The sequence below is a fragment of the Cannabis sativa genome, chromosome 1 (genome assembly GCF_029168945.1).
Source record: "Cannabis sativa cultivar Pink pepper isolate KNU-18-1 chromosome 1, ASM2916894v1, whole genome shotgun sequence".
NCBI classification, from domain to species: Eukaryota; Viridiplantae; Streptophyta; class Magnoliopsida; order Rosales; family Cannabaceae; genus Cannabis; species Cannabis sativa.
This window is the reverse complement of record NC_083601.1, coordinates 68063980-68178758: the sequence shown is the minus strand read 5'-3', so window position 1 is coordinate 68178758 and position 114779 is coordinate 68063980. Positions and strand designations below refer to the sequence as shown.

The following is a 114779-nucleotide window of genomic DNA, read 5'->3' as shown; positions in this document are numbered from 1 at the left end:
GGTCGGCCAGGTTTCCCGGGTGGGTGGGTTTTCAGGTATAAATGTTCCACCCTAGTGTGAAGTCTAGTTGAAGTAAAAGTTGTTGGAAATTATTTTACCAGGATCTTAGATCTACTCACAAGTATGTTGTTTAACACCCTAAATATGAACTTTCTAAGACGATAAAATAAACACATATAAAGTTAAGAAAACCTTACATTGATGCAGCGGAATTAATGTCTCCTTCCACTCAGATCTCTAACCCTTGTATCATTTCTGTCGCAGAGTATTATCAAGATCTGAGCCTGAATGTCCTTCTCTTTGTGTGTAATCCTTCACAGTCTTCCAATCTATGATTGAGGTACCATTTGCTGTGTGTGGGCACTTACTCTATCACTAGGGTTCGAAATTTTAGAAAAAGAAAAGAGAAAAGGGATTTCGGCTATATAGAGAAAAGGGAAGGAATTTTCTGAAGAGAGAATTTTCTGTCAGAAGATGTTGTGAAAGCATGTGAAAAACTTATTATTTGACTGAGCCATCAGTTTCTATTTATAGGCAACTACTAGGTTTAGGTTAGGAATTATTTGGCATTAAAATAATGAAAATATCAATTTGAAAAACCACTATAAGTGGCCAGCCATAATGTGTAATGGGCCCCACTTGATTTTTGCAGTTTTCACAAATTTTATTTCTATTTTCTCAAAAACGCCAATTTTTCAATTCTAACCTTTTAAATGCCAAAACTAATTATTTAATAACTAAAATAGATTATTAAATAATATTGTCATTTAATTTAATTATTAACTAGACATATAAAGTCTATTAATAAATAAATAAACCTAGAATCTCTTTTCTTTACAATTTCGCCCCTGCTTAGTGAAAATTCATAAATTAGACATAGTCTAACTTTAGAATTATAATTGATTAATCACAAATCAATTATTGAGTCTTACAAGCAGTATAGTCTCAACTAGAATGGGGACCATGGATCTATATGCTGAGCTTCCAATAAGTGAACCGAATTTACTAGGTAAATTCCTACTTATTAATTCTTCGTTGAATCCACTCTTAGAACTTAGAATTGCACTCTCAGACTTATATAGAGCATATTATATGTTCCACGATATAGATATGCTATCTCATTTAACCATTGTTATAATTTTATTGTGATTAAAGATCCTCTATATAGATGATTTACATCGAGATGGGATAATTTTACCGTTCTCACCCCTCAATGTATTTTGCCCCTTAAAACACTTAGCTACCTGTAAATGATGTTTAGTGATCTAAGAATTAGTCACTTAAACAAGAGCTCATCCATTTACTTCTATTTAGCTAAGCTCGAAGGGAATCATCACTTAACTTCTATACACCAGTAGAAGCTATAGATTCCATATTTATGTTCAGCACTCCCACTCAATCATACTATCATGTTCCCAAAATATACGTATCACCCTGACCCAAAAGTAGGCTTAACTAATACATCAAAGAACATGAATAGCACTCCTGAGTTGAGCCTAAGCATGTCAAGATTTAGATTCTTTTAATCTTAATATCAACTACTGATATTGACTTGGAAAGATATAACGGTAAGTTTATAATATCTTAACTAAATTGCAATATCGGTCCAGTCCAGTGTATACTCCATACATTCGAAACTAGTATACTTTACTAATGTCCTGGAAAGAACATAACACTTACTCCAAGTGTAAGTACACATCATCGTTGATTATCACATTAGTGTAAACCCAAAACACTGATGAAACAGGGACTTAGTCTTTTGATTCATATGATCACAATCACATTCCACTGTGTTGACGATACTGTAATTGTGAATAAACATATGATCTGGATTTAACTGATTTTGTGTATAAATGTAATAAACATATTAAACCACTAGCATGTAAAATTCATGCAAACATAAATCACTTCAAATTTCTTATATTGATAACTAATCAAATTGTAAAGGGTTTTATTTAGGGCACAAAACTCAACAAAAGTGTGAACTTTTTTAGTCAACTGAAACCTTTGGTGAGGAGGCCCAATTCAACTAGAGTTTTGTTGCTAACTCCTCTCTCTAACTAAATAAATACATATGATCTTAACACAATTGTATGTAGAGGTGTGCATAAATCAATCTAGTCCAATTATAGCTGATTAATCCAATGACAACCAATCGTAAAATATTAGATATGCAATTATGATCATATCGATGTTATTTTTTAATATTTAATTGGATCGGATCAAATGTTAGATGAACTGTCTGAAAATCAAATACAATTCAATATTCAATTGAACTAATAATTAGTAATTTCATTTGGTTTGGATAAATAATTATATTTTATATTATTATACTTAAAATATATATGTATATATGAAAATTATGATTAAAATTTTACTTATTTTTATTATTTATTGGATTAGATGGATCCAATCGAATCTAATAAATATTACATTGATCCGATTAAAAAAAATATTGAGTCTAAAACATTAGATGAATTGAAATTATATAATCCAATAGATTTATATGAATTACATCTAATAATAGATAGAATCGATTCTATCCAACATCTAATGAATGTTGGATCGCTTTGGATGCCTGAGATTAATTGGATCGGATCAGTTGACAAAATTTAAAGTCCAATCTTTAATTTAATTAGATTTAGATAAGCTTAAAAATATTGGATATGATCCATTAAATACCACCTTTAGTGGTATATTTTTGTTAATCTATTGATCTGCATCTATTTTAGAGATGTTATATAGGGTGGAAAATTTGGGAGGTTAGTATTGCACTAATAATTTGTATTATTTCTCAATTATTTTTACGAGACATTAAGTATGTTTTCTATATCACTAAATTAATCATAATGCTGTAAATTATATTCAATATCCTAATATTTTATTAAAATCTAACAAAAAAAAAAATCACACTTGGGTAGATTTCCTAGTTTATGCAGCTATTCTGACCCAAAATACATGATATATTGGTTATTGACATTAGACGTTATTAAATAAAAACTCTATCAAAGTGGAATACACCAACCAAAGTTATGATCACTATTATCTAAGTTGTGTGTTTTTTTAGTGATTGATATGATGAATATACATATGGTGGAAATTTAATTGAACCAATCAATATGGCTCCAAACCAACCCACCCAAGAAATGACTAAGTTCAACAATTTATTACCATCCAATGTTGATAAAGATTCTATAATGGAATTGAGAGTGAAGGGAGTCTCTTGGAAAGACTATAGTCTAAGACTGACTATAGTTCAACAGTTACACTGCCCATATTGGGCAAATCCTGATCATGATTTAGCACCCAAATTTTCCATACTTTAAAACCATAATTACATATAGAGTAAAATCTCTATAAAATAAGACCAAATAAATTATATTATAGGGGCATAGGTATCAAAAAAGAAATCTAACACAAAAATATTAAACGACAATATCATTCCGAATAATTATTCAAAAATTATTTATTTAAAATTGAGAAGTTTATTTACTCTTTTATCACTATTGAGATTTTTTATGCCATTTTTATCTTATAAATGTCAATTTCAAATGAATTATATTTGGATTATATTTGGGAAATTTGATTTTCTATACTTATTAAATTTAAAAATTTGTTTTTTAAACCAATACATTTTACACTATAAACTAATTTTTTGAAAATCCCAAAAATACCCCCGTCATAACTCAAACTCTTTCTCTCTCCCTGAAACCGAATGAAAACAAAAAAAAAAAAAAAAAGCCCGGGTCGATGGTCGGACCATGGGGTCCGACCAATCGTACCCCATGGTCCGACCATCGGGCCACTATCTCTCTTCCTCTCTCTGAAAAATATTCAAAAAAAAAAAGGGGGTCTGGTCCGATGGTCGGACCAGGCCCTTTTTTTTTCAATCGTTTTCAGAGAAGAAGAGAGAGAAAGGGGCTGGGGCGTGGGTGAGGGTCGTCGGGGTTGGGGTTTTCGTGGGTGAGGGTGGTGGCTACCGTGGGTGGTGGGTTGGTGAGTTGAGAGAGTCGGATGAGAGTGAGGGAGGAGAGAGAAAGGATTTGAGTTATGAGGGGGGTATTTTTGGGGTTTTCAAAAAATTGGCATATTTTTTATAGTGTAAAATGTATTGGTTTAAAAAAAAAAAATTTAAGGTTAATAAGTATAGAAAATCAAATTTCCCTTATATTTTGATCATATGTTGGTTAGATATGTATTGGACCCGCTTGTAGTTCAAATGAAGGACCGACCCAAGAATTAATCTGAACTATAGATTGTAATAGTATTTGATTTAAGAGAAATTATTATTATAAATAACGGTGACTGTTTAACTGTGTCAACCTACCGAACTTTTTTTAATTTTTTTAAAAATATGTATATACATACTTACCCAACCTTAGTAATTAGTATTACTTTTTCTCTCTTATTTTTTTTCTCTCTCAAAAGTTTAAAAAGATTTTCTAGTCACACTGATAATTATTTGAGCTTAAAAATTATATTATTACAATCTACTCTTTGAGGTGATCATTTTAACATGTGGGAAGCAAATATTCTTTCGCCGTCAACGAAAAAATATTAAAAATTAAAAGTAACTTTTAAGTTTCTTCTAAATTTAGTTAACAAAAATAATAAAAATTTTAAATTTAACAAAATTTAATATATCAACTAATTTATTTAGGTTAGCAAATAATATTTTGTTATTTCATATTTAAAAGTACCAATTGTGTTCTACATAAATTTATTTTGTTGAACAAGTTTGTTAAGTTTCTAAAATAATTTATAAGAAAATCCTTTATTGATTACTCTTAAAAGTTTATAATTTTTTTTAAAGTTACGAAATCATATACTTAGAACAAAGTTTCTATAATAGAGATATTTTGATATTTAAAAAAAAAAAAATCACATAAAATAATTGAATAGTATCTTAAACATCACAAAATTAGTTGAAAATTATAATGTATGCCATATTTTTTTTTAAATGATTATATATACTAATTTTAATAATAAGTTATAGGATAAGTGCTTATACTTTATTATATATGATTAAAAGTAGAAATTTTTACATGAAAAATCCATTTTGCACAATTTATTACAAAAATACTCCTACACGCCTATATCAACTTTTTTACTTACAATGTTTGTTTTATTACACAAATACCACTTAGTCATCATTTCATGCACATACACGTGTGCTTTCCCCATCCCTCATCAATCAAATCCCACTCTCTTCCCTCTCTTTTTTCATTTTCTTTTCATTTCATTTTCGATTTTTCATTTCTGTTTCTAACTTCATTTGAATACAAGTAACCTCCCTTCATAAGATTAACCACCCATTATTGATCACGTTTTTCCCTCTTCTTTTTTGTTCATCCACAAAATTTTAACTCCCTCTAAGCCCACGATTTATCAACTGTTATTCCCTCTCTGTTTCAGTTTTTTTCAATTTTATTTATAAGATGGCAATCACTCGTTCATCATCATCCCCTTCTCCAGTTCTCAAACAAAAATCGAAAATGGGCAAGAAAACTTTGGCCAACAAATCCAAGGGTAAACGCCCGATCATTGAAGATTATGATTTTGATTTTGATGCTCCAATGCCCAAGCGTGGGAGACCCCATTCTTCGAAGAAAACGAAGCTCAACTTGGAGGAGCACACGGTTCCAGAAATTTCAGGGAAAAAAACTCTTGCATCTGCTGAATATCGAACTCAGGTTGGTTTTTAGTTTCATTATCGTTTCCCCCTTTTCCTTCATTTACACTTTACCCAGATTTTGGCTTTTTATGTGTTAGAAATTATTTTACCAGGATCTTAGATCTACTCACAAGTATGTTTATTAACACCCTAAATATGAACTTTCTAAAACGATGAAATAAACACATATAAAGTTTAGGAAACCTTACATTGGGTACAGCGGAATATAAGGACTCCTTCCGTTCAGATATCTAGCCCTTGATTCCTTTCTGTAGCAGAGCATTATCAATATCTGAACCTGGATCTCTTTCTCTGAATCTTTGATGCTGAAACCTCCTTCTTGCTGAAAGTCTTTCTTCACGATCTTCCTCACTATGATTGAGGTATCACTTGCTGTGTGTGGGCACTACTCATATACTAAAGATTTCAAAATTCAAGAGGAAGAGAGAGAGAGTGGGTTCGGCCAAAGATAGGGAGAGAGAAGGCTCAGGTTTTTCTGATTCAGAAAGTGTCAGGAAAAAAAGTGTAGAAATTTTAGTGTAATTTTCCTGAAGCATTCACTATCTATTTATAGCATTCCACAAGGGTTAGGTTTGAATTATTTGGCATTAAAATAATGAAAATATCAGTTTAAATTTCCTACAAAAGTGGCAGTCCCTATACTAGTGGATTTGGGCCTCACTTTTTGCAATTTTGCAGTTTTACCTTTTCTGCATCTGATTTTCTCAAAAACGCCAATTTTCTAATTCAACCATTTAAATGCCAATTCTAACTATTTAATAACTATAAATAATTATTAAATAATACTGTCATTTATCATATTTATTAATTGAACCATACAAAGTATCATAATTAACAAATATGCCCCTAAAACTCTTTCTTTACAATTTCGCCCTTACTTAGTGAAAAATTCACAAATAGACATAGTCTAATTTGAGAATTATAATTGATTAATCAAAACCAATTACATGAGTCTTACAAGAAATATTATCTCAACTAGTGCGGGGACCATGGGTCTATATAACCGAGCTTCCAATAAGTAGATCAAGAATTTAGCACTAAAATTCACTAACTTATTAATTCTTCGTTGAATCCACGCATAGAACTTAGAATTGCACTCTCAGTATATAGAATGCTCTATATGTTCCACCATATAGACACATCATTAGTTATCCATTGTTATAATCCTAATGTGATCAATGATCCTCTATATGAATGATCTACCTTTGTAAAGGGATTAAATTACCGTTACACCCTACAATGTATTTATTCCTTAAAACACTTGACCCCGTATAAATGATATTTCAGCTTATGTGAAATGAGTACTCCACCATTTATGTTCGTTTGGTCAAGCTCGAAGGAGATCATCCTTTGCTTACTATTTGCCAGATAGAAGCTATAGATTCCATGTTTATGCTAGCGCTCCCACTCAATTGGACTACCGTGTTCCCAAAATGTACGTATCACCCTGACCTAAAAGTAGGCTTAACTAACAAATCAAAGAACACGAATAGCCTTTCAAGATTGAGCCTAATCATAACAGGATTAAGATCATTTGATCTAGGATCAACTAGGCGATATTGACTTGAATAGATTTTACGGTAAGTTTAATTAAATCTAAGTCAAAGTTCAATATCGGTCCCTTCCGATGCATACTCCATGCATCCAACCTGAGCTTTACTTTAACCAATGCTCTGGAAAGAACATAGCACTTCTCCAAATGCAAGTAAACTCTGTTGTAGATTATCATATCAGTAAAACCCTATGTCTGATAAATCTAGGAAACTTTATTCAAATAGTCATGTTTACTTTCCAATGTGTTGACAGCACAATAAACAGGATCAAGTATGTGAAAAGGGTTTCAGATGAATTTATACATTATGTACATATAATCATGAAATAAATCATGTGAACCATGCAACATTAAATGTTATTTCTGATCTATATTAATAAGTAAATCTGATTATATTGAAATGAGTTTTATTTAGGGCATAAAACCCAACAAACTCCCACTTGCACTAATATAAAACAAAAAGTGCGTTTCAAATAATCTCAACACCTTCATATACAAATCAAGTGTAGTAGTAGTAAACTCCTCGTAATAGGATCTGAAAGGTTGAATTAACCACAACCTTTTCTCCACCATTACTCTTCCATAATCACAAAATCATTGATAATGTGAAATTCCTCTCTATATGTCTTACTCTCTTGGGATACTGGATTCTATACCTTTGGCAACTACTTTTGGTTAATCAGGAAATTAACACTAGTAGTTTAAGGCAATTTAGAATGGTGCCAAAGATGCATAGAACTTTCCTTAGACTGAATAAGTACCTTTCCTGCAACTTTAACATTCAGTCCCTCTTTGGTAGACCTAGAGACTTCAGATAGGTTTTTACACTTCTCCGAAATCACTATTCCACCCCCAGAGTAACCACCATCTTATCAGAAAGATTTACTAGCACAAAGGCAAATTTTGAAATCTGATATGGTGTAGTCTAAGAGTTTTAAACACACCCTTATAGACTAACATATAGTTTCTCTTCTTAATCTTAGGATTTACTTGATTGTCTTCCAATGTTCTTCTCCTGGATTAATCTGATACCTACTCATTACTCCCACTCAACAGCAGGTGTCTGGTCTAAGGCATACAAAAGCATATCTAAGACCTCTCACTGTTGATATAAGAAATTCTTTCATGGCTTTATCTTTTCTGGAATAGTTAAGACTTTTCCTTAGATAAAGAAAATCTATGCCTAAGAAGTTGTGAAGCTTCTATAGATTTCCATTAGAAAGAAAATGCTTCAGCATCTTACTAAAGTAAGTTGCTTGCATTAGAGTAAGTAATTACCAGGTATACCACAAGCCATAGGTTTAGATAAACTCAAACCTATAATACTAGGAACAGGAAGTTTGTTAAGTCTATAGAATAGACTTATTAACTAAAATTTCCTTTTATGTCCTTGTAATAGAAAACTTTAGGTTATTCCATGTGAATGGATTAAACCATAGTTCTATTAGCTTTCTTCTTAGTTTCTTATCTTGACAATCCATTACTTGTTTAAACTCACAATGGATTTAAATCACTAGTGTCTCCCAAGTCATAAGAAGGTGAGTTCCTAGAAACTCTCCCACTACGACAAGGCACCGTGAATTATGTCTAAGAAAACTAAATGGTATTGATCTCTTCGGTTGTGACAAGACAACAGAGGCAGTGGGATCATCATATGTTATATAAGATGATAGAACACTTTTGGAATCAAGAATTAAATATCTCCTTTATTTGCTACTTGTTTTCAGACTTAGTCATTATCTTAGAAAAGTAGTATTTGTTTGAACAAACACTTTCTTATCTATTGACAATGGGACGGTCCACCCCTAATCACTTAGAACAACTAACAAACCATGGTTAACAGTTCTAGCTTTTCTTAAGATTTTGATTAGGTCATCCATGAATCTAGTAATGATTTACATTAAGTATACAACCATTACATCATTCTGAAATTGTATTACCATAGAAGGAATTAGGCAACGACTAGTAACTAATCATCAACATGCAACTCGAAATTTACGGGAGGTAAGTTTGGATATAATTCAAAAATCAATTTAATGATCTTTGAACTGCATATCTACTAACTATTTCTCCACCCCTATCAGTTCGCAAGATCTTTAACCACTTACCTTAATGGTTTTAACCATTGCTAGAAATTAATGAAATTTTTCAAACATTTCAAATTTCTTGCTAAAAGGTATAATCTAGAGTGATCGTTTTAAGAATACAACGAAAATCTCATGTCCACCCCTGAATGTACATCCATCTGCGAATGAGATGAACTACTTTCAGTGGATATAGGCATATTAACTCTTTGCAGAGATTGATCTTGTCAAATCCACTATGAACAAGATACAAATGCCATAGATTAAAAAAATGTGGTAGTGTCTTTTGATGACATATGTTTATAAAAGAATTCTTAGAATAGTGCAAGTGGATCCTGGTCACAGAATACCTAACTCATATTCCATACAGTTTGAATCCATTAATAAAAGATGGACATTAAACACTTGAGAAAGTGTAACTGTATTGTATCTGGAATTAGAAATATAAGAAAATTTCTGTTTGGATTCTAAAATTAAAGTCAAAGACTTAAATTCAACCAAATATAATGAGTAATTCTTTCTTGGACCACCACTACTAATACAAACTCTAAGTCAGATTTGCCCATACAAGTAGGAGATTTCTAAGATTGAGGATTTATATCAATTGGGAATAGAATTTCGGGATTATAATCATATGCGTCATATAAAATGACATGAAATGATTTATAGACCATTCATCCAATGATATGTTTTGAAGCTAATTCGAAATGAATAAGCTAAGAGGAATTAGGATAATTTCGTTTATAAATAAGAATCCAACGATGCTTCGATTAGCGAAAGACAAAGTAATCTTATTTATGTAATCTTCTTGTTTCATATTGTAAAAATACTAGTCTAAGGTGTCATCAATTGATGAACAGTTAGATGTCGCATATACAATACTTATCTTTCGAGATCTTACACTATTATGTATGTCTAATGGTGAAAATCCATTAGGGATTTATCTCATTAGAAAAACAAACATGTTAGACCAACAATGAAGATTCGAAATTAAACTACAACTTAATAACAGAAAATAACATGGTTCAATATAAATTCATACACAATTCAGAAATTATAAACATATAGCAAGTAGGAATGACTAGTGAAAATACTAAAACATACAATCCTAAATAATTTCCAAGGTTTTCAACAAACTGATGCAGTGTCCCGGTAGGCGAGAGTCAAAGCATCATTTATTGAATAGAGTTGTCAGCTAATCTAAAATAGAAACCATTCTAGCAACCTTTTATTCGATCAAAATAAGAATCCAACGTTGTCCCGGTAGGCGAGAGTCAAGGTTATTCTCATTTTATGAGCTTCCACCATTGTTTCATGTTTCATAAGTTTATCTCTAAGTAGTCACCGTAGGGGAGAGTCTAATAGAGACGAAAACTTACAAAACACTTATCAAATGAAATCTTACGGTGTTAAATGCGTTCAACGAATAACCATCCATAGGGGGACGAAGTCTAGCGTCTCGAGGTTATATTAAAAACATTTAACTTTTGTAAGACTAACAATGGAGATCGAATATCTTAATAATAATCAAGCTCATTATTTAAAGTGAGTTGTATTTTCTTTGATTCTCTTTATTTAATTTATTTATTTTAAATATATATTTATTTAAAATTTCCAATTTAGAATGAAAAATTCTAATTCTAAATTTTAATTTAATATTTATAAATTTTACTTAGATGGATATGAAAATAACATGTATTTCTTCCATCTTAGTAATAATTTCCAATAAATATTTAGAAAAATATTCAATTTAAGTTGTTACAAAATTAATTTACAACTCAAATTTAATTTTCTATAAATATATATTGCATTTCGAAAAATTAAAGTATTTAAGAATACAATTTTCGAAAATGCATGTTAAAATAAAAAATAAATCCTGGAAAAATTATTCTAATTTAATGTTGGCCCAAAATTAATTAATAAAATTAATTTACAACAAAAAATATAATTTTCCTATTTAATTAAATATATAAGAAAAATTACAAATATTTAAGTATGATGATGAAAATCAACTTAAATATTAATTTTCTATTTAATTAAATACACTAGAAAAATACTTCAAGGAAAAATATCACCTATCTAGATTTTCCTTTGACTAATTAATTCAATTTCTAATAATATACTTTAATTCAATTTATTTTAAATTAATCAATAAATGAAAAAAAATCATTGATTTAAGTTGATCTAAGAATTAATTAAAATAAATAATTAATTTACAACTTAATCTATTTTTCAAGATAAAATTCGAAATTCTAGCATTTAAGAAATGCAATTTCGAAAATTGATTAATAAAATAAAAAAATATATTTTGAAAATTATTTAAATTTAGTTGAAAAAATAAATTTCAACTAAAAATAATTTTCTATTTAATTAAATGTCATGAAAAAGAAATATTTAAGTATGATGATAAAAATCAACTTAGATATTTAATTTTCAAATTAATTAAATGTATTAAATTCAAGAAATAAATAATTAAGTGTAGAGAAGGCTTAATTATTAATTTCTAGTTTAATACTAGGAAAAATATACTTAAAATAAATTGTACCAAAATTAATTATTTAAATAATTAATTTCACAATTTATAATATTTTCCTATTTAATATTAGAAATAATAAGTAGTCTAGAAATAACTATCTAGAAAATATCTTATTTGACTAAGTATCTTTTCCACAAAATTTGAAAAAATATCTAATTTAAGTTGTATTAGAAAAAATCTAGAACTTAAATATTTTAAAAATTAAATTTAATTAAATATCAAAAATTAAGTTGTAACCACTTAATTTAAAAAATATTCCATTTTAAGTTAATATTCGAAAAGATATTAACCTAAAAAATATCTAAAATATTTCATTTTAAGTTAATATTCGAAAAGATATTAACTTAAAAAATATCTAAAGAATCTTAATAACCAATACCTAAAATTCCTCAACTTAATTTTGAAATTTGAAATTCAAAAGATATTCAGATTTAAGTTAGTTAGTTGTAGATAACTAAATATCAACTTAAATAAGAATATTTAATGAAAAATTTAAATTAAGTTCCAGAAAGAATCTAGATGGTTATAATTCTATATTTAATTAAATACAAGAAAATACATATAGTTTAGCTTAGAATAAAAAATTCTTTAAACTATAATTTTCTTAAATTAGTTTCAAAATAAATGAAATTAATTATGTTGCTAATCAATTTTTATTAGGTTAAACTAGTGTAATTAACCTAGTACAGTTGTTCAAATCAGGCAAATGGGCCTTCACAATTGGGGTGGTTCATGTGAGGGGGTGCTGGGTTCAGTATGTCGTACCCACTTCTATGGCTCCCAACTCTCACACAAGGCCCAAAAGAGAGGAATTTAACCTTAATAAGAACAACTGTTATTAATTGAATAAGCCCAATAACTAAATGGGCCTAAATAAATTCTATCAAGAACTATGATAATTTATTTTAGCAACAACAACCTATATGTATCTATAATCAAATTAAACACATAGGCTCACACAGGCACACTTTGGATGGGTCCTATCATGTTGCTAGGTAATACACAGATGAAAGAAGATTGTAAATATACCTGTTACAAATTATTAACTTGACCAAGGGAGCCATCAGATCATTAGATCTGGCAAAAAGTAACCATGGCTATTTGCAATCAAGTAATAATAGGTTTTTAAAACTTACAAACAAGCTAAAACACATACTCCTGCAACAAGGTTAGCTGGATAGTTGGATGTAGGATTTATTTAATTTTAAATTAAATTATTAATTTCGAAATAATTAATTAATTAAAAAATAATTTTTCGAAAATTTTAAAAAAAATTTGAAAATTCGAAATTTAAAAAAAAAATTAAATTTAAAATTAAAACCTACAATTTTGAAAAACTAGGTTTCAACCAACCTAAATATCATTTCAAAATTTGCTAACTACTTTTAAATTCTAAATGTTATTTTATAAATAAATATTAAATAAAAAATTAGAAAAGATAAATAAATATCTTTTTCAAATTTTAAATGTAATTTAAATAAATAAAATAACAAAATTTAAAAAATTAGCAAAATATCTTATATCATTTAAAAATTACATGATTATAAATATCTTATTTTAAGTTTAAAATAAGATAAGATATAATCAAATTTTAAAATAAGATAGATATTTTAAGCAAGAAGATAGATACTAATTCTATTTAAATTCAAATTACACTAATATCTTGAATTAAATTTAAAAAATATTAAATTAATTCAAAAAGATAATTAGAATTGAATTAGGAATAGTAATAGTATAAATACAAAACTATACCAAAAATCGGAAGTTAATTCCATGAAAAAGCATGAAAAATCGAAGAAAAACAAAAAAAAATTGTGAACTGTACTGACAGATTTGCGATCGCAGGAAAATATCAGCACAGACCCGATTTTTTCAAATCTTCAAAAAATAATAACTAATTCAAATAAAATCCAAATTAAGTTCTGTAAAAGGCTAACTTGCTTAATTTTTTCCATACTATCCAATAAAAATAATTCCAGAGATAAAATCGCAATTATTTTTCATGAAAATTTTACAAACATCAATCAATCATCAAATAACACTCAATACAACATGATACCATCCAAAGAACATACAAACAATCGTTTTAAAGTCCAAATTTCTTGCAAGTAAATCAATTACCATGGCTCTGAGGCCAGTTGTTGGAAATTATTTTACCAGGATCTTAGATCTACTCACAAGTATGTTTATTAACACCCTAAATATGAACTTTCTAAAACGATGAAATAAACACATATAAAGTTTAGGAAACCTTACATTGGGTGCAGCGGAATATAAGGACTCCTTCCGTTCAGATATCTAGCCCTTGATTCCTTTCTGTAGCAGAGCATTATCAATATCTGAACCTGGATCTCTTTCTCTGAATCTTTGATGCTGAAACCTCCTTCTTGCTGAAAGTCTTTCTTCACGATCTTCCTCACTATGATTGAGGTATCACTTGCTGTGTGTGGGCACTACTCATATACTAAAGATTTCAAAATTCAAGAGGAAGAGAGAGAGAGAGTGGGTTCGGCCAAAGATAGGGAGAGAGAAGGCTCAGGTTTTTCTGATTCAGAAAGTGTCAGGAAAAAAAGTGTAGAAATTTTAGTGTAATTTTCCTGAAGCATTCACTATCTATTTATACCATTCCACAAGGGTTAGGTTTGAATTATTTGGCATTAAAATAATGAAAATATCAGTTTAAATTTCCTACAAAAGTGGCAGGCCCTATACTAGTGGATTTGGGCCTCACTTTTTGTAATTTTGCAGTTTTACCTTTTCTGCATCTGATTTTCTCAAAAACGCCAATTTTCTAATTCAACCATTTAAATGCCAATTCTAACTATTTAATAACTATAAATAATTATTAAATAATATTGTCATTTATCATATTTATTAATTGAACCATACAAAGTATCATAATTAACAAATATGCCCCTAAAACTCTTTCTTTACAATTTCGCCCTTACTTAGTGAAAAATTCACAAATAGACATAGTCTAATTTGAGAATTATAATTGATTAATCAAAACCAATTACATGAGTCTTACAAGAAATATTATCTCAACTAGTGCGGGGACCATGGGTCTATATAACCGAGCTTCCAATAAGTAGATCAAGAATTTAGCACTAAAATTCACTAACTTATTAATTCTTCGTTGAATCCACGCATAGAACTTAGAATTGCACTCTCAGTATATAGAATGCTCTATATGTTCCACCATATAGACACATCATTAGTTATCCATTGTTATAATCCTAATGTGATCAATGATCCTCTATATGAATGATCTACACTGTAAAGGGATTAAATTACCGTTACACCCTACAATGTATTTATTCCTTAAAACACTTGACCCCGTATAAATGATATTTCAGCTTATGTGAAATGAGTACTCCACCATTTATGTTCGTTTGGTCAAGCTCGAAGGAGATCATCCTTTGCTTACTATTTGCCAGATAGAAGCTATAGATTCCATGTTTATGCTAGCGCTCCCACTCAATTGCACTATCGTGTTCCCAAAATGTACGTATCACCCTGACCTAAAAGTAGGCTTAACTAACAAATCAAAGAACACGAATAGCCTTTCAAGATTGAGCCTAATCATAACAGGATTAAGATCATTTGATCTAGGATCAACTAGGCGATATTGACTTGAATAGATTTTACGGTAAGTTTAATTAAATCTAAGTCAAAGTTCAATATTAGTCCCTTCCGATGCATACTCCATGCATCCAACCTGAGCCTTACTTTAACCAATGCTCTGGAAAGAACATAGCACTTCTCCAAATGCAAGTAAACTCTGTTGTAGATTATCATATCAGTAAAACCCTATGTCTGATAAATCTAGAAAACTTTATTCACATAGTCATGTTTACTTTCCAATGTGTTGACAGCACAATAAACAGGATCAAGTATGTGAAAAGGGTTTCAGATGAATTTATACATTATGTACATATAATCATGAAATAAATCATGTGAACCATGCAACATTAAATGTTATTTCTGATCTATATTAATAAGTAAATCTGATTATATTGAAATGAGTTTTATTTAGGGCATAAAACCCAACATTTTGTTCATTCTGCTTTGTGTAATTTTAGGGTTTCATTTGCACATTTCGTTTTATGTTTTTAAATTTTTTAGTTATTTATTGTTGGTTTTTAACATTTCATTTGGTTCTTCTCTGGGTGTTGTTCTTTAATTTGGTTTTGTTTTCTTTATTTTCAGTGTTTTTTTGTGCTTATAGGTTCTGTGTTTTGTTTTCGTGTTTAGTGTTTTCAATCAGTCGTTTGTAGTTTCTTATAAGTTTTTTAATAGTTTAATAATGGTATGTTTGATGTGTTTTCAATTTTCTTTAGGTTTAGTTGTTTGCTGTTATATTTTAGGTTTCAAAACGATTTTCAAATCTTTGCTCTTTATTTTTCGATAGTTGTATCTGTTTTGTAGTTTGTTTGTTGTTTGTATATAGTTTTATTGTTCTTTTCATACTGTATTTTTCACTATTAAAAATTTATTGTGTTGTTATGTTTGATGTGTTTCGATCTCCTTTAGGGTTAGTTGTTTACTGTTTTTTTTACGTTTCAAAACGATTTCAGGTCTTTACTGTTTTTTTTTTCTGTGTAGTTGTATGTTATTGGTAGTTTGTTTGTAGTTTGTTTATAGTTGTATTACAGTTTTCATACTGTTTTATTCACGATTTATAATTTATTGTGGCCATTTTCGTTATGTTGCAGGTTTGGGACTACAAATTTAGTCCTTCTGATTTTTATAGATCTAAGTGTGTATGCACCAGTGTTTTTTCCGTGGTAGATAATATTAAGAACACTTTATCTGTTAATTTTCTTTCTTTGTTTCGTCAAACTCAGTTTGGGCATTTTCTGGATATGCCTGAGTTTGTTTTTCATCCGCAAGTCGTACATAGTTTATTTTTAAGGGAAGTTTTCCAGCCCAATCCTAAAGAGTTTTGGGCTAAGGTTGCTGGCTGTTGCATACGGTTTAGTGCGGAAGAATTTTACTTGATTTTTGGATTAGATTGTTTCGGTGATTGCAACAAGTTATTGTTTTCACAGGAAACAAATCAATTGGTAGAAACATGTTTCCGTGGTGTAAAAACTATTGACCACAAAGCCATCGAGGATGCTTTTTAGGGTAGTCGGTGGGGTTTGGATGAGTCTCTTAGTTTGAAAATGGCTGTTTTGTATTTCATTCAGTGTTTTCTTCTTAGCAATACTCCTGACAAAGAAGTGTCTAGGTTTGATCTAGATGTAGTGGATAGCGGTCGGTGGGACGAGTATTGTTGGGGTAGGGAATCATTTGAATTAACAATTGACTCATTCAAAGGTAGGATCCAGCATGGGATTATTATGAAAAATAGGAAGGCAGAGAAGGGAGGCCAATATGATGGCTGGTATAGGGCATTGGGATGTCCTTGGGTTTTCACGGTTTGGTTTTATGAATGTTGTCCTGCAATGGTGAACTCTTTCTGTAAGAGAGTTTCATCTTCTACTCCAAGGATTCTGAACTGGAGCAACACCATCGTCACCAAAAATCCAACTCTTCGAGACTTGAAGGGCAAGATTTTTGATTTACCTTTGGACAAGGTAATTTACAGTTTCTTTACTGTTTCTTTTCAGTTTTATTTATGTTGTTAATTTTTAGTTTTTCCAATTGTTTTAATTTTTTTCATACTTTGTTTGATTATGCTGTTCAGTTGAAGATAAAAAACATGCGTCCTACTGATGAAGAGAGGCAGCAGCTTCAACTTGACGGTTTATTTCTCGATGAATCTATTGATGACCGTGGTGTAGCGAAGCAATCCTTTGAGGGTGGGTCATCTTTAAAGAAGTCTGATTCAGCAGATATTGATTGGATGAAATCTAAGTTGGAGATGGTCATTTCGAATCAATCATCATTGGCCGAGGACTTCATTTCATTGAGGTGTTTTGTTGATCTTAATTTCAAATCCGTAATGACTGTAATTTAGGATATCCAGGAGAAGGTTAATGCCATTCATCGTCGTCCTTCTGATGAGGTATCTATTCATATTTATTGTTTAGGTTTTTTCATATTTTTTTTAAAGTTTCTTTACTGTTTTATTTAAGTTTCATTTATGTTGGTTGATACAGGGAAAGTCATCGGATGAATTAGTAACTCAAGATTCAGATGATGATGCTGATGATGATGACGATGATGATGCCGAGGATGATGAGAAGCAATTGCCTGATCCAGAAAATATTGATTCGGACTCCGACGATGGTGGTGAGTTGGTTAAAGTTGGTGGGGATGCTGATGATGCTGACAAGGTTGTTACTGCTGTTCCCGCTACTGATGTGAATCCATCTGAGGCTGTTGGAGGGAGTGATAAAAATGTTAAGGATGTTGAGAAGCCAAAGGGCGATGAGTCTCGATTGAAGGGGGACGATTTCTTTGATGGGTTAAGCCAGCTTGAAATAGATGATGATCAAGTTGTGTTGGCTGGCTTGGAGGCTGTTGGTAAAATCCATGTAAGTTTATTTTTAATTGTTTTCAAGAAAATTAGGTTTCTTTTTGGTTGCTCAATAGTTTCTAGTCTGTTTTGCAACTGTTTTAATGCATTCTTTCTTTTTTAGGTCCCCGCACCCAATCCAGATGTTGTTGGTCAAAAGTCAGATGCCCTTCATACTGATGAAGAAACTGAGGACACTGTCTCTGATACACCTCTGTTGGATAAGAGGAAGCGTGCTCCAGCCTTGAAATCTCCTTTTGTTGATTTCGGGTCTGCTGATGTCGGGAGCACTCCAATGGAGCTTATGTCCTCAGGTTCTCAATCAGCTGGGGATAATAGGGATTTCAAAATGGTGACTTATGTGAAGGGCTTTTATGCTCTTAATGATGCGTTTGCTGATCTCGTATCTACCGAGATTGAGGCAAAATTTGACGCTTGGATTGGTGAAGGATTGCTTAAACATCCTAGGTGACTGTTTTTATTAAATCTGTTTTCGTATTATGTTTTATTTTTCAGTTTTATTCTTGTTTTAATGCTATTTTTTTGCTGTTTTTTTGTTGTTGAAGGCATTATAATTGTTATGAAGATGGCACAAAGAAATTTACCCCGGGTTTTAGGCTAGGTGTTGATTATGTTGAGGATAAAACTTGGTTTTATCATTTGGCTACATGCGACATGTTTATGAACGACTCGGTAAAGTTTCCAATTTATATTGTAGTTATGATAGTTTGTTTTCAGTTGCTTTATAAATGTTTTTAAGTTTTGATACTGTATTACAGTTTTTTTACAATTGTTCAACCTTTTCATTTGTGTTTCTGTGTTGTTTTTTTTCTCAGCATATGAACACCATATTCTATTACCTTTGGAAAAAAGGTAAATATTCTTCCGCTGTGACGTTGAATTTTGCAACTACTGATTGTCTCTTTGATGATTCCATCCAAGCTTTGTACCACAAATATAACAAGGCCAAGTCAATGAAGACTAAGATGTCACACATTCACGCTGCCCACCCAATAGCGCATTACATCCGAGGTATGCGCATTCCCTGTTCCAAGCCTTGGTATGAAGCCGATCATGTGTTATTCATCATCAATTTAAGAAGGGAAAGTCATTGGGTGTTTGGGCGTCTTGACTTGAATGAAGGGATTTTGTTTCTGTATAATTCTTTGAGGACCGCGAAGATGAATGCTGCAGCTAGGAATGCCATGAAGGCTTATTCTGTGTTGCTGCCTTTGTTTTTCGATTTACTTGGTTTCTGGAAGAATAGGTCACAAGCTCCTGCCTCAGGTTCTGACCCTACAGCTCCCTTAAGAATCGTGGAGATTAGTGGTCTTCCGTCTCAGCAGAAAAAGTGAGTGTTTCTTTTAAGTTTCTTTTATGTTGTTTTTTAGTTTCTAAACTGTTTACTTTTTCTTCTGTTTTTATAGTGATTGCGGAGCATATGTTGCTACATTTGCTGAATTCTTTATCCACGGAAAGGATGTCCCTGCGGACTTTGACATCGAAGTTTATCGTACCCGACTTGCTGCACTTTTCTTCTCATACGGCCAAAGGAAAATTGATGAAAGCATTGATAGCGAGGATGAGAAGCAAAGCAAGTCTTCTAAGGCATCTAAATTGAAAAAATAGGATCTTTTAATTTGGTGACTCTTTTCTGTTATTTGTTGAATCTATTACCAGACAATATTTAGTGTTATTGGTTGAATGTAGGTATTATATTTGATTTTATACTATGTACCTGGTTTAAAACTTTTAGGATATTTGACATTTACTCCTTATAATATGTTTATTGTATAGGTTTGTATTTCCCAAAGTTGTTTGTTTTTTTAATTGTTCAAGTTCTTATATACGGTCGCACAACTATGGAGAAACTATTAACCAACTGAATACAAACATTGTTTTTATTTTTTCTAAATTGTGCTATGAATGTATTTTTATTCTTCGTATTCCATTAATCCTTTTTCCTTTATTTTAGTTATGTTTTATCAATTCTTGACTGACTGCCTTTAAAACTGTAAAGAAGAAGTCATTCCGGTACTTAATATTTACAAAGGGTCACAACTGTAACAAAACGATTTTGCAACTATTAAAAAACTGTTTCAAATTTCATAAAAATGAAATCCCATGTATTTAGAACATCACAGATCAACCTGTTTGAATTTGCACACAAAATTAAACAATTCAAATATTTCATATGTATCTATTTTATTGCTTGATTGTTGCATGTCTTTCGATTGTGTCCGTGTTGACCACATTTGCTGCACCTGTTATGTTTTTTTGTATCCCATTCAGATAAAAACCTTCGTTTCCTTGGTCTTCCAGATCTTATTTTTTGGTTTGGTGGCAGAACAATGATATCTTTTATGTTTTGTGGCACATCCCAAGTTGTGTGATTGTGTACCGGATATGTTGAGCCGCTGTATGTTTCAAGCCATGTTCGCGTGGTGTAATAACCTGAACAGTAGTTGTAAACATTCAAGTTCATCTCTTTTATAACAGCAAGCGCATGAGCACACGGTAACTCATCAAGTTGGAATCTGTTGCAACTGCATGTTTTCTCCTTGAGGTTGATGACCCATGATCTGGTTAGTTCAACGACTTCGAACATGGTCTCGTTTATTGGTTTTACCTGCGGATTAAGTGTAAAACTGTTAATATGTATAACAACGGCAAACAAACTATTAAGAAACTATAATGCAACTAAAATATTAAACATTTCATTACATTTTCTGTCAATGAGTCCACAAAGTTGTCGACTAATTTCTTCTCTGCTGTAGGTGTTAAAAATGTTGTTGTTTTCTGTGCTTTTTTTCCTGTTTGTGTATGTCCATTGTTGTATCAATGCTCTCAATGACTCCATCAGTGTTGTCATTAGTAGCTCTCTAGCTGCCAAGTTTGCTGCATTTAGAGATTCAACAATGTTTGAAGTCATAGTTGAATACCTGTTGTTTTTGCAGTGGTATCTTGACCATTTGTGGTATCCAACTTGTTGTAAATATGGTCTTACACGGATGTCCAAGCTGTCCAACTCGCTCATATGGTATTCAAATTTCCTCTCTGTGTATGCTCTGGCTGCAGCGAAGAATGGTTTATCCAGCTTGCTTGCATTCTTCTTGAAGGTTGCTTTTAGGTTGCTTAACAGGTGGTATACACAATAGCAATGTGTGATTTCTGGAAATACTTGACAAAATTTTGCCTTACTTATGCTCTCATGTCTATCCGAGATCAAGCCCGTTCCTCTCTAATCCCATATGTTTCTCTCACTTTTGTGAAAAACCATTGCCATGAGTTGTTGTTTTCTGAATCCACAACAGAAAAAGCTAGTGGAAAAATGTGCCCATTTGCATCCTGTGTACAAGCAGAGAGCAATGTACCTCCATATGTTGATTTAAGGAAAGTTCTGTCAACAACTATTATAGGTTTGCATTTCTTCCATCCTTTTATTGATGCATCCAGTGCGAAAAACAAGTACTTGAAGCTGTTGTCATCCTCTGTTTGCATGTGCACTATTGTTCCGGGATTAGTTTTTTGCAACATGTGCAAAAAACCGGGCAGCAACCTGTATGATTCGTTGGCTTTTCCTCGTAATTCTTCTTGCACGTACTCTTTGCTTCTCCATGCTTTCATGTAGTTCATTCTCACCCCATACTTGTGTTTCATTTCTCCTCTGATGTCTTGTGGCGTTTGAGTTGTTTTTATGTTGGTGAACTGTGGCTTGATGTAGTTTCCAATCAATTTCGTTGTAGCTTGTCTCTTGTCGGCAAATCTGATGTTTAGATCACAAGTGTGTATCACCTTTCTGTCGTACTTTCGAATGATGAATGACTTTGTTGGCCCGTTTCTGGATGCTGTTAGTGCCCACTTGCATTTTGGATCCAAACGACAAATCTTGTATGTTCTTGCACATGATTTTTTAACTTTGAATTGGAAGTTGTTCCTAATTGCATAGAAACCAAGCACACTCTGCAGTGTTTCTTTGTCTTTGTATATTTGTGCTTCTTCTATTTCAGGATGTTGCGGATCTGTGATTAGTAGTTCGTCATAATCTGTGATTTCTGGTTCCTTTTTTCTGTTGTTTTTCCAGTTGCTCAACCATCTCCTCTGCCACAAGTTTTGCATAGTCCATGAAGTCAAAACTTTCTCCCCCAAATTCTGGTACTGTAGCTTCAATTATATGTTGTTGATTTGTTGAGTCTTCTGTTGTTGCTGCATTGTATTCGATTGGTTGGAAGGCGCTTGTATGTGTAATTAATGAATTGTCATTTCCCAAGAATGATGCATCGATGGTTGTTGTTGGGTTGTTGATGACATTCACACACATTGGGTATGTTGTGAAGTCGGGGTCTTTCAGTTTGAATTGTATGTAGAAATGCAGGCTTTGATCATCCTTTATCCTCAATGGTTGGTATCCTTCCTTCACTTGATATTTCAGTTGCAAAACAATGTTTTCTTGGTTGCACTCCAGGACATCTTTGAGTTTCTGTTGCAAATCTTCATAGTTACAATTGGCTGAAATGTAATGTCCACTGGCTTCATAATTTTCATAATCCATTCGATCATCGAATTGTCCATTGTAGAAGACTAGGAATGGAATGTCTTTCCTTTCCTGTGTTTTTGCAATGGTTATTAGTCCGAGGCAACGAATTTTAAAACTGGTTTGATTCTGTTATGAAATAGAGTACAAACTTACTTCTATCTCTGTCCCTTTGTTCAAGCATTGTATTTCCTGTCCTGATTCCTGATTTTGCCATTTTTTTGTTGTTAATAAACTACAAAGAAACGAGAATAAAACTATTAAGAAACTTCATTTAAATTTTGGGAAACTAACCATTTCTCAAACTGTTTTGTCCTCTATCTTTTCCAAAATAAATTCCTGCAAAAAACGTAATGAAACTATTATTAAATGATTATGCAACTGTAAACCAACTTAAAAACCACAATTCTATCCCCAAAATTACATAGTTCTTACTCATTGTCATTTTTCATCATGTTTATTCGAATCAGATCGATTTCCAACTATTATAAAACTAATTTGCTACTATTAACATAAATCTTACCTTGTATATATGCTAGCTCTTGGTACTTGTCATTTGACACTTCTTCATGATTTTTAAACCATTTTAAAACAATAATGCAACTGTAAGCCAACGCAAAAAAATAAAAATACCTTATTAGTATCACGTGGTTCCTTAATTAGAATCAGTTCTTGTTTATTGTTTTTACCATCTGAATTTCCTGTTGTACACCAGTGAATCAACCAGAATGCAACTGTAAATGACGTGTATCATTGTTGAAAAAAAATTTCAGTTCATACCTTTTTTTTTGGATTTGAGGGGGAGCTCCAGATCTGTTCAATACAGATTTACATTGCTTCAATCTGAATTTTCGACGCTCGTTTGAGTGATATTGCACTATAAAAACCGAAATCAAATGTTGAATTTCAGTTTCTCCACGGTTTTCCTGGTCTTTTTTTTAAAAAAAATTTCTGTTTAGATCCTTGGATTTGTTTGTTTCCTATTGAAATTCGACGGAATTTATGGTTGTTTTACGTTCGATCTGGTTTCATTCTGGTTGCGTAGCCGACTGCATCGATGGAGGTTCATTCATCCTCTCCGTTTGTGACGTGCGGCTGAAGGTAAGGTCAAGTGGTATTTTTGTAATATTTTCAATTTGGGTTGTACAAATGTTGATTGGGCCGGCCCACAGTATTGTTGTAATATTTTACCCTTTTTGGAATATTCCTGTTTTTTTCCCTTAAAAGTAATATTAATGTTACTAAAAAAATTAATGTAAAGTATTTTAAACAACAATATAACATAATGGTAGTTAAAAGAAAGTTTTGTAATGAAACTAATGTTTAAGATACTATTTAGCTTTCTTACAATTTTTGTAAAAAATCTATTAAAATTATTCCACAAAATAGACTTATTTAGATACTATCAAGTAGCTTTTAAGTATCAAATAATATATTCAAAATCCTTTATTGATTACTCTTAAAAGTTTATAATTTTTTTTTTAAATTACGAAATGATATACTTAGAACAAAGTCTATATAATAGAGATATTTTAATATTTTTCAAACAAAAAAAAAAAATCACATAAAATAATTGAATAGTATCTTAAACATCACAAAATTAGTTGAAAATTATAATATATGCTATATTTTTTTTTAAAAATGATTATATATACTAATTTTACTAATAAGTTATAGGATAAGTGTTTATACTTTATTTTATCTGATTAAAAGTAATAAAAATGTTACTAAAAAAAAATTAATGTAAAGTATTTTAAACAACAATATAACATAATGGTAGCTAAATGAAATTAATGTTTAAGATACTATTTAGTTTTCTTACAAATTTTGCAAAAAATCTATCAAACTTATTTGACAAAATAGACTTATTAATTTAGATACTATCAAGTAGCCTTTAAGTGTCAAATAATAAAGTTACTAATTAGTTAGTATACATACTTAATTTAAATATTTAGTTACTTTTATTTCATAATAAATTATAAAAGAAACTAGAATGTTGTTTTTTATTTTGAATATAATATTTGATGATGGTAAAAAAATTATGGGTTTTACATAATAAAATGACTATTTTGAAAAATAAATTGAGAAATAATGCCAATTTTGAACTTAAAGAATTAACAGTGTGTACTTAGTATTCTTTAATTTTAAAATTGTAATGAAAAGAGATAAAAATAAATATAAAAAAATTCTTTGAGTTTAAAAATTAGTTATTATTCTTAAAAAAAAAAATTAAATATGAGCAGAAAAATATACTTTTTTTAGATATTAACATGAGTATTTTTTTTTTTCAAAAAAAAGTTATTATAGTATTACTTTTTATACCAAAGCTAAGATAAATAACTATGTTGGTATAACTCTTCTTTCAAAAAAAAAAACGTAGAGAATAAAAAGCACTAAAAGAAGAAAAAAAATAAAGAAGTGGCTAATTTTCACGTAATGGAAAAAGAAAAAGAAAAAACTAAAAAAGGCTAACAGTTTCAGGCTAACGAAAAAAATTGGAATGTGGATATATATTATTTTATATTAAGTATAAAAGTATAGGTAATATTTATATTAAAATTTATAACGGTATCGGTGTATATAATTTTTTTTTTTTTTTGATATTATCAGTGTATATAATTTTAGTATTGAATATATAATTAAAAGTTCCATTTGATTTAACGGTTGAATACAATTTAATTAAATATTAATTAATAGATAAAATAATATTTTAATAAAAAAAATGAAAAATAAGGGGCATTTAAGATTTAACTCCAAATGTAATAAGTTGGACATTTATTATTACACTTAATACTATTAGGTGACGTTTAGTTAGAAGTAATAAAATGAAATGGAATGCAAAGAAAATAATTTTTATTTCATTTTTTTGTATGGTTGCATATTAAAGTATTACAATGTCATTCTTCTACCATTTTGGAGGAATGATTATTCCATTTTGAAATGGAAGGAAAGATTATTCTAATGCATGATATAAATTTATTTTTATGCATTTTAAATTTTATTGCATTCTATTTCTATTCTTATTGTTATTTTCATTTTTATTCCTATATTTTTATTTCTCTCAACCAAACGCGACTTTAGTTTTTTATTAGAGTATGTGCGCTAAAGTGACAGACTTGAAGTAGAGAGGAGGGGGACAAAATTTCTTAAAAAAAAAAAAGATGAAGCTCTCCAAACAAAAAAAGAAAAAAAAGAAAAGGAAGCTTTCTCTGTTTGTCGATCAATCCTTATCGCTAAAGCTTAATCAGACGTAGTTAGCTAACTCCAATCGTTGTGAAAATTGAAGGTATGATTTTTATTAAACTTATTTGTGTTTTGTTTATATCAGGGATTTTATAATTTTGTTTGCTTTCCTTTTTTCCCCTTTTTCATGTTTCTATCAAGCAATAGTGGTTGAAATTTTTGATCCGGAGAAAATTTGTAATTGTTTGTAAATTTTGAGAGTATTAATTTTTAGAATTATTGATCTGTTCAGTTTTTATATTATTAGTTTCATTCTCTTGTTGATTATTGTTGGAGTTAGAGAAATTAAATTATAGGGCAATTTTTAATTATATACAAGTAAATTATTTATATTACAAAAAATATGCAGAAAAATATAATTACACAATTTTACATAATTTTATAAATATTTATGAATAATTTTATTTTCACATTATATAATAAAAATAAACATAAATATTTACCATTTTAATATGTTGATTATTTTTAATTAATTTTTTGAAAAAAAGAAGGAATGCATAAAATTAAATATAAAAATACCTAAGTCAATATTTATATTTTGATGTATTACTAAAATAATATATTTATTAAAATTTAATACAAAATTATATATATACAAACATATTTTAAAAATTTATTTATGCCTTATAAACAACGTATATGCATGTTTATTAAATATTTGATTATTATTAATATTTATAATGCTATTATTGATCTAATGATAATGTTTCAATAGAATCAATATAATTTATGTATTAAAAGTTTATAAATAAGTTTAAAAATAAAAAAATTTACGTTTATTTTGTTTTAAGAAACATACTATAACCAAATGTAAAATTATGTATAAATATTATGTTTATATTTTATATTGATAATGTTTATAAATTATTAATCTAATATATTTAATGTATAGTTTTATAAATAAAATATGTATATTTATTTTATTTTTATTTTTTTGTTGTAAGAAAAAATATGTATGTTTATTGTTTATTTATATAAAATTTAGGTTAAATTAATTACCTTATATAGATTGTATAGAAAATTAAAATTATATTTATATATTTAATATAGAATGTATAATTAAATATAAATAAATTATTTTATATTATATAATGTAAAAAAATTATATAATGTATACAAAACTATAAATTTTCCTAAATTATATATGTAAATAATGTTAAAACTATTAATAAGGACTAAATCGGTGGATATGTACCTCATATAGAAGATAGATTCATGTTTATTGTTTAATTTTGTTAAATTTGTAGTGATACTGTTGCTAAATTATGGGTTTTAAATTAAAAAACTGTTATAAAATAATCTAAAATAATATAAAGTAAATGAAAAGAAAGAAGAAGAAGATGAAGAGAGAAGGAGAAAGAGAAAGTGAATGAGAATTTCTGAGTTGTTTATTCCAATGGGGTGAACCCCTATTTATACAAATACAAGAGTGAGATATTAAGAAACTAAGAAAAAGGGAAACTAAGGAAAAGAGGAATGTTGATTACAACTCATGGTAATAAATAAAAGATTTGGACATCCACATAATTATTAATATTTATAACACTCCCCCTTGGATGTCCATAATAACTGCCTTATTAAAAATCTTGCTGAAAACTTGATCAAAGGAAAAAGAGTATAGTGTAAACTAACTCCCCCTCATTTAGGCATTTGTGGAGATCTTCTAATCGACGAATTTCGATCTTATCTGTCGTCTTCTCAAATGTTGATGTTGGTAATAACTTTGTGAATAAGTTTGCAAGATTGACACTTGATTGAATATGTTGAACACCAATATGAATTTTCTTGAAGCGTATAAAGAAGAATTTGGTGAAATGTGTTCTGACTCTATCTCCTTCAATGTACCATCCTTTTAGTTGAGCGATGCAAGCAGTATTATCCATAGAGAATTGCTTGGGTTGATACTTCTTTATTGAGTGCAATCCATATGTTTCCCGAATATGCTATGTCAATGATCTCACTCACACACATTCTCTACTTGCTTCATAAAATGCAAGTATGTTAACATGATTTATAGTTGCCTCGTTAAAAACCTTGCCAGAAAAACCCAGTGGGACAAAATCTGAGCTAGGGAAAAAGAGTACAATATATATTTCATATTCATAATTATTTGCAAGTTGCCTCGTTAAAAACCTTGCCAGGAAAATCCAGTGGGACAAAACCTGAACTAAGGGAAAAAGAGTGCAACATAAATATGTCTCCCCCTCATGCACATATGATCCATAATTTTTTTGGTGATAATAAATCTCATAAGATTATTGTTATCACTTTTAAAATATCACCATATATAATCTTTGATCATATATTTTCTATAACTCTTTCAGAGTATGTATGGATTTCTAAATTATAGATGAGGGGTTCGTGGAACATTAGTCTTTATCCAACTAATTGTATCATTCATATGTGTACACAACTTTGTTCATACGAAAATTTAAAATTTCAAGTAGATATGAACATAACACATTAATGGTACTATAAATTTTAATTTGTGACAATGATGGTACTCCAAGACCATATATTTGTTCCATCTTGTTGTATGATCTTAATTTTCATATCAAATGATCATATATCTATAATTCTTAATACATATGAAGTACTTCAGGACTTCAATACTAATGAACAAACTTTATACATTTAATATTTCTCGATATACAAAAGAAATAAAAGTTTGTTTTGCAATTAATTAAAAAACTCTTCAAGAGTCTATCACAACGTATAATTTACGTATTTATATTGCATAGACAACCATAGGTATTTTTCAAATAATAATTTACTTACATGTCTTTATTTCATACAAAGATCTTTGTCATATTGTAATATCCAATTTAAAATAGTATTTAATTTATTTTGTTTGGATATTAATTGTGCGAGGATAATTATCTCATTTATTTGTGTTGTTAGTGAGTTGATATTATTGCTTAGAGTAGTTGTACCAATTTTATAAAGAAAGTTAAAGTTGTATTAACTACGAAAGTAAAATATTATGATATTTTCACGAGTAAGTAATGTTTAATTCAAGCCCGATATGAAAGTCCATTACGTTTTTATAATATATTTATTAGATTTAATTAATTGTACATATAAGTGGTATTAAATAATATTATTATTTGATTAATGTTAGAAAAATCGTAAGTTTAGAGAAATTCGCAGGTTTAGAAACTGTTTTACTAAAATGACCATATCTGGAGTTTTATAACTCCGATTGAGGTGATTCCAGTGGCGTTGGAAAGATAATTTAAAGATCTATAAATTTTGTAGAAATAGCTATATCAGAATTCGTAATTTTTCTAGTTCAAAACTAAGGCCTAAAGTTACGAGATTGAGAGCTTACAATTTAAATTTAAAAGTTAGATATTTGTTTATTTAATAATTTATCATATTATTATTGTTATTATATTAATATTATTATTATTGATAAAACTAAACGAGTCAGATAGTATAGGTTTCAACCCTAAAATTATATCGTTCTATTCTTCCCACCTGAGCAAGACTAACCCTAAAATTTTCAAGTCATCTTTCCATTACATCCTTAGCCAAATCTGTACCACTCTTCACTCTCATCTTTGATCACCATCATCTTATGTCTATCGATCCAAGCAGCTTGATGTATTTGAGGTAAGAAACTCTACATTTACTTATTTATTGATCACAATAGGAGAATATTCGTAGGTCTCCTTTTCTTATTTTTCAGAATAAAACATGTCTCAGTAAAACTGCCATATCTCTTTAAATACTCATCCAATTCTCACAATCTTGGTGTCTATAGAAAGCTTATTGAATTTCCCATAATTCTTATGAAGAAAGGTTTTACTGAATCGAAATTTATCTATGTCAAAAATAACTATTTCTATGTTATTTGTTGTAAATCGTTTTTCATATTTTCTATATAAGTTGTCTCAGTAAAATTCAAATATCTCCCTGAATAATGATCCGATTCTAGCAATCTTAGTACCGTTGAAAAGATAATTCAATTTTCTAAATGTTTTATGAAGAAACCATTCACTAATTATTGATTATTCTAAGTCAAAATTATTGTTTTATTGCTGTAGTTCGAAATCCATTTGTTTCAGGATTTCTAGAAAACTGTTTCGGTATAATACCTATATCTCTTACGTTATGACTCCGATTTTAAAGATTTTAGTGTCATTAAAAAGGGAATTCGATTTTCTAAAACTTTTATGAAGATAGTATTCTCTGATTTGGAATATTTCAGTATCAAAACTTTGGATTTCCGATGTCTACTGTGATTCGTTACTCCATATTCCTTCTCAGAAATAGTTTCAGTAAAACTATCATAACTCCCTCAGTTTTAATCCATACTTCGTGATCTTTATATCATTGGAAAGATAATTGAATTTTCTATAATTTTTATGAAGGAAACTTTTACTGAATTCGTGTAGTTATTGGTCAAAAATAGTATTCTTTCTGCTGTACTGTAAGAGTGTGAATTTTAATGTTAGGGCCTTGACCCATGTGTTATTATAGGTATTAGTGACGAGATAACAAGTTTAAGCAGCGGGATTTGAGGTAAGGAAATTAGATAGTTTTATATGTGTTTATCTGCATTTAAATTCTTTATGTATTGAAATATGACTTATGATTTGTTTTTATGAATATGTATATGGTACTGAGAATGTGTGGTATGGACACAATATGAGTTTGTGAATTGATACATAGATTATGGTTGTATGACTTGTATATGTTGTATGTTGTATTTGTATGTTTCAGGTTGTGTGTTGTATGATGTAATTGTATGTTGCATGTTATATGTTGTATGTTGTATGCTAACGTCTCAGGTAAAGTGGGGGACCATGGTGGGGTGTGATACGGGATAAGGCCGTTGAATGTAGAGATACCCTACCCTACATTTTACTGAGTCGTGTATGAGATTGTTATGGTGGGTATGATACAGTGATGTTACTGTTGAATATAGAGATACCCTATCCTATAACAATGGTAGGGCTGCATAGGCCCATGTTATTATATGGGCAGATTAGGCCCAGGATATTGAAGGGTCAGGCTAGGCCCGGGTTATGTAAGTAATGGCTATGATATGCCAATGTTGTGATAATGTTATTATTATCTATAGTATTGATATGATTATGTTATGAGTATGATATTGGAGTTATGATCTCTGTATATGTGTACGGTGTGAACAAATAGTATAGACTTGTATGATAAAGGTTTCCATATGTACAGTTATTTGGTTATAGTTATAAAAGAGCATGTATGATATTGCTAAAACTTAATAAATGCATTAATGGTATGTGTGATATTATATGGTATTGTTTGATAAGCATTTCCTTACTGAGCTTTTAGCTCACCCCCCTTACTTTCCCCCTACAGGTATTAGACAGGGAAGTATGTATAGTGAGCAGGGTCGGTTAAGGTACGTATATCTTGTGAGCGGCTACGGGCGGACAAACGATCTAGAACGCCGGTGGTGCCTTAGTTTTATTTTAAGCAGTTGATAAATCTAACACAGTGGAAATGCATTATTTAAAATTATTTACTTACTGTATCTTGTTTTACAAATGAAGGATCCTTCTCTGTTGCATTTTGATTTTTTTTTTAAAATCCACTGTTGTATTTAAATTATTTTTTTTATCTTTTCAAATTATGCATGAAAATAGTATTTTTGTAAAATAAGGCAAAATATCGGGGCGTTACAGTTGGTATCAGAGCCGATCGTCCGTTAGCCCGAAGGATACTCACGGTATACATACAGAAGACTGAAAAAGATCCCTCTCACTATTATGTAAGTGTTAGTTTTAATTTTCTTGTTATTGCCATTAATAGTCTTATATGTGATACATATAATTAGAGCCTCATTTGAGGTGGTGCTTAGAGACACCAATAGTACCCTCTATCTCTTATGATTGATTACACTTTTTAGGAAGAAGATGAATATGTTTATATTTCTTCATTGTCTTGAATTGAACTAGGAAGGACCGTGTTCCTTTCTTGAAAATTTAGAATAAATTATATTAGGAGTTCATAAGACTTTATTTGATAAATAGAATATTACTAGTTAAGCTTGACAACATTAAGTTTAGATATGTACATAGAATCTTCTCTTCCAATAATTGAACTCTTTTGTTTCTATTAAATCAACCTTTCTTGTAAGAGCTCACACATGAAACTAGAAGAGCAGTTAGAATCAATGTGAAAGGAACGACCAGTAGAGGTGGGGGCTAAGGATGTGTGTTCCGCTGACCCACAAATGGTTGATGTTCCAGATCGAATCCAATAGTAGTTAAGGCTAACAATCTAATAGAGGCATTGGAAGGAACGTGAGCATGACTAAGACGATTTGTTGAAGAGTTTTCACAGGCTCAGCGCAATAGATCACCAACACTAGTAGTGGAACTTGAAGCACATAATGAAATGTACCAATAGCCAACTAAGTATCGATGCATAGAATTGCACCTGTCTACAAATGGTTAAAGATGAAGTCTCTACACCTAGTTATGAAAGGAAGCCCAACCTATAGGGAGTAGGGAATGATTTAAGATAGTGGATGCTATACTAGACTAGATATGGTATTTTATGAAACTCACTTATTAAGAAAGATGAAAGAATAGACCTATAAGGAGCAAGTACTATCTTGATGGATATTCTATGGATACACACCCCTAAGTTAGATGGTAAGAAGTATGAATATTGTATATGAAGACTTTAGAGAAAAGTCTATTATACAAATTAGTCCAAAGAGGACTATGCCATCACGTAGAAAGGAGTGTAGCACCTTTGAACAGAATCTAGAATAAGAAGTTAGAAAGAGACCTGATATAATTTTTTTTAAAGTAATGACTTATGAAGGTATCTTGAACACCAAGAGATAAGTAGAGCATCAACAAATATTAGATTACCGAAGGAAAATTGTAAGATTCAAACTCAAGGTCAGCTACTTTGTGAGGAGACAATAAAGTAAAATGCGCATGGTTTCGATAAAGACAATTTCAAAGGAGGAAGAAAAAGAAGATTTAGACACGACTAACAATTTGGGTACAACATGAATGAGAGTCAACACAGAGGACAACTATACAGAACAATTCAAACTGGACAACTTAGAGATCATAGATACATCTTTGTAAAGGATGAAAAAATAAACCACTATAGAAAGTAGATCATAAATTCAAGACTTGAGGAAGAGGGGAAATTAATATTCAAGGGTGACATCCCTAGATTCTAAATACCCATCGATACAACAACGGTGTAGATCATAACTCAAGGAGAAGAAGTTAGGAAAGCCTCATTCAAAGGCAAGAGACAAGTGAGACACAACTAGGACTAATGTGATACATCTACAAGAATTTCATGGAACGACAAGGACCATACGAGTTTTTGTGAAGTGTTGGGATTATGAAATGATCAAGCAACATAAAAGGCACAGAGTATGCAAATGATACTACAATCCACTCATGATTTGCTTTGTGGACAATAGTATGAGTATGTTTAAGTGAATAGAAGCAAATAAAAAAAAAAAAACTTACAAAAGTGTTAATGTTGGTCAAGAGAGGTGGCATTTCTATGCTATATAGTGTTAAAGGAAAGAATGACATCAGATCTGCCAAAAGTTAAAGTTGTCAAGAGCTAAGAATTCAGACATATATTTGAAACTTTCTCGACCCAGAGGGCTAGTAATGGAGCAATATCCTAGAGGAACATACTAAGATGGAATAAGACAATAGCCATCGTTTGGAAAATAAATAAAGTTTATCTAATTGGAAGTGAGGAACTTATAAGGAAAGAGAAATGGATGTATATGATTGCATTCATATATGGAATGAAGATGCTTAAGTGAAGTATGGACTTATTTTTTAGGGTAGTTTAGGAAGTACGAGTCAAAGAGCCCTGGCTAAATAATTATAAGAAGTGAGTCTCTAGTAGCAAATCAGATACAAGTGGGGTGTAGGTGGTATAGTAACGATGAACAGAGTAAGGTCTGTTCGGCATGATTTGCCAATTATGTATATAGTATCCTTACCCCGACAACTTGGTTGATTGATATATTATGAGATTACATGATTAACCTATGGTTAAATAGTAAATGATAAATAAATAATTGGGCTACCTAACCTATGTTAGGGTTGAACTCGTTTTAAAGGGTTATTAATGCACTTACGATATTTTAGCATATATGATCTTACTTAACTAAAAGTAGATGGTCTGTACTCGAATGTAAGTTGGTTTTAGATTTTGGAGGTCTTAACAGTGCAATTAAGAAGTTGGGATTTATTTTGTGAGCTATAGAGGTCTACAATATGTAAGACATAAATATGGTTAGAAAAATATATGGTATCATAAATATGAAAGTGATGTTATACCCAGAAGGTTAGTATAATAGAAGAAACGATCATTGAACACAATTACACAAATCTATCAGCATTGCAGATTTAGACTTCATCACTATAGCAATGTAACACCACCTGATGAAATGTGGAGGAAAGTAGGATAAATGGTTGATACTAGTGGAAGGATTCCTCTTTGGATAATAGGTACTGTAACTAGTGTTCTGGTGATCGATTTACTCAGTATTTTCTTTTATGGTTCATATTCTGGATTAGGTTCATCCCTTAGTTAATATTTAGTTAATAAATGATAAAATGAAATATAGATGCTTATGGGCGATATCTAATGAAACTGTCGCTGGAATTGAGATCTCATTCAAAGAGAAGGATACCAAATATCTGGAGTTTCCTTTTGTATATTATATGGATGATCCGATCCGCGAGGACCATGATTGGGAATTGTTTGATCGTCTTTCTCCGAGGAAGAGGCGAAACATAATCAACTTGAGTTCGACATAGCTATTTGAAATCTTAATAAGACTGAATTTGTTATCTCATGTTTGCCTAGCAGAAAAAAAAAGTTAATGGGAAAAACAAGATAATCTCATAATCAAGTCAACTTGATTGAAAGGAGTAATGGAGGACCAAGCAGCATAGGAGAGGTTAGCGAAGAAAATACAATAGAGTGATACAAGAAAGAGACTACAAAAGAAACCAACATCAGTTACCTAGGAAAATGAGAAGGCGTGACGAGTGCAATGAATACATGGATAAATGATATCAAGAAGTGAATGTGAGACAAAAAAAAAAAAAGAAGGTCGAAATGGATCATTAAAATATTTATATATAGAAGACTTTTTTTTAGAGCTTACATGTTTATTTCCAAGTGTCATGGAACAAGTGTCTATCGATGAGTGAGTAACATCTATGAAATTGAAAGAATGACACTGTGTAATGTATTGTATAATGTGTTCTCAAGTGACATGTAAGGATGTTCATTTAGAGAATAAATAGTTTTACTCTTAATGGCATGTAAAGATGCTCATGGAAGAATAAATAGTTTCACTCTTAATGTCATGTAAGGATGGTCATAAGAGAAGAATTTTTTTTTATAATATTACGAGCATGCTATTGCAAAACTTATGTATTTAAAGCATGTATATGTAATTTATTATGATAGAGTATGTTTTGATATTTAAGTAATGTATAGAGAAATAATAATGCTTAATTAATAAGTTATTTGTATTATATGTTTTATGGATTGATCGACAAGATATAGGTTAAATGCATATTTGTTGGCTCCATATAGTAGATAAGGAGGTTATGCGGTAAGTGGTGAAAGACATGAAGACTCAACACCCCGAGTGTTGGTAAGTTAAATTTCGGGGACGAAATTTCTTTTAAGGAGGGTAGAATGTAATATCCAATTTAAAATAGTATTTAATTTTTTTTGTTTGGATATTAATTGTGCGAGGATAATTATCTCATTTATTTGTGTTGTTAGTGAGTTGATATTATTGCTTAGAGTAGTTGTACCAATTTTATAAAGAAAGTTAAAGTTGTATTAACTACGAAAGTAAAATATTATGATATTTTCACGAGTAAGTAATGTTTAATTCAAGCCCGATATGAAAGTCCATTACGTTTTTATAATATATTTATTAGATTTAATTAATTGTACATATAAGTGGTATTAAATAATATTATTATTTGATTAATGTTAGAAAAATCGTAAGTTTAGAGAAATTCGCAAGTTTAGAAACTGTTTTACTAAAATGACCATATCTGGAGTTTTATAACTCCGATTGAGGTGATTCCAGTGGCGTTGGAAAGATAATTTAAAGATCTATAAATTTTGTAGAAATAGCTATATCAGAATTCGTAATTTTTCTAGTTCAAAACTAAGGCCTAAAGTTACGAGATTGAGAGCTTACAATTTAAATTTAAAAGTTAGATATTTGTTTATTTAATAATTTATCATATTATTATTGTTATTATATTAATATTATTATTATTGATAAAACTAAACGAGTCAGATAGTATAGGTTTCAACCCTAAAATTATATCGTTCTATTCTTCCCACCTGAGCAAGACTAACCCTAAAATTTTCAAGTCATCTTTCCATTACATCCTTAGCCAAATCTCGTACCACTCTTCACTCTCATCTTTGATCACCATCATCTTATGTCTATCGATCCAAGCAGCTTGATGTATTTGAGGTAAGAAACTCTACATTTACTTATTTATTGATCACAATAGGAGAATATTCGTAGGTCTCCTTTTCTTATTTTTCAGAATAAAACATGTCTCAGTAAAACTGCCATATCTCTTTAAATACTCATCCGATTCTCACAATCTTGGTGTCTATAGAAAGCTTATTGAATTTCCCATAATTCTTATGAAGAAAGGTTTTACTGAATCGAAATTTATCTATGTCAAAAATAACTATTTCTATGTTATTTGTTGTAAATCGTTTTTCATATTTTCTATATAAGTTGTCTCAGTAAAATTCAAATATCTCCCTGAATAATGATCCGATTCTAGCAATCTTAGTACCGTTGAAAAGATAATTCAATTTTCTAAATGTTTTATGAAGAAACCATTCACTAATTATTGATTATTCTAAGTCAAAATTATTGTTTTATTGCTGTAGTTCGAAATCCATTTGTTTCAGGATTTCTAGAAAACTGTTTCGGTATAATACCTATATCTCTTACGTTATGACTCCGATTTTAAAGATTTTAGTGTCATTAAAAAGGGAATTCGATTTTCTAAAACTTTTATGAAGATAGTATTCTCTGATTTGGAATATTTCAGTATCAAAACTTTGGATTTCCGATGTCTACTGTGATTCGTTACTCCATATTCCTTCTCAGAAATAGTTTCAGTAAAACTATCATAACTCCCTCAGTTTTAATCCATACTTCGTGATCTTTATATCATTGGAAAGATAATTGAATTTTCTATAATTTTTATGAAGGAAACTTTTACTGAATTCGTGTAGTTATTGGTCAAAAATAGTATTCTTTCTGCTGTACTGTAAGAGTGTGAATTTTAATGTTAGGGCCTTGACCCATGTGTTATTATAGGTATTAGTGACGAGATAACAAGTTTAAGCAGCGGGATTTGAGGTAAGGAAATTAGATAGTTTTATATGTGTTTATCTGCATTTAAATTCTTTATGTATTGAAATATGACTTATGATTTGTTTTTATGAATATGTATATGGTACTGAGAATGTGTGGTATGGACACAATATGAGTTTGTGAATTGATACATAGATTATGGTTGTATGACTTGTATATGTTGTATGTTGTATTTGTATGTTTCAGGTTGTGTGTTGTATGATGTAATTGTATGTTGCATGTTATATGTTGTATGTTGTATGCTAACGTCTCAGGTAAAGTGGGGGACCATGGTGGGGTGTGATACGGGATAAGGCCGTTGAATGTAGAGATACCCTACCCTACATTTTACTGAGTCGTGTATGAGATTGTTATGGTGGGTATGATACAGTGATGTTACTGTTGAATATAGAGATACCCTATCCTATAACAATGGTAGGGCTGCATAGGCCCATGTTATTATATGGGCAGATTAGGCCCAGGATATTGAAGGGTCAGGCTAGGCCCGGGTTATGTAAGTAATGGCTATGATATGCCAATGTTGTGATAATGTTATTATTATCTATAGTATTGATATGATTATGTTATGAGTATGATATTGGAGTTATGATCTCTGTATATGTGTACGGTGTGAACAAATAGTATAGACTTGTATGATAAAGGTTTCCATATGTACAGTTATTTGGTTATAGTTATAAAAGAGCATGTATGATATTGCTAAAACTTAATAAATGCATTAATGGTATGTGTGATATTATATGGTATTGTTTGATAAGCATTTCCTTACTGAGCTTTTAGCTCACCCCCCTTACTTTCCCCCTACAGGTATTAGACAGGGAAGTATGTATAGTGAGCAGGGTCAGTTCTGGTACGTATACTGTGAGCGGCTACGGGCGGACAAACGATCTAGAACGCCAGTGGTGCCTTAGTTTTATTTTAAGCAGTTGATAAATCTAACACAGTGGAAATGCATTATTTAAAATTATTTACTTACTGTATCTTGTTTTACAAATGAAGGATCCTTCTCTGTTGCATTTTGATTTTTTTTTTAAAATCCACTGTTGTATTTAAATTATTTTTTTTATCTTTTCAAATTATGCATGAAAATAGTATTTTTGTAAAATAAGGCAAAATATCGGGGCGTTACACATATGTATTAAATTCTTCTAGAATTTTTAAGTAAGGCTTATTTCAAATTCTCACTAATCCTCATAAAATATATTCCAGGCTATAATCAAATCATGATTATATTTTCTCAATATTTAAGCCTTACTTCAATCAATCCCATGTCTATGCAAACTTTGTACAACAATTCATTATGTACAAATACATATATGCAAATTTCTCATTAGAAATATTTATTTGCACACCCTACAAGTCTTACTTCACTTTATGTGAGTAAATTTGCCTGGATTGCGTCATAATATTTTGGCCAAAAATCAAAATATATGTCGATGATTCTCGACAAATCTAATACCATGATCCTTGCTATCTCATGTTAGTTTATTGCATATGCAAACATTCAATATTTATTGTCGACAAAAATTTCAATAAATGATAATTTCCTCCCATATTGACATAACTTATAGAGATCTCTTTAAATTACATATTTTTCAAATATGTTTATCATTTATAGGTACCTATATAGAATCACTTCAGGGATTCAATTATGATCAAATGTGTTATGTCTAACTTCTCTTGGGAGTCTTTTCGAGTACCGTTTTCATCACGGTTATCATTTTAATACTTTATAACATTAAGGTATCTCCATGAGTACCTCTAGATTTAACAACTTCAGGGCAAATCAAATGAACATTTATTAATAATTTCTACATTGTTCATTTACGCTTCAGGCGTTTTCAACTCATTCTATCTCAACTTTGAATAATATTGATTTGCAGTTGGTATATATCATTTTGAACTATATTGTTCTTATATACTTTGTGCAAGGATCATTTTTCAAAAATTATCATCGATCCCAACTGCTTCTCTCCCCCTGATCGAGAGAATTTTTAAAAATTGTGATATCTAATAATATTAATATACCTGTAGGGATTTCAGTATATCACAATGAATCAATATTTGTTTAAACTCATATATACTATATGACATTGAACTTCAGGTTCAAGTTCAATCCTTATGAACTTAATTCATTTCTCAGAATGAGTCATACGTGTATAATTAGAAATACATAAATTTACACATTTTGTAAATGCATGATTATATAATCTGTAATGACCGCTCTAGTAATGTGGATTAGAAAAGGCAATTAGCGCTAATTTTTTATTATTTTATTATTATTTGTGAATTAATTTATTTGTGGACCCCAATATTTAGAAATAAATATTAGAGTTATAATTTCTCAATTCCGGAGATTTTATTAAACTCTAGGGGTATTATTTAGTTTATATGTGAAATATGTTAATTTTGTAATTTTTGCTCGGCGACAACGGAAAATGCGATGGATGGCTAGATAATCACATGAGTAAGTTTAGAACCCTATTTCATAGTGGGGAATATTTTAGAGAAAATTAATTATCGGGATTGAGCGGGGTTATGGAAATTTACCATTTTACCCCTAGTTTTAAAGAAATACCCTAGTTTAAGTCTAAAGGGCATTTTAGTCTTTTCTTAAGGTGAGTGAGGTGGCTGCCTAGGTTTTTGACACCTAATCTAGATATTTTTTTCAGCAAAGAGTTTTAAGGAAAAAAAAAAAAACTCTTTTCTTTTGTGGAAAAATTAAGAAAAGGAAAAATTAGAAAAAATGCTTTGTTCTTGAATTCTCTCTCTCTCTTTCCTTCGGCTGAAGCAAACCAAGGCAAGGTTCAACATTTTCATTCCATTTTTCTGGGAATTAGCTAGAATTCAAGGAAGTTTCAACTAAGGTAAAGCCCTAGACCTTTGTTTATTTGTTTTTAAGCTTTTTATTTAGGTTGAATATATGATTTTTGGTGTTGGGAGCTGTTAGGTTTTGAATTGCTTAGGGTTTGAATTCTGGGGTTAGGTTGAGCTGATTTGAGTCCCTAGTTATTGTTTTTGATGCTTGAGAATGGTTTTAAGCAAGCTTGAGTTTTGAAACTCAAGCTTTGAGCTTTAATGGCATAAATTGAATTATTGGTTTGTTCTGTGATTTGTTGGTTGGAAATGGATGTTTATGCATTGTATAGGTATACTGGAGAGTTTGGTAAAGTTTGGGATTGAATTGAATCAAGGGGGATGATTTTTGGTTCCCAGCAGTAGAACCGGAATTCCGGTTCTGGGTGGTCTGTACCAACCGGTCGACCGGTTGGTGACCCAGAATCGGGATGCCGGTTGGGAACCGGTCTACCTGCTGGGGGAATTTCCAGAACCCTAGTTTTGGCCAATTTTGAGATATTTAGGGTATTGTCATGAGGTTTATCGATAGGGAAACTTTTAGTTTCAAGTTTTAAGTCCCGGAAAGTGATTTAGCGAGTCACTCATCTGTATTACTATTATTGTGATTAGGGCATCCATCTAGCACGTGAATTCCGTTCAGGTCGGCCAGCACACTTGAATTCGGAAAACAGGTAAGAACTGTGTATAATGTATGATGTGATTATCTGAATGTGTGTATATGTGTTTATATATGCATGCTTGAATTATGTTAAACACTACCAACACTTGTATGAATAAGTTTTAGAGTGCATTTGTACAGTGATTGTTGTGATTATGAGTACGATACAGTGATACCAACACAAGCATGGAAAAATGCTAAGGTGTGTGGTACATCACTCAGTGTTACTCTGTGATCGGGATAAACCCTACCAACACTCGTACAGTAAGGTACGATGTGTATGTGGTATAGTGGTTGTACCCTGGTAATGAACGTTCATACTCATCTGTTAAGCTCTGTAAATAGGTGTATGGGCGCCTATTTACAGGTCGGAAATTATATGGTATGTTATATGCATTTCTTACTGAGTCTGTTGACTCACAGTTTCTGCTTCCATGTGTAGGTAAAGGAAAGGCGAAGGCTGAACAGGAATGAACCTGAGCTCAGGTGAGATTGTACATGTCAAGTGGCGCGACCTGGAGTGTTCGGTCTCGGGACATCTGGGAATTATATTTTGAAAGTCGCTGTGCGACCTGAGAATTATGTATTTTGAAATGTAAAGTTTAAAAAGTAAATTTACGAAGTTTGAAATCGGGATCCCGGGATTTGTAAATATTATATTATATTACAAAGTTTAATATTTAAAGCAAAAGTTTTAATTTGACACGTTTTTTCGAGAAATTTCTTTGATTAGCAAAGATTGCACAATAATTGAAAAAGCACTGTAGCGTGCCTTAGCATTAGGGCGTTACATAATCTTATCACATCGATAAGAAACTATGCAATAAAAATCTAACAATAGCTCAAGATTGTTAAAGAAATATAATTTAAATATTTTCTATGTGCAAATATATGCACATTCTTCTTTTGAGCCTTATAAATTAACAATGAGAAGAATCTTTTGGTTCTTCAACAAAATTTAGTCAAATCCATTGACAATTTATTGCATATGATTGATCATGTCAAAATAACTCAATTCATGAACTTCAGGTTCACTATAATTTGTATTTCAATGAAACTTTCACAAGGTAATGTAAAATCACTACAACATAATCATTACAAGTTTCATTTTTATATACACGAATAATATAATTATATTATTCTCCAAAACATATACACTCTTCAGGAGTCACTATTATGTTTATCAAACTTTATATTTCTTCAGGAATCACTATCATCAATTCAATGATGTGTATAATTTAAAAGATACATGACAACTTCATCATGTTATTGTAATGGTTAAATAGATATAACCATAATATATCATTCATTTTTCCTGGTATCTTTTTTAACAAGTCGTCTAATTTATTAATAGACTATTCATCAGTCTAATTATCATGACTTGATACATTATATATTTAAATGTACAACAAGTACATATAATAAGTTATTTATTATCACTTTCATAACTAGATAAAAATTATACATCTAGGTACATACAAAGATATTTTACTACTCAAAGTAGCAATTGTATGTAAGACTTCTTCAGGAAGCTTTTCAAATAATCATTTTGTGATTCTTTATCACTTTGATTATATTGGATCACTAACAAATATTAGTAAATTATATATCCACTTTTGGGAATATGCAAACTGAATTATATAGTAACTATATATATATACATATACTGTACCAACAATAGTTTGAAACTATTGATTTCAAGAAATAAATAAAATATGTATATATTAATTTGTTTCTGGCATTACCAATATATGTGAAATCTATATTCTTTGAAATAGAATTTCATGTCTATTCATTCTCTTTAGGTAATGATATTTAAATATTCTAAATGTACAATAAGTTTGTACAATTCACATTCTATTAAATAATCAAGTATACTTTTATCTTGATTATAAGTGTGTCCGTACTACAGGTACGCGACCACTATTATTCAATTCCACACATGATATATAGATCTCATGCACTTTGATTATGTGTTGTATCTCATCTTTTGGTTGTTTCTACTTTTTCTGGAAATATTTGAGTAGTAAATAATGTCATTGATTATTTAAAATCATTACATTCACTTCGGGGAATGACGTTGAACAAGTAGAACATTATTATAAATTTCTTAAAAATTTATTACTTGTTCATCCATAAAAATATGAGAAATTATTCAACAATTTCTTTTACGATATTTCAAAGAATATATGAATGTAATTTTTGCATAGTCTCCAGGATGTATGCAAAATTTAATCTTTAACATATGTCAGATTCAATAATTTCCAACATTGCAAGTAATAACAATGTATAATAACATGACTAATACGAGGAATCTTTAAAAGTAATTGACTTCAATTCGTATCATTCTCTGCAGGGAATGATGAACAATAAATACATGCCTCATGTATTTAAATAACATTAGTCATGCTCATTGTTATTCTTATACTTTGATGTTTCAATGCAATTTTCTTAACATTCTTTTGGGTATTCAAAACCCACTATAAAATTGCATCAATAATAATCATTTTTAATGATTCTTTAGTTGTATTCACATAAATACAATCATTTTTTTCTTCGATAAATATAGATTTACTTCAGGAAATATTTGTCAAAATCTATATCGATATTAGATTACTTTTCATTGTCCTCAAAGAATACAAGAACATATATATAAATATGTATTCATCTCTTTCATTATATATCCATCAACTATATAATAAATATTACATTTGCATAATCTTCAGGATATATGCAAGATTTTATTGAGGACGCATAATCATCAGGATATATGCGATATTTTATCGAGGATGCATAATCTTCAGGATATATGCAATATTTTATCGATGATGCATAATCTTCAGGATGTATGCAATATTTTATCGATGATGCATAATCTTTAAGATATATACAATATTTTATCGATGATACATAATCTTCTGAATATATGTATAATTTATATAGATTTTCTCTATCATATCATAGGCACACATATATTGTAAATATTATGAATGATAAGAACATTATATATATATATATGAAATCAATAATAAATATATAAAAACATATATACATATATAATATATAGATATATAGATAAAAAGAAAAAAGAAACCAAATGATTCTTGAAATTGTTTCAGTCAGAGGAGTATATATATATAAATATATATTTAGTGTATTTTGACTTTGAAACAATTCAAGAACTTTAACAAGATACTTACATTGGGACTTGAGCATAGACTCATGCTTGAAGCTTGGGCAGAGACTCGTGCTGATAACGTGTTATAAAATAATCTAAAATAATATAAAGTAAATGAAAAGAAAGAAGAAGAAGATGAAGAGAGAAGGAGAAAGAGAAAGTGAATGAGAATTTCTGAGTTGTTGATTCCAATGGGGTGAACCCCTATTTATACAAATACAAGAGTAAGATATTAAGAAACTAAGAAAAAGGGAAACTAAGGAAAAGAGGAATCTTGATTACAACTCATGGTAATAAATAAAAGATTTGGACATCCACATAATTATTAATATTTATAACAAAAACTAATTTTTATCTTCATAGTGCAGTATTCTCGTTTAATTGTTTTGTAATACAAATTTTCACTATGAAATTGTCTTTTTTTATCTTGCATATATTGAGACACATATTCAATATTTTAAAGGTATACATAATGAATTCACATTATTAGATTATTACTTTGTTTATTTTTATCATGTTGGATTCACATCGACTAAAAAAAAGAATTATCACATACTTTATTTATAAAAATTTATAAGGGTGGACAATATTTATACTTTTTATGTATTTTTAATTACTAAAATACTTCTTATACTATCACTTACACACACAATTACTATTACTTACTGTATATACCACCTATTAATTTTTTTTTTGAGGAATTCGAAACAGTCCTTGTTTTGATTGATTCAGGTCGTCTTCTCAAGTGAAGTCGCCGGAATCAATGGTGATTCTCTTTCTAGTTGAATGTCGTTTCAGTTGTGTTGGGTTGCTGGGTGGTTGACCAAAAGTTGCATCAGACGAAGGTTTCAATCCCAGAAAGCATGGATCGTGGGTTGAAGGTGTGTGTAAGAGGTATTTGTTTAATTTTTTTTATTTGGGCTGTATATTTGTTTATTTGGCCAGCTGGAAGATTTTTTGTAATATTGACTCCGATTTCGCTCCCCCGTGGCTAACAATGGTCGTCGTCCAGTGAAGAAGTAGTCGAAGGTATCTTTGCCTGAAAAAAATTTCAACTTCAATGGCCAAAAAGGGAAAGAAGAAGTCAACTTCAAGGCAATTGTGATGAAACTATAATGCAACAGTTATTTTTGTTGCGACCCAACTAACATAAAACTACAAAACACTAATAATTCCACATATTTAATACAAATAAATATTGCAATAAATGTTCAAGTTGCATATTTGACAATTTCGAGTCCTGTTATTATAATACTATGATATTGTAGTAGCAAAATCATTATTCAACTAACATGCAACTTAATTGAAACTAAAAATGTTAAATGTGAATGTGTATATGTAAGAAACTATTTGTCAGTATTTTTTTTTGTCACTGATCGATAATTACTTGTACCTTAATAGTAATATGTGGAGAAATAACGGTTAGCAAAATGTTTATGTAACTGTAATGCAACTGTTATGAAACATTAAAAATCAGAACAGTGTTTCCACGTACGTGACTCTATCTACATGTCTCTTCGTGATTTAATATGAACAAATTCACCATTAGAAATTTGGAAAACAACAAAAATATACTAGGATAAATATTTTACTATAGTATTGATTTGATTTTTTTGGATTATACTTGAGTTGGATTGTTTGAGAACTCTAGTTTAACTTTTTGAAATTTGCATTTTATGGATCTAAAAACTGAAGTCGAGACATTAGTTTTATGCGAATTAAATTGAATTTCTGGTTAAAGTTTAGTTTCGTAGTAGTTTTTCTGTACATTTTTTTCATGAATTCGAAACACTCATGTTTTGATTGATTTTGGTCGTCTTCTCTGGTGAAGTCGCCGAATTAATGATGGTTCTATTTCTGGTTGGATTTCGTTTCGGTTGTGTTGGGTTGTTGGGTGGTTGTCCAAAGGTTGCATCAAACGAAGATTTCAATCTCAGGAAACATGAATTGTGAGTTAAAGGTGTGTGTAAGATGTATTTGTGTAATTTTTTTTATTTGGACTGTATATTTATTTATTAGGCCAGCTAAAAATATTTTATAATATTATTATTTATTTATTTTTTTTGTTTAAAATTGAAAAAAAAAAATCTTAAGTGATTTAAGCTTGGTGTGGATTTAACACCATTGAGTGTGGCTCTTAGTAAAAGAAGTCTAGTTAATGGGGTAGACTTTGTTTTCAGTTGCCCTCTTCTTATCACTATAACCAAGTGGAAATTTTCAAAAAGAAATAACATGTATCCACAAGATGACTGAGTTTGCAATTAGAGCAAGAATGGAGGAAGCTTATTGTTTCTTAGGTTGAAAGCATGGATAATAACAGCAATGTTGGGCAAAATGGTTGAACCGAGAGTCCTTTGTCTCTCTTCTTTTATAGCCATCGAAGAAAAATTGTTTAATGGATGGATGAGAAAGGCTCATAAGAAGAATTTGAGCATCGGCTTGATGATGATTAGATTAATTCAAAATGTTTAAGAAATGGAGTTGATTTTGATTATAGTAGTCAAAGAATTATTCATAGCAATGCAAGTACAGATGGCTCATGGACAAAATTCTTTAGACTTCTTCCCAAAGAGATTTCAATTTGGTTAAATTAACATTCACACAAGTGATTCCACATGTCAACAACTTTGTCCAAAAACATTATATTTTCTGCAATGTGCCTAGAAATGGAATGGAAAAGCACATTACCATGCATGTAGCTGCAACAAAATACCCTTTTTAGAACATTTTTTTTAAGAACTTATATTAATTGTCTTTAAAAAAATTTAAAAAGTCACTTTGATAGTCCTTCCTTAATTGTAAAAATGAAATAAACCCTCTCGTTTCTCGCCTCCCACACATTCTTGGAAGACCGTGGCTGTTGTAGCGCTCACACGGGTGGAAGAACGGAAAGGTGTGGGGTTCACGAAGGCTCGAACAAAGGCGGGGCTCACAGCGCAACTCACATAGGCAGACCAAGCTCATGGAACCACCTACGTTTGTATGTTATTATTTCTACTTTTTTTTCTCTACTGCTGTTCTGAGAATTATTGTTATTACTTATTAGAGTTTTGTTTGTTTATCAATAATTTTGAAAAAGTTTGTTATTTTTGCTCTAATTGTGTTTACGTATTATGAAACAATTCAGACAAAATCCAGCATGTATAATATTGGGACGTTTTGCAGTGTTGACATTTTCAATTCGGAAATAAAGAGTTTCAGTCAATGGTTCGAAAATTGATTGACTATGGTCAAATTGTTATAGTGAAAATGGAATTGGGTTTGTTGCTCATGATGAAATACTAAAATGCATATTCATTTTCATATGTTGAGTTAACTTGATCATACCAAACAAATGCACCCTATAATTGGGTTCGGTAGAGTTCAATTACAATTTCATGCAGTAGATTCAGAGTTTGTGGGTATGCTTTTCGTATGTATAACAATGAAGGAATTGAATGCATTAGTCAACATTTGAATCTAATAATGAAGAATTTTAGTTGAGAAATTGGGTTTTCTTTCTTATTGTTTGTTTGATTTGATTTTTAAGTTTTTTGGTTCATTTTTCACTTAATTAGTTAATTAATTGGGATTGTGATACTATTATTTGGGAGTAGTTATAATTTGTGAAATCTTCAGAGTATACAAGAGAAAGGAAAACAGAGAGAGAAGCAGAGTATGCAAGAGGGAATAAAACCCAGAATATTCCTTTATTGAAAGAAGGTCTATATATACACAAGAAAAGATAACCAAAGCAAGAAAACTATTACAGACAAATAACAGAAAACAGTTAGAAAGACTAACTGAAAAACAGACTTAACCAACTATATTAACATCCCCCTCAAACTAAATGGTGTAGACACCATTTTTAGTTTGGCTTTTAGGTACAAAAATCTTTCAGTAGACAAAGCCTTGGTTAATATGTCAGCAGCCTGATCCAAGGAAGGAACGTATCGAACAGAAACTTGGTTGTCTAAAATCTGGTCTCGGACAAAATGAAGATCAAGCTCAATGTGTTTAGACCTCGCATGAAAAACTGGGTTTGCAGCTAAAGCAGAAGCGCTTTGATTATCCACCCAAATGATAGGAGTGTGCACAATAGAGACTTGAAGTTCGTGTAACAGAGAATGGATCCATTTGAGTTCAGCAGCTGCATTAGCCAAAGCTCGGAACTCACTTTCAGTGCTGGAACGAGCGACAACATGTTGCTTTTTCGCGGACCAGCTGATTAGATTCTCTCCAAGGAATACCAAATAACCACCAGTAGACCGACAATCATCAAGGCAACTGGCCCAGTCGGCATCGGAGTAGGCTTGAAGAGTTGGAGAAGAAGACGGTCTCAACCATAAGCCATGTTTAATCTTCTTATATAACATTGTCATGCTTCAAGTTCTTTAGGAATGGAGTTCCTTCGTATTATGGAGAACTTATTCCCAAAATCGCTACATCGAAGCAATAGCTGTACAACTTCTTCCATGGAAGGCCTACTAAGAGGCTGTTTCTCCGTACACCTGATCCCAACCATGAACACCCCACACATTTCTTCTATATTACATGACTCCTTTACTCTCGGGTCCAAAGCTTCCGCGATCGGCTTGTCTTCTTGGATGTGACACCATGCCCAGTCTGAGAGGGAGCTTTGCCCATTGCCATCTCCATTGTTTGCTTCTCTACCGGTTACCAATTCCAAAAGAACGACGCCAAAACTATAAACATCTATCTTTTCATTGATTTTTGTTGTATAAGTGTACTCTGCAAGTTTGAAAATGAAATGTTTATGATTTTTTTGATAAGAAATGTGAGTTAGCTATTGAGATTTACCTGGAGCCATGTAGCCAAAAGAACCAGCCACATTAGACATTGTGGTAAGCTCTCCTTGCTTGACCAACAATTTTGCTAAGCCGAAGTCTGCGATTTTCGGGTTGAATTCAGAGTCTAGCAAGATGTTGCTTGATTTGATGTCTCTATGAATTACTGGTGGCACAAAATCATGGTGCATATAGCAGAGGCCTTGTGCAGCACCAACTGCTATTTGTAGCCTCTTGGGCCAGTCAAGGGAGATATCATCATGGGCAGAATGTGAGGTTGAGATGATGTGTTGATTGTTTTTGCCATGTAGCCATCGGTCTAGGCTTCGGTTTTCCATGTACTCATAGACTAAAAGTTTTGAACTCTCACTTGAGATGCAACACATGAGTTTCACTATGTTGGAATGTCGAATTAAGCTCAGTATCCCCATTTCCGCAAGGAATTCCTTCTCGAGCTTGTGGCTCACATTCTTGTCATTCCATATTCTTTTTACGGCAACAACATCACCTTCGCGATTCACAGGGATACGGTAGACTTGACCGAAGCCTCCAGCTCCAATCAGATTATGGCCATTCAATCCAGAAATGATCTTAGCTTCAGTGAAATCTATTGTGTGGAACTGGGTCAGGTTCCAATTTGATTTAAGTACATTTTTGCAACAATAGCCTTTGAGTATGAAGAAATATGAGAAGGACACAATTAACAAGAGAATAGTTGTCCCTAAAGTTATGATCAAAATAAGGTGTGTGGTTGAAATTTTGCCCCGCTTGCCGGGTTGGGGACTACAGAGATTGAGTTTTGAATTGTTGGAAGTTGTGCACAGACCAGGATTGTCCAAGAAGCTATCGGCATATGCACCGTTGTCGAATGCACGTGGAATAGTTCCAGTGAGCTTATTGGAAGTGAGATTGAGATGAGTGAGTTTCAAAAGACCAAGTTGAAGTGGAATTTGACCAGAAAGTTGATTCTGTGAGAGGTCCAAATAGGTGAGAGTAGGCAAGAAAGAAAGGCTGGTTGGAATTCGTCCAAAAAGTTGGTTTTGACGAAGATTAAGAGTGTTTAGGGACTTCCATGATTGAATACTTGATGGAAGATCTCCTGTGAGTTGGTTATGGTCAAGGGAAAGAGTTGTCAAAAGTGAAAGAGTGGTTAATTCATAAGGAATGGATCCTGTCAAATGGTTATTACTGGCATTAAAAACCACAAGTTTTCTCCAGGAAGATGAACCAATTGGAATGTTACCTGAAAAGTTGTTGTCATTGATTTCGAGCCGAGAAAGATTCCAGGCCAACTTCTGAGGAAGCACACCAGTGAATGAGTTGTTGCTTAGCATCAAGTGACTCAAATTAAACGATGTCCACAAACCACTAGGAACATTTCCAGAAAGATTGTTGTTAGAAATTGTCATCGATATCAAAGAACTACAGTTTCCCAGTCCTTCTGGCAGTTCACCGCTGAGATTGTTGTTATAAGCCACGACGTGGGAGCAAAGATGCTTTGGTAGTTTGCCTTCAAGCCTATTGAAACAGACCTCTAACGTTTCGAGTTTCGAATACTTGCCCAAATCTGGAGGCAAAACACCTGACAATTTGTTGTCATAAAGTTCGAAATTTATCATGCCTGGCAATCTACCAAGGCCCTCTGGAATATTTCCAGATAATTGATTCATAAACAAAGCCAAATCCGACAATTGGTTTAGCTTGGCCAAGTCTTCTGGTATTCTTCCAGTTAAGTTGTTCTCTGAAACATCAACTATAGACAATTTAAAAGATTCAATCACCTGAGGAATCTCCCCAGAAAGATTGTTCGTGTAAAGATAAACTGTGTCTAAGTTCTTTAACTTGAACAACCCATCAGGTATTTCGCCACTCAAGTTATTTTTCGATAAATCCAAACTTTCCAATGCTGTCATATCTCCAATACTTCCAGGTATGTCTCCAACCATATTTGAGTTAGTAATCCAAAAAAATTTCAATTTTTTCAATTGAGTATAACTGGAAGGCAGCCTTGATGGCGAAAGATTTTTATTGTCGGATAACCAAAGCATTTCAAGATTAGACAAGTTACCTAATTCTTGTGGTAAAGAGCCATTGAATTGGTTGTGCTCTAGTCTGAGTCTTCTGAGCTCTTGAAGCTGTCCAATGACTGCTGGTATGTCGCCGGAGAAGTAATTACCGCCAATAGAAAGATTCCGGAGCTGAACCATTCTGTTTATGTCGCCAGGAATGGTTCCCACGAAGTAGTTGTCAGTGAGGTCCAATTCTTCAAGCTTTGAACAGTTGAACAGAGCTTTTGGAAACTCCCCAGGAATGTGGTTGCCCGCAAGATCAATGACACTGAGGTTTTTGAGATCACTTATAAAAGAAGGAATTGGAGTTGTGATGTTTGCATCATTAAGATTCAGAGCGGTGACAGAGTCAGAGGTGCAGGTGATACCAGGCCAAGAGCAGTGAGAAGAAGAGTTTGTTGATGATGGAATCCATTGACTCATATAAGGAAGGTCTCCCCACTGCTGTTTTAGCTTCAGAAGCACTGATTGTTCCTGCTTCTGCAGTGACTGGGAGAGTACTCTGCCATGGCTAAGGAAAAGAAGGAAGATAATGCTGCATAATGGGATTGACTTCACTTTATTCATTTTGAAGAGATTCATCAGATTGAGAGTTTGTCAATCTGAATAATTGATAAGTACAAGTTTAAGTAATTTGAAGGAGGGTTTTTGCAGTTTTTTCTAAGACTGTATAGTCATCACTATGGTGACTATCAATGTTAGAAAACAGAGTAAGTCAGTTGAAACCAAAGACCAAGTTTGACGCTATGTTTTAAATTTGGGGTTTGTGTGATGAATGATGATCATTATATATAGCAATCGGATTAGTCAAGTCTTGACTCTTGAGTCAGCAAAGTAACTGCCACAGTAATTCAACTTGAATGTTTAGCGATAAAGTTTAATATAAAACCCAAATTGTTTAACATTAACCTTGACTGAGAAGATGCTATATAAAGATAAATGTAAATAGTGACATAACTACTTAAAGTTTTAGGTTTGTAATCGGCATAAATTTTATGATTTTTTTAGTAGCATAAGTACCCAATGTTTATAAAACAAGACACATATAAGACCCAAATTTTAGATTATTTGGTCTGAAAGAAAAATATGTAGTATCAGTTATTTCCAAATCCTTTTTGAATAAATTTAAAATGGAGTCTGTACTGACGAAAATAGAGAAAAATTACAATTTTACAAATATTTAGTACTTATGCCACTAAAAAAATTATTAAATTTATACAGCTTACAAACTCAAAACTTTGAGTACTTATGCCACTATTTATCCTAAATATAATCACTGGTGTGCTGTCACTCAATTCTTTTTATCAACATATGTATTAATGCATCATACAATTTATTTCAAAAAAAAAAATATTAGGAATTTGAACTCTTGCCATTAATTATCCAACTTTTAAATCTTTTTTTTTTTTTGTTCTGAACTTCGTTTAATCTTACATGCCAAATACTGTTGTGTTCTTTTTTATTGATAACTCTAAATACTTTATTGTTAGTTGTGAGTTTTGAATATTTATTATATAAACATAAAAATACTCACACTAAAACTCAAAATAAAAATAAAATGTCACAAATTTAACTTAACATGTTTAAATGTAAAATATGGTCTTTTAATATATCACCCCATTATCCAATTAGAAGTAGGTATATATACTTTTAATATTTTTTCTTCCTAAAAATACTCTTACATTTCAAAAAAGCCTTCTCTAACTCTTTCACTTTCTCACTCTAACTAAGTCTCGTCGTCTCCACCATGAAGCCCCAAAATTCACGAGCTTAACTACCCTGAAATCCCCACTCGCTAGAGTTCTCAACCCATCGCTCATTTTCAGCATTTTTTCTTCTTCCAGTTTTTCAATTTTTTACAATATTTAGCGATGTATTTGTAATAATAAATCAAATGTGAGGTTAGGATAAAGTTTAGCGATGTATTTGCGATATGAGACTAGAAAATACATAGCACATTGCTAAATATCGCTAATCATCGTGAAAACTTGAGTGTGATTTAACGACATTTGGTAATGTCGAGCGATTTAGCGACACTTAGCGATGTAGAGTGAAATCGTGAAAATCAGAAAAAAAAAAATGCAGAAAACGAGAGATGGATTGTATACTCCAGCGATGGGTGGGGATTTCGAGATGATTGAGCTCGTGGATTTCAGGCTTCGGGGTTGAGACAATGAGACTCAGTTAGAGTGAGAGAGTGAGAGTGTTAGAGAGAGAGAGAGAGAGAGAGAGAGAGAGAGAGAGAGAGAGTTTTTTGTTTTTTTTTTTTTTTGAAATGTAATGGTATCTTTGGGAGTAAAAGATATTCAAAGTATAGATACTATATTTTAAATTAGGTGATATATTAAAAAATTATGATTTACCTTTAACCATATTAAGTTGGTTTGATTGGTTTGTGATTCAAAAATTGTGTTTTTTAAAAATATGTTTTGGAAACAAAAATTTAAATTTTGTAAGTAAAAAATTAGTTCTAAATATGTGATTGGTTGTAGTGTGATTTAATGTTTTTGAGTTTTAAAAAATTGAATATGTGATTGGTTGGGTTGGGAATCTCAAAATAAAAAAGTAAGAGAATAATTGGAGAGTTTTTAGATTCTATGATTTGAAAACATAAAAACATAAAAACATAAAAATGATGTTTTCATTTTTTAGCCTAAAACTCAAAATAGTATTCAAATTTTATTTTTGAAAACACTCAACCAATCAAGAATTCTTAGGTGAACTTCCACCATTTTAATTTTTAATAACATAAAATAGTATTCAAATCCTAAACCAATCACAAATTTCCCTTGTAATACTTCAAATTAATTTAAAATACATATCAAACTCACCCTATAATAATCGATTCTATAATATCTTTTCACAGTTGAGTCATCGATGAATTGAGTAGCCTATTATTATTATTATCATTATTATTATTATTACGATAATTGGCGGTGAAACTCTTATATTTTAATTTTATACGTTTAACAACACTTTTTTTTTGTAATTTAGAAACATCTATTAAATTTTACCGTAAATATTAACTAAATTGTTATTGTATACACTTATATATGGCATATTTTTATTAGTTTTGAAATTTTACTGTTAGTGTCATTTATATATAGGTGTATACAGTGATAAACTCAGTTAACACATGACAATAAAATTTAACTGTCACCTTCAAATTTGTAAAGAAATATAAAGCTAAAATGAAAAAAAATAAGAAAGTAATTTTATAAAAAATTAAAACATAATGAGTTTCATCACGAATTATTTTTATTATTAACCTCAATTTATTTTTAGTTTCATCACCTTTTCTCCGCATGATATATATATATATATATACTAGGGAATATAGCCGCTCTTCGCGCGGCTGATGTAATTTTTTTAATATTATAATAAATAGTTACTTAAAAATATAAAATTAGAATAGTAAAATTATAAATATATTATTTCATTTCATATTATTATAAATAATTTATTTATTAAAAACTAAATGCACAATTTTATTAATTATTTTTTAGAATTATTTATTAAGAAATTTAAAATTTATTATATATGTAGTATTTTAAATTGCTTTGTTAAAAGAAATTATTTTTATAAAAATAAATAAATAAGATGGTATAGAAAAAAAAAATTATTGTATCTCATAATGCATTATTTTCATATCTCGATCATTCAAAACTATTATTATTAATTTTATTTAAGGTTTTGATGTTTTTTTTTTATTTTTTTAGATTTCAGTAACTAAATAAAGTATGACTATAGCAGTTTGTTTTATTAAATTAAACTAATAAAATATTGTTTACATTATTAATAATTGTATGGATAGAGTGCAAGTGAATCATCCAAATACTTTTTGTCATCATTTTTTATCAATTATCATCAAAAACTTTTCAATTTCTTTTTCCTCTACTAAAAAATATTTCATAATTAACCCATAACCTTAACTATTTCATTTATAGCAAAAATCACTGTGGTAAATAAAAAAAAAATAATAGAGACAACTATTTCATTTATAGCATAATATCAATGAGAAATAAAAAAAAAATGAAAAGAATCTATTATTTCATGATTGTTTTTTAAGAAATTAACAACAGAAAAATATATAGAGAAAAAAGAAAGTACTATAGTTGCATAGAGAATAGCTATCCAATAGAAAGAACAAAAATAAATCAATAGCAAATTCATTATACAATGCTAGAATATGTAGAGAAGGAAGGTGAAAATATTAGATAAAAGATTAATAATATTAGTAATATTAGATAGATATGGTGATAGAGAGCTTGTATCAGACAAATTTATTTTTATATATTTATATTGAGTTGTAGATTTAAAGAGGTTATATATAATATTAGGGTTATAAATATATAGATGGAGATTTATATCCGTTTAAAATATTTCCTAAGAATCTGTTTTTGCCACTTTTTCTATTCATTGTGATCTTGAACCACAATGAATTATTCTAAATAATATAAATAAAATGGACGATTATTTTATATATATATATATATTTTTAATTTCTAGAGTTATAGTTATATAGAGTTGAAATATGCTAAATATCAATTCAAATATTAATAGGATTTGTTTTATTATTATTTTATTATATATAAATAATATTTTATTATTTTATTAAATAAAAATAAAAAGTCACCCATAAATTTCTCATAAACCAAGAATTTCAGTTATATAGGCACACTTTATATAGAATAGATATATTTTTTTTTAATAAACCTCAATTTATTGATTTCCCCTGCAATTGGGTGTGTTGGAGGTCTTCTCGGATTGTCAAAAGGGTGTGTTAACAAGGAGGTCTCCTAATTGGGGTTTTGTTTTGCTATTACTTTTGAGTAGGGGTAGGCATCCGATCCAATCCAATTAGTAATTGAATTTGGAAAATCATCATTCGATCCAATCCAATTAGACATCAAAATCCAATCCAATTCAATTACTAATTGGATTGAATCGGTTTTTTAATTAGATATCCAATTACACACCTAAATTTTAATATTAGTATAAAAATATGAAGAAAAACTATGTAAAAATTAAATATTACCTTTTATTTAAGTTTAATACTCCATAAACATATCATCATTACAATGTAATACAACTAAAAGTTTCAAATAATTAAAACTACAATATTTCTAAGTAATAAAATAAAACAAAATATCATGAAAATAAATACACAAAACAACCAACTATTACAAATTTAACACAAAAATAAAATCCAATAAAAATATAATTAATATATATTATATTTTTTATTATATAAATAGATATAAATAGTTTTTTTAATATATATAAATGTAGTTGGATTTGATCGTTTTTAATTAGATTTTGAGATTGACATCTCCAATTAGAATCCAACTGTTAGGATCCAATCAAATCCAATTGTAATTAGATATCCAATTTTATTTTTTTTACGCGAAATGTAAGTAAATGGCCCTATTTCTAACTCTATAGATAGTTAATGTCACTTTTTTTAAAATAATAAAGCAAATGTCTTTTTTTACTTTTTAATACCTAAAATACCCTTCATTATATAAAATGTATTATATGTTTTATTCCTTTAATAAAAATTGTGAAAAATAATAAATCAAAACTTCTCTATTGAATTTTTGTCAACTATTTTTTCATTATATAAAAGGTATTATATATTTTATTCTTCTGTTGTTGTTGTCTAATATGTTATTTAACCATATAATTAATTTTTTATTAATATATCGTATGATATACAAACAATATACCTTAAACCAATATACATATATCACAAACTTAAACTAATATACTATTAAATAAATTATTTTCCACAATATACAGTAGCATACAAAAACTATATATCACAATCATAAGCAGATATACCATAGTTAAAAATTAATATACCACCAACATAGTGAAAAAAAAAATTATACAAAAAACTTAATTTAATATTCCACAAGGTTTTTTTTCTTGTTCTTTCCTTCATGAAATACCAATGAACATAAAATCAATATACCTCAGTTAAATATAACTATACCTCATACTTAAATTAATATTTAATAGTTTTTTTTTTCTTTATATCCTTCACGATATACATATCACATACAAACGATATACCTTAGACTAATATAAATATACCATAAACTTAAACTAATATACTATTAAATGATTTTTTTCCACGATATATAATAACATATAAAAATTATATTCTACAATCATAAACATAAATACTATAGTGAAAAATTAATATACCACCAATATAGTGGAAAATATATATATTAAAAACTTAATTTAATATTTCACATGTTTTTTTTTTCTTTTTCTTTCCTTCATGATATACTAATGAACATAAAGACAATATTTCCTAGTGAAATATAACTATACTTCAAACTTAAACTAATATTCCATATTTTTTAATTTCCGTCTTTCGTTCATTATATACCATATCACATTAAAATAATATACTACAATCTTAAATTAATATACTACCTTTCAGTTATTTCAAAAAAATATATATATATATATAAATACTACTTTTCAGTTTTTTTTAATATATTATTGCACATAAAAATGATATACTATTCTGCAAAATAACTATAACAAATACTTAATTATTCAATGTTATAATTGTAATTTTATCATCAAATTTTTAATTAAAAGGACATTTTGTTAATTTTTTTTAAAAAGGGACATTTATTAACTTAATTGTTAGATTTAGGGTCATTTTACATCTTGGGCCTTTTTTTAATTGGATTAGATTAGTTCTGTTCAATTGGATTGGATGTTATCCACCCCTATTTTTGAGCATTTAATTAATATTTTAGATTCAGTTTGTGTTTCTGTTTCTTGGATTCTAGGAATGCGCACCTCACGCATTCGCCAAGTGAGCACTTTGTAATAGGTGTAATAATTTCTTTAATTTTTGAAAGATAATACCCGAACTTTACTAAAAGATGTTAGTGATATTTTATAATAGCTATTAAATTAATTATATAAAATCTAATATTTATTTATATTAATAGTAATATAACACCCTTAATACATTTTAACTTTTTTTTTTTTTCAGTGTTCTATAGGTTTGTTGAAAATTATAGATGTGCTAATCAATATTTTGAATGTGACTTGTTACTATATAAGTTAACCATATATTCTGATATGTAAATATACTATACCACTGCTACTTTTTTAATATTTTTTTAGTGCCCACACGTTTATTAAAAATTATAGATATTTTTTATCGATGTGGATGTGAATGGTTACTTGGAGTTGGAGATGATGTGTTTTGTCTTAATTTCAATTAGGATGTTTGGTTTCGTGTATGTAGGGCTTTTGGCGATGAGAAATTGTAATTTTGATGGTTTCTTTCGTTTGATATTTTATGTTAGGCTAATTAGTAATTTTTCTCCCGAACTTTGACATGTACTAAATCATGCTCTTTGAATTTTTTTGGCCGTTAAAAATTTCTCCTGAACTATTAAGATTGTTAAATTTAAGGACTTTTGTCTAATTTTAGTAAAAAAATTCTAACATGAATGAAAGTTCAGGGGGTATGATTTAGTACATATCAAAGTTTGAGGGTATAATTTGGTAGATATCAAAATCTGGGGAGCATAATTTAGTACATAAACAATCACTGAAACAGTAAAATTGAATGAAAGTAGACAAAAGTCCTTAAATTTAACAATCTCAATAGTTCAAGGAAAATTTTCAACGGCCAAAAAAATTAAAGGGGCATAATTTAGTATATGTCAAAGTTGGGGGAAAAAATTGCTAATTACTCTTTATGTTATTGCTATCTTTACATTATATAGATTCTAATTATTGAGTTTTGGTCTTTATTTTCTACAAGAGATCTTTGTATTTTTTTTATAAGTCAAGGTCTTTGTTAGAGGTAATAAAGATAACGAGTTTTACTAGAGTACCTATCAATCACAAAAGTAAGTGGAATACACCAATCAAAAGACAACCCGACCAAGAAAAGGCACCATATTTGTACTGATTAAGCTTAAATAATTGTACACCATCCAATGTTGATATACTCTAGCCTAGTGAAAATGAGTGTTTACCTCACCCTTAAACGTAACGAAAGGGATAGACTCTTGGAACGACATGAAAAATTGATATTCCTAATTTTGACTTGAGTTGACTTGACTTCGTACAGTTTACATTGCACATTCTCAGATAGAAATGTTAAGGGCCACCACTTGACTCCATAATATACTTTACACATTCTTCCCATCTCAAAAAATGGATCTCAGATCAAAACAAAAGAAAAAAAGAAGAAATGCTAATGGATCTGTCCGGTACTGAAATGTGGAAATATATTGCCAAATTAATATAAGTTATGTCATGTGGTGTTAAATATTGATTATAAGGTAGGCTCAACATGATTAGTTAAATTCGTGATTAGATGATTAGATTTTATTAAATAATATTATTGGCATAAATATTGAGTCATATATAAAAATATAAATTACTTCACCTATTACTAATTAATTTTAAGATGAAACTATAATTTTTAACGTGGTATTAAAATTATATCTCTAACGGATTTTCGATCTACACCTATCAGATAGTTAGTCATCACTATCTTCATGGAATATTGGATAACATTATACTACATGGATCAAATGTAAAAATATTAAATCATATATAAAAACATAGACTACTAATTTTGAGATAAAATCCCGTAATTTCTAACAAATCTAAATAAAATTTTAAATGAAATATGTTGTCTTATACGAATGCGAATTCGAACTCTACTAACCATCATTTTAATAATTACAATGTTAGTTCACTACTGAACTATATAAATTGTATTGTGGTTTAATAATAATAATAATAATAATAATAATTTACATAATTTTTTTAAGCAAATTTATTTCATACACTATATTAAATTATATTTTATTGAATATAATTTTAATAAATTATACTATATAATATTATTTTAAATCATAACAACTTCTTCTTTTTGAAGCTTCCTCCAGGTTTTCTCTGGTACAGTAAATGAGCGTTCTGCTCTATTTCTCTTCCCTATTCCCCCTAACTTCTCTTCCTTTCTTCTGTTTATTTTGCATTAATTACTCCATGTCAACCTTAATCATTGCAAATACCCCCAGATCTTTCGTGCTCAGCAAATATTTAATGCACTTTCTCTTTCCCAGTTACATTAAATTTTGACGGCACCCTCTTTTGGGCATTTAATGTTTGCTTAGACTCTCACTCTTCTCTACTTCTTCCTAAAGTCTCCCAAATCACCTCAAACCATCTTTTCTATCGCCTCCAATATTAACTCCTGGGTAATCATTCCTCCTCCTCCTCTGTAGAGAGCCTTTCCAGGAATCGAAGCGATGATTCAGAGCTTCCCTCATCCCTCGAGGCGACCTTCTCTCTCCAGGTATTTTCTACACTCTTCTTCTCTATCCTCTGTCTATTTAATCTCTGTGTCTGGTTCGATCGCCATCCTCTCCTCCTTTGTCCATTCTTTTCACCCTAACCCACCCCCCTCCTTCAATGGCTTCCTCTTCCACCAACCCTAACATTCTCACTGCTCTCTCTGAAGAAGAAAGCCTCATCCACGATTTCGACCACATTTCACTGCCCAAATCACTGAATACCATTCTGGCATCTTTTTGGCAACTTTCCAATGTGATGGGGATCGCCGCCGTGTCTTAGAGGAACAGCCTTAGCACTTTGATAAGTTCCTTATCGTTTTCACTCACCCTGATGTCTCCCCTACCCCCACCCCTGAAAGTATCCGATCTACCCCCTTTTGGATTCAAGCCCACCTTATTCCATTTGGCCGTAGAAGTCCCCAGCTGGCTCAATTCATAGCGGATGAATTGGGTGATCTTATTGAAATATATCCTCTTTCGCTGCTCGAGAACTCTGGTCCTTTTCTTAGGATTCGGGTCTTACTTGATATCACTAAGCCTTTGCGTAGGGGAATGACAATCCGATTTCGGTCTATCCATGAACCAAAATGGATAAGCTTTAAGTACGAGAGTCTCCCAAACTTTTGCTACTTCTGTGGCCTCATGGATCATACCTATAATCGATGTTCCAGGTATCTTCTTCGTTGTGACAACTTTCCCTCCCCTCCCATTTTAGAATATCGTGACACTCTTCGAGCTTCGGCTCAATCTCACTTCAAAAAGAACCCCTTTAAAATATCCAATGCTACTCCTTTTGAGGAATTCTTTCCTCGACACTCTTCGCCTGACCATAGCCTGCAGCATGCTGTGAATCAATTTCTATGTGTGCATTCTCCACCCGGTACTACTATCATCACCTCATCCCATACTACCATCCCAACTTCCCTTCCTTCCCAGACTTTGCCCTCCACCATTCCACCCCCAATCATGACTACCTCCACCATCACCCACACTGCCAAAGGAAAAGGAATTGCTCTGCCTACATCCAGTCCTCCTCGCACTAGGCCTCCTGGTCTGGTCATTAATGAACCTTCCACTTAGTCTTCTCCCACTTCCTCTATTGGAACCAGGAAGCATTTCACTCGACAGTCCACTCAGGTTGGGGACTCTGTCAGAAGCATGCTCAAGCGAGCTCGTGCAGCCCCCAGCGAAGATGCAGTTGTCCCATCTCTCTCTGATGATGAACCAACGGCGGGTGTCGCGTCGCGATCCCGCCGAGAAAAATGAGTTTCTGCAGCTGGAACGCTCGAGGTTTGGGGAGTTCTCGAGCGTTCCGTCACCTCTCCCTCCTGGTTAAGCAGCATCAACCAACTCTGTTATTTGTTATGGAGACCAAATTGCCTACCGGTCGTTGACTATCTTTGAAGTACAAGCTTCATTTTGATAATGTTTTATGTAAAGCCCGCTTAGTTAATTTGGAAATTATCAGTTGTTTATGATTTTGATGAAATTATTTATAGCTATTTAAATAATTTATTACTGTTATTTATGGAATTCAGAAATGCATGATTGTGTTATCAGTAGTTTTTCATATTTTGCATTTTCGGTGTCCGGTATTTGGAACTCGGCGTTTGGCTCAGTAGAAATCACAACTTAGTATGTTAGTAATTTGGGGACGGGTTTTAGACATTGGAAATGTCGGGAATGGCCGGGAATTTAGAATTTCCCAAAAATACCCCTTTAGTATGATTTATGTGATTTTGTGGTGAAGCGGCAAAATGGTCTTTTTGCCCCATTAGTGTTTTGTCTTATGTGAGTTATTAATTGGAATAAATGTATATTTTAATTGTTTATCTTGGCTGAAATAATGTGATACATGCATTAAAATTCATTGTCTCCTTTCATTTGAACACTTAGTAAAAAAAAAAACTAGAAACTTTGAAAAAGAGAATTTTCTCTCATTCTCTCTCTCTATTTCGGCTGGTGCATGGGATTCAAAGGGCTGGGTTTTTCCATCAATTTCTAGCTAGATTCATCATCACTTTGGAACTCTTGTTTGTGGTAGGTGTTTCTTAATTTTCCTCTTTTGTTTTCTTGAGAAAAAATGGTGAAAAGATGAGTAAAATGCATGCTTTTGTGGCTGTTATTATTGCTGTGTTTGGTTGTTGATTTCTGAGGTTTAAAGCATGTTTAATTGATGTTAATTGAGCTGTTTGAAGCATGCTAGTTGTGTTGTTCAAAGCTTTGAGATTTTTAAGCTTAAATATGTGATTTTGGTGAAAATATTGTGAATCTGTTGCTGGGTTGTTGTGTATGATTTTACTTGATTTCAGAGGCTTATTCATGTATATTTGAGTAGAATTAACTAGGTTTGAATGCATGTTTGTGGGAATTGCTCAAGTTTGAGTTTAGAACTCAAAGCTTGAGCTTTAATGGCAAGTTGTGTATCTGTGAATTCTGGGTTCGTTTGATGCCTTAGATTTGTTCTTTGGGGTATTTAGAAAGGTGTACGGAAGGTTTGGAACCAATTGGGTTTGATTTGGTTGAGTTAGGAATTTTGAAAAATTCCTGCGAGGAACCGGAATTCCGGTTGTGCAACCGGAATTCCGGATGGGTGTCCAGTAATTCCCAGAACCGGAATTCCGGTTGGGCAACCGGTCTACCGGTTGGGGAATTTTCAGAAACCCTAGTTTCCTCGTTTTTATGTTTTAGGGGGTATTGCCATGCTTTTTATCGATAGGGAAACTTTTAGTTTCTAGTTTTAGTCCTCGGGAAGTGATTTAGCGTGTCACTTATAGCGTTGTGATTTTTATGGTTTAGGAGCCGATGTCCGTAAGCTCGGCTTCGGTTCCGGTCGGGTTGACTAAGACACTGCTGAAATCGGAATCCAGTAAGATTAGTATAACGGTATGCATATGTAGATTACATGTTTAGCGTGCATGTAGGAAGCCTGCTAGATTACATTAGTTATGTATATAGGCTTCGAACCATCCAACCTGTCACGTCGGTACGGGCCGGAGTATGACCGACAGCCGAGTATGACCGGTTCGACCGATCAGTGACATTTGGTTGGTGGTTCCGTGCTATTGACCTATCCCGTCGCATGCAGTGGAGTATGACCAGCGGCGGAGTATGACCGGCTCGGCCGATCAGGAGGATACTTGTCAATAGTACCGTCCCTATGAACGTTCAAAACTCAGTACCATGTTGGACATGGCAGTAGTGGCTCAGTACCATGTTGGACATGGCAGTAGCGGGACTCAGTATCGCGTTGGACACGGCAGTTAGAATTATGTTTGATATTATTATGCTTTTCTTACTGAGTCTGTCGACTCACAGTTTATGTTCATGTGTAGGTAAAGGCAAGGCTATAGCTGATGGACCGTGAGCGAGCTTATGAGATTGTACATGTCGGGGCGGTTAGGCCTGGAGCGTACGATCCTCGGGACAGCAAGGCTGAATTTTTGTAACTGGTCGTTAGACGACTTTTATTTTTTATGTAATGGTTAAACAGTTAAATCTTTTTTGTAAATGATTTTATAATCGGGATCCCAAGTCTTTTGTAATATGGTTTATAAGTTTAATTAAAAAGCAAAATTTTATTTAATCACGTTTTTCCATAAACCTCGTTGATTAGCAACGAGCTGCACAGTACGTTTAAAAATCACGTAATACGCCTAAGTTAGTTAGGGTGTTACAATTTGGTATCGTAAGCCGCTGTGTTGTCTTCCGAAGATCGTCACGGCATGTACAATCATCATCAGCAGTTAGCTCGGTTCACGGTTCAGTAAGCCTTTATTGCTTTAGTAGTTTATTTTATTCAGTTATGAAAAAAGAAAAGCCTGTTAGGAAGCATGTTAGTAGCCTGATAGTAGAATAGGCGCATGTTTCGTTTTTAATTTCCAAATTAAGCGGCATTAGTAAGCTCTCCTTGAATACGACCTGATATGCCAACTCTTGGTTTCGCAGGCGGTTCTAACTAGATGGACGCCAGGCGGACTACCAGGAGTCAGGGCAACTCCGTGGGGTCGAACCAAGGACAGGGAGCTCAGTTTCCCCCACCTGCTAGGGGCCGAGGTAGAGGTCCCCGAGGCAGGGCTCGTGGCCGGGGTAATGAGAACCCGCCACAGGCTGCCCAGGCTCCCCCAGCCGATCAGGGAGTCCCGAACTGGGAGTTGCGGTTTGCGGAAATGCAAGCCCGGATCGAAGAACAAGACCTCGAGATTCAGAGGTTGAGACAGCAGGGTGCTCTTGCAGTTCCAGTGCCCGTAGTTCCAGTGGCACCTGCCCCTGCTGCCCAGGCCGAGATAGTTGTGGCGGCCCATAGATTGGAACCATTGTATGAGCGGTTCCGGAAGCAAGCACCTCCGGTATTCCTGGGAGGTCCGGATGTAATGAAAGCCGAGCAATGGCTGACGGTGATCACCAAGATACTGAATTTCATGGGTGTCACCGGTAACGACAGAGTGGTGTGCGCCACGTTTCAGTTCCAGGAGGACGCCCTGGTATGGTGGGACATGGTGTCTCAGATCCATGACGTCACCACCATGACCTGGGAAAGGTTCCAGGAACTCTTTAATGCGAAATACTACAATGAGGCGGTCAGAAGCGCCAAGAGGAAAGAGTTCGTTCACCTGACCCAGCGGGAGAACATGAGCGTCACTGAGTATACTACTCAGTTTGATCGGTTGGCGAGGTTAGCCTCGGGAATTGTGCCGACCGATTTCAGCAAGAAGGAGAAGTATCTAGACGGGTTGAATCCCAAGATCAGGCATGATCTGATGATTACCACAGACGACAGCACCACCTATGCTCAGATGGTGGAGAAGGCACTGCGAGCTGAGGGCGCAGTGGGGTGCATGTCAGAATCAGCGAGTACTCCGGTTAGTGGCGGGGCTCCTACCCCTCCTGCGTCAGGCTATAGCAGGGGGAGTAGTGGTTCGGCCATTGATCAGAGGAAGAGGGCACCCACTGCTTCCGGTGGCTCGAGTCAGAACAAGAGGTTCCGGGGGAACCAGAACAGAGGGAGTCGTCCTGGTGGTACTGAGACCCGATTCTCCTATCCCGAGTGCCCTAGCTGCAAGAGGCACCATCGGGGTGAGTGCAAAGGTCAGGGATGCTTTCATTGTGGCATGCCCGGACACTTCAAGAGGGAATGTCCCCAGCTCCGACCAGAGGCACCGAGAGCTCCAGCGATACCCACTCCAGCCAGGGTGTTCGCTATCACGCAGGCTGATGCAGATGCCAGCCCATCAGTTGTCACAGGTCAGCTTTTTATTAACAACTCGCTATATTCAGTGCTGTTTGATTCTGGGGCTACACATTCTTATGTGGCGGCCAGAGTCTTTAGTAAATTGGGTAGACCCTATGATAGATATGAATCAGGGTTTGGAACCCTGTTACCTGGCGGAGAATTGGTTATCTCCAATAGGTGGATTAGGTCTATGCCGATCAGGATAGATGGTAGAGAGTTAAGCGCTGATCTGATAGAGATGAGTTTAGTCGAATTCGATATTATTTTAGGAATGGATTTCCTATCTAAATATTCGGCGAGCATTGATTGTAAAAGGAAGATGGTGGTCTTCCAACCGGAAAGTGAAGAACCGTTTGTATTTGTTGGTTCGGTTCAGGGATCTCGGATCCCGGTAATCTCGGCTATGTCAGCGAGAGAATTGTTGCACGGCGGGTGCTTAGGGTTTCTGACCGTGGTGGTAGACACCACTCGGCCAGACACCATTCGGCCAGAGGACATCAGAGTGGTTCGGGAATTTTTGGATGTTTTTCCCGAAGATCTTCCAGGGTTACCACCTCAGCGGGAGATTGATTTTGTGATTGACTTGGCACCAGGGGTGGATCCGGTTTCCAAAGCCCCGTATAGGATGGCTCCAGCTGAACTTAAGGAATTAAAGATTCAGCTCCAAGGGTTGCTTGACATAGGGTTCATTCGGCCCAGTGTGTCACCACAGGGAGCCCCGGTTTTGTTTGTCAAGAAGAAGGATGGATCTATGAGGATGTGCATCGACTACAGGGAGTTGAACAAGCTGACGGTGAAGAATAAATACCCATTACCTAGGATCGATGACTTGTTCGATCAGCTTCAGGGGAAGACGGTCTTTTCTAAGATTGATCTCCGTTCGGGTTATCATCAGTTGAGAATCCGAGAGGAGGACATTCCAAAGACGGCTTTCCGCACTAGGTATGGACATTACGAGTTTCTGGTTATGTCATTCGGACTAACCAATGCTCCTGCAGCATTCATGGACCTGATGAATAGAGTATTCAAGGATTTCCTCGATATCTGTGTGATTGTGTTTATCGACGACATCCTCGTGTACTCTCAATCAGAAGAGGAGCATGAGTTACATCTTCAGATGGTACTGCAACGACTTCGAGAACATAAGCTTTACGCCAAGTTCAAGAAATGTGAGTTACGGTTGTCTCGGGTGTCCTTCCTAGGGCACATTGTGAGCAAAGATGGGATCAAGGTGGATCCGGGAAGATTGAATCCGTCGAGGATTGGCCGAGACCGAAGACAGTGACAGAGATCAGAAGCTTCTTGGGATTAGCTGGGTACTACCGTAGGTTCGTGGAAGGGTTCTCCAAAATTTCAATGCCCCTAACCGAACTTACAAAGAAGAATCAGCGATTTATCTGGTCAGATAAATGTGAAGCTAGCTTTCAGGAGCTGAAACAGAGATTGATTACTGCTCCGGTACTAGCTTTGCCTTCGGACAAGGAGAAGTTCGTAGTCTACTGTGACGCATCCAAACAGGGTTTGGGGTGTGTATTGATGCAAGCCGATCGGGTCATCGCTTATGCCTCCCGTCAGTTAAAGGATTATGAACAGCGATACCCGACTCATGATCTAGAGTTGGCTGCAGTGGTTTTTGCACTGAAGATTTGGCGGCATTACCTTTATGGGGAGAAGTGTGAGATCTATACCGACCATAAAAGTCTCAAGTATTTCTTTACTCAGAAAGATTTGAACATGAGACAAAGGCGTTGGTTGGAACTAGTGAAGGACTACGATTGTGAGATCCTCTATCATCCCGGAAAAGCCAATGTAGTGGCCGATGCCCTGAGCAGAAAGGGTCCCGGGCAAGTAGCTAGTATGGTTCAGATCTCACCTCAGCTAGCAGAGGATATGGTTAGATCCAGCATTGAGTTTGTGGTAGGTCAGCTTCACAACTTGACGCTGCAATCTGATCTGTTGGAAAGAATAAAAATCGCTCAGATGACAGATCCGGAGTTAGTGAAAATCCGAGATGAGGTATTGGCTGGTCAAGCCAAAGACTTTTCGGTGTCAGATAGTGGGATGCTTTTGTATAAAGCCAGGGTTTGTGTTCCGAACAGTGTGGAACTGAGAAATGAGATCTTTGAGGAGGCTCATTCTACCCCGTATTCTCTGCATCCCGGCACCACCAAGATGTACCAAGATTTGAAACCGTACTTCTGGTGGAGCGGTATGAAGAAGAATTTGGTAGAATTCGTGTCGAGATGCCTCACGTGTCAGCAGATTAAGGCTGAACATCAGAGACCAGCAGGGTTGTTGCAGCCTCTAACCCTACCAGAGTGGAAATGGGAAGATATTACGATGGATTTTGTGGTCGGGTTACCTAGGACCACGGGTTTATTTGATTCCATCTGGGTAGTGGTGGATCGATTTACGAAATTTGCTCATTTTCTGCCGGTTAGAACAACATTTTCAGTGGATCAGTTGGCAGAACTGTACGTCAGAGAGATAGTGAGACTTCACGGGGTACCGAAGTCTATAGTTTCGGACAGGGATCCGAAGTTCACCTCCAAATTTTGGCAAAGTTTGCAACGGGCAATGGGTACAAAGCTAAAATTTAGTACAGCATTCCATCCTCAGACAGATGGTCAGTCCGAAAGGACAATTCAGATATTGGAGGATATGTTGAGAGCCTGTGTTATGGACTTTGAAGGCTCATGGAGTAAGTATCTACCGTTGATAGAATTTTCTTACAACAACAGTTATCAGAGTACGATAGGGATGGCTCCCTATGAACTGTTGTACGGTAGGAAATGTAGATCCCCTATCCATTGGGATGAGACAGGGGAGAGGAAATACTTAGGTCCTGAGTCAGTACAGCGGACCAATGAGGCAATAGAGAAGATAAAAGCTAGAATGCTTGCCTCACAGAGCAGACAGAAGAGTTACGCGGTCCAGAAACGCGAGAGATGTTGAGTTCCAAGTAGGGGAACATGTGTTTTTACGGGTATCTCCGATGAAGGGGATTAAACGTTTCGGGAAAAGAGGCAAGTTATGCCCTAGATTTACAGGACCTTTCGAGATTCTCGAGAAGATAGGTCAAGTGGCATATCGGTTAGCATTGCCTCCAGCCTTATCGACGATTCACAACGTATTCCATGTCTCAATGTTGAGAAAATACGTTTCAGACCCCTCTCATATACTCAGTTATGAGAGTCTTCAGCTTCAGCCAGACATGACCTATGAGGAACAGCCAGTGCAGATCCTGGATAGAAAGGATAAAGTCCTTCGGAATAAGACCATAGCATTGGTCAAGGTTCTCTGGAGAAACAGTAAGGTGGAAGAAGCCACCTGGGAGCTAGAGTCAGATATGAGAGCTCAATATCCAGAGTTATTCAGGTTAGATTTCGAGGACAAAATCCTTTTAAGGGGGGGGATAGTTGTAAAGCCCGCTTAGTTAATTTGGAAATTATCAGTTGTTTATGATTTTTATGAAATTATTTATAGCTATTTAAATAATTTATTACTGTTATTTATGGAATTCAGAAATGCATGATTGTGTTATCAGTAGTTTTTCATATTTTGCATTTCCGGTGTCCGGTATTTGGAACTCGGCGTTTGGCTCAGTAGAAATCACAACTTAGTATGTTAGTAATTTGGGGACGGGTTTTAGACATTGGGAATGTCGGGAATGGCCGGGAATTTAGAATTTCCCAAAAATACCCCTTTAGCATGATTTATGTGATTTTGTGGTGAAGGGGCAAAATGGTCTTTTTGCCCCATTAGTGTTTTGTCTTATGTGAGTTATTAATTGGAATAAATGTATATTTTAATTGTTTATCTTGGCTGAAATAATGTGATATATGCATTAAAATTCATTGTCTCCTTTCATTTGAACACTTAGTAAAAAAAAACTAGAAACTTTGAAAAAGAGAATTTTCTCTCATTCTCTCTCTCTATTTCGGCTGGTGCATGGGATTCAAAGGGCTGGGTTTTTCCATCAATTTCTAGCTAGATTCATCATCACTTTGGAACTCTTGTTTGTGGTAGGTGTTTCTTAATTTTCCTCTTTTGTTTTCTTGAGAAAAAATGGTGAAAAGATGAGTAAAATGCATGCTTTTGTGGTCATTATTATTGTTGTGTTTGGTTGTTGATTTCTGAGGTTTAAAGCATGTTTAATTGATGTTAATTGAGCTGTTTGAAGCATGCTAGTTGTGTTGTTCAAAGCTTTGAGATTTTTAAGCTTAAATATGTGATTTTGGTGAAAATATTGTGAATCTGTTGCTGGGTTGTTGTGTATGATTTTACTTGATTTCAGAGGCTTATTCATGTATATTTGAGTAGAATTAACTAGGTTTGAATGCATGTTTGTGGGAATTGCTCAAGTTTGAGTTTAGAACTCAAAGCTTGAGCTTTAATGGCAAGTTGTGTATCTGTGAATTCTGGGTTCGTTTGATGCCTTAGATTTGTTCTTTGGGGTATTTAGAGCAGGTCTGGAAGGTTTGGAACCAATTGGGTTTGATTTGGTTGAGTTAGGAATTTTTGAAAAATTCCTGCGAGGAACCGGAATTCCGGTTGTGCAACCGGAATTCCGGATGGGTGTCCAGTAATTCCCAGAACCGGAATTCCGGTTGGGCAACCGGTCTACCGGTTGGGGAATTTTCAGAAACCCTAGTTTCCTCATTTTTATGTTTTAGGGGGTATTGCCATGCTTTTTATCGATAGGGAAACTTTTAGTTTCTAGTTTTAGTCCCCGGGAAGTGATTTAGCGTGTCACTTATAGCGTTGTGATTTTTATGGTTTAGGAGCCAGTAATCCGCCGCTCAGCTTCAGTTCCAGTCAGGTTGACCGGCACACCTGAAATCGGAATCCAGGTAAGATTAGTATAACAGTATGCATATGTAGATTACATGTTTAGCGTGCATGTAGGAAGCCTGCTAGATTACATTAGTTATGTATATAGGCTTCGAACCATCCAACCCTGTCACGTCGGTACAGGCTGGAGTATGACCAGCAGCCGGAGTATGACCGGTTCGACCGATCAGGCTGACATTTGGTTGGTGGTTCCGTGCTATTGACCTATCCCGTCGGTACAGGCTGGAGTATGACCAGCAGCCAGAGTATGACCGGTTCGACCGATCAGAAGGATACTTGTCAATAGTACCGTCCCTATGAACGTTCAAAACTCAGTACCATGTTGGACATGGCAGTAGTGGCTCAGTACCATGTTGGACATGGCAGTAGCGGGACTCGAAATCGTGTTGGACACGGCAGTTAGAATTATGTTTGATATTATTATGCTTTTCTTACTGAGTCTGTCGACTCACAGTTTATGTTCATGTGTAGGTAAAGGCAAGGCTATAGCTGATGGACCGTGAGCGAGCTTATGAGATTGTACATGTCGGGGCGGTTAGGCCTGGAGCGTACGATCCTCGGGACAGCAAGGCTGAATTTTTGTAACTGGTCGTTAGACGACTTTTATTTTTTATGTAATGGTTAAACAGTTAAATCTTTTTTGTAAATGATTTTATAATCGGGATCCCGAGTCTTTTGTAATATGGTTTATAAGTTTAATTAAAAAGCAAAATTTTAATTAATCACGTTTTTCCATAAACCTCGTTGATTAGCAACGAGCTGCACAGTACGTTTAAAAATCACGTAATACGCCTAAGTTAGTTAGGGTGTTACATTTTAGAAGTTCCTAGGCAAGGTTTAGGGGGAGGTCTTTTGCTTTTTTGGAACAACTGTATCAATGTTACTGTTGTCTCTTACTCTCTTAACCATGTGGACTGTTATATAAATAATTCTAATGATATAAACTGGCATTTTACTGGGTATTATGGTTCTCCTTATCTTGATTCTAAAGTTTTTACTTGGACTCTTCTTAATCAGTTATATGACACTGCACCTCTTTTACCTTGGTTAGTAATTGGCGATTTTAATGATTATTTATCTTTCAATGATCGTAATTCCACTTCTTCCCCTCCCTCCCATGCCATGCACCACTTCCACAAATTTCTGCATACTCGTAACATGACCCCTCTCCCGCATTCTAGGAACAAGTTCACTTGGCACCACGGCCACATTCTTGAGCGCCTTGACTGGTGCACGATTTCCTCTAATTGGAAAAGCCTTTTTCCTCATGCCTCTCTCACTCATTTGGGGTTTTATGGCTCTGACCACAGAGCCCTGAAACTCCAATTAGAGGACACTTTTTCCAAGCACCAAAAGTAATCCCGTTTTCATATTGAGAATTATCTAATCAATGATCCTTCGTTCTCAACCTTGGTCCGTGAATCCTGGTGCCTCTCTTCCTATTCCCCTCTTCCCCCTTTACAACTTTTTCTTAAAAAACAATCTGAATGCCTCTCCAACATTAAGGACTGGCAAGCTTCTCAGCCATCTTTTAAACTCCAAATTGCTAGAACGCAGGCTGAACTTGATCACTTGTTGAATTATGATAAGCTTGCTCCTCATTCTGCTCAACAAATTTCCCACCTCCAATCTGAGCTTAACAGACTTCTCCTAAAAGAAGAAATCTTTTGGAAACAACGATCCAGGGTTGATTGGCTTCGTTCTGGGGATAAAAATACTAGGTTTTTCCATCAAAAAGCCTATAATCGTAAACGCAATAATTACATTCGTGGTTTAACCCTCCCTAATGGTTCTATCACCCATGACACTGAGACCATTTTCACTCAATTCCATTCCTACTATACTGACCTTCTTTGCTCTCAAGGAGTTTCTCCATCTGCTATTTCCTCCATTCTCCAGGGTGTTACCACTACCCTCTCTTCTTCCCAATCTGCTTTCCTTGCTGAGGAGTTTACTGCAGATGAGATAAAAACAGCCATGTTCAGTCTCTCTGGTGACAAATCTCCTGGTCCCGATGGTTTAAATTCCTACTTTTATCATAAAAAAATGGGATATTCTTGGATCCGACCTCTGTCAGGGCCTCCTCCACATCCTTAACAACCAGGGGGACATCACTCCAATCAATAACACTATTTTGGTCCTTATTCCCAAAAAGAAGAACTCTAAAACTGTGCGAGATTTTCGACCAATTAGTCTTTACAATACTCTGTACAAATGCCTTTCCAAAGTCCTGGCTAATCGGCTCAAATCGGTTCTTCACTCTGTCATTAGCCCCAACCAAAGTGCTTTTCTCACTGGCCATCAAATTACTGATAATATTGTTATTGCCAATGAAATCATTCATGCCATTCATTCTAGAAAATCTGGCAAACTAGGTTGGGCTGCCATCAAACTGGATATGGAAAAAGCTTTTGATCGGGTGGAATGGTCTTTCATTTCTCACTTTCTTCATCATATTGAGGCTCCTCCGAGTTTTACCTCCCTTATTTCTAAATGTCTTTCCACAGTTACCTACCAATTATCTCTAAATGGTAATTTATCAAATGTGTTTTCTTCCTCCCGAGGCATTCGCCAAGGCGATCCCCTATCACCATATCTTTTCCTCATTGTAGCTGAAGGTTTGTCTGCAGCCATCCGTCTCCATGAGGATGCTGCCCTGTTCTCTGGCATTAAAATTTGTCGAGGGGCTCCCTCATTTTCCCATCTCCTTTTCGCTGATGACAGTATGTTATTTGTGCCTGTTTCCCCTCAATCTTCAGAGGCTATAAATAGTATTTTGCTTCTGTACTTCCAAGCTTCAGGCCAATCTGTCAATAGGGACAAATCTTCCATTCTCTTCTCCCCAAATACTCCCCCTGATTCCCAATCCAAATTTCGGACCTCTTTGCTCCTTAATGGTGAAGGTTTCATTAGTAAATATCTTGGAGTTCCTCATTGTGTTGGTAGGGTTAAAAATTCTATCTTCCATTACCTCATTCAGAAAGTTTCATCTAAACTTAATGTTTGGAATGATAAACTCTTCTCTCGGGCTGGCAAAGAAACTCTCATCAAATCTGTCATTCAGGCAATTCCTTCCTTTGCAATGTCTTGTTTTAGACTTCCTAAATCCACCTGTGTTTCTATTCAAAGTTTGACTGCCGAATTCTGGTGGGGCTCTACTTCTGATAAGAGGAAAATTCACTGGAGGAATTGGTCTGCCCTTTCTGCCTCTAAATTCTTTGGAGGTTTGGGTTTTCGTTCTCTTACTTCTCATAACCAAGCCCTTCTGGCTAAGCAGGCTTGGCGGATCTGGTCTACTCCTGATTCCCTGCTCCATTCTCTTCTTAAAGCTCGTTACTTTAAGCATACTGATTTTCTCCATGCCCCAAATGGCCACAATCCTTCCTTTACCTGGAGAAGCCTTCTTTGGGGTTCCCAACTCCTCAAAAAAGGTCTCATCTGGAAAATCTGTTTAGGCAGTGATATCCCTATCTCTGCTCCTAATTGGATCCCCCAAATCTCCCATCCAACCATTCTTCAACCCATTGAACCTTCTCTCGCCACTGTTTCTTTTTTTGTTAACCCTGACAGGACCTGGAATACTGAAAAACTGCACCAGTTTCTTCCTACCTATCAAGCCAATGTTGTTCTCAATATTCCTTTGGATCTTGGACCCACTGATTCCCTCATTTGGGGCTTTCATCACTCCGACATTCTCACAGTCAATTCTGCTTACCACCTTGCCCAGTCCACTGCCTTCACCATTTCTCCCTCCTCTTATGATCCTAACCCTTTTAAGGATTGGTGGAAAACCCTCTAGACTTTGAACCTTCCTCCTAAAATCAAGCATTTCACCTGGAAGGCTTTTAACCATCTTCTTCCTTGTGCTCTCAACCTCTTCCACAAGCATACTATCCCAAGCTCTTGCTGTTCATTTTGTGGGGGAAGTGCAGAGTCGGTCTCTCATGCTCTTCTTCACTGTGCCAGAGTAAAAACCATTTGGCATCACTCTAAGTTTAAGCAGTTTTTTGTCGACTACCGTAGGCTTGATATTAGGGAATTTTATCTTCATAGTCTTACCTTAACTCCCAGAGCTGACCTTCCCCTGTTTTTTGGTGTAATTTGGCAAATATGGAATATCAGGAATGCCCGTCTCTTTCAAAAACCCAGTGTAATTGATAATGTTCAAGATTTTGTCTCAAGTTTTCTTCAGGATTACCAGGATGCTCAAATTCAATCCTCTATTTCCAACATGGCTCATAACCATTCCTCAGCTGACTTGGATCACCTTTTGCTTCCATCGACCCCTGCTCTATTTGTTGATGCTGCCTTGAGTACTAATGCACCAGCCACAGGTATTGGGATGGTTTTCATGCAGGGCCTGTCTCATATTCAAAAATCTGCAAGGATTTTCAAACCAGGGGCCTCTTCTCCAATTTTTGCTGAAACTCAAGCTCTTCATGAAGGGCTCCAATTGTGTATAACTTCCAATTTGACCCCAAGATTTATTTTTTCTGATTGTCTTAACCTTGTCTCTAAGGTGAATGGTAATTGGCACGACTACTCTTCAATGTCTACTCTTATCCAACAGATCAGAACCTTCCTCTCCAGATTCCCTGAAGCTCCTTTGCTGCATGTTTCCCGTCAGCGCAACGGCAATGCCCACTCCCTTGCGAAGTTAGCTCTCAGGTTGCGAGATGAAGACTAGGCAGCTTTATCTTAGCCTCCTTTCTAGGCTGTATTGGTTCATTTGCGTTTTCTTGTATCAGCCTTTTGTTTCTCAAAAAAACAAATAATAAAATAAAATAAAATTGACTTGACTTAAAATTTGTTTATTTAATAAATCAAACGTAAAATCTTTAAATACATATCTTTATATATTAAAAGTGTCTATCTCACGGCAATTCTTAGTTTAACGATGTTGTTTTGTTTCCTCCGTTAACTTTAACAGAATATTCCCAATTAATTTATATTATTTTTTTAACAAAAATTTATTCAAAAAACACACATTCCGTTAACATAACATTATTTTATTAAAAAAAATACACATTCCGACAGAATATTCCCAATTAATTTATATTATTTTTTTTAACAAAAATTTATTCAAAAAAAACACATATTCCGTTAACATAACATTACTTTATTAAAAAAAACACACATTCCGTTAACATCCCAAAAATAACCAATTATGCTAAAAATTAAGAGAAACAATAAGCTGCTCTTTATGGCTGCACAAAATGTAATTGCTTCTTCATATGTGCGGATCATGTGCAGAGCTGAAGAGAGAAACAAAATATCCTTCTCATAGCGTCCATGGCTTTCTTCACCTTCGCGTGTTCCAATCCCTGTTTGAGTGCACCGTATGTAACAATCGGTACGATACTGGAGCCTTTCTTTTTTTTTTTGTCTCGGCAATGTAATTTTAGGCTGTGTGTGAAATGCAGTGCCATAGTAAGAGCAGCTTTTAATTATATGAATATAACGAGCCACTTCCTTTATTTCACTATGGACTTAAATACGCCTATCATTCAGTCCAGTATCGATGATTCTTATTGAGCAAAAAAATTTTTCTTTTGGTGCAATTGAATATACATTATAGTAATGGTATTTTTTTTGTTTAAATATGAATTTGAATTAAAGTAATATACGTGTATATTAAATGAATATAAATATACATGTGTTTCCTATTTAAAAGTTAATTGAATTTTATTTAAATTATTGTTATATATATATATTTTTTTTGAAGAAGCTGGATATTTTTAATTATGCTTATAAATATCATCATGAATTAAGGAAACAGTTTTAATTTTAAAAGTTTTTATACGCATTCTTTATATCTAGGACTTAAACTAAGCCATCTGTAAAGCCATCACTTTTCAAAATTATCTTCTTCTTTTTTCTTATATATATAGATACAGGATTCATTTATTGATTAACAAACAAACCTCCCCCATAATTATTCTATTATTTCTTTTTAAATAATATTTATATTAATTAATATATTTTCTCCCTCTGTATAAATATCACACCATCTACCTATATTGGTACTCCTTTTTTTCTCTCACATTCTCTCTTCTGAAAAAAAAAATCTTTTCAAATCTATTGTGACCCAAATTCGGAACGATCAGAATCAAGAAAGAAGAAAAGAATGAGTTATCATGAACTAGCTTGAAGGAAAATGTTCAAAAAATGGTGAGACAGTGAAATGAAAAAAAAAAAAAAAACTCTTACAAATATTTCTATTTAAATTTTTATATAAATTATTTATTAATGTTTGCAGGACCAACACCGTTACCGTGAATGTTAATTTGGAAACAAAGTACGCTACCAATCAGATCCGTTTTGATTCATTTACACTCCTACGAAGGATCAAAGGAGTCGAGGCTCCCCTGCTTACATTAGTGTAAGAAAGTCGCTTATCGCAGAGGTGTCGCGCACCAAATCAAACCATTTGAATATATTATAGTAATGACATTGAATATATTATTATTTTTTTACCATTATTTTAGTTAATTTATTTTCAAATATAATATATTATATGGCTTCTACTTTTACAATACTATTTTTTTTTTACTATGTGACATTATTTATTATAATTATTAAAAATAATAATATATTATATGTGAAAATAAATTAACTAAAATAATAAATTAATTATATGTGACATTATTTTTTACCATTTGAATGTATTATATGTGACATTATTTATTATAATTATTAAAAGTAATAATATATTATATTTAAGATAAATCCTAATTTTTTTATTTATATTGCTTACTTGAGAGTGGTATTACCAATTGTGGGGTTACTTGACAGTGGTAGTACCAATTATTTCCTTTTTTCTATAACTTGTGTAGATGGGCATTAGATATTAGACTTACAGGCAAGATGAACAAATATCTGATGATGTTGCAATATCTATATCCTTATTAACAATAGTTAACTACTTGTTTGTCTTGATGCAAGGTTTCCTAAAAGGAACTCTTTCCAATGACCCATACCATTCTGTACTACAATTGTGAGAGTTAACAAGACTCAACAGAAATTGAACTATATATATATATATGGAAGAGGTTTCAATGGTTACATTTTTATTGTAACCATCATGGTTACATTTTTTTAAGCCATTGGATTACTATTAAATGGTTGTGATTAATTTAGAAATTAAATAAAAATAAATAATAAATAACTTGTAACCTGAAAGTAACCTAATCATTTATTTCCTTATAAAACTTTAATTAAGATTAATTATATTTTAAAATTAAATTAATTATAATTATTAATTTATTTTTTGTAATTTATTACTATATAAGGATCTTTTAGCAATTTATTTTTTTATACTTAAATTATTTAAAATTTTATAGCAAAACTTTTTATAATTTAAAATTATACACATATAATTTCATAATTTAAATTTTATTATTCTTGTAATCTTAATTTTAAATTATTACACTTAATTATTTAATTTTTTTTATTTAAATATTTAAAAAGTAAAAAATGAAATAAGTTGAAGGATTTTTTAGAAAAAAAATGGCTGCACTTGTTATCGATTGATTAGCTTGAGGCCTCATACTTAGTTCATATAATTGTAACAAAATAATTAATTATCATTTAAAAATAATTAATTATTTGAAAATTTATTATAAGAAGAGAATTTTAATTTGTGTCAAAAGAAGTTTAATTTTTGTAAAAAAATAAATTTTATTGTAAATATTATAATTAAATGGCTTAATTATTAAAATAATTCAAGTAAGGATTTAAATATAAATATTAATTGCTAAAAGAGGTCTTGTTAAATATTTAATTAATTATTTAAGAAAATAGTTAATTATAATTAAATAATTCTAAAAAAGGAATGTCTATTTAATTAATTATTTTAAGAAAATAGTTAATTATAATTAATTAAATTTAAAAAAGTAAAGTCTACCTATTAGTAACCTGCTATTATAGGTTAAAGAAAAATATAACCATATGGTTACAATAAAAATGTAACCATTGAATAGTCACCCATATATATATTTATATTTATATAGCCGGTTGAAAGATGTATTTATTGCAAGCTCTTCTCTTTGATTTATCATTAATATGAAGTCTCTTTCAATTTTCTAAGTGTAACATGTTTTAATCATAATCATAAGTACAGTTCATAAGTACTTCTAATATTACCAATTTTTTAATATTACTAGTTACAATGTGTACATCATAAGTTTATATATACAATTATAGCATTCTTAACAGGTCTATTTTTATAAAACAAATAATAAAAAATAATTTACAATTAGTTACCGATTTTTTTTTAAAAAATCACTAAAACTTAAATAAAACTAATATTTACGTAGCTCGTCACGTAACTTTCATTTAATATATATATATATATATATATATATATATCATATCACGAATAGTATAATTAAAACATCCCACATGATTAAATACAATAATTTATTATGAAATATTTCTAACCATTCTTATAACACCACCTCATAACAATACTAATAACTCATAACAAAACATTTTTTATATAACAAACTATGACTTAGTAAAAGATAAAGATAACAGTTCAGTTTAGTTACATGAAAAATATTTTATATAATATGGAGTAGATATATTTTTTATGATCTATAGTTCAGTTATTTTTATATGTTTTTTAAATCAATATTTTTCTCACAATTACATGAAAAGTATTATTGGAAAATTCTACATTATACATGAGTGTACATACATCTTTTTCTATTTTAGTATCTAAAAAAAATTTTAGTCTAAATTTTTATAGTCATATACATTGTACTTATTTAAGATATTTGGTAAAATTTTCAAAAATTTAAAAAAATTTAAGACGTCAAAAGTAGGGTTCAAAGAATTTATTAGACGTGTGACTTTTATTATTTTATACGAGTCTGAAATAGACGGTTTGAACATTGATTTTTATATTGTAAATTATTTCGAATTTTTCAAAATTTTACAAAATATCTCAAATAACTATAACGTACATGATTATGAAAAAATTTGAACTAAAAATTTTTATAAATACCAAAACAATTAAGGGTTGTATCACTATCAGTGCACCTATTTTAGTAAGAACCATCCAATATTATTTCATATGGTTCAATCCTATGAGTTCTCATTAATCCATCAATCCATCTCAATGCGTATTACAAGCAACGACTGATAGTAATAGCTATATTCAACACAATGATATGATCCAAAGAACAAAAACAAATAAATAAGATATATTACAGATTACAGTTAAGGGCGGAAGGATGTTATTATTTGCCGGGACCATTTCGGCCTATAAATATAATGTACTGATCATTATATACATTATTAATTTATTATTACATATACGATACAGTTTGTATTCAAGAGCAAGTTTTTTCTTATTATTCTAAAACTAATGTAGGAGTGCGTTTAAGCAAGAGCTTAACAACCTCTTTCATAGAAGGCCTTAAAGAAGGTTGTGTCTGTGTACATTTAATCCCAATTTTGAAAACACAGCACATTTCGTCAACATAGCATGCTTCCCTTATCTCCTCATCCAAGGCATCGGCTATTGGCTTGTCCTCATGGACATGGTGCCACGCCCATTCGACAAGGCTACTGTGTGTGTCACCGCTGTCATTTGCTTCTCTACCAGTTGCCAACTCCAAGAGCACAATCCCAAAACTGTAAACATCAATCTTCTCATTCACTCTTGTAGTATATGAGTATTCTGCAAATTCAAGATAATAAAATATAATTTTGAGTCCTTACTAAAATAGTCAATGGCATGTAAAGGGAAAGAAACATATTGTTGGCTCTTACCAGGAGCTATGTAGCCAAAGGAACCAGCCACAGTTGACATTGTAGCAAGCTCTCCTTGTCTTGCCAAGAACTTAGCTACCCCAAAATCTGCAATTTTTGCGTTGAAATCAGAATCAAGCAAGATGTTGCTTGATTTAATGTCTCTGTGTATAACTGGTGGCACACAATCGTGGTGCATGTAGCAGAGGCCCTGAGCAGCTCCAATCGCAATTTTTAGCCTCTTGGGCCAGTCAAGGACTAAATGGTGAACAGTCACAGAACCAGGAACAGGGTTAGTGATTTCCCTATTTTTGCTGTAAAGCCATCTATCCAGACTACGATTCTCCATGTACTCGTAGACTAGAAGGGTAGAGCTCTCACTGGAGATACAGCCAATGAGTTTCACTATATTGGAATGTCTAATTGAGGTCAAAATCTTGACTTCTGCAAGGAATTCTTGCTCAAGATTGTGGTCTAGCTTATTCTTGTTGCATATGCTTTTTACAGCAAAAACATCTCCATGACGACTCACACGAACACGGTAGACTTTGCTTGAGCCTCCAGTTCCTATTAGGTTATGCTCTTTTATTCCAGACACAATTTTTGTTTGTCTGAAATTCAGTCTTTGAAATGACACCACCTTCCATTTGGAATTGAATCTGTTTTTCCTCCTGTAACATCTTATTATGAAGAATAAGATGAAAAGAACAGACAAAAATACAGCTACCGTTAATGTTACCAACACAGCAAGATATTTTCCTCTGATTATTTTTTTCAGTATCTTTTCCAGCTTCTTGGATTTGGTATCGCAGAGCTTTAGTTTTAACACATTATTACTTGCACAAAGATCAGGATTATCCAAGAAGCTTTCGGCAAATGCAGGCTTATAGAACTCAGGGGGGACTATACCAGTAAGCTTATTGGAAGAGAGATTGAAAGTTTGGAGCATTGATAAATGACCAAGTTGGGATGGTATTTGGCCAGAAAACATGTTCCCTGAAAGGTCCAAATTTATTAGAATTGGTAACAGACCAAGTCTTTCTGGAATCTGTCCAGAGAGTTGGTTTCGACTCAGATTAAGAGTAAGTAGGACCTCCCAAGATTGTATTTCTGTAGGAAACTCTCCTCTAAGCTGGTTTTGATCAAGCAAAAGATTTGTCAAACGAGGAAGAGTTGTCAATTCTTGAGGAATAGTACCTGTTAGAAGGTTATCACTGGCCTCAAACTCAATCAAATTTCTCCATGAAGACACTGCAGTGGGAAGGGTACCGGAAAACCTATTGTTACTAATATGGAATTCCCAAATGTTATCAGACAACTTCTCAGGAAACAAGCCAGTAAATGAATTGTTTCTTAGGATCAAGGTGCCCAAGTTAGGTAATGTCCACAAGCCACTAGGAATCTCCCCCGAAAGCATGTTGTTTCCAACATTGAATACAAGCAAGCTACTGCAATTTCCAAGTGGTTCTGGCAATGTGCCTGTGAGCCTATTGGAATTAACCCTGAATGATTGTAGCTTCGAATTCTTGCCAAAATCAGAAGGCAAAACGCCTGACAAATTGTTGTTGAACACTCTGAAATCTATCAAAGCTGGTAATCTGCCGATGCCTTCTGGAATATTTCCAGATAATTGATTGATAAACAAAGCCAAACCCGTCATTTGCTTTAACTTTCCAAAGTCTTCTGGTATTATCCCTGTCAAATTGTTTTCTGAAAAATCAATTACCTTCAATTTCAGAGATTCAACCACTTGAGGAATCTCCCCAGAAAGTATGTTCTTGTAAAGATATACTGTGCTTAAATTCTTCAACGTGAACAATCCATCTGGTATATTACCAATCAAACTATTCCGAGATAAATCCAAGAACTCCAAAGCTACCATATCTCCAATACTTTCAGGTATTTTCCCAATCAAATTTAAGTTAGTAAGCCACAAATTCTTCAACTTTTTCAACTGAGTATAATTTGAAGGCAGTTTAGATGGTGAAAGCAACTTATTATTGGATAACCATAACGTTTCAAGATTGGACAAGTTACCTAATTCCAGTGGCAGAGAACCATTGAATTGGTTGGCCCCTAGTTCCAATGTCCTTAGCTCTTGAAGTCGTCCGATGGCAATGGGAATGTTACCAGTGAAGTTATTACCTCCTAGTTTAAGACTCCGGAGATGAACCATTCGATCAATGTCACTAGGAATGTTTCCCACAAAGTAGTTGTCGGAGAGGTCTAATTCTTCAAGCTTTGAACAGTTGAACAAAGCTGTAGGAAACACCCCTGGGATGTAGTTAAGCCCAAGAGTAATTAGTGAGAGGTTGCTAAGGTCACAGATGAAGAAAGGAACAGGTACCGTGATATTTACGTCATAGAGTTTCAGCTCTGTGACTGAGTCCAGCATACAAGTAATCCCAGGCCAAGAACAGTGGGAAGAGGAGTTTGTTGATGGGATCCATTGACTCATATAAGGAAGGTTTCCCCACTGCTGCTTTAACTTCAGGAGAACTGATTGTTCTTGCTCTTGTAGTGTTAGAGAAACTCCAGGACTGAAGTGGAAGAAGCATAAGAAAACAACGCCAAATTGGATTGGGAGAGATTTGTTTCTTATGCAAGTCATTTGGAAGAGACTGAGAGCTTGAGAAATGGATTTGGTCTTTCGATACTCCTTAAGGAGTTGCATGAAATACTTGTAGCAGATTAAAAAACATGTTTTGACTTTCTAGGAAAGTTTGGATGGTAAATTCCCACTTTACCAATTACCAAGTACCAACCAATACATGGGGCCATGTAGAGTTTTTTTTTTCCCTTAAGTTGGACTTTTGGATGTGATGGTCAACGCTCAACGACGACTAAGATCATATTTTAAGGCGTTATATATATACTGCTAGACCTAGTGCTACTGAAACGACCCTGTTCCAAAATTGTGATGTGAGAATGCAAATGAATTCTGTGATGATGTGCATTATTAGACACTAGTGATATTAAGTATCTTTGTAAGTAGTACTTTACAATTGTAATATTTTTTAAAAATTATTTTCTTGAATTATATAAAAATTAATATTTAATTACACCATTATTACCCTTTAGAAATTATTTTCTTAAATTTTATATAAAAATTATATAAAATATTACAATTATTACACCATTATATAAAAATTATTTTCTTAAATTTTAACACCATTATTACCCTTTAGAAATTTTCTTCAGGTAATCATCCACATGTCTTTTCGAAATAGGTGACGTAAAAGATGATGTGGAGTTTTTCCTATAAAAAAATATACCAAGCTAGAAAAATGGACCTACCAGACTGCCAATCAAATATAAGTCATATACTCGTATTGACCAAGACAGATGGAACTCTTGTGAGGTGACCAATCTAATGCCGTAAAAAACAGAAATGAATATATCAGCAATCGGCTCATGTGTTTGTTGATTTTATTCATACTAGATTATCAGTCTTTTTGTGTTGTTTCTTTCGTTGTGTGGCCATTTCTTTAGGTTGCTGGCCAATTTATGTCATACGGCTATTAGTGACCACTAATCAGTTTCTTTTGTAGTCTTTATGATCACCATAAAGCCATATTTGAGACCTCCAATCTCAATTGAGCATAGTTTTTTTATCTTAAAAGGTATGAAATCTATACAGAACATTCAAACTTGCCTTTGAGTGGCATCCAAAGTTAACGTACACTAGTACTGAAGTTTGGTGATTTATTAAATCTAAATTTACATGACCATATTTTGGGGTGATTATTTATTGAACATGCTATGCTACTGTGGAGGAAAACTTGATAGAGCTTACAATTAAAAGGCAAATAGCATGGTTATCAACAATCTTAATAGTGTTTGTGCTAAATGGGAGATTGATAACTATGCTAGCTAACTTTTTTTCCGTTGTTGGTTGTATTTTTCTTTTTCTTTTTTTTTTTTTTTGACAAATGGTTGTATTTTTCTTAAGATTATAAAAACTTGTAATTTTTTGACCCTGTGACAAAATAGACGCACAAGAGAATTGGTATAGTGAATATAATAACCGTCACGTCTAATTTCGTCTTATCAATTAACGTTTTTCCTTAAAAAAAAAACTAACAATGCCCCTTGCAACACAAAGTCAAATATCATATTCATAGCTCTAAAATTTGGTGAATGCTAGAAAACGAGGACAATCACAAAAACTTAGTCCTTAATTCCATCATAAAAAGCATGCATTTACATTTTACACTAACCATAAAATGTAGCCAATAATCAGAAAGAGAAAGTTCTGAACTTGACTTGAGACAACACAGATGAAATGCATAGAATCTTCATTATGTAATATTTACTTCGTATACTCATAATCATAATGAAACTTTTATTAGTTTAACACACTGCCTTAAAGAACATTATTATGTTTACTTACCAGTCTAACTAGCTGGAGCAGAAGCAGTAACAGAAGATTCAAGAGAAACATTGTTAAGCCTCTCCAGAGCTAAAATAAGCGCCTGGGTACCCAAATTCCCTTCACCATGAGCCTTAAGCGAGACATAAAGCTGTTGAGCCAAAGCCAACCCAGGAAGAGCAAGACTCATATTCTGACACTCCTTTAAGCAAATACCCAAATCTTTCACAAAGTGATTGACGAAGAACCCTGGCTCAAAATCCCTTTTCAGAATCCGAGCCGCGTACAAATCCAGAGACCTCGATCCAGCCGCGCCAGTCGATATCGCCTTCAAGAAAAGCGCAACGTCGAGTCCCGCCTTGTGAGCGTACACCATTCCCTCGACTAGCCCCACCATTGTCGAAGCTATGGTGATCTGGTTCGCCAGCTTCGCGAATTGTCCTCTACCCGGACCGCCCATGTAGTTGACCTTCCCCAACAGACTGAAAAGAGGATTCAATCGATTAACCACGGACTCATCGCCGCCGGCGAAGATAGCTAGGGTTCCGTTCCTTGCTCCCAGGTCTCCGCCAGATACCGGAGCATCGATCGCGGCGCAGCCTTTGGCAGCGGCGGAGGAAGAGATCTCGGATGCGAGAGAGGGTTCCGATGTGGTCATATCAACTAGGACACCGCCGGAACGGAGGCCAGCGAGGGCGCCAGAGGATGGGTCAAGAAGGACAGAACGAACATCGGAAGGATAGCCTACGATGGAGAATACGACGTCGGATTGGGCGGCGACGGCTTGAGGAGAGTGGGCCAAGTGAGCCCCCATATCGAGGAGCGGTTGGGCCTTGGATAGAGTACGGTTGAATACGGTGAGAGTGTAGCCGGCTTTGATAAGGTGAGAGCACATTGAACGGCCCATGACACCGGTGCCGATCCAGCCCACGCGAGTGTTGGATGGGCTTAGAGTGGGCTCGGCTGAGGATGTGGTGGTGGCCATTGAGCGGCAGAGGTGATGGGTAAGAAAGTTGATTGAGAGCTTAGAAATGAGGAAAGAAGAGTTGGAAGATGAGAGTGAGCGAAGTTGGAATTGCAGTGGCATGACTAACTAATGTACCTACCCACCATTAATCCCTTATCCCATCCATGATCCATCATAGTGTATCTTTGTCCAGTACTGGTAATTTTGTCTTATTTTTGGAAACTGAAATTTATCTAGGAATGATTTTTATGTGCCCATATTAATGACATGTTTGAGAGACACAAAATTTTCCCCTAAACAAGTTTTTTTTTTTTTTGAATGAATTCCCCTAAACAAGTTCTATCTCCTTCCTTTTTTTTCCACACTAGTTGGGTCTAACATGCTTCGCACGTGAGGCCATAGTTCAAATATTTTTTCAATAAATTTGCAATATGTTACTTTTTTAGACCGTCTCTAATGAGAGATGTAAAAATTGATTTATATTAGTACAAATAATGATTTTGTGATATTTTTGTATCAATTTTTACTATTATGCGTATTATTATAAATCTTCATACAAAATTTAATATATAATTAAATATTCATCTAACAATTTATTAAAAATATAAAATAATAATACAAATAAACATGCTAATTAAACTTTATAATAAAATATTAAAAATAACATAATAGTAATTATAAAATCATAGCATTCATTGTAATACAAATTTTGCATTATACTATATTGTGATCTAAATTTAGATAAATTTAGATTACTTTTTGTTATGTGAGATACTTGCATCATAATTTGACGTATCATTAAAGTAGACTTTTGACAAAGTATGCTATATTTTATATTTGCATTACTTATATTTTGCATCTCCATTCGAGATGTGTTCTTAGTCTTCATTGTTTTTTGTAAATTAACAAGGGCCAAAATTATTTATTAATTTTGTGGCTCTTAAAAATATTTAGGATTTTTTACACACATTCTATTTTTATAAAATCGAATACTTTAGATTTTTTTTTTTAAGAGAGAAATAATCAATACATAAAATACCTAATTAATTTGATAAAATAAATAATACATAAAATTTTTATTAAGTTTGATTTTTTTTTAATAATGAAGTGTACATGTGTAAATAGAACTTCAAAATTATTAACAATTTTATTACAATTATACATTATAGATAAATATTGTCTCAATTTAATTATACATACTAATAAATTCTTTTATTATATGGTATGATTATTAGTATGTATATTGGTTGTATAATTATCAAATGCAAAATATTCACTTCAAATAATAAAGAAACCTTATTAATTTAAAATTATATTTATAATTGAGAGACTTTGATAAAATAATCACCTCCACAAATATTTCACATAAGACAAAATGTCAATTAGATGACAAACTTATTTAGCATTAACCTTAAGAAGTAGTATAGTGTAATGTGGTACTTGTTTTATCAATTTTTTTTTTTTTTTTTGTAATTTAATATGTGTTGAAGGCTAATTATGTAATTCAATTAGAAGATGTCCAAAAATATTTTCACTTTTATTGTATGATATAAATATATAGTTTTCTTTTTAAAAAAAAAAAATTAACATTTTATATACACTAATTATACATGTATAAGCAAACTTCTATTTTTTTTTAATAAAATAATAAATAAACCATTTCCTAATTAGATGTAATTGAGTTAGATGATTATAATATAATATTTTATTTTTGAAAGCATAAAAAAATATTAATGGGTTTGTTGTTCATCAAAAAAAAAATTGTAATTTAATATTTAATGAAGGTTAATTATGTAATTTATATAGAGAAAGCCTAAAAATATTCTCACTTTTATAGTAGTTATAGATAAAAGTTAATTATTTTATATTTCTGCACTTGGCATATACAAAAATTGTGCTTTTCGTTGAAAAATTATCCTTGAATTTCACGTTGGGACATATGTGACATGTAGTTTAAGGGCATTTTTAACGCGCAAGTGGCATATGTGACACTTTAAATATTAGTCTATGAGCACCCAAAAAAAAAGGTAAATCGATAAATAAAAACGAAAGAAACACTACTCATTGAGAAATAATTTTTTACAATTCTCAATTACTTAGTTAAAAAAAACTGTAAAGTTGTTTAATGTTAGGGTTTTTATAAAATAGTCGATCCAATCTAAATTGTAATTACGGATTGGATTGAGCACTTGTACGGATGTTGATTAACATATAAAAGTAACCAATCCAAATCACATATATTTATAAATAATATTAAAAAATTATATATAAATAATATTTTAATGTAAAGAAAATAGTAATTTAAAAATTTAATACATATAATACAATTATATTTCAAAACTTAATAAATCACATGTATATTCCATTCTTATATATAATTTTTTTTTAAATACAATGTAAAACAGAATTAAACATTTTTTTATACATACAATTTTTTTTCTTCCTTTGAATTTGTTATTTTATTTATTCTAATTTGTTGTTGAAGACATAAAATAATAATAATTTATTTTATTTTTTTGCTAGTTATGTGGAAAAAAAAAATATTTTTTTTCATAAATATTAAATAATTTAATATTAAAAAGTAACCAATTTAAAATAATCGTAACCAATCCAAAATAATCGATCAAATCCGTACTTTTGCGGATTGAATTGGATTGGATTTGAGCTATAGTACGGATTAGATTGGATGAACACCCCTACTTAATGCAGCAGTATGTTGCTCATTCTGGTGTTCGAGAAGAGGTTGCCATGATTGCTTGGGCGGTGTGGCGAGACGGTGGTTTTGGCGGAATAAAAGTACATCAACGGTTGAGATTGTTCTTTCAGCTCGTGTATGGTATATTATTTGATAATATAATAAGTATAGATTAAAATGAGATAAATATATTATTGTGTGAACCATATATATTAAATGTATAATAAATAAATGTGTAACTTATAGTTTTAATTTGTATTTTGTAATTTACGTGTTGTAATTTGGAGACGAGTTACAATTTATTGTCACTTGTAACACTTGTGTTGGTCACACATAAGTAGTGTAATAAAAGGGCTGTTACACAATTTAATTTAAGGAATTCAAAATTATGATGATATAATTGTTATAAAATAGATTAAGACTCATATATGTGAGAAAAATGAGGTGTGGTGTGTTTGAATTCTTAGTGTGATCACCTAAAATACTATATAAAGAAGTCTAATGTACTCATTTGGATGAAAAAGTTTCTATCAACAAATCACTTTGCTAGAAATCTTAAAATGCTTGATAATTCCCAAAGTTATTTTCATATATAAGAGTTCCCTTAGTGCTTAGAGATAAGAAGAAATAATAAACTTTTGGACAAAAATATAATATCTTGTTCAAATCATGGTGATCCCTACTAATCTACGCTCAAGGTTGTAAGTGAGTGTATATATATATATATATGAGTTTTTTGCGGCTAAATTTCTCAACTATCATTCCACTTGCACTTAACCCTCCAAGCTCAAAGTTTAGTGGCAAATCCCTCTAAACTACTAAACTCTTAGCAAATTTAAGGTGACATCTATATTTCACAGTTAACTGCCAACATGAACTGCTTATGTGTACACTTTGTACACGTTGGCACGTTTATATTGGTACACCTAATATTATTATTTAAAATTTATTAAAAAAATATTTCAAAATTTATAATATTTTTATTTTTTTAATATTTTATTTTCTATATTTATAATTTTAAAATAAATTTTAAAATAATAATATTAGGTGTACTAATATAAATGTGTCACGTGTATAAAGTGTATACATAAGCAGTTTATGGTAACAGTTAACTGATGACACCTTAAATTTACTAACAGTTTAGTAGTTTGGAAGGTTTTACTGCTAAAATTTGAACTCGAATGGTTAAGTGCAAGTAAAAAGATAGTTGAGAGAGTTTAGTCGCCAAAAACTCTATATATATTTTTTTTCATATTATATTATATATGTTGTATATTGCATATGTTGTAATTCATCTCCTCTAATTTTATTGTAATATATATATAAAGTGTGTGTATATTGTATATATGTGTGGTAATATTTATGTAATCAATCTCTTATTTTAGTCCTTGTATTATTTTACAATTGAGTTGTAATTTATCTTGATTTATCTTTCTATTGATATATAAAATATCTAACAATCAAAAGTTTATTTCTTTTCAATGGAAGAGGAGATAAATTAAGATTTTGAGAATAGATATATAAGAGATTTTGTGGGAAAGTCATGCATGATTGAGCATGATGGTGTATTTTGTGTTTTACTATTTAAATCATAGTAATATATGTATTAATATATTTTCTTTTGTTGAGATAAGGAAGTTTTATATGTTAATATATAGAAAATTACATATGTATATGCGGTATATATGTGATTATTTATATCATATATTATATATAATGGTATATGTAAGATTTTTTTACCAATTTAACCTACACAAAATAGAAACAAATCAAGTTTACCAAAGGTCAAAAATGACCTTTCACCTTGAGTCAAAACACAGTTGACTCCTTTGATTAATGAATCAAACGACAGACGACAACCAGAACGCCAAGTCGTTTTGATCCAAACCCCAAATAACCTTATGAACACTCTAGAACCAAACATACACTCTGAACACTCAAACCAAAGCTCGAAACCCTAGCAGAGCTTCGAGTTTCTTCTCAAGAAACTCGAAGACTACTATCAACCTAGAAAAACCAATTAATCCTTTCTCAAATCAAAATTTAAACCCTAGATCTATACACACAGAGATATATAAAATAGTAAAAGCAATAAAAAAATAAGAGAGATAGCACCAGGATTTTATAGAGGTTTGCCAAATGTTGCTAGGTACATCCTCTTTCGAGCTCGCCTCAAAAAATGGCTCGATTCCACTATAAGATCTTTAAGATCAATGAATTACAATGTTGGATTCCAAATCACAAGTAAGATTGGTAATCTTTTTATTATTAGAGTGTTTATTTTCTCTCTCTCTCTCTCTCTTTGAATGTGTACTTACTCCTTCTTCTTCTCGTCTGTGTGTATGTCCTTGGATTGGATCTCCGAGTCCTAACCTTAGGCTTAACCTCTGTAAGTCCTCTCCAATTTTTCTGTTATGATCTGTCTTTCATGTTTGAGTATGCATGTTTATATAGCCTTAGGATAGATTGAGAAAGTTGGGAGTTAGTTGCAACAGTTTTAACAAACTTTGAAACTAACTTTAGCTTCTGTCAGAATAGGTTGTTAGAGACCGAATGCCACTTGTAGGTTTAAATCCTTGTAATCTTGTTCTTGCTGATCTGGACAGTGTATGTGAGAATTTATTTTAACAGTATATAATATGATATTTGAATTTATAACATATTTACATATGTATATATATGAGATATATCATGTATATATATCAGTTATATGTATATTATATATATGGCGAATATAATATAATGTGCATTGTGAGATTAAATATGTAAAAATAATTATTTTCTATATATTTATATGAGACATGCATATATAATATATATATTATGTGTATGTAATCTATATCATACATGTATATCAAAGTTTATATATATGTTATATACGTGTGAGATATGTAACATATATAATTGTGTAATTAATATATATTATGTGTATATGATATATATTAAAATATATATGTTAATATATATATGTTATATGTATATGAGATATGTAACATATGTATTTATGAATTTAGTATTGATATTATGTTTATGTTACATATATAGGATAGTGATTAGTGACATACATATTATATTAATATATGAGTTATATATAGTATGTTAATAATGTTGAAAGTAATATAATATTGTTTATTACTATTATTGTGCAAATTATTATCATTTATATTTTGAATAAAGAGAATTTAGAATTTATTTTTCAATCGTGATTTTGAGAAAAGAAATTGTAACTTGTGAGAAGTTATATTTTTTTTTAATTTAAAAATGATAATCTTGCTAGTTTTTATATAAAAGTACAGTAGTTGCCTTGTTTTTGAACATATGAACTCGTAACTTCTCATAATCGAAGAGTTGCAATACATGATAGTAAATTTACTTAAAACAAGAACAAAACACCTTTACTTAGTTCCAGTAATAAGAGAATAATAATTTCATAACATTTTTCACATCAAAACAAAATTTTAAAAAAAAATACAATTAAAAGTTCAGAAAAACCAAAGCACACAACTGCCTTTATTTTCTTTAATCACTTAGGTGGTTTCATTATCATCTTCAAAATTGTTATCTTTTTGATGACTGCTACATTAGCTATTTAGCTCCTAACAATTGTAGAGGGACAACCATGATTATCACCATGGCTACAAAATGGAGTAAATCTTTGTGTTGCTGCCAAGAACAACACCTACTCGTAAGAGCATCTTCAATGGAGATGTAAATAAGTAGTGAAAATTAAAATATAGTTCATTTAACAAAAAGTGTGCTCTAATGGTATGCCAAAAAGTGATGTAAATTTGACATATAATAAATTTTGTGCCAAATTTAGCACAACATTTGCTATAATGTAAAATTTACAATACAATAAATACACTACTTTTTTATTTATATTTATGTCATTTGTATTATTTTATTAGTATAATTAACTATATCATTAAATTATGAAGCATTTATATTATTATTTTTATTGTCTTACATATTAAAATAATAATAAAATTGATAATAAAGTTTTTAGTTTTATTTTTTAATAAAAACATTAATTAGACTTTAAATTTTACATCAAAGTTTTATAATTGTGCATTGGAGCACAATGCTATAATTTAATGTAAATCTACCACAAAATTATTTTTTGTGCTAAATATCGCACAATTTTTATGTCTCCCATTAGAGATGGTCTAAAGGCTTGCCCACTCAAACTTCCATAAATACAACATCCAACTCCACAAATAGGGTGAAATATCTCAGGGTCCATCCACTCAAAAAAATCACAATCATGTTCAAAAAATTACATAATCAAATCAGTCCCATTAGCTGTGGAGGGAAGAATTTTTTTTAACAAGAATCAAAACTCATATATCCATTAATGTGAAAGAAGAAGATTAATAATAAAGATACACAATCTAAATTCAAAAAAGGTCAGAGAAAGAAAAGGAAGACAAAAAAGGAAAAAAAATCAAACATTGAATCTATGACAACACTTGAATCTTCGACATGGGTTCTTCACTGTCTTTGAGGTGCGAATCACGACTTCTTGTGGTGGTTCACAATCACATACCCATCACCCCATTTATTTCTAAGCAAAAGTTGCTAAATCTCAGTCTGCTCCCTTGATTGATGCTCGTGGTTGGAGAAGATGTAATTTCGAATGATACCCGTGGTTGGAGAAGATAGAACCTTGATCGGTGTTCGTTGTCAGAGAAGATGGAGTCGCCTTTCTCTCTCTCCATGTAATTGAAGAGATTGTGTTTTTATTTAAATTAGGCTCTCAAAATCTAACACTATTATTTTATTTTAAATTTACTTTGTTTTTGTTTTACAATTCAGATTTTTAATGTATATTAATTGTTTTAATTTTTATTTTTAAATTTATATGTTAGTTTAATTTATATTAACTGTGAACTAAAATAGACATTACGTGGCTATTAATAAAATAATATGGTGGCTATTAATAAAATGATGTTGCATTATTTTTTATCACGTGTCTTGCCATTTGACACCTAACGTGTTAAAAAATGGGGAGGTACTTACAGAACTTTCAAAAGTGTAACAGAAGATATTTTCATCGCTAAAATTTTAATTTAAGTATTAAATTGCAACTAAAAAATAAACTTGAGTATTTATGCCTCAAATTACTCTTTTTTATTCATGAAATTATCTATTTAGAAAATCATCATCTGATTTAATCCAATTAAACCTCAAAATCTAATCCAATCTAATTTTTAATTGGATTAGATCGCATTTCTAATTATATGTCCAATTACACACTTAATATTTAATATTAACGTAAAAATATGAAGAAAAATATCTAAAAACTAAATATCACCATTTATTTAATAAGTTTTATACTCTATAAAGATATCATTTTACTAGATTATTCGAACTAAAAAATTAAAATAGCTAACACAATAAAACTGTCAAATAATAAAATAGAACAAAATATAATGAAAATAAATAATAAAAAACAGAAAGGGCTACAAACTTAACCAAAAAAAAGGCAATCACTAATAATATATATTTATATAATTTTTAATATATTTATTATATAAATTATATTCTTAATGGAGGCTAATACAATAGGTATTGTAATTTTTACTAATTAATAGGGATAGTAATTTGTAGCCTTTGATTTAATCAAATGGCTCAAATTAACCATTGAAAACTAAATCATCATTAATATTTTTTTTATTCATAATTAATTTTGAATATTATTAATTACAAGTTCAACTAACAAACTTCAAACCTAATTTTTTTTTACTTATTTATCTTATGACTAGTTTTAATTTTCAATTAATTATTTTTTTTAATTTGAAATTTATATATAAATTTTTAATTAATTTTATTTTCTACTTAACGCAATAATTGTAGCTAAAAAAGTACAAAATATTCAAGTTATTTAATCCTACAATAATCAATACAACCAATAATATAATAATGGTGTAAGTGGTAAAATTATTGTATATCAAGTACAATAACATGAGTTCAATCCTTTCAAAAGATATGATTTTTTTTTTTAATTTGAGATTTTAAATTAATTTAATAATTTGAATTTCTTTATTTTTTTTCTAAACAATAGTTCATTTTTTTTTTAATATTTACTAATGTGGAACAATTCTTATACTATAAAAATTTTAAAGTTTGTAATTATTTTGGTGAAAAGTCTTAAACTTTTATTTGTTAATATATGTTGATGGTTACATTACATAAAGTATAATAGTGAACAATAAAATAACACATGCAATAATAAATCAAAAAAAAAAAATTCAAATAAAAATTGACTAATAAATTTTGTCAAATAAAAAAAATACATTATAAATAGATGAAAAATTTTGTACTAAAAAAATATCTGAACGATTTTGATTTATCGTCGATCTCATCCAAATTTTATAGTTTATGACAACTTTAATTATAAGGTGCTTCAAACGTACTATATATAAACGATCAAATTGCTACCCTTGTAAAGACATGATTTTGTTTATTATTTATTATTAATTTAACTTTTAAATTAATTTAATAATTAAAAATTTTTGTTTTAAACAATAATGTACGGAATACACTATAAAAATTTTAAGGTTGTAATTACAATAGTGAACAATAAAATAATACATGCATTAATAAATAATATTCAAATGAAAAGTTATGGCTCTTTGTCAAAGAAAATATTGCATAATAAATAGATAAAAAGTTTTGCACTAAAAAAAATCTAAATAATCTCGATTACCGTTGATCTCATTCAAATTAGTTAGTATATAATAACTGTAATGATCGCTTAAGATCAATATTTTGGATTATTAAATGATTAAGGTTAATTGCAATATTGAGTTATTAATTATGATTTACATGTTTATGGAGATTTATTTAAATTCAAAATGTATTAATTATGCTATATATGTGAATTTTGCGTTTTCTGTGCTTGTGTTCGGTAACGGTGGAAAGCGACGTGGGCCATTAGAGAGTCACATTTTGTATGATTTAGAATGTCAATAGCGGGATACTATTGTTAGGCATTGGAGATATTGGGGATTTGTCGGGAGTGGTAAATGACTAAACTACCCTTGTTGCAATTAAAGAGTTTTCAATCAGAAATAGGAGGTCCAATTCAAGGTATAATGCTTAGCCTTCTTCTTTATGGTTTTCTTTAGCTCCAGATAGGTTTATTGCATGATTTTAGTGATTTGAGGTTCTGTAGTGTGCAGCTAATTTGGGTTTGAATTCTGGGGTTACGATATGTTTATTTTAGTTGATTTTGTGCTGAGATAGCTAGTTGTGCTACAGATTACTCAAACTTGAAAGTTCGAGAGCTTAAGTTGGCTCTCTAATGATGTTTTTAATTTATGAGCTATTTGATGTGTTCAGTTGCTTGAAATAGATTTAGTATAGTATATGCAGGTGTTCTAGAGAGTATGGTAGAGTTTGGGCTCGATTTGAGTTGTGGGGGACATTTTTGGGGTTCCCAACACTGAATAAAAAATATAATAATGATGCAATAATATTATATACATATATGAATAAAAAACACATACATTGCTAATGTTGTTGATGGTGTGATAAAAAAAATATATAATTATGTTAATTATGTTAAAAAGGTGTACTACTAACTAGTTCATGCATGCTTTATATAGATAGTGTAATTAAAATAAATAATTAATTCAATATCTAGAAATTTTAAATACATTGAACATTTACCTTAAATCAAGTTGAAGAATAAGCATACTGTGAATGTATATTATTTACTATTTCATGCATGATTTTAAATACATTGAACATTATAATCTTGAAAAATAAAATTAATTAATATAATATGATAGAATTTTAAAACTATTAAATTAATTGAAATCTTAAATTAAATATAAGTAAAGAAAAGAAAAGAAAATATTACTTCTAAAGTATTGAACTCATGACATTTTAATTATTTTAAGAGTGATTATTATAAGTTGAATATGTTATAGGTTTTTATAAGTATAATTATTGTTTTAAAAATAAATTTAATTAAAATATTTTTTTATGTAAATTTGAAATAAAAAAATATATAATTAAAACTAAATTTTAAATTGAAATAAAATAAAAAGATAAAAACATTAGGTTTGGAGTTAGGTTTGGAGTTTGTTAGTTGAACCTACCATTAATAATATTAAAAATTAATTATATTTAAAAAATATATTAATTTTGGTGTAGTTTTCAAGAGTTGATTTGAACCATTGGATTAAATCAAGGGCTATAAATCAATATCCCTATTGATAGGTAAAATACCCAATTCCTACCATAATAGTACCCATTTTTAATATATATAAATATAATTGGATTGAACTAGTTTTTACTTAGATTTTGATATTAACATCCAATAACAAATCCAATCAAATCTAATTAGAATCTAATTTTAAACATCCAATTCAATGTAATTGTAATTTGATTAAAATTAATTAGTTGGATTCAATTGGATTTAATATTGTCTATCCCACATCTATAATCTATAACATAAATAAAAGTGGCAATAGTTTGGGTTTTTTATCATTGAATTACACATATATCCTTTAAGATAATACATATAGTAACAAACAAATTACTTCTAATTAAATTAATAACCAAGTAAACTTTAAAAATGAATTTGTATCTTTAATATTTAAAAATTATCATTATATATAACTATATTAGGTGACTATTCAATGGTTATATTTTATTGTAACTATCATGGTTACATTTTTTTACCTGTAATAGCAGGTTACGAATAGGTAAAAATTCTATTTTTAGAATTAACTAATTATAATTAACTACTTTTAAATAATTAAATAAATATTTAACAAGACTTAGCAATTAAAATTTATAAATAATTTTTTTATTTATTTATAAATCCCTACTATAATTATTTTAACAGTTAAGTCATTTAATTATAATATTTACAATTTTTTTTATAAAAATTAAACTTATTTTTATATAAATTAAAATTCTGTCCTTATAATAAATTTTTAAATTATAATTTTTTTAAAAAAAAATTAGATTATGAGGCCTCAAGCTTATAACTTTTGGTGTTGTTGGGCCTTGATTCAACACCACTCTTGAAAAAGTGTTCGGGTTTCTTTTTTGCAGGGTGTGTTCTTGTGATGATTGTCTGGGGGAATGATTGGGTCTAGTTATGGTTTTTTTATACATGATTGGGTTTTCTTGATACTAATTGGGCATGCATGGTTTTAAACTTAAAATTTATAAAAGTTTTTTTTGACTGCAACTAGTTCCTCTAGACATAAAACTCACTCATCATCTTCTGCATTGTGCACTGGTGAAAAGTATCACATTCCAACAAAAGGGAATGCAGAAAAAATTTACACGAAAATATTGAAGATAAAAAGATAAACCGGATGAATATTGGTTGGAAGTATGAGGAAGAATTGTGTGCAATAGCATAAAATAATTCATCATCAAAAGATAATGTGTCTGTCATAAATACTTCCAAAGGAGATAATATTTTCTTCGAAGATTTTAAACTAGAAAATACACTAAGAAATAAGGACAGAGATATGTTACAGCATATATATTCAAACTCCAATGATACGAGTAAGTGTTATGATTATTTTGTATTATTAATTAAATTTATTTATTTTCATGTATGTCTTAATTCACACATTTTTCATGTATAGGCAAGTGAGTGTAAGGAATAGTGACATTCATCTTTTACGATCAGATTTTCGGTACCTTGGCCCTCGAAAAGGAGTAAAAATAATGGTAATTAATGTGACTATATTATGAATAAGGTGTTTGATGGTTTCATTGTTTATATTAATTTTGTTTCATTATATAGTTTTTGACTATGGTCTCTATTTTATTAACCAATGATGAGAGGACCGAAACTTGTGGAAAAGCAAGAAGATGGTATCTTCCAGCTAGGGGTGTTCATAAAATAGCCGATCCAATCTAATCCGCACGATCCAATCTAATCCGCAAAGTGCGGATATTCGCACTTGTACGAATTAGATTGGATTGGAAAATTCAAAATCCGCACTTGTGCGGATTGGATGTTGATTGACATGTAAAAGTAACCGATCCAATCCAATCCACACATCTTTATAACAAAAATTAAAAAAATTATATATACAATAATATTTTAATGTAAAAAATAGTAATTTAAAAGTCTAATACATGTAATACAATTATATTTTAAAATATAATAGATCAAATACATATAATATTCTTATATATAATTTTTTTTCTACATACTATTTAAAATAAAAGTAAATATTTCTTCATGTATACAATTTTTTTCTTCTTTTGAATTTTTTATTTATTTTAATGTGTTGTTGGAGACATAAAATAATCATAATTTATTTTATTTTGTTGCTAGTTATGTGAAAAAAATATTTTTTTTCATAAATATTAAATAATTTAATATTAAAAAGTAACAAATCCAAAATAACCGATCCAATCCGCACTTTTGCGGATTGGATTGGATTTTAGCTATTGTGCGGATTGAATTGGATCCAAAAAATGAAATCCGCACTTAGTGCGGATCGGATGCACTATGAGCAAAATAGTGCGTATTGGATTGGATGAACACCCCTACTTCCAGCTAACATAACTGTGAGTACTAATAGTTATATTGTATTCATAATTATATTGTAAGAAAATTATAACATGAATATATTAGATTGTGTAGAATGAGACGTTACCCTACAACAATCTACCACTTTATCAACGTTGGGAAAAATGAACAACCAAGCAAGGAGTGATGGACAACCGGGCAATGAACTTAATCTTTCACATTTGTGGAATCCAACATTTCCTCCACTTCAAACACAGTTTTAAACCATCTGTCATTAAGTCTCTCTCTTCTTTCTCATCGTAATCTATTTTATGTTTCACTTTTTAAATATTCAAATAAAAAAAATTAAATAATTAAGTGTAATAATTTTAAATTATAAAGAGTTTTGTTATAAAAATCTAAATAATTTAAGTGTAAAAAATAAATTACTAAAAGATTCTTATTTAATAATAAATTGCAAGAAATTAATTAATAATTATACTTAATTTAATTTTAAAATATAATTAATCTTAATTAAAATTTTATAAGGAAATAAATTAACAAGTTAATATTAGGTTAGAGGTCATTTTTTATTTATTTTTATTTAATTTCTAAATTAATCACAACCATTTAATAGTGATCTAATGGCAAAAAAAAATGTAACCATAATGATTACAATAAAAATGTAACCATTAAAACCTCCTCGTAACTATATTAGTTAAAAAAAATACACCACATTATAGTTTACTAATGATATATATTTAAGTATTTGACACAAGATATATTATATTAAATAAACAATCAATTTTACATATCAAATTTTATTACAATCCAATTAAAATATATTATAATAATAATACATTAAGTACAATTTTTTAAAATAATCAAATCATAAAATTACAAAAATAATTGTATATATAATATGTACATGCTTTTTTTTTTTTTATTAAAACCTGCCCAAAAAAGCACCCAACAAAACAGAACAGAGTTCGGCAAACACAAGGGAAACCAAAACATAAACAAACGCCTAAGTAAAGTAACTACTACATAACAGACATAAACCAGAAATGAAACAAAACATAAATCAGCCATCCGCCGTCCCACTCGCCAGGGAGCTGTCAAAATTGGGCAATCCTATTCTACCAAAGATGCTAGATCGGACTGCCCATTGCGCCAAATCATGGGCCACACCGTTGAGTTTTCGAGGTATCCAATAGACTTCCCATAAGTCTAGCTGCTCAGCCAATGCCTGGAATTTTGCAACGAGCTCCTTGATATTATGGTTTAGTTTAGAATTGTTGTGATTATTAGACTTCACAGCATCAACCGCCCCTGCAGAGTCGCTTTGGAAAATCACCAGCTTAAGCCCAAGCTGAATCGCAGCTTCCGCACCATAACAAAGAGATGCAATTTCTCCAGCAAGAGGATAACTATAAAGAAGTTTAGTAGTGAACACACTTGTTAAAATGCCCTGGTCATTACGGAATACTGCAGCACCTGTTGCCAATAGCTACATCTGTGTTGCACATTCTCCAATTGTTAGGAGGGGGAGCCATTCAGATTGGAAGGGATATTGCGTATACTGTTTTTCATCCAGTTCAGCTAACCTGGAATTGATGTTATGCACAATAATATTAATCGGAGTTAGAGTGTTTTTATGAATTGTATAATTCCTCAGGTTCCATATTCTTTCCATAATTATAGCTGCTCCTTCAAGAAGAGTGTCAAAAGTGAGATTCGGAGGTCTTTTATCCTTTTGCTTGAACCTGTTTATCCATTGACTCCAATCTGTGACCTGGTTCTCGGTTGTCTTGATGTGCTAGTTGCTTCCAAACCATACGGCTCTAGCAACATGACAATCCTAGAAGAGGTGGAGAGAGTCTTCTACTGCCATTGTACAGAGTGGGCAATAGGGATCCTGTAAGCTGAAGATTTTGAGGAGTTTGCTTCTTGTGAGAAGGCAGTCTGATAAAATTCTCCACCACATCATTTTTGATCTGCTATGTATTTTGGCGCCCCAGACCAGTCGCCATTTCTCATTGTCCTTGGAATTTGGCTCGAGATTCTTGGTAATTCTATAGGTGGATTTGATGCTGAATTGTCCATTTGCTTCCGGTAGCTAGAGCCATGAGTCTTTCACAGGAGAGTTTGGCAAGGTTATATTTAGTATTCGTTTGGCATCGTCCTGTTGAAACCAATGGCGAACCAGATCTTCCTTCCACCTATTGTCCCCAATAAAGTTACTTACCATGCTAATCCCCTATGTTGCCTCTCTCAGAGGTTTTAGTTGAAGTTCTCCTCCCGGGACCCAAGGGTGGAACCAAATGGACGTACCATTCCCGTTTCCAATCTTTCTACAAATTCCTTTGTGAATGAATTGTCTAGCATTGAGAATGGCTTTCCACATAAGTGAGTTCGATGGTTGAGCTTCGATATCAAGGAAGGCATTGTTTCTCATATATTTGGCATTCATAATCTGAGCCCAGAGACTATTGTCCTCCACGAGGAGTTTCCAAGCCCATTTCATTAAAAACGCCATGTTTGTGTCTTTTGTGGTCCGGAAACCCAATCCTCCATGATTCTTTGGCTTGCAAAGTCTTTCCCATGCAATTGTGTGCATAACTCTCTTCTCATCCGTATCACCCCACCAGAATTCCCTTAAGGTTTTGTCTATTTTATTAGCAGTAGAGGCAGGGATAGAATCAGATGAAGCTAAGTAGTTTCCCAAGGGGGAGCCAACAGATTTGATTAAGCATGCTCTACCCGCGCTTGATAGAAGCTTTGTCTTCCAACCTTTGACTCGACCCAAGACTTTATCAATGAGTTGGGTGTAATCTTTCGTTCTTTTTGCAGCTTTGAATAAGGGTAGACCCAGGTAGATTGCATTGGCTAACAAAGCAGCGCGGCCTGGAGTGTTCGGCCTCGGGACATCTGGGGATTGTATTTTGTAATCGTTGTGCGACCTGTAATATTTGTACTTTGGGATATTAACTTTAAAAAGTTTGAAAACGGGATCCCGACACTTGTAAATATTTTAATAAATTATGTAGTTTATTAATTAATATAAAAATTTTAATTTGACACGTTTTTCAAGAAAATTCTCTGATTAGCAAAGATTGCACTGTAATTGAAAAAGCACTGTAGCGTGCCTTAGCATTAGGGCGTTACAATTTTGGTATCAGAGCCACCAGGTTTGTCTACCAAAGCTTGCTAAGACATGTACAATCTTCATCAGAGAAAGCTCAGTTCACGGTTCAGTAAGCCCGTACTTGTTTAGTATTTTAAATAATTGTGAAAGCCTGTTAGGAAGCATATTAGATTTTAATTAATTATTTTAAATTGTGTTGCCTTTAAGTCCTTAAGAGCGGTGTTAAGTTTTGATCGCTGTCTAACATGCCTGGCTTATGAATTTGCAGGCTAAGTCCTATAAAATGGACGCCCCGCAAAATACAAGAAGTCAGGGTGACATGGTTGAGACCGGAGGCGGTCAAAGGAATCCCCAAAATCCTCGTGGTCGCGGCCGTGGCCGTGGCAGAGCTCAGGGTGGTCGCCCTGTAAACCCACCACAAGCTCCTCCAAATTGGGAGCAAAGATTTGCGGAAATGCAAGATCGGATCCGCTAACAGGATGAAGAGATTCAGAGGTTGAGGCAGCAGGGTCCTCCTGCCGTGCCTCCTCAACAAGTTGCTCAAGCCGTTGTAGTTCTAGCGGTGCCAGCAGAACAACCTGTTTTTGGCAACCGTATGGAGCCGTTGTACGAAAGGTTTCGAAAGCAAGCACCTCCAGTGTTTATGGGAGGTCCTGATGTAATGAAGGCTGAGTAGTGGCTCACAGTGATTGAGCGTATCCTTAACTTTATGGGAGTGGTTGGTAATGATCGGGTGACCTGCGCCACTTTCCAGTTTCAGGAGGACGCTCTCGTGTGGTGGGAGTTGATAACCCTCACTCGGGATGTCACGGTGATGACCTGGGAAGAATTCAAGGAGTTGTTTAACTCTAAATACTACAACGAAGCCTTCCGCAGTGCTAAGCAGAAAGAGTTCACTGAGTTGGTACAAACCGAAGGAATGTCGGTTACGGAGTATACTACTAAGTTTGACCGTCTGGCCAAGCTCGCTGTGGGAATTGAGCCAATTGATTTTAGCAAGAAAGAAAAGTATCTGGCCGGTTTTAGTGCGAAGATTAGGCACGATTTGGTGATCACTACCACTGAAGCAACCTCATATGCTAAAATGGTCGAAAAGGCTTTGAGAGCCGAGGGCGCGGTAAAATTCCTTCAGAAGCCCCGAGTGACTCCGAGTGTTGGTGGAACCCCCACTTTTCCTACTCCTGTCTATGGTAGGGATGGTGGTGATTCCACCACTGATCAAAAAAGGAAAGTTACCCCATAATTTGGTGGTTCGGGACAAAGTAAGCGTTTTCGTGGAAACCAAGGCAGAGGTGGACGCCAAGGTTACTCTTACCCTGAGTGTTCTCGTTGCAAGAAACATCACCCGGGAGAGTGCAACCGAAAGACATGCTTTCTCTGTGGCATGGTGGGGCATTTCAAGAAAGATTGCCCTCAGGCAAAGAAAGAGGAGCCGAAAGCTGAGGTAAAACCGGTTCTTGCTCGGGTGTTCGCTGTCACCCAAGCTAATACTGTAGCCAGTCCTTCTATTGTGGCAGGTCAGCTTCCCGTCAATAACTCCTTGTTTACAGTATTATTTGATTCGGGAGCTACACGCTCATATGTAGCTACAAGAATAATTAATCTCTTGGGTAGGCCTTGTGATATTTTAGAAAGAGGATTTGGAACCCTAATGCCTAGCGGGGAATTGGTTATCTCTAATAGACACATTAGGTCTATGCCGGTTAAGATCGAGGGAAAGGAGTTGAGTGCTGACCTTATAGAGGTGGAATTAGCTGAGTTTGACATCATATTGGGGATGGATTTTCTATCAAAGTATTCGGCCAGTATAGATTGTAAGCGGAAAATGGTGACTTTTAAGCCAGAAGGTGAAGATCCATTTGTTTATGTTGGATCAGTTCAGGGGTCTCGGATCCCAGTTATTTCTGTACTGAGGGCTAGAGATTTACTATACAGTGGTTGTGTAGGATTTCTAGTAGTGGTGATTGACTCCAGCAGACCCGAAACATTTGGGCCTGAGGCACTCAGGGTGGTAAGAGACTTTCTCGACGTGTTTCCCGAGGAGTTGCCAGGATTGCCGCCACAACGAGAAATTGATTTTGTAATTGATCTGGCACCTGGAGTCGAACCTATTTCTAAAGCTCCATATAGAATGGCTCCAGCAGAACTCAAGGAGCTTAAGTTACAACTTCAGGGGATGCTTGACATTGGGTTTATCCGACCTAGTGTATCGCCCTGGGGAGCTCCGGTTCTGTTTGTGAAAAAGAAAGATGGTTCCCTCAGAATGTGTATTGATTATCGAGAGCTAAACAAGTTGACAGTTAAGAACAAGTATCCATTACCCAGAATCGATGATTTGTTCGATCAGCTTCAAGGAAAGACAATGTTTTCGAAGATTGATCTACGATCTGGTTATCATCAACTCAGAATCTGGGAAGAGGACATACCAAAGACAACTTTTCGAACCAGATATGGGCACTATGAGTTTCTGGTAATGTCATTCGAATTGACTAATGCTCCTGCGGCCTTTATGGATCTCATGAATAGGGTATTCAAGGATTTCCTCAATAACTGCGCTATAGTGTTTATCGATGACATTCTTGTATACTCTCAGTCAGAAGAGGAGCACGAGCATCATCTTCGAATGGTATTGCAGCGACTTAGGGATCACAAGTTGTATGCAAAGTTCAAAAAGTGTGAATTCTGGTTGTCTGAGGTGTCTTTTCTGGGACATATCGTCGGGAAGAATGGGATTATGGTTGATCCAAACAAAGTTGAGTCAGTGAAAAATTGGCCGAGGCCAAAGTCTGTGACGGAGGTTCGAAGTTTTCTTGGTTTAGCAGGGTATTATCGACATTTTGTCGAAGGATTTTCTAAGATCTCTATGCCCCTAACCGAATTGACTAAGAAAAATCAGATATTTGTGTGGTCAGACAACTGTGAAACAAGTTTCGAGGAGTTGAAATAGCGTTTGATAACAGCTCTGGTGTTAGCTTTGCCATCAGATCAAGAGAAATTCGTGGTTTATTGTGATGCATCCAGACAGGGTCTGGGATGTGTTCTGATGCAAGCTGACAAAGTTATGCCTATGCCTCTCGTCAACTGAAAGATTATGAGCAGCGCTACCCAACTGAAAGATTAGTAAATTTTGGTGCTTGACTTTTCTTTTTTCTAGCTGCCTATTATTTTATTTTTTTTTTTAAAAAAAAAACCCTATTTCAAAGCTTTCTTCCAAGACAAGAAAAAAACCAAACTTTTCAAACCTTAAGCTTTTCTCTTCTTCTCATTCTGCCGAAACCTAGAAGCAGCTGGGAACCAAGTGGATTTCATTTTATTTCAACCATTCTTGAGCTAATCTTAGCACTAGAAGCTAGCTAAGTGAAGGTATGATCTTTCTACACTATTCTTGATTTGTTTTCTTGAGTTTAGTTTAGGTTTTGGTGGAAGTTTCAATGAATTCTGAGCTGGGGTATAAAATGAGGGTAAGGTAGGTTCTTAGGGTTGAATTGGAACTTCTTTGAATGAAAATTAAGTGAAGTTAAGGGCTGTTTAATTGAATTGGTGTTGAAAGTGATGTTTAGTGCAAATTTTCATGTGAGATGGTGATTTTGAGTTAAATGGTGAATTGTGATTAAATGATGTGTTGAATATGTTGTACTTGGTATATTGAATTGTTCTGGAAATGCAATTTAGGTCTGTAATGGTTTTGGTTCGAGCTGGGGAAGAAAACCCAGAATTTTTCTAGTCTGACAGAAATCGGTCGACCGGTTGGTTCTGGTGTACCAGAACCGGTCGACCGGTTACAGCAGGGGAAAAATTTCTCGGGTTTTCTCCGAACCCTGTTTTGGCTCGGGGTTGAACCTAGTACCTGCCTTTGAATGCTTTTGAGTTATTTGGGTTATTTTAAAGTTGGTTAAGGCTAAGTCTAATCGGTTTTAAATTAGGGTTTTAATTTGTAAAATATCAAGTTAAGGTATTCATTTGAGTTTTCATTGTCGTGACATAGGACCGGGATTGCCTAGCTTGTTTTTCCACTCAGGTCAGCCGTACTCTTGACTTCTGAATTAAGGTAAGAAAAGTGGTAAGCACAGTATGTGGTTAAAGTTTAATGGTTGAATGGAAGGGGTCTTGATTATTATCAAGATTTTGATTAAATATTTAATAAGCCTAGGTTATGACCTAGGGTTGGAAACGGTTATTACCGTTATGAGTAATTACTCTTGAAACTGCGGTTAGGTTTCTTACTTATCGTTTGCTTTATCGGGCAACGATAGTGACATATTCAGCTCGTAAGTGACGAGTGGTAAAAATGGGTACTTTATTAAGTACCAGGACTGTGTACTGTTTAAAGGAATGCTTATTATATTATATAGTGAGTAAACATGATGGCATGAGATTAAGTTGATAATCATTTTCTTTCAGTTATTGTTTTGATCACTTTCTTGCTGAGTCTCTGTGACTCACGGGTGCTTTATGGTGCAGGTAAAGGGAAGGCTAAAGTTGAGCAACCATGAGTTTGTGGTCGCAGCAGCAATGTACATACCAGCCGCAGTGGCACGGCCCAGTAAACAGGATGCTCTATTTTGTTTGTATTTTGGAAATATAAAGTTTATGTTGTAAAATACTTTGAAACCAGTTTGTGAATATTTTTGAAAACAGGGGGACCCCGTAGTCCATATTACTTATCTTTTGTTAAAAAGTTTTAAAAGTTGAATTTTAATCTAATTACCCACACTTTTTAGTATAATTACATATTATATGAATATCAGTATTTTATTAAATTGCACACACGTGGCGTCCCTGTTGGATAGGGCGTTACAACATGGTATTAGAGCGCCAAGGTTTTTAGATCCTGAAGACTGGTTTGATATGTACATTGGCTGGAAGGACCTGATCGACTCATGGTTTAGTAAGCTTTAAGTTAAAAGATAGCTTGTTAATTTTCTGATTACCTGATTATTTGAATTATGTTGATATCGGAATGGTGTGGGCAGAATTATAAGATATGGAAATACTTATCAGTATTGTTATTACCTGGGATGTGATCGCAGGTGTATAGTTATGCACCCGAGGCGGACTGGTAGGGGTACCCGTGAGCTAGCTGGGCTCGGGGCTGCCGGTGAGGGTGAGAACCCTCTACCACCACCTAACTGGGAAGTGTTATACGCTGCAATGCAAGAGACTATTCCGCAGCAGGGTGAGCAAATCAGAGAATTAAGAGAGCAGCGAGCTCAGCCTGCTCTAAACCTTAATCCTGATCCTCCGGCACCTCTGGTAGTGCCACCGGATGCAGGGAATCGTTTGGAACCATTGTATGAGCGGTTCAGGAAGCAGAACCTGCCAGTGTTTGAGGGTGGTGCTGATCCACTCAAGGCGGAGCAATGGATGAGTATGATAACATCCATTTTTGATTTTATGCGAGTTGAAGATTATGACCGGGTCAGGTGTGCTACTTATATGCTGCGAGATGATGCCCGTATTTGGTGGGAGATTGTATCTTAGGGTCATGATTTGAATAACATGACCTGGGAAGCCTTCCGGGCCTTATTTTATGAAAAGTATTATAATGAGTCTATTCGGGCAGCAAAGGCAGAAGAGTTTATACGGTTAACTCAGGGTAGTATCACTGTGACAGAGTATGCCACTAAGTTTGATCGACTGGCAAAGTTTGCCTCGGATGAGGTGGCTACTGAAGCTGCTAGGAAAGCAAAGTTCATTCGGGGGCTGGATGAACACATCGCCGGGGACGTGATTGTTGCTTCTAAACAACCGAGGGTTGCCCGAACTTATGCTCAGATAGTTGAATTGGCCTTAGTTTCTGAGGGTGCAGAAGCTCAGATACGAAAGAAAAATATTGCTAGAAGAGATTCATGGAGGCAAACAGCAGGTCTTGGTTCTGGTAGGGGTACTGATCCCGGTGATCGTAAGAAAAGACCTAGTGAATCATCAGCGGTAGGCCCAAGCAAAAGATTCCAGGGTAATCAAGGTTTCCGTCGTGGTGGGAACGAAAACTGGCGGACTTTTCCTGAATGTCCGAGATGTAAAAAGCATCACCTGGGCGAGTGTCAGGCTAGGGCCTGTTTCCACTGTGGAATGGTGGGTCACATGAAAAGAAATTGTCCACAATTGCTACTACTAGAGCAAAAGAAGGATGATACACCCGCTCCTGCCCGAGTGTTTGCCCTGACTCAAGCTGAGGCTGATGCTGGTCCTTCTACTGTGACAGGTCAGCTTTCTGTTGCTGGTACTTTATTGACTGTGCTAATTGATTCTGGTGCGACGCATTCTTATATTTCAAGTAGAATAATTGAGAAGTTGAATAGACCTAGTGATGTGCTTTCTAGAGGTTTTGGAACCTTGCTACCTACTGGGGAGTTGGTTATCTCCAGTAGGTGGGTTCGATCCCTTCCAGTATTTGTGGAAGGAAGAGAGTTATCAGTTGATGTGATAGAATTGAACCTGGAGGATTTTGATGTTATTTTGGGGATGGATTGGCTTGCTAAATACAACGCCACCATTGATTGTAAGAGAAAAATGGTAACTTTTCAGCCTGAGGGCGAGGACCCCTTTATATTTGTGGGTAAGATCCAGGGATCTCCGATTCCCTTAATTTCAGCCCTTAAGGCAAGGGATTTGTTGTGTGAGGGGTGCATTGGTTTCTTAGCAAATGTTGTGGATATTACCAGGGAACCACTAGCGGGACCGGAGCATGTCCCAGTGGTTCGAGAATTTATGGATGTGTTCCCAGAAGAGTTACTAGGGTTGCCACCAAAACGTGAAATTGATTTTGAGATTGATCTAATACCAGGAGCTGAGCCTGTATCGAAAGCTCCCTACAGGATGGCACCTGCGGAGCTGAAAGAGTTAAAAGTTCAATTACAGGGGATGATGGATTTAAAATTTACTAGACCTAGTACTTCACCTTGGGGTGCACCAATTTTGTTTGTGAAAAAGAAAGATGGAACTTTAAGAATGTGTATAGATTATCGGGAGTTAAACAAGTTGACAGTGAAGAACAAGTACCCTTTGCCATCAGCTGCAGGGTAAGACTGTCTTTTCCAAGATTGATCTTCGGTCCGGTTATCACCAACTGAGGATTCGAGAGCAGGAATTCCCAAGACAGCTTTTCGGACCTGGTATGGTCATTATGAATTCCTAGTAATGTCCTTCGGATTAACAAATGCCCCGGCAACATTTATGGACCTGATGAATCAAGTGTTCAAAGACTTTCTAGATGATTTTGTTATTGTCTTTATTGATGACAATCTTATTTATTCAGACTCAGAAGAGACTCACGAAAGACATCTTCGAATGGTATTACAACGTCTCAGGGAGCATAAGTTGTATGCCAAGTTTAAGAAATGTGAATTCTGGTTACCTCAGGTGAGTTTCTTGGGGCATGTGGTAAGTAAAGATGGTATTTTAGTGGACTCAGTAAAGATCGAAGTAGTACGTGACAGGCCTCGACCTAAGTCAGAAACCGAAGTTAGAAGTTTCCTGGGGTTAGGAGGGTATTATCGAAGATTTGTTAAGGGCTTTGCAAAGATTTCTACGCCTTTAACTGAATTGACCCGAAAGAATTGTAAGTTTGTTTGGACTGACAAGTGTGAAGGTAGTTTCCAGGAATTGAAGCAAAGAATGATGAAAAGTTTGTGATTTATTGTGATGCATCCAAACAAGGGTTAGGTTGTGTTCTTATGCAGTCAGGGAAAGTGATTGCTTATGCATCCAGGCAATTAAAGGAATATGAACAGCGGTATCCTACCCATGATATTGAATTGGCAGCACTTGTCTTTGCACTAAAAGTTTGGCGTCACTATCTGTACGGTGAGAAGTGTGAAATTTATACAGATCACAAAAGCCTCAAGTACTTTTTCACTCAGAAGGATTTAAATATGAGGCAACGACGATGGTTAGAACTGGTCAAAGATTATGACTGCAAATTCTCTACCACCCTGGTAAAGCAAATGTGGTAGCGGATGCTCTAAGTCGGAAAGGACCAAGGCAAGTTTATGAACTAAAGGAAATCTCACCAAAGCTGGCTGAGGATATGACGAGAGCGGGAATTGAATTTGTAATTGGAAAACTTGCTAATATCACCATACAGTCTGATCTATTAGAAAGAATTAGAGTAGCTCAACAAGGTGATCTTGAGCTACAGGGACATAAGGAGAAGTTAGAGGCTGGATTGGCAAGAGACTTTTCGTGTTTATCTGATGGGTTGTTACGATACAAGCACAGAATCTGTGTGCCGCTTGATAAAGAAATCAGACAGGAGATTCTTGATGAATCTCATACTACACCGTACTCCTTACACCTGGGAACAACCAAGATGTATCATGATGTGAAAGCTTTATACTGGTGGCCGGGTATGAAGAGGGATATTGTTGAATATGTGTCAAAATGCTTAACCTGTCAACAAATTAAAGCAGAACATCAAAGTTCGGCAGGTTTGCTTCAACCTCTAAAGATTCATGAATGGAAATGGGAAGACATCACCATGGATTTTGTAGTGGGATTGCCCAGAACAGTAGGGTATTATGATTCTATTTGTGTGATAGTGGATCGATATACGAAGTCTGCTCACTTTCTCCCGGTGAGGACAACGTATACAGTGGATCAATATGCTGATTTGTATATCAAGGAGATAGTTCGACTTCACGGTGCCCCAAAGTCGATAGTTTCAGATCGAGATCCAAAATTTACATCCAAATTCTGGGAAAGTTTACAGCAAGCAATGGGTACTAAGTTGAAATTCAGTACAGCTTTTCATCCTCAAACCCATGGTCAATCTGAAAGGACTATCCAAATACTTGAGGATATGTTGAGGGCATGTGTAATGGACTTTGAAAGTTCTTGGAACAAGTACCTACCTCTGATTGAGTTTTCTTATAACAATAGTTATCAGAGTACCATTGGCATGGCTCCGTATGAGATACTTTATGGGAGGAAATGTCGATCACCTATTCACTGGGATGAGGCTGGTGAACGTAGGTACCTTGGACTTGAAGCTGTCCAAAGAACGAGCGAGGCTATTGAAAAGATTCGAGCTCGTATGCTTGCTTCCCAAAATAGACAAAAAAGCTACGCAGATCCAAAGCGTAGAGATGTTGAATTCCAAGTTGGGGATTTTGGCTCTACCTCTTGCTTTATCTGGGGTTCATAACGTGTTTCATGTCTCGATGCTTCGGAAATATGCATCTGATACAACTCATATCTTAAGTTATGAAGACATTGAGCTTCAAACCGACCTGTCATATGAAGAACAACCAGTACAGATCTTAGACAGGAAAGAAAAGGTGTTGCGGAACAAGACTATTCCGCTAGTTAAAGTGTTGTGGCGGAATAACAAAGTTGAAGAAGCGACTTGGGAGTTAGAGTCGCAGATGCGAGAGTTGTATCTTGAGCTTTTCAGGTAAATTTCGAGGACGAAATTCCTATAAGTGGGGGATAGTTGTAATATCCCAGAAAATAAATAATATTTAAATAGACATATTTTATTAAATATGTAATTACTTTGGAAACGAAGTAGGATTATGATCTTACTTAGGTAAATTGTTGAGAAATTATTTAATGAAGTACGTTATTTTCGGGCCTGGCAATTGTGGAAATTTAGCTATGTGGTTAGTAATGTCCCGACATTAATGAAAGAATTATTTTGAGAATATCCCGGATTAAGTTAGAATTTTATTAGAATGTCGGATTGGGGAATTAGTGAAATTACCAAAATGCCCCTAGGGTTTTTTTTTAAAAAAAAATTATTATTATTGTTAACTTAAGGAAGAGGGGTAGATTAGTAAATTTTGGTGCTTGACTTTTCTTTTTTCTAGCTGCCTATTATTTGAAAAAAAAAAAACAAAACCCTATTTAAAAGCTTTCTTCCAAGACAAGAAAAAAACCAAACTTTTCAAACCTTAAGCTTTTCTCTTTTTCTCCTTCTGCCGAAACCTAGAAGAAGCTGGGAACCAAGTGGATTTCATTTTATTTCAACCATTCTTGAGCTAATCTTAGCACTAGAAGCTAGCTAAGTGAAGGTATGATCTTTCTACACTATTCTTGATTTGTTTTCTTGAGTTTAGTTTAGGTTTTGGTGGAAGTTTCAATGAATTCTGAGCTGGGGTATAAACTGAGGGTAAGGTAGGTTCTTAGGGTTGAATTGGAACTTGTTTGAATGAAAATTAAGTGAAGTTAAGGGCTGTTTAATTGAATTGGTGTTGAAAGTGATGTTTAGTGCAAAATTTCATGTAAGATGGTGATTTTGAGTTAAATGGTGAATTGTGATTAAATGATGTGTTGAATATGTTGTACTTGGTATATTGAACTGTTCTAGAAATGCAATTTAGGTCTGTAATGGTTTTGGTTCGAGCTGGGGAAGAAAACCCAGAATTTTTCTGGTCTGAACCGGTCGACCGTTTACAGCAGGGGAAAAATTTCTCGGGTTTTCTCCGAACTCTGTTTTGGCTCGGGGTTGAACCTAGTACCTGCCTTTGAATGCTTTTGAGTTATTGTTGGGTTTTGTGCCCTAAATAAAACCCATTACAATCTGATTAGTTATCAATTTAGAATTTTGAAGTGATTTATGATTACATGTATGTTACATGTTTATGGTTTAATATATATACTTGATATATGCACAAAATCAGTTAAATCCAGAACATATAGTTATTCACAATTACAGTATTGTCAATACAGTGGAATGTGATTGTGATTATATGATTCAAAAGATTTGGTCCCTGTTCATCAGTGTTTTGGATTTACACTGATGTGATAATCAGCGATGAAGTATACTTACACTTGGAGTAAGTGTTATGTTCTTTCCAGAACATTGGCAAAGTATACTAGTTTCGAATGTATGGAGTATACATTGGACTGGACCGATATTGAACTTGGTCAAAGATATTGTAAACTTACCGTTGTATCTTTCCAAGTCAATGTCAGAAGTTGATCTTAGATTAAGAGAATCTAAATCCTGATATGCTTAGGCTCAATCTAAGGAGTGCTATTCATGTTCTTTGATTTATTAGTTAAGCCTACCTTTTAGGTAACGATGATACGTATATTTTGGGAACATGATAGCATAACTGAGTGGGAGTGCTGAACATAAATATGGAAATCTATAGCTTCTACTGGTGTATAGAAGTAAAGTGATGATTCCTTTTGAGCTTAGTTAAATAGAAGTAAATGGATGAGCTCTTGTTTCAGTGACTATATATTAGATCACTAAAACATCATTTACATGTAACTAAGTGTTCAAAGGGGCAAAATACATTGAGGGGTGTAAACGGTAAATTGGTCCCGTCTCGATGTAAATCATCTATATAGAGGATCTCTAAATCACATTAAGATTATAACAATGGTTAAATGAGATAGCATATTGATATCGTGAAACATATGATATGCTCTATATAAGTCTGAGAGTGCAATTTCAAGTTCTAAGAGTGGATTCAACGAGGAATTAATAAGTTAGGGATTTACTTGGTAAATCGGTTCAACTTATTGGAAGCTCAGCATATAGATCCATGGTCCCCATTCTAGTTGAGACTATACTGTTTGTAGGACTCTGTGATTGATTTATGATTAATCAATTATAATTCTAAAAGTTAGACTATGTCTAATTTGTGAATTCTCACAGTTTAAAGATGAAATTGTAAATAAAACGACTTCTAGGTTTAATTATTAATTAAGAGACTTTGCATGTCTAATTAATAATTATTTTAAATGGCAATATTATTTAATAATCTATTTTACTTATTAAATAATTAGTTTTGGCATTTAAAAGATTAGAATTGGAAAAAATAGTATTTTTGGAGAAATAGAAATAAAAATTGAGTAAACTGCAAAATTCCAGTGAGGCCCATACACACCATGGTCGGCCACCCTTTGCTTGTTTCCCAATTATTATTTTCAATTTAAATTGTCATGTAATTGCTAATCAAAGCCTAGCCTAAATAGGAAAGTGGTGGATCACACTAAATAAGGCAGTTAATCAATTATACAGTAAAAGAGGAAACTGTTTATTTGGAAAGTTGTGCTCTTCCCTTTTCCTATTTATAGCCGCCTCCTCTCTCTACTCTTGGTATGCTTTTGCATGGGCTTGTGTGTGCAATCAATATACACGAAATCAAGAGAGAAAAACAAGAGAGAATTTCGAAAATCCTAGTGAGAGAGAAGTGCCCACACACATCACTCAGTACCTCATCATAGTTTGGAAGATTGTGAAGGATCACATCCAACTGAAGAACTTTCGGGCTCAGATCTTGATTATACTCTGCTACAGACAGGAATCAAGGGTTAGAGATCTGAGTGGAAGGAGACACTTAATTCCGCTGCCATCATTGTAAGTTATTCTTAACTTTTATGTGTTTAGTTCATCGTTTTAAAAGTTCAATATTAGGTTGTTAAATCAACATACTTGTGAGTATATCTAAGTTCCTGGTAAAATATATTTCCAACAATTATTTGGGTTATTTTAAAGTTGCTTAAGGCTAAGTCTAATCGGTTTTAAATTAGGGTTTTAATTTGGAAAATATCAAGTTAAGGTATTCATTTGAGTTTTAATTGTCGTGACATAGGACCGGGATTGCCGAGCTTGTTTTTCCACTCAGGTCGGCCGTACTCTTGACTTCTGAATTAAGGTAAGAAAAGTGGTAAGCACCGTATGTGGTTAAAGTTTAATGGTTGAATGGAAGTGGTCTTGATTATTATCAAGATTTTGATTAAATATTTAGTAAGCCTAGGTTATGACCTAGGGTTGGAAACGGTTATTGCCGTTATGAGTAATTACTCTTGAAACCGCGGTTAGGTTTCTTACTTATCG

General features: G+C 32.7%; 5 protein-coding genes and 3 long non-coding RNA genes across 8 annotated transcripts; 4 read left to right on the top strand and 4 right to left on the bottom strand.

The window, feature by feature from the left end:
• The first annotated feature begins 15927 nt into the window (after positions 1-15927).
• Positions 15928-20325, top strand: LOC133033682 (uncharacterized). Its single transcript, XM_061108712.1, has 2 exons — positions 15928-17449; positions 17560-20325. The coding sequence occupies exons 1-2, from the start codon at positions 17036-17038 to the stop codon at positions 17830-17832; spliced, it is 687 nt and encodes a 228-aa protein (XP_060964695.1). The 5' UTR covers positions 15928-17035; the 3' UTR covers positions 17833-20325.
• A 92-nt stretch (positions 20326-20417) lies between these two features.
• LOC133033683 (uncharacterized) lies at positions 20418-21189 on the bottom strand. The gene is made up of 2 exons (XR_009685802.1): positions 21058-21189; positions 20418-20962 (listed from the first exon to the last, which is right to left on the bottom strand). It is a non-coding gene; the product is annotated as an uncharacterized LOC133033683 (long non-coding RNA).
• Positions 21190-25973: 4784 nt separating this feature from the next.
• On the top strand, positions 25974-31243 carry LOC133029670 (uncharacterized). The gene is made up of 2 exons (XR_009683799.1): positions 25974-26153; positions 30596-31243. It is a non-coding gene; the product is annotated as an uncharacterized LOC133029670 (long non-coding RNA).
• A 15904-nt stretch (positions 31244-47147) lies between these two features.
• On the top strand, positions 47148-47729 carry LOC133033681 (uncharacterized). The gene is made up of 2 exons (XR_009685801.1): positions 47148-47222; positions 47370-47729. It is a non-coding gene; the product is annotated as an uncharacterized LOC133033681 (long non-coding RNA).
• A 183-nt stretch (positions 47730-47912) lies between these two features.
• On the bottom strand, positions 47913-51998 carry LOC115704891 (receptor-like protein kinase HSL1). Its single transcript, XM_030632100.2, has 2 exons — positions 49043-51998; positions 47913-48973 (listed from the first exon to the last, which is right to left on the bottom strand). The coding sequence occupies exons 1-2, from the start codon at positions 51678-51680 to the stop codon at positions 48600-48602; spliced, it is 3012 nt and encodes a 1003-aa protein (XP_030487960.2). The 5' UTR covers positions 51681-51998; the 3' UTR covers positions 47913-48599.
• Positions 51999-71702: 19704 nt separating this feature from the next.
• Positions 71703-75231, top strand: LOC133035649 (uncharacterized). The gene is made up of 4 exons (XM_061111698.1): positions 71703-71899; positions 72095-72561; positions 72773-74327; positions 74667-75231. The coding sequence occupies exons 1-4, from the start codon at positions 71703-71705 to the stop codon at positions 75229-75231; spliced, it is 2784 nt and encodes a 927-aa protein (XP_060967681.1).
• A 4490-nt stretch (positions 75232-79721) lies between these two features.
• LOC115703645 (receptor-like protein kinase 5) lies at positions 79722-84356 on the bottom strand. The gene is made up of 2 exons (XM_030630883.2): positions 80325-84356; positions 79722-80232 (listed from the first exon to the last, which is right to left on the bottom strand). Exons 1-2 carry the CDS (start codon positions 82975-82977, stop codon positions 79904-79906), a joined length of 2982 nt encoding a protein of 993 aa, XP_030486743.2. The 5' UTR covers positions 82978-84356; the 3' UTR covers positions 79722-79903.
• A 107-nt stretch (positions 84357-84463) lies between these two features.
• LOC115708195 (probable 3-hydroxyisobutyrate dehydrogenase-like 1, mitochondrial) lies at positions 84464-85983 on the bottom strand. The gene has a single exon (XM_030636405.2). The coding sequence runs from the start codon at positions 85760-85762 to the stop codon at positions 84701-84703; it is 1062 nt and encodes a 353-aa protein (XP_030492265.2). The 5' UTR covers positions 85763-85983; the 3' UTR covers positions 84464-84700.
• Between the last annotated feature and the right edge of the window lie 28796 nt (positions 85984-114779).

Bases quoted from the DNA above. Each gene is read 5' to 3' on its own strand.
- LOC115703645 (XM_030630883.2), bottom strand. From the start codon at position 82,977: ATGCAACTCCTTAAGGAGTATCGAAAGACCAAATCCATTTCTCAAGCT. The intron at 80,233-80,324 runs GTAAGAGCCAAC...TTGAATTTGCAG, and splicing joins CTTTGGCTACATAGCTCCTG to AATACTCATATACTACAAGA.
- LOC115708195 (XM_030636405.2), bottom strand. From the start codon at position 85,762: ATGCCACTGCAATTCCAACTTCGCTCACTCTCATCTTCCAACTCTTCT.
- LOC115704891 (XM_030632100.2), bottom strand. From the start codon at position 51,680: ATGAATCTCTTCAAAATGAATAAAGTGAAGTCAATCCCATTATGCAGC. The intron at 48,974-49,042 runs GTAAATCTCAAT...TCAAACTTGCAG, and splicing joins TTTTGGCTACATGGCTCCAG to AGTACACTTATACAACAAAA.
- LOC133035649 (XM_061111698.1), top strand. From the start codon at position 71,703: ATGACCCCTCTCCCGCATTCTAGGAACAAGTTCACTTGGCACCACGGC. The intron at 71,900-72,094 runs GTAATCCCGTTT...CCAAATTGCTAG, and splicing joins ACTTTTTCCAAGCACCAAAA to AACGCAGGCTGAACTTGATC. The intron at 74,328-74,666 runs GTGGAAAACCCT...ATGGAATATCAG, and splicing joins CCTAACCCTTTTAAGGATTG to GAATGCCCGTCTCTTTCAAA.
- LOC133033682 (XM_061108712.1), top strand. From the start codon at position 17,036: ATGGCTGTTTTGTATTTCATTCAGTGTTTTCTTCTTAGCAATACTCCT. The intron at 17,450-17,559 runs GTAATTTACAGT...TATGCTGTTCAG, and splicing joins TTGATTTACCTTTGGACAAG to TTGAAGATAAAAAACATGCG.